At 41.8% G+C, this 121,896-nt stretch overlaps 1 protein-coding gene across 1 annotated transcript; it reads left to right on the top strand.

Moving 5' to 3' along the window:
• Positions 1-57,558: 57,558 nt before the first annotated feature.
• carmil3 (capping protein regulator and myosin 1 linker 3) lies at positions 57,559-121,603 on the top strand. The gene is made up of 40 exons (XM_028427652.1): positions 57,559-57,652; positions 60,696-60,790; positions 70,802-70,852; positions 73,140-73,199; positions 73,289-73,410; positions 75,783-75,877; positions 76,246-76,316; positions 76,451-76,524; positions 80,130-80,205; positions 81,273-81,361; positions 83,104-83,198; positions 84,296-84,382; positions 86,387-86,496; positions 87,171-87,248; positions 91,211-91,287; positions 96,096-96,200; positions 99,427-99,496; positions 99,592-99,673; positions 100,941-101,037; positions 101,123-101,177; positions 102,922-103,094; positions 103,907-103,975; positions 104,327-104,420; positions 107,012-107,110; positions 107,225-107,344; positions 109,080-109,193; positions 109,595-109,770; positions 109,858-109,945; positions 111,433-111,558; positions 111,983-112,049; positions 112,379-112,566; positions 114,119-114,198; positions 116,049-116,168; positions 117,028-117,196; positions 118,283-118,646; positions 119,287-119,393; positions 119,468-119,642; positions 119,736-119,807; positions 120,086-120,205; positions 121,364-121,603. Exons 1-40 carry the CDS (start codon positions 57,595-57,597, stop codon positions 121,402-121,404), a joined length of 4,209 nt encoding a protein of 1,402 aa, XP_028283453.1. The 5' UTR covers positions 57,559-57,594; the 3' UTR covers positions 121,405-121,603.
• Positions 121,604-121,896: the final 293 nt, after the last annotated feature.

Raw genomic sequence — 121,896 nt, forward strand, 5'->3', positions numbered from 1 at the left:
GCTCTAAATCATCCCGAAGGTGCTGGATGGGGCTGAGGTCATGGCTCTGGGCAGGATGGTCTTTCACAATGCGGGCCCGGCTTTGTGAACAGGGGCATTGCTGTCTTAAATCAAGAAAAAGCCTTTTCCAGGCTGTTGCAGCACTGTAGACGTGTTTCACAGCCCACATCTTGACACTGTGGAGAAACCACAGGTGTGTCAAACCAGCATGCACAACACAGGGTCGCCCTCAAGTGAAATGCTGACATTATTATTGCACCTCTGCTGATCTGGTGTCTGCTGTCAAAGGGTAAATTTTGATCAGCAGCTCAAAGACAGATATTGTGGCTCCATGTGAGCATGTCCATCTGGAATACATGGTCCATAAATGCACAACTCAGTGCCTACATGTGGATGCTGACACACACAAAAGCAGTTCAATCCGCAGTGAAAACATGCTTTAAACATGTCTGTCCATCCATCCATCCATCCATCCATAACATCCCTAAATTTTCCAACAAATTAGGTACCCAGTTGCCATATCTCTCCGCTATGTTCACCAGCTGTGATGTTTTTTTTTCTAAGCAGGTAGTGGACAGTTGGTTTTTTAGACTCACTGAAAATAGCTGCCTGCTACTGCCACAAGTTGTGGGAGCTGGACATTTAAACAATAAACTGAAAGCTCTTAAATCTAAAGAAGGGCTGCAGATTTAGGGACCAATTCTCTGTAGAATAGTTTTTCCTTTTCACATTTGACATAGTTTCTTACAAAATATCAGTTATAGTCACTTTAATGTAAAGATTGAAGCCAGTAATAGCCCGTTTGTGTATGCCTAAACAGAACAGACAGTAAAATATGAGTGTTTGTCTAATGTAACACCAATTTAAGTTGATTGCACTTCATTGGGTTTGATTGATGAAATTTTTAGCTTTTTTAGGTGACAAGTGAATTCAAAGAGGGAAATGATGACACTTAATTGTGGTTCATAGAGATTGATAAAGGAGTATCACATTCCTCTTGATTAATAACATCAGTGTGTGGAGCTCACTTCATGTCAAGTAAAGTTCACAGACGACTGTAATGATAACCTTAAATCACTTAAGGATGTAGCTGTTGGTCCTGATAAGTACACTTAAAACAGTAATGAGCTCCTGTGAAAGTTTTAAGCAGTGGGAAATGCTCTTTGACAACGTCTAGTGGAGCACCTTTAGTAAATTGCGCAGAGGAAGAGAAGAAGGAGGCAGTTGTTCACCAGGAGGTAAATGATGTGAAGTTAAAAAAAAAAAAACAGAGGAAGAAGTGGGTAAAGAGCAGCCTGGAGAGAGGCATATGGTAATGGGGCCAGTTCATGGCCCTTTAGAGCCATAAGGCCAGCAGTGGGTGTAATGCCACTGTCACAGTTACTCCTTGTAATGTGTGCAGAGAAAATGCTGCGCTGCTAGCTATAGCAGCTAACCACTTAAGCATATTTAACTATGAAAAACAAATCCCATTTGAATGTCAGTGGTGAATTTGTGTCATTTGTGCTGTTATGTAATCTCCTCTGAGAATCGGGTTGGCAAAAATCTCACAGCTATTACAGCAGCGACCGCAGGAGGAAAGCACAAATAAACTAATAAGAGATTTGATTTGTGTGCAGAACAGGATTCCAGTCAGACAATAATAAAAAAATGTAATTAAAACAAGCCAATCAGGTACGGAGATCACAGCTGGGAAAACAGCATTAATGAAAGACAGCTTATTGAAAAAATGTAAAACAGTTTGATTCACTCTGGTTTCATCTTGATCAAGAAGGAATTTGTTCTAATCCCTTCAAATCCATCTTGACTGTTGTGTTTTTTTTAACACAGTCCCCTGCCTCTCTTATTCGGTTACCACTGCAATAACGTTTTGATTCCTCATTTGATAAATCAAGGTTACCTATTTACCGTGCAGCGTTACACATTGTTTTTTATTTTGATACGTGATCTGAAGGTATATATTTCCCCGGAGTGATCCAGTTCAGCTCAGTCTCTAAATAGCTAATCTTACAGATATATGACACCGACTGCTTGTTCTGTCACTGGTAATTTGTAGAGATGTTGAGTTATTGAAAAGAAGAGCTTCCATTTTTCCCCAAACACAGCACAGTAATTAAGTAGGAGTTTCTTTGAGACAACAAAAAAAAGGGAAATTAATCAAAGGCGACTGAGGACCACGTTCTTGTAAATCTGGATTTGCAGAAGATTGGAAATTTTCAATCTTCAAATATTTGTTAGTATACTTAATTACAGTGTGTAGTATAATAGTGTGTAACCTTAGATAACTTAAAAGATGATGTAGAAGACTACAAACATCCTTGCCAGACTTACCCATGCAGCAGTTTTCTCCTGCAACTGTTGTGTTAACGAGGGTGAAGGAAATGTTAAGAATTGTCGTCTCAATGCACGTTTAACTACAAATCTTCAGGGGAAAAATATAAGTGACCTGGATGTAACTGTAGCACACAAGAAGCCTTGGAGCTCCCGTGGGGACTATAATTAAAACCTGATAGAGGTGAATCTTATATGATGCATTAGGCTAATGTTGCAATTGTGCCGTCAGTGGGTGAAATCGAGTGTTGAGAACCTGACCTCACATGGTAAATGGCGGTAGTAGTTTGATATTTAAAGCAATTCAAACCTCTAATGTTTACGAGCCTTTTGTGTGAAGATGTGCCTATATTAAACGTCTGAAGGTGAAGCTTGTTGCAGGCAGGAGATGCTTTTATCGTAATTCTGTCAAGACATACGCAGACAATAATGTGTTTTAAGCTGCCGTTTTAAAACGAACTTTTTGTAGATTTTCAATTTACAGAAAATTAGCTGGAATCAATGAAACTTGAATCCAAGGACTCACTCAGGGGGCATTATGGGCATTATCAAACTAATGTGATCCTTTCAGTCTAGCAGGCCTGTCTCTCTGATTGCGTTAAACAGCGTGAGTTTTTCTGCCGCTCTGGTTTTTTTCCAGAGATACTTTTCATTGAGAGAAAATGAATTTCTTTTATCGTATCATGATTTTTAATGTACAAGCAGCAGAAGGCTTGGGAGGCAAGGTCAAAGCAGACAGGTTATTACAAAGTATCATGGGAGTACAAAGCTTGTAAATGGTTTTTATCTATGAAAAAAAAAACAACAAAAGAAGGCTGCTAATGCTGTCTGATTGCAGTCAAACTGTACAAATGATTGTGTTCCACACTTTTTGACCCCCTGCAATGCTCTGTAGGTTAGACAATGAATAAGGTCATCCTGCTGTTTAGTGTGTGTCCGTGTGTCATCACCGTGGATCTCAACAGAGACCCTGTTCAAATCACCCAAATATTTTTCTGTATTTGTTGCCGACAACCTGTTTTCATCAGAGGAACCTGTTGAAGGTTGCATTTTTGAAATTGCTCTATTAGTAATTACTCACAGGAGGAGCCTTCATAACAGAAGTGACATGAGCAGACTTGAAAAGACAACAATCAAACAGCCGCACTGATAACTCTGGCTGCCAATGCCACTTTGATGTCTGAACTGTAATCCTGATCCACCAAGTGAAATAACCTCCCAGTTTGTTCGGCTGTGATGTTGTTGTCTGATTTGCAGAATTCATGTGATGACTGTGTGCCGGCCCAGATACTGTCTTGTTGAAGTGCTGGCTATCTTTTATTCTGTCAAGCCAATGTGTTTGCGTAACGCTGTTCTCTCTCTCTCACTCTCTCTCTCTCATGTTTATAGGTCTATCTGATTCCCTTAGCTTTAGCTTGGGCTGATAACGGCTCAGTCTGAATGAGGCTGTCTGTTCTGTGTGTGTGCAAGCCAAATAGTGATATCTTACCTTTTTCCCCCTCGCTCCATTTCTGCCCATCCAACCACAATTACTCCTGTCAGTGTTACCACTCTGTGTGTGTGTGTGAAATAAACTGGCAGGTGGATATTTGAATTAAAGTGTGTGTGTGTGTACAGTGAGTGGTCGGGTACAGTAGGTACATCAGATAGGTCCTAGAGAAATGTGTTGTGTCTATATAATGTAAAGTGCAAAGCCAGCAGAAAGGACTCATAATGTTCTGCTTTAATGGGTCCGTGCAGCACTAAAAGTAAAGCAGCACGTTCAAACATGAAAGAGCCTGTTATCTTGATTAATACTTTTCAGCAGGAGGAAGCAGTGGACGTCTTCTAAAGAGGATGTTGTGAGGAAGACGTCAGCTTTTCTCCTCTTTATCTCCTTCCGTTTCTTTAAAATCAGAGGCTCTTTTAATTTACTTTTACAGCTGGTTCTCTGGCCGTTTTCTACCTGGATTTTAAATAATCAAATGTTCAAATGCAGACTCTGCCTTTCTCTTCGTTTATCTCTCTCCTTGATCCTCTCAGTTCTGTTAAATTAAATGCGGCCTTATCTCAATGAAATGTTGTAAATATTGGCTCGGCACAGGTGCAGGAAAGCAATTTGAAAACAGTTCAAAAGACAAAATTAAATGTTTAACTGAAAAATGAAGAGTATCAGCGCTAATGAGATAACAGAGCCGCCCCTAATGTGTGCCGTCATGTGTCTTCCCCTCAGGCATGTGGTCCTTTTCCGTTTCCGAGCTGGCCATCCCCGGCGCAGAGATAGGGCGCATCTCGGCGACGGACGCCGACCTGGGTGAGAACGCCAAGCTGGACTATACCATCCTGGAGGGGGAGACTGGAGATACGTTCAACATCACCGGAGTGAACCAGGAGGCCGTCATCACGCTCAACAAGGTGAGGGAAGGAATTGTGTGGGACAGATGAGAGGAGGGCGTTGTGTTGACGGTTATGAAAGATGGCGCTGGTGCAGAAGGGAGTCAGTTTGTGATGGTAAAAAAACAGAGGAAGGGCAGGAAGGAAGACAGGGAACAGATGATGAGGAGGAGGAGAGGTGATGACACAGGTAATGTGGGCAGGTCTTTAGAGAAGAGCTTTGTTTTGTCACAGCTAACAGCATGTTGTCTAAGCACATTAACCTGGAATTACCTGGAAAAACACACAAAGACACTGTGTAAGCCTGTAAGATTTTACACGGTTTTTCACAGAACAGCTTTCAGCAAGGATTTCAAAACAGCTGATCTGCATTCATCTTACCTTTTCTCCTTAGTTGACTCTAGATGAATGTTTTGATGGGTGTCTGACAAATGAATTTCCTGCTCTATTCACACGCAGCCTCTTTTTTCTCATCAATATTTCCATCTGTTTTCAGCAAACGTAATGAAACACTCAATCAAAGCATGACGCACCACAATGCAAATGTTTGTGATAGCTAAGTGTAATTTGCAGCAGAAAGTGTTTTGACCTGCAGTTAAAGTGTTTTGACTCCTGCTTTTAAGCTAAGGCTGTCCATGCTGAGGTTTACTGAGGTTTTTATTCCATTCTATCTTCAGATAGCTAAAAGATCCCCTTTGGTGTAATACTAGATTATTTCAATTTCAAACAGTCATTCCCTAAGCTGGCTGTCATCCCCAATAATCACTTATGAAGATGTGTGTGTGTGTGTGTGTGGTGGGGCTGATGAGTGCTGACACTCGCTCATTACCAGCGTGTCTTGTTAAATTGCACATGTGTCTGTGCAGGGACAGGGGCCCAAATGCACTCATGTAACTTAATGGGAAAGAGGTCCCTGTGTGGGAGGCCAGTCTGAGATATGATGCTTTCATTTCAAATGAGCTCTTCAGAAAAACACACGTGTGTCTCCTTTAATGTTCTCAACCACTTCTCTGATCAGTGGGCTGCCAGGGAATGTGTGTGTGTGTGTGTTCTTACATGCTTGTTGTGCAGGCCGTGTAATATGCTTTACAGGCAGCGTCATATTCATGAAGCTCATGTGATCCTGTTTCTGATAGAGTGCGTTAATCTCATAGAAAGACCACAATGAACCGATCCCCATAGCCCAGCCTGAGATCATATTCCTCCTCTGCTGCAGAGCTCCTTTGTTGTCCAAAAAAACTATTAAAAACACATCAATGAGCCACAAGGTGTTGTGTCCCCCTCATGAACATGATCACATGTTGCGGTTTATTTTCACACAATCCCACGTACACACTGTCCCTCTGCATGGATGTGTCCTTCCTGGCACACAAAAATCTGCTGCTGACAGTTTGCTAAAAATGACGGTGCTCAGCTGTTTCAGGAAATTGGTTTTGTTTACAATACCAAAGTGTACCTAATTTACTTGTTTTTTTAAGATTTTTGTATGTGTTCAGTGATTACCATTTGGAGCCAAATACCACAGAGATAATCTAACACTTTCAGTTTTGGCCCAGTATATATTTATATCTGCAGCCTTGGTGATATCGACGCAATCTCATCGGCGAGAAGAAGGCTTCATTGCCAGTGTTATTAATTCTGAAAACACCTAATCATAGATGAGCTATTAGAAGGTATAAAACACAGCTTCTAGATGGAGTCAGTCATCCTATAACCCTGTTAGCTTACTGTACCTGTACCTTTAAGAACTGTTCATGTGATTAAGTGCATAATAATAATAACTTTAACTGCACATTATTTACAATAACAATTATCTTGTTTTCTGTTGCTTATTCTGTAATGAATCTCTTAATACTGCAGACTTATTATTTTATATGCATATATGTGTGTAGCTTAAGTAAGTAATGTTGTCTTAAGTAATTAAGTAACAGTATTACCTAATCTTACCTATTTACATTAGGAGAGAAACGTTTTATGGCTTTTCCCCATAGCCCAGAAAGAAAAGTTACAACAAAGAACATGATGCCACAAATCATCTGAAAGCTAACCACATTGACTGAAAGTAAAAATTGCAATCTAAAAAAAGGGTAAGTCAATAATGTGAAAATGACACTCTAACAAAGATAAAACCCACTCTCGTGGGCATTTGGTGAATACCAGAAACTGCAGATCCATAAATGGCCTCACAAAAGTGAGTCAGTCCCCAAAATAAAGCAGAAAAAAGACTTATAGTGTGGTATAACCAACACTTTTAGATAAATCAACACATCCTCACAAAAAACACCACATTTGGGCCATAATACATCTACCAGATATGACTGATGGTTCTGTTTATGCTAACGGAGCATGTGGACGTTTTGCCAGACATATAATATTATGTTATGTTTATGTTAATGTCACTGATAATGGTGGACTTTTCATTCAGGAGGCCGTGGTTCGACTCCCCCTGACCCCACAGGCGGTTTTCTTTTCGCCTACTGTTAAATTCTGTTTTCAATCCGTTGTCAAGTTTCGTCGCAGCTGGAAGGTAGAAAGATCATCAATATTCAAATACATAACATTAAACACATTTTACAAGGAAATCCGACTGAAATATGCACACGTCTAAGATATCAACCTCATGTAATGTTTTCCTGCTGAGGACAGGCTGGGTGAAATTGTTTTTAGATTAGTTAGGCAGGGACAGAATCTGCCATGTTGAAACTGACCTTTATTCTTCTTCTTCTTCCTCGACTCATTGGCTGTCATTAATGTATGAACCTATACTAGCAATTTTTCAACATCTGCCAAAAACACAGGTATTTATTTGAAAAATGTATTTGTTTCTGCTGGTAAACAGCTGAGTGCACAATGCACATGTATTTCGGTGTTCATGTAGCCATGCGGGTTTGCATACTGGAGTATGTGCACTCGGGGAGCGTGTGTGAATTTATCACTGTGTCAGTTCTCAGCCTTGGGTTTGTAGGATTCGTTAAAAACAATCCACACCTGGAGGTGGTGGTGTGTAGAGCAGGATTTCCAAGCCTAGTATGAGCTCCTTTGAAGAGAAGCAGAAAAGGTAGAGGAGAAGCGAACGATATGCCAAGAAGAGATGTAAGAAGAAAAAAACGCAGGCGAGGACCCAGGTATGAGGGGTAGAAGTGTGAATGAAGAAGGGGAGAGAAAAAGATGGGAGAGCCAGGGGAGGAGTGTTAAAATGAGGTCCTGTGAGGCAGTGACAGCAGAGAGTGCAGTCTAACAAGGGAGTAAGAGCATGGGGGAACCAGAGAGAGATGTGCAAAGAGACAGAGGGAGAGATGCAGAGCTGCAGAATCAGTGACAGCCATAGAGAGAAATTAGCACAGCTAGAGAGGTGGAGGGAGGCTGAAATACCCATCCTGGAAGACAAGTTGGGTAAAACTGAAAAAAAAATGAATAATAATAAACCCATAGTGGAGGGGAGGACAGAGAGAGAGAGAAAAAAGAGCAACCTACTGTGTGTTGGGAGAATCGATCGATGCAACATGTGCCGGGCGACCGGCGGAGCAGGAGGTAAAATTGCATGTAAACAAATACAGCAAACACCTCTCCCACCCACAGTATTCCTCCCACTGGATGGAGCCACGGCATTCTTCGAACACCCCAAACAAAACGTACAATTAGTATTTCAACATGGCCTCCTTCATGCTGTTTTGTTTCTGCTTTATTCCCTTTCACAATGGCACCAAGAGAGGCAGGGAAATAGATTAGAAAGCAGGATGGCTGGCTGCTACTTGTGAAATATGAAATAAATCTGGAGAATCACAGGTTACATGCGGATTCATTTGAAATGCAAGCAAAAGGGGAACATATTGAATATTTACAGAAGCTGCGAGGCACTATTTTCCCATCAGCCTTAGCCTGTATTGGGATTCGGGGGTAAAGGTGGGTGTGCAACAACATGTGATTTTTTTAAATCTTGAATATGTTATAGAGGATTTAGCCTTTTAGGGAATCCACACACAACTAATGAAAAACATGTAAGATGGGCTACAACTAATAGAATTAAAACAAACAAAGCGGAAAATTAGTGCTAAGCTTCCCCTCAGTTTCCACTTCGTTAAACAAACAAAAAATGAAATAAATACAGCCCTGCTGTGTGTGTGAGTCTGTGTGTGTGCATATGTTTAGGTTGCGTTAATAATGACCCGCATGCCCTGGTGTCCGTTTTTTCTGCGAGTCAGACGACTTTGTGAAGAATTTTAACAAGGGGAATGAGATGATCTGTGCGCCTCCAGAGAAGGAAGGATTTCCGAGCGGAACAATTTGTGTTGCCACAGAGCTGGCCTTGACCTTGCTGGTCATCTTGCTGCTGTGGGCTGAATCTGTTTAACTGCTGATCTACGACGCACATTGCTCTAACACACACACACACACACACATACATACACATACACACAAAAAACAGATGTACACCTACAGCGAGAGATATATATATATATATATATATATAAAAAGAGGCACACATCGATACAACACACTTGACCTCACAGCTCTCTGTGTTTAAAGAGGAACGAGGGAAGAGAGCGAGGAGGAGGAGCGATTGCTCGTCTAAGGATGAGCGAGGGATGCGGTGCTCGCCTTTACCTCGCAACGATGTGTCAGATGGGAGGCAGGTAGGAGCTGCGGGAGGGTTAACGGCAGATTAAGAAGAAATGGAGTCAAGACAGACAGAACTGTAGGAAGGATTTGGGAGGCAGTTAAAATTAAACTGAGAGAATATGTGATGACAAAATGGAAGAAGAGGAAGGCAGACAAAGAGAAATAAAGACTTGGAGAAGATGTGCCTGTGAGGAGAGGGAAAAGAAGGGAACGTGGTATCGGCGATGAAGGGCGAGGGTTAGGCAGGGACACGCGAGAGAGAAGCTGGGTCATTAACAGCCTGCAAGTCTGGGTACCGACTAAAGCTGCCTGCTGCTTATCACTGCTTATTTACTGTCAGCCCCACAGAGACCCCCAGCCATAAAAAGATTTCTCTCCTTCTCCTATTCTACCCTTCCTCTATCTCCACCCCTCGCATTACCCCTCTTCTTCCTCCTCTCATCATTAGCTACTGTCTCACTGCATTTCATTTCTCTCTCTCTCTCTCTCTCTCTGCCTGATCTCCACACATGTCCAAATATGCAGTGGGTGGGGTAGGGGGGAGCTGCTGAGCACAAGCTAAAACGCATGTAAACACACACATACACACCCTTCATATCTTGCCCTCTCCCTTGCCTCGTCCTCGCTCTGTTTTGTGTCTGGAGGCCATGTCAGACAGCCTGTGCTGTTTGCCTCTGACTCAGCTCAGGTCTGCCTCATTCACACACACACACACACACGTACACACATGTAAAATGACAGAGACAGAGGCAGAGACAACCAACCCGCTCATTCGTTTAAAATTAATTTCCTCTTTCTAGCTTCTGTTTAATTTATTCTCTCTTCTGTTCTTCATTGTTTCCTGACCGGTCAGCTCTGCTCCACTCCACTTATTTGCTTATTACATATGGCTGTTAATGAATGTACATATTGTTGCTAATAGATTTTTTTTTATACAGCGTGTGAACAAGGCCGCAGCCTAAGTAGCAGGTAATTGAAGAATTAGCATAACACTCTGTATGACTCTGCTCTGCAGCAGTGCCCCCTAATGGCCAGAGGGTAACACTCATGGTGGTCCCTTAGAAGAGTGTATGTCTGGATTGTTGAGTTTTATGGCTGCACACAGCTAAAAAAAAAACCTCATTACACATGTATACTGTATTTAATAGCATCAGTGTAACAAAGTAGGATCATTAGACACAACACTACTCATGTCACTAATGCGAATCTGGTGGGATCCTGATTCAGGAGGTTCCCTTTTGAGGTATGTTTTCGGGGTGCTGTGAGCTGTGTAAGCCTGCTATTTGTGCTCCTTTCATTCCTCTTACCTGGGGGACAAGCTAGCTCACGCGTGTGTCAGTTTGTTGTTATTATTTCCATATGCTCTCACTTAAAACGGCTGGCTAATCCTCGGTCACACGCCAGCAGCGCGCCCAGGATTATCTGTGTTTGTTTTCTCACGCGGAGGAGAGATTGTGCTAATCTCCTCAGAGGGAAAGAGAGAGAGAGAGAGAGAGAGAGATGGAGAGAAAGGGAAAAATAAAGAGAAAGAGAGAAGGAGAGATCAATGTCTTGCACATAAGTTTAAAATAAAGAGAAGACATAAGACATCTGATAATAAGATGGGGACAAGAGACAAGTGACAGAGGGAGGTGAAGGCAGCAGAGGAGGAACAAAGTCAAAAGAGAGATTTAGAAGAGTTCTTTGTTCTTGGAACTCGTTGGCAGAAATGTCCAAAGCCGCATTTGTCATCAGACCAATGTGATGTATGATCTTGATTTAGAATGCACAAAATCAAAAACGAGCAGCAAGGACAGCAGGGCGCTGAACACACACACACACACAAAACTGCATAAACACTATATGAGCACACATTTTCTTTCACCTGCACACAATCTTCTTATTTTCAATCAATTATAGCATAGACAGTAGCAATCACCACCTCTGTGATTTAAAGCTTCACCCTGCAGTCATGTACTTTTACACTCACACACACACATTCTCAATCAAGCATGTATGCCTATGGGTCGCCCTCTTTGAGGAGAGATGTATTATGTATTGCCAGTCTTGCATGCAGGTTAGTTAATGAATTTCTGCTAACTGTGAAGTAAATTTAAAAGGGAAATTGTATAGAAATTAGAATTTCAGAAAGGACGGTTGAAGCTCCGCATCACAGGGCAGGAGAAGGTTACACTTGTAGAGTGTGTGCATGTCTGAGATGAGGGCACAGGGGATTCAAGATAACAGAGAGAGAGAGAGTGTGTGTGTAAATGTGCTAAAGATGAGTTCTATTGTCTGTTAATTATTTTTGGTTAAACAGAAAAGTATCTTTGAAAAAATGTGCATATAATATAAAATCAATGAGTTCCAGCTATGAAAACATTTTGTTCACAGTTGTGTTAAATCCACAATTTGTGCATTCTGCACGTATTTATGATTATTATGTTATCATTATTTTTCAATAACACACCATTGCTATGTGTATCAAATGGTTGCTATGGATACAGTTCTGATTTTAGTGATGGCTGTATTCAATTCGCTAAAGCACAGCTAGCTAAAGTCAACACTTTTTTATAAGCAGTTACGTAATAACAAGGTTAATGTGAGCCCTTCAGGGTGAGGAAGATATGAGCGGTGTCCACCTGTGTCACCCTGTTAGAATTAAAGCTGTTATAATGGCTGCCTTGCAGCATATTAACACACTGAAACCCCAGTGTAAATGTGTAAAACAAAGACAAAAGACATCACAAGAGGAAATAATTAAATGAGGAAATTGACTTTTTCTATGTAGTATATAAAATAATAGTTATTATTTATGTTACCTGTTGTGCATTGTTCCAAAGTAGTGTTTGAAGGAACATGAGGATATATATCTATCACATACAATATCATCATAAAGGGGTGTGCTATGTCATATGTCATATGTCATAGATAGATAGATAGATAGATAGATAGATAGATAGATAGATAGATAGATAGATAGATAGATAGATAGATAGATAGATAGATAGATATGGAGCTTCCCTTCATGTACACATTAAATTTCGCACACAAAAACATCGTCAACATCATCATGATTGATGATGATTGTGTGCGTTCAGACTAATGTTGTGTACAACTTGCAACCGATACAGCAGAAGTTAATCAGAGGTTCTCATGTTTACTCCCAGGTATTTATTCATATTCCTTATTAACTCTGCTATAGCCTTACAAAATGAATATTAAACTTGGAGTTCAAACAGCTCACAGTTTTAGTCCTCAGTGTAGGTAGAGAGTCATGGATAAATAAAGTCAGCACAAGTAATGTGTGAGCAGGTTGAGAAGTAAAAAAGGTCCCGTTGTGTCTGCGGACTCTCATTCATCCAGGTCATGTTATAGCTAAGAGTTTAAAATCAAGACTACTAAGATCATAGCATAGTGCTCTGACTCTCATAGAAGAGTTTTCTAAAGACATTTTGGCATTCTCCCAAGTGGCTTCATTAGTTCTGCTGCAGAACTGATGAATACAGTTGCCTTGATTTTTAAAACTCTTGAATAAAATGTTCCAATGATTGTCCACAGACAGAAATCTAAATGAAGATTTTGCAAATTAGTACAATAAAAAACTCCTGTTCTCTTGTTCTACCCTACTTTTATTAGTAATATTAGTATAAGTAAAGTTGAACAGTTCAGACAGCTGGTGCTGGATTTATTCAGTCTGTTTTGCTTTGTGCTGTTGTGCTGTTGTCCTTTGTTCTCCTCCGGCTGTGGTTGCATATGGTGTACACTACTGCTGAGTGTTTGCTAATAAAAACCCTGTTAAGAAATGAAGGTCTTCCGTCCGTGGAAACAGCCAAGGGGGGTTAAGTTTAAGAGGAACAGTTAAGCTTGTACAATCAGTGTAATACAATAGCTTTAAAAGGGCAAACAGAGCAGCTTCATACTAAGATGCAACGAATTATGCTTATTGTGCAAAGGAAATTGCAAAGTAAAGCCTCTTACCTTCTGAGCCCCAAAGTTCTTTTACTTTTTATGCGACTGATGGTTAGGACTTCAGGAACCTGGGGCTTGTTTACAGAAACAACATTTAAGTGTTCAACATTCAGAACTGACGCGGCTGTTTGAAGGATCAGCGGAACGTCTTCAGGGAACTCTACAAGTCCAGTTGCTCTCCTTCAAGCTATTGAGTCAGTCAGGTGTTGTATGATCCACTAAACTCCCAACATGTGTAGGGAATTTTTTTCTACTCCCAACACGCCATGACACAAGTCCTTAAAGTATCTGAAGTGGTCAAAAAGAGTCCTAATCTCTAGGGATAGTTCTTGTAGTGGAAGAATGTTATGTCAGCAGTTAAAGAAATGAACTTTCCTTTGTTTTGAAGCCAGTACATTTGGTTACCCAGGATTTTAACCTATACAGTCTTAGCTGGGAGATTTCATTGACGTGTACAAACAGCCTCTCAGGTTCCTGGTCTGTGAGCAAGAACCAACAGAGCACTTGAATGAAAACAAAGAATTCGTCATTAGAGAAAAAGACAGAATCATAGAAAACATAGGAGAACGGTCAGGTCGCCGTGTGATAAGTGCCTCCTGTAAGGGTGAATACGAGGATGAGTGTGTGTTGTGGTTTGTTGCGCACACCTACCCACACACACACACACACTTGGGTGTTGGGGAGTTGGTGATGGAGTGTGTGAGGTGACGAAGGAGGGGGAGCAGCAGAGTGATGGAGTACTGGATGAAGGGAGGGCAGGGGGGGTGATGAGTGTGTGCTCACAGTGTAAGTGACACCTCTCCTCCTCAGACAGATTGTCTCTCTCTCCCTGTAATGGGGACCCCGTTAGAGCACCCTCTCCCGCTCTCTCTCCACCTTCTGCACACACGATCGCCATCTCTCTGTCCTCCATGACAATCCTTCTTGTTTATTTGTTGTTTTTTTTCCTGCAGAGTATTCCTCAGATTGCCTGCATTTCAATGTCATCATCATAATTTTTAATCGATCTGCACTTTTTTCTAAAAGTGCTGATATTCTGTAAGGCTTTTTATTTAACGCTGGTTTGCTGGCAGCAACAGAGGGAAAAAAGAATCAGAGAAATAGAAAAAGAAACATCAGAAGGAGAGTAGAGAGAGGATATCAATTTTCTCTCAGCCGGGATTCTAAGAATCTGACAGCAAAAATTCTACATACCCAGAAAGCCCATTTTATCCTCTGTCCAACATGGTTGTCTGTGCCAATCACACTGAGATGATTCATATGCATACCTATTTCCAGGACACACACACACATACTGACAGAGGATCTGAGGACAAACCGGCTCCAAAGAACTTGTACTTACACACACACACACTAATGCCTCAATTTTTTTTATTTTGAACTAGGCCCAAACATGTTGCTTTTTCTGAAATTTAATCAACAGCAGGTGTATGTCAGGCGGTGTGTGTGTGTGAGACAGTGGATGTATGTGATTACTTGTGTGTGTGTGTGTGTGTCTATGCCCTCGCTAACAATCATCTCAGCAAACCAGATCAGAGGCTATCTCTTTGCTTCAGAGCTGCCGCGCTGGCGGGGGAGCGGCACGCAATCACACAGATACCTCAGACAAATAGGCTTCATAACTTCTCTGTAACAAACAATCACTGGGGCATGAGCCCCTCTATCCCAAATGAAATCTCTTTGCACCTGTGTAGATGCAAGGATACAAAGGAATTTTTAATGCTCCTCCTAGCTAGGTATGAGTCTCCATGGTGATGGGGGGGAGTCACCATGGTGATGGAGATGATGCTCAAAACAAGGGAAGCTTTTTTTTTGATGAAAAATGGGAGAATGGTTTTGTTTTCACTTTCATCATAGCGAAATCTGTTGTTTATGGAAATTATCTGCCAGGTACCCACCAACACAGCTCTTCATGTTTTTGCCAACACTGCAGTATCAAACATTGCTAGAGCCAGATAATATGCTCATTGCAGCCACCCAGTGTAGTATATGCTTATGTATATCTGTGCTGCATGCAGATAGCAATGCTAATCTTATAACACCCACGAATACACCGGCAGCATTTAAGTTCCTGGCAGCAAACTCTACACTTATATATCCTCTAGTCTGAGCATGTCATGAATATCCAAACATCAATGTCAAACCAGCATCCAGACATGTTGTTACTTCAGTGTTTCTGAAGCTCTGAAGCATCCTTTCAACTCTTTGAGCATTGCGCATCTCATTGGCAATGCTGTAACATCAACACCTCATGAATGTCTTTTCCTACTTCACACACAAAAACCTCCACCATCTAAGCATCCACCCACAACAGCCTTCAAAGTACCACTTGAAAAATCCACAACACAAACATGCAAAGGTAGCCATGATATTATTTACCCTCAAAATGATTCTTAGTTGATTTTTGGATGTGACCACTCTCTACCCCATGCAAGCTGTTATCTGTTGGAATAATTCATTATTTGCCATCTCTTATCTTTTGAAATGTAATTTAGCAGTCATCTGTGAAAAATTTAGTAAGCGGATTAAAGCAAATGAAAGCACAAACACCGACTATTGGATCTGATGTTTGTAACAGTTACATTTGCATAATTTCTTCCTGTTAAAAGGTGCCACCATGATTCATGTCACTGTATGCAAATGTCTAAACCCTGATGAAACACAGTTTTACTTTTTGCTTTTGCGATGCCCATCACCTCACCATCGTCATCTTTCCTTCACAGGCAGTGGACTATGAGAGTCGGAGCTCCTACTCCTTCTCTGTGGAGGTCCTCAACCCCATAGTGGACCCTCGCTTCTTACGTCGAGGCCCCTTTAAAGACCGGGCATCCATCAGAGTTGCGGTCCTGGATGCTGACGAGCCACCGAGGTTCTCCCGGGCCCGGTATCACATGGATGTATCTGAGAACTGCCCACCTGCCTGCACTGTGGGCCGGGTCAGCGCGGTAGACCCTGATACCGGTCTGACTAACAATATCAGGTACAGTGTATGGCCTGTGTGTGTATAATATATTATTGTGGTGTGTGTATAGTCTATCTTGGCTCCAAACCGGCTGTAAAATGATCATTAGTGAGCTTTTTGTGAGCTGTTTTTTTTAACCATCATGCAGCAAGGAAAGGCATTTCAGTTTGTGCTTAACTCATACTACACAATTTGAAACCATGCCAAATGATTTTAAAAGTGCACACAACAAAACCTGAGTAAATGTTTAACATGACTTCACAGATGTGATGGTTTTCATGGTGTCAGCACAATACAGAGCCACAAATGTCTGCTGCATTTAAGTGCTTGTAGAAAACTGGGCCATCTGGAATTTTGGAACTCATGTGTAATTTAGTAGTAGTAGAAGTCTTTGAATAGAATAGCTCATCACCCCATGCTTTTATCCACTGATAGGAATATGAAGTAAATGACTTATTATACATAAAATGTGTGTATTCTTTCCAATATGAACATTTATTTTAAACTGGATGCTGATTGGTCCAGGCCTCTGTTATTTGGCCCCAGGCTTATTTTTTCTTTTTTCCTTTTATTTTCATAGGTTTGAAGCCTATGAAAATAAAATCTCACAAATCTTGCAGAATTTTAGGAACCTGCTAAGTAAACAAAGCTCAGATGTCCTAGTTTTCCAAGCATTTACATGCTTTCTGGATCTGTCTTAAAACTTGCAACCTGATCTTGTAGATCACTCCTTGTTTTTTTTCCTATGATAAACCAACTATCTGGTAGCTGTGACTGAATATTCAGGGTGCAGACATGAGATGATTTCAACCTTCTCATCCTGCTCTGTTAAATAAAGCGAATGAGGCTATTTCCAAAAAAGATTCATTTAAGCATTCACAGTTTATAAAGTCATAACAATAGTGCTTTATCAACAACAGAGCAGACAAATTAAGCATTTTTATGGCACCGAGAGTTTAATTTCTCCATTTATTTGACATTTTAGAGGATATACTATTTTTAATTAGAGGATATACAGGCTTTTCTCCGCTTGTGTTTATGGTAGGTTTTATCTTGGATAGTTTGAGGAAGGAGGTGAGTGATTTTGTCTTAATGGCCAGAAGAAAACAGTGTCCCAATTAAAAGGCATAAGTGCTAAGAGGGAGTGTGTGGGAAGGATTGATAGCTGGTATATTCATACAGATATTCAGATAATCTGTAGCACTTCAAAAGAGCTCCTATCAGCTGCGATAATCTCACTATATTAATTCTATTGCCATTTGAATACCGACTTCCTTATCGCTGCCTCACACACTTACCCTGTCTGCTTCTTTCACACTGCACCCCACCGCCATCTCTGCTTGCTTCCTCCCTTTTCTTGTTCTTTCACTTATCCTCCTCCTCAGTTCTTTCCTTTCTCCGTTTGAACACAAATATCTTTCTCCTCTTACTTTCTCTTTCTTCAGGTTCTCCATCGACCCTCAGTCAGACCCCGAGGCTCTGTTTCGTATCACCCCAGACACAGGCCTCATGACCACAGCCATGGAGCTGGACCGGGAGCGTGAGCACTGGCACAACATTACAGTCATCGCCACTCAGAGAGGTCAGAGGGTCCCTCTACATCACTTAACCCTGACACATCCTTAGGATTATTTCTTTTTTAGCATCTTTCACTGACAATGACACCTGCGCCCACTGATGAATAAGAGGTTTAGGGCAGTCTAAACTGTGAGTCTGAAAAGGCACAGTATCCGCTGTGTGCGATGCAGCTCGCTAAGCGGCTTAGCTCCGGACTCATCAAGCCATGTGGGGAATGATGTTTGGCGCCACGAAGAGTTTGTTACAGCGTGCCTGAGAGTCAATTGATCTATATTGTGTGAGTTATCTGATGCTGCAATAGATCCATTCTCATAAAGACTGCACTGGAAAAAATAGAATTAAAGCAATAAATCGAACAGGAGCGCTGCTTTACAGGCACGATTTGATAGCAAAGACGAATGGCAAACAGCTTTCACTTTCCAGGTTAGAATGGAAACAGAGAGAGAGAGAGAGAGAGCCAGGGAAGAAAGTACACAAAAATACACAAGACTGGAACATCAGGCGGGCTTTTAGTAGCTGTTGTGGAGCTTCAAATTTATTTGGAAGGGTGAGAGGATTTTATCAATTATTCAATTAATAATTTAACCGTTTAAAAACAAGGTTCCCTTGTTTGTGAAGACTGGTCTCAGCCCACAGAAGTTTTTTTTTCTTCATAAGATCATGTGGTGTGTGCTCCAGCAGGCAAGCAGACCAGTCTACAATAAACCCATAGGTCTTAGCAACTGCTGTGTCATCTACCTAAACAATGTTACAGACTACATCCACCCCTTTAATGGAATTAGATAGGTACCAGTTTATGGATAATAAGCTCAGACTGCTGGGCTCCTTGCAAAGGTTACTCAAACAGGAGTAATATTGCATTTACCTTGGACTATTTTCAGCCGGGGATTAACAAGCACGTGGGCCTCTAAAGAGCATTTTATGTCAAGATGACATTTTATGTAGCTGCACAAAGAACATGTTACCAGGTGCAAAGAGGTGGGGGATGATGAATTCAATAATGAGTCAGCCTGAGGCAGAAAACCGCTGTGATGCTTACCAGTACATTACATGCTGTCTGCTTGTTGCATGCAAGACACAGTAAGTAAGAACATAATAAAAGATTCAACAATTACCAGTTCTTCAGGTAGCCTTTAGCAGAGATAACATTGGTTTGTAGTGAAGGCCTGGTTGTTCATTCAAATAATTTATATTAAGCTTTTTCTGACCTTCTTTTAGATTTGCATATTTTAGCTATAAGCAATAGGACTTCCATAAGGAAATATGGAAGTGTTTTAACATATGTCTTCACCTCCCCAAATCAAATTTTGATGATGATGATTTTGACCCACTTTTTTAAACTTTATGCAACTAAACTTTGACTGAAAACAGTCCTATGAATCATGGTGGTGGTCACAGCATGTTTGAAGGCACTGATAAATAATGTCCTCACGCAGTGTGCCGGCTCAGACAACACTCATACATGTGTGGGCTATTTTGGAAGGCAATGAGATCCTGGCTAGGCTCCAATAGCATTTTTTGGCAGGTGACAAGTCATTAAAGCTCTAAAAAAAAATATACAAATAAAAAAATCCAACTGGTTTGTGAAAGCATTGTTGGTGAATATTGTGCTGTGTCCACTGTGAGGAAGGAAGGGGAAGTAGCTTTCTTGCCAAATGTTGCTCTGGACAAAGGTAATCTTTACTTAAAATCTTCTCGGGGGCTCCTTGTGGCATCAGCGTGTTGTTGCAGCAGTGTGTTGGTAAGGCACAGTGAGTGCCTGTCTTGAATAATGAGCTCTATCTAATAAACAGACTGTCGGAGGCTGTGTTGACATAAAGCACAGTGGGAGCTCTGCCATGGCCACCGGCAGGCCGGCTCACCCGGTGGCATTACAGGCAAGAGCTCATTTTCAGCTTTTCAGCGATGGGAACCAGTTGCTGTCATCCATGACACAGTGTTACCGCTCTAGGTTTGCGAACATCGTGTGGGAAGTGTGTGTGTGTGTGTGTGTGTGAGTGTGTCTCAGTTTATAGAAAGCGTGGTCACTGTGTTGCCTGCCTAGATAAATGATGTGTGCTGGTGAGCCTGGATTGTGTCATAACAGCCTAAAATGTAATGTGAATGTTCAGATTGCTCAGAGTATGACTTCATGCATTTCAAGCGTGGCTGTGAGAACTTCATGTTCAAGTGTGTATATAGCCAAGTGAATAGGGTGTGGGAGACCCTGTGCCAATCCATTTAAACTGCGCCCTTGTGTAACTGCATGCAGATTGAGTGCTTTCTACATCTCTCCTCTGCTGCTTCTCACTCTTTTCTTACAAACACGCACACACTTGACTGTGTGAGGCTTTTGGCTAAGAATGGAACAGTTTGATGTGGAAAAATTTGACTGCTATGGAAGCATCAGTTGTACTCCAGCTGGGAGTCTGTGAGCTGTAACACAAGCCAAATGAAACCAAATGTACTACTGTTTACTTAGCCAATTGTGTGCTTGCTAATGTGATCTGAGCGTGGTTGAAGTTTCTGGACAAAGACTGAAATGCTTGATTGTGCCTATGAGGACAGTTGAATGGAATTAATGGAGTGTAAACTTGCACCCGTTTTATTTTTCCCACAACAGGGGGATTGTATTCATTTCATTTTCCATATACAGCTGTGTATATGTGTGTGTGTGCATCTTTAGAGGCTACATTATGACGTGAACTGTTCTCTTTTCAGACAATCCCAGCCAAGTGTCCAGAGTTCTGGTTGCAATAGAGACCTTAGACCTGAATGATAATGCACCCGAGCTGGACCGACAGTACACGACGGCCATGTGTGACTCATCCTCCGTCGGGCAGGTCTGTATGTGTTTAAATGAGCTTCCATGGATTTGGAAACATGAAGAATTCTGTTCTAAAACTAGGATTATTATAGCGTATATATATATATATATACGTACTTATATACTATATATAAGAAGTACATCCTTTGTTATATTACTGTTTAAATTGGTTCACTGGATACGTTATATTTTTAATGCAATCCCAGTATAAATTAATGCGTCTATAACATTTTCCCTACAAGACCATAATATGTATGGTCAAAAGGTCAAAGGTTGTGCTTTTGTTCATCCTGGGTACTACATTTTTGAAAATTTTTGAAAATTAAGTATTGGTTTCATGATGTTAAGAAGCAGCTTTTAACCAGTGTGTGGTTTGTTGATCACATAGTCACAGAGTAACTCATGTTCATTTCTCTTATTGAAATCCATAGACTCAGTGCTGATCACTTAATGGCGAAAGCCCAGCTGAATTAACACCATTTCCTGCTCATGCCAGAATACTGGTACTGGCTGTAATTCACCTACAGGGCAGAGATAGTCCTCTACAGATAGGGGTGAATGGGACTATGGTCCGTGTATGTCGTGGCCATTCGATTTCCATTTTGAAGTCAAAAAACAAAAAATGGAATTTTAGTTTTAATATTAGAAAATGTGAAAATTAAGATAACGGTCCATTTTTTTTGATGATTTTGATGATTTTTTGATTTGATGATTATGATGATGATGATGATTAGACTGCTTGGTGGGGGCTAGACCATAGAAGGAGAAGGAATGGAAATGTAGATCGTAGAAGCAGAAAGAATCATGAGTCACCCTTACCTTTTGAGCCATAGGAGACAGCTATATTTTATCCAAAGGTCCAAAGAGGCTGGCAGTTAGGGAGGACGGCATGAGTTTTCCAAGTGCCATTTTTCTCAATATATCGTAGTTTTGTACAGAAGCAAGTTCATGCTAGGTTTAGCAGATGGACTGATTTCACTCAGCCAGTCACGTCTATTAGCATTATAATAATAATAATAATAATTCATATTATTATGAGTTTGCAACAGCAAATCTCATACAATTGGCATTTGCTAATGAATAGGAACTACTGTCTAGTTCTGATTGATATTGAGGTTACATTAAAAGTGAATATTTATTTTACTTGCTATATTCAGAGTCTATAGTCGGCTGTGGCTGTAATGTGTTAATAGCCTCCTCTAGTGGTGGCTAATTGGAATTTCACCAAACAGCGGTACATGTCCCGTCGAGCAGGCAAGTCAGCCTTCCTTCTTCTTCTACGGTCTAGCCCCCACCAAGCAGTCTAATCATTTAAAAATGACCTACAGAAAGATCAGGAATGAAAAATGGACCATTTCACGTTTTCTAATATTAAAACAAAAATCGTATAAGGAGACGATTTCCGTTTTTCGTTTTTTGACCTCAAAACGGAAATCGAATGGCCGTGACATATACACGAACTGACTATACACCTAAAATGATTATTTACACAAGCTTTTAGACACAGAGCTTCATATTTGAATTCATTTATGTATTGATCAAAACAATAAAGACAAAATGTCTTACAGCTCAGGTAATTCAGCAAACACTAGAATTCTGCTAATGAACACAGATAAAGCCTCACAGTGACAGGAACACCATCCTCAATGACATCAGGAGTCCTCTGCTGCTCTGTCAAATCAAAATGGCAGATGTCTCACAGTACTTGTCCAACAGTACCAACAGTTAAAGTGCCCTGTATTGAACAGTCGGACATCTATCCACATAGAAGGTCCAATTATTTCTATACAATAACATACTTACCTACAAGAAATACAACCTTTTGCTATACAAGAAGCGAGCTTCCCGCTTTGTGCAGCAGTACAACAATATCGGTATTTATCTGTGGGAGAGGTAACAAGTGTCCTATGAGGCCAGGTTGTAAAGAACAGTTACTTTAAGTGGTTTATTTTCATCGACATTTAACCTTTAACCTGATGCTGTTAAAAATGAAAGGTCAAGGAAAAGGTGGGTCTTTATCATTTCATCATTTTTCCAGACAAGTCATGTCCATCAGCGTCGTTCCTCTGTCCAGCCTACTTTAGGCAGCACTGTTTAATTTGAGGCTAAATTCACTGCACACTGTGTGCAGCAAATTAGCATAGCATGATGACAGCATATAGTGTGCTGGTAGCATAAATAGCATGTCTGCTCGTCTCTATAGGTGCATATAGAGTCAGCTAGTACAAAGCTCTTCAGACGTGGCTGCTTGTTGTTACTTTCAGCGTGCAGGCAGATGAATCCTCCGTGGTCTGTTTTCACAACGCAGAAGCTATTCACATTGTAATTACACTGAAGCCTCCTCTCAGACTCTCTCCCTCCTTCATGCTTGTGTAGTTGTCTGTTTTTTTTCTGCATCACAGTGTTCTTACTTGATCATATCTCAATTATAGAAAAATCATCTCTTCGCTCCTCAGTCTTTCCTTGGAACCCTCCTCTCTCTCTCTCTCTCCTCCATCTTCAGTATTCCTCTCTGTCTCTGTCTCTATAATTTGGTGTCTTGGCCCATCTGTTGTTTTTTTTTGTTGCTGGTGTTTTCATTGCTCCGCTTGTGTCTTTGTTGTTTCGCCACTAAATCTGTGACTCTATGGCAACGCTGTTGATTTGCTTTCGCCTGTGATGTTTGGTGTTTGTGTCTGCGTGTTTCTGTGTGTTTGAGTGAGGCGGGAGACAAGTTCAAGAATGAAAGATTATGATATCTTCCAACGTGTAAAAGGGGCTGTGTGTGCGCACGTCTCTGTATGACAAGTCATTAGGCAAAACGAGCTTGAATATTCACACGCAGCAAGTGATAACATAATGCGACTGTACATAGCAAATCTTCTCAAGGCCTGGAGATACTGACTAACCCAGAGAGCGCGCGGCACCATTCTTCCCTCGCATTCAGTCTTGTAACTAGCACTCGAAAGCTTTCCTGAAAAAGCGCCTTGCATAATGACGACTAGAGTTTTTCATTAAAAAGAAATTACCCATCAGCTTATGCTGTGGGAGATTTCTTTTAGATGGATTTTGATGCAATTGAAGACTGGTGCAGATGCTATTACTAAATTGAAAGGCGCACTGCACTGTATTGATGAAAGGCGCCTCATGTCTGATGCTGTTATTTATGTGGTGTGAGTATCAGACACAGTTTGCTTGTGTCTCTATACTAATTGTTTGGCTTGTTTTGATTCCTGCCGACGTCGGCTAATGGTTCGTAGCTAAAAGCCTCAGTGTTTTTTTCCCCATTCTGTTCTTTTTCTCTGCTGTTTATGCATCCTCTCTCTCTCTATATACACACATACACATACACACACTCCCTCACACAACCTCCTCTGCTCTCTATCTCTGTGTTTCAGGTGGTGCAGGTGTTGCGGGCGATTGATAGAGATGAGGGAGGGAATGACAGCACCGTGTATTTCAGCATCCCTCCGGAGTCCAGCGCTGCCCTCAACTTCAGCGTCAGGGACAGTGGTGGTAGGCACTCAATCTTTCTCTCAGTGTGTATTTTCTCTAAATTCCTCCCCTTCCCTTGGCAGACACTGTTTTTTTCACACTTTTAAGGCTCTTAATCCCACATATTTTTTTTTCTCTCCTGCCTTTCTCTTCCCATCTTTGTCTCGCCTCCTATTCTTTCTTTCTTTTACCTCTGCCTCTGTGACTCCCCCTTCTCCTTTCTCTGTCTCTGTCTCTCTCTTCCTCCATCCATCTCCCAACTCGGGTGGCTGCATTGTTTTGCTTTGTTATCCTCCTCTCCTTTGTTCGTCCCTCTTGTTTGCCTTCCCATATCCTCTACATCCATCTTCTCTTCTCCTCCAGCACGTACACTTGCTGTTTCCACTAAAAAAGCTTTTGAAGAAATCAGAGCTGCTTCATTTAATTCTCCTCAGCTGAATTGCATTTTAGCTGCTTACTGTTTGTTTCTAGTGCATTCTTTGTCCTGCTCCAAATACACATGTATCATACGCACAGAGAATAAACAAACATTTTAGCAAATGTCATTTCATACTCACACTTTTGTACGGAGAATAATTGGCCTTCAATATTACAATTATTCATCACCTGTGGAGTTATCTCCATTTCTGATTTCAGTCACCAAAACATCTTCGAGGCCAACAAACAAATCCACTGAATATAATGCAAAACTATTGCAAAGCTGCAGTTCCTGAATATTTTGAAACCTGCAGCATTACTTGCACGGTACAGGCGAAATTTCATCAGCTGGCTTTCCTCGATTTGCTTCCCGCTTTGACGCGTTGTCACCGATGACTGCTGACAGCTGTTGTGGAATAGCATAAAACTGAGAGAGCTTTACAGCTTCGGATCAAAACATTGCACCACCACATGATGCTCCAATGTGTGTTTTAAGCCACTAGGGGAAGCAACTGTGAACACACAACATTAACATATAAAGTTAACATGGTGAGCAGAAATGTGCCCATTCAAGCAAACCAGCAGACACTGAGTGCTGAACACTGATGGTTATGTTTCTTGTGGATTCTTGTTCATTTTTTGCTGTGTGCCATCTTAATTTACAAAGAGCCAGAGGCATGCAATACTAATACTTACACATCTGAGCAAATCTCCTAGGTGTTCCCTTTATTATGACACCAAAAGTATTTAAATACAAATGTGGTTGCTGAGATATACTCTATTAATTTTGGTCATGCCATTTGCTATCTGATGCCTTAAAAATAGGCTTGGGGTGGAAAGGGTCAAGTCATATGTCAGGTTTGTTTTTTGTCTCCAGCCAGCTTTGATTGGCTGGTTACTGCACAATATCAAACCTGCAGTTCCTCATACTGCCACTAGAAGCCAGCTCCGAAACTGTGAGCATGCATACAAATGACTTGTTTATACAAATATTCATATTCAATTCTGTGAACACAACTGACATGTGAGCAGCATCCCAGGTTACTACCTGTCTGTCAAAACAGCACCAGCACAACTCATTGCCTTTGTGGACTTATGGGTGACATCACATGGGGTTAGGGATGCAACGATTACTCGAGTACTCGAGTAATATTTGAGGGCAAAATGCAACGACAACTAATTTAGTATGCGATGACTAGTGACGATGATGATGATTAGTGACGTCATTGAGAATGATTCCTTCATGGCGCAGCAGGATGATCAGTGCTTTGGGTGCAAGAGGCGAGCCATGCACACGCACACACACACACCAAGCAGGTATCCATTAGCTTCAGCCGTATCTATGGGAAAACTATGACATTTATGCGTGATCCAAGTATTCGAATAATCGCAAAAATAATCGACGAGTATCTGAGTATCAAAATACTTATTTGTTGCAGCCCTACATAGGGTACATCCATCTTTGCATGCTGTCCATAGCTGTGGGCTGTTAAAAAGATGTAAGCTAAAAGATGCTAATACACTTGATAGAGCTACAGGGAAGTGCAGAATTGGGTGATAAATCTCTGTGGGTACATTAATGAAAGTGACACCTTTCATATTAAAGTATCGATTGCTGCAGGGGTAAGTAGACTAGAATTCTTATTGGCTTTGCATATGCTTTGTTATTTGCCTTGGGTGTTTGAATAGTCCACAGCTGAACTTTTTGGCCGTTCGTGCTGGTGAAATCTTTTGCACACCATGCCTACTTATCACTGCCCTTATTGAATGTGGCCTCGTACATTTAATTTGGGAGAAATCTAAAAGCATCACCCACTCAGATCCTCCACAAGAGTGCCCAGAAGTAAGCGGAATTAGACCAGTTACCTGTTGTTTTTCTTTCTTTTTTGTTTTTTTGTTGTTCTGTTCTCTGTCCTTCCAAGTTGCAAATGTCAAGCTCTTACTGCTGATTAACATCATTTCATCTTGATAACACCTCAAGGACATGTGGGCATGTGCTGTGCTCCCTTCACACAAACAAACATGCTGTAAATGTTGGATGCAGATGCATAAGACAGATGAGAATGATTGAGAGAGATGCATTTGATGGTCTTCCAGTGGAAATGTGGATCAGATTTTATGTCCAGGTTTTGTAACCAATTGGGAGCCATTAATCATGAAGTGTGGCTGCAGTAGAGCGGAAGAAACCATCTTCTTTATTGGATACACTCTATACAGTAGATCCGTCCTATTAGCTCAAATTAGTATCATTGTTATTCTTGTGTGTTCACTGTACCCTCAGTAATAGAAGATGTTTTCAAATTGTAAGGGTGTGAGGAAAAAAATGCAAAAATTAAAAATCAAGTAGGTATTTTTGCCTGCTTCATCCCCTTTGTGGTATAAATCAGTCCCCAGCTGGCTGGAATCAGACATTTGCAAACACAAGCACATTGATTTTGAGGCCTAATTTCCTAAATTGTAGCCTCCTGCTGTCATTCAGCACAGAAAATGGAAAATTGCACCATACAGTTAACAGTGGATTAATTACAAGTTTCTGTTCTGTCTGCCTGTCTTCCTCCAGGCCCCACAGCCAGCCTGGTGCTGCTGTCCCAGCTCCAGCCGCTGTCTCGCTCCCCGTCCTCCACCTTGACGCTCTATGTCCCGCTTGTCCTGAGGGACGGGACGTCAGGCCTCACCAGCACTGGGACGGTCACCGTGTCCGTCTGCCCCTGCCTGAAAGGAGGGGCGCGGGCTGGGGAGAAAGAGGACAAGCAGACGGAGGGCGAGTGGGACTGGGAACGTGAGGCTGTGTGTCTCCCTCAACAGTCCACGTTGCCTTCCCCTGGGCTCAGCACCGCCGCCCTGCTGGCTATCCTGGCATGTGTTGCTACACTGTTGGGTAAGGAAACGTACTCATATATCGTCAAGCTTAATGCGTACAAAGGAGTTTAATGCTAATCTAAAAATAAAAAGTTGAGTAAATAGTGTTTAGGGCTGTTTACCCTCCACCACATCCCTGGATGCTTAATCTGCATATGAAAATAATGAAAGCAGCAGCGTAAATATTTCTCTTAGTCACAGCTGTTCAATAGCTGGGTTTACTTTTCCTCGCAATTTTGGTCCATTTATTTCCCCTGGCAAGGTCAGCGCTAATCACAGCTAAAATAACAATTCTGAGTGATTATCCGGGCCCTCGAGTTTTTGATAGCGGCATAATAAAATGTCACTGCCACCTTTGCAGAAACTCAAATGCTCAATTGGATAATGTCTAGGTGCTGAGAAGGCTTTGGCTCATGGCCAGCATCATTGTCATTTCTATTCAGTCTGTTGGATCACTACTCATGCCTCGTTGATGGAGGCATTATCATTCTGGAAGAGACCGGTTCAATCAAGACAGAAAGGCAACATGGCGTGAAGGTGATCATGCACACTGGCTTTGATGAAGTTAAGAATTTAGTTCACTAAGGGACAAGGGCATGAACTACATCAGGAAACACACACACACACAGAGCTTTAAAGCATTTGCTGCAAGTATGTGACCTTACAATAAAGCTTTTCTGTAAGAGATTCATGCTGCTTCAGTGTAGTCCAACAGGCCCTTGCACAGAAATATTCTGAGAGAAGCTTTGATGATGGTCCATCAGTATTCCATCTGGTTAATAAAACAAGCTTGGTGCATAAGGATCCATTGGTGACTTGTACACTGTGTGACTGAAAGTAAATGGTCATGTTTATTTCACTTGTAAAGGTGGAACATTATGATGCTGCAGTTAATTATATTTGCATGATGTTTTTATTATTCATTGATTACCCATGATTAATCAATCAATGTATTCTGACAATTTATCTGGCTTGTCTGAAAAAGATCAAACGAAAATGTTCTCTCAGGCTGGTGTGGAGGAGCTTGCCTATCCTGCCCTCATCCGCCTTCATTAGACTTAATAGGCCAGACAGGAAACACGTGTAGTTGCTGGGTGTCCACATACTTTTATAAGGGGCTTCCTTTAACTGAGTGCACATCATGCCATGAAGGTGATCCTCCTGAAAAGTTAGAGTTTTCTCACTCCCTTCAAGGCTCATTGGATTATTTCCATAGAAAATAATGCAACCTTCAACAATATTACAACTGTGGATGTATTTACCTCCTATACATACAGCCATATGGAGACACAGGTGCATGCATGTATTCATTTTGTACTTGTTAAAACCCTTTCTCCAAATCGTTCAGTCATAGCCTAGTAACAGTAACTAAGCAGCACAGCACACAGGTCTGTCAACGTTTGGATTTCATCATGCCAAAATATATTGGAGTGATAACTGTAAGAGCGAAGTGAAATAAAAGTGGGTTATGTGCTCCTCATGCAATCCAATCAGGTGTCTCTTTGAAGGTAATTTACACCCTGTATATACAAGAAAAATGTTTCACCACTCACTGAGTTTTATAAGAATGCATGACTGTACAGCAGAGACACTCCTTGTATCTGGGTGGGTTTTTTATCAAAGGTGTCCATGTTGAACAACTGCTGAGCCTTGGTTGTTTGCCACAGCCCAGGGTCAAATGCAGCTTTCTGCTTTGGGAATATAGAATAAGACTCATGGAATCATGGGAGAATAAAGCGTCCATTTGCCTGGCTGGAGCTCAAAGTCAATTACAGAGTGGAGGCATGCTGCCTGCTGATATGATATACCAGCCCTCTAACCCAAGGCCTCCTCTGTATTCGTTTTGTCCCTGTGTGTTTCACCTTTTTTGTCTGCCTGAGTTTTTTTTTCTCTCCCTTCCCCACGCCCTCCTCTTCCTCCCTCTTTATTTCCCCTGTGACTTCTGCCCCCTTCTCCCTTGTTCATAATTTCTTTTTTCCAATTTCTGTCCTATGCCTCAATATCCTTTCTTCCTGTTGCCAAACCCCTCTGCAGCAGTGAGCGCCCTGTCATTGTCGCTGCGCCGCCAGAAGCGAGACTCCCTGTCACCACTGGAGGAGGATGACGTACGTGAGAACATCATAACGTACGATGACGAGGGCGGAGGCGAGGCCGACACGGCTGCCTTTGACATCGCCGCGCTCCAGAGTGCCCCGCACAGCTCACGATCACGCGGCTATCGCACGCTAGACAGCAGGAATGTGTAAGTAGGGGGAGTGTGTGGAGAGTTTGTTTACATGTGGGGATTAAAACCTCACAGCTGGCCTACTATCTAATGTTAAAAGGGAAGATAGGATGAAAACAAATTCACCCCTTCATCATATTTAACAGATCCACTTAAGTAACTGACCGAGCCCTAACTCCCAGGCTATAATCAGTCACCGATCAAAATGCTGAGACAGAAGGCTATCAAGCTTGGCAGTCCTGGGAGACCACTTTGTTGTGCTCATTTTGTTAAAGCTCATTTATGTTCTGCTACATCAGAGAGTTGTTGCACCCACTTTGATGTTTTGGTGAAACATTGTTATTGCCTTTGGACTAATAATTAGCTCCTGAATTCATGCAAGCATATGGAGCGGCCATAAACAAGTACAAAGGCTGCCTTTGGTTTATCGAAAATTGCTTCCCGCATTTTATGGAGGTGGACACAACAGCGTGAAACGTCTCCTAAATCTAATGCAATCCGATGCAATGTCCCTGCAAAAATACTACCTTTGTGAAAATTTTACACTGACACAGTGTCGCAGAGGAGGTTATGGTAACTATAAAGCTTTATGTTTTGGGGTTGGCCGAGCACATTCTTGTGCCTTGGGGCAATTCTTCAAATTCAACACAAATGTCCGCTTACAGTCAAGGATGTATAGAATTGATCAAGGTCACCGTGACCTTACAAAACATGTTTTTGCACATAACTTATAAATTTAATGACTAAGGAACACCATCAGGCCCCTCACTGACTGAACCATGTACTGATTACATTTTATTAGCCAAAGGTCAAGAGCATGTCAAGTGGACGAACCATTGATCTGTCCTGAGCTAAATTCAACCAATCACATCCCAGGATTTATAGTAAAGCGATAAACTGCTTGGCAAATTAATTGCTTTACCATTTTGTGCTTCATTTGTTAATAATACATGTTAGATTTGATCAGATAGAGAAGAAAAAAACTGCAAAATACATACATAAATCAACATTATATATTGAGTAGACCTGATTTCTAACTATTTGCATCGGCCTTAGAAAAACCCCTATCGTTGGATCTCACCAGGGGACACAGATGTTTGGCTGCTATTGTATAACTGGAAATCTGGCAATATTGACTGCCATGTGAACCCACCAATTTTATAAGAATCCAGCTAGTTATTAAGGTGAAAGGTCAAGTCCACTGTCCCATTCCAATGAATGCTATATATCAGTCTTCACGGGAATTTCTTCAAACTTTAATTAAACTCAAGGATGAAATGATATAAATCAAAGGTCACAGTGTGAAGAACATATTTTTGGCTGTAATGCAAGAACTCATCTACTAATTATTTTACACAAATATCTGATAGGATAAAATGACATTTTATATTCAAATTAACAGAGATAGCTCTCTAGTGGACCAGCACACTGAGACACATAACAGCTGTGTATAAAAAACAGAAGTGATCAGACTCTGCAGATGAACATGTTGTGTTGTCCTTACAGCCGCTACGCCCACCGTAGTCAAGAAAAAGCTCGCACCTACAGCTGGGCTCAGAATCCCGGCATGGACCAGAACTACTCGGGACCAGGAGGTCCCCTTTATGGCCGTCTCTGTTACAGCAGCCAAACATTACCCGTTCTCCGCCGTGCGCCAGGTGGAACATTAGAGCCGGGTTTGGCAGAGCTGGCGTACCGTTTTCCTGGAGGGCAGCCAGACCACTCCCTGGTTATCCAAAACCAGGGGGCCATGGTTGGGCCGATGGAGTCCGGGGCGGTTTACATTGCTCCCACAGACCTCAGCACAGGAAGCCGAACAGGGAGTCGCACAGGAAGCCGCGACGGGACCGCACCCCAGAGCGGGGTGAGTACATCGGATGGAGGAACGCCGAGGACCAACGACAGCCAGGAGAGGGGAGGAGGGACGGGAACTGCAAGCAACTGCACAGAGGGGAGCAGTGAGGACAAACTTAACCACAGTCAAGATGTGGACTGGGTAAGTATTACAAGAAGCAAATACATGTATATATTCTATAGATGTGATGTGATCCCACATACACTGACCTCCAGGCCAAGTGTCTGATGAGGTATACACTTTTGAAAGCTTCAGTTTTGCTGAAGAGAAAAAAAAAAATAATTTTTACATTCTAAATTTAGAGAGTTATATAATCCTACTCTTTGATCCAGTCTACTGGGTCTTCAGAGATGATGAGGCACACCAGGTTAGAAAATTAATATTGTTTGCATAGAAATGTTGCAAGATTGCTGTTTTGTAGGATTCGCCGTGATGCTTTTAGCAAACGATGTCCTTCAAGTCATGCACATTTGCTGTGATACATACAACACTACACAGATGGATGGATGTCTGTATGTCACAGGATGGAGAAAAAGTAATAGATGTTGCATTGAGTCATGAATTAAGTCTGAGTAAATGACTAGATTAATGATACATGGCTGTATTGGAGACATCATTAAAGTTGAATGAATGATTTAATTATTCAGTTAAATAAGCAAATGAATAAGTAAGAAAGTAATTAAGCCAAAATGAAATAATTAAGTTCAAATTCAACCTAATATTGTTGGGAGATTGCAGAGCTATAATATTTTTTAATCGACGTGCTAGCAGAAATGTTGAGGACTGTGCCGGGAAAGATGATGATCAAACATATCAGCACATTTATATCCTGCTGTTAATTATTATTTCTATGTTCTGTTTTATTTATTGGGCCGTAGCAAGGCTCTGTGGCCCCTTGCTTTATTTAATTTCCAAATATTTTATCTCTCCATCACTTTCCCTCTCCATCTCCTTCTCACAGTGCAGTGTTAGCTCATTCTAGTGTTCAATTAATATCTCTGCCTTCTGCTTTTCTTCCACTCTGTTCTGCTCATTGTCCGTCTCTCCTTCATCTAAATCATTTTTTATCGTCCATCATCTTTTTCTTCATTTGGACACTATGTCATCACGCTCCCCCCCCCGACTCTCTGCTTTTATTAAATTTCCCTCCTCCCTGCTTGGACAAATTATCTCTTCCCATTTTGTGCCACCGTAACCAAACCTAACTCCTAACCCCAGCCCCGAACTGAAACCGCTCGTGCTCGCCTACGTTCCCTCCAGGTGCAGTCGGAGACTCTACCCAGGGACCACAACCTCGTCATGACCCGATCCGGCTCCATGATTGGACAGAGTCACGGCATAGGAGGCTGGGTGTGTGACTCTGCGACCCTTCCTATGGCAGGACGAAGGGCCTCCCGTGCTGGCTTGTCCCCGAAACGCATGGGCTCTGGTCTGATTGAGTCTGACTCCACCACAGGAGGTGGGGGAGGAGGAGGGGGAGGTGGAAACGGAAATGGGAGCACCTCCACAGATGGACAACAGCAACCTGCCAGTGGACGCAACTATGCCACTGTCCTGCAGGGGGAGGTGTCTGGACAGAGGGACTACCCAGGTACTTTGGGGAGAGGTGGACTGGAGATGGGGAGCAACTTTGTGGTAGCGAGGCCAGACAGGGAGAACGGAGGAATATCGCTGACTGGGACTCCATCTGTGTACCCAGATGCAGCCGGCTTTATCGGGGACTGGCGTGATCGAGTGGGTCTGGGAGGGTACGTGTTGGGCAGGAGGGATATGACCCCCCAGCTTTTACCCTTCCCAGGGCAAGCTCGGGGAGCGTACGCCAGCGGAGTGATGGGCTTTGGAGCCAACTGGGTACCAGGAATGGAGGCGGCGAGAGGGGCACATGGGCCTGGGGGACCCTCTTTGGCACTGAGGGTGGGTGAGTTCCTACGTCTTCGCCTTGCCCAGGTCACGTTTGACCCTTCACAGCCACCATACGACTCTGTGCAGGTGTATGGCCTGGAGGGGACAGGGTCCAGGGCTGGATCCCTCAGCTCACTAGAGAGCGAAGGAGAAAAGGATGCAGAGAAGGAAGATTGGGGTGCAGGGCTGGAAGAGTGGGGGCCCCAGTTCCAGAAATTAGCTCAACTTTTTAAAGACAGAGAGAAGGAGAGAGAAGAAAAAGTTGAAGAGGGACCCAAAAAAGATAAAGAAGAGCCTGAGAAGAAAGAGAAAAAAGAGGGAGGGGATGAGGCTGGAGAAGAAGGGAAGGACTGAGGTAGAATAAAAATGAAACAAATAGGGGCAAAGGGGGTAAGGGAGGAAGGGTGGGAATAGGAGGATGATGAAAAGGCAACTAGACCTAGAATAATGTGAAGAGAAGATAAAGGGGAGAAAGATGAAGAGGGAAAGTAATAAAAAGAGACAGAGAAAAATGAGCCTAGGGAGGATGGAGAATGCGAGGGCAGGGGAGGGAGTGATTGATGTAATTTAAAGCAATAAGTGTTGAAACGCTGATATGGTTGAGCACAGATACTGAGACAATGCAGAGGCTGCTTCTGCTCGGGGCAGCAACAATTTGTTAAACGCTTTGGACAAAGAAAAACAATCCAAACATCCAAGACTCGATTTAATTCAGCTCTCACGTATGGAATAAGAAACAGCAGGATACAAGAAGGAAGACGTTTCTAATGTTTGTGTATCAGCCGGATGTCCGTGTGTTTGTGTGTGTGTGTTTGCGTGTGAGAAAAATCCCGCTTGGAAGGATGCGATGTGTGAAGCACAAGTGCATACACTTGTACGTGTGAGCGTGTGCATACTTAACAAGAGAGTGTCAAGGACAAGATACTCTATTTAAAGATGAGACTAATGACTCACGCTACGTAAGCTGTAACATTAGTTTTTTTGAGGGGGGACTATGCGCAAGAGAAAACATTTAATAAGGCGCTTCAGAAAGTAGGATAACACACAAGGGGGAAAGATGATATTTGAATATAAAGGGAATGGGATGTATAGAGAGAGAGAGAGAGAAAACGGTGTTGGAAGTGAAATGATTGTACAGAAAAATGTTACTTTTTATTCCATCTGCAGTGGCAGAAAAAGTGAATTATTCAGCTTGCTACTCCATTCCAAATGAAAATGATGAATCATTTAAATCCTGCAAAAGATTCTCCCTCCTCTCAGCCCACGAGGAAAACAGACATTGTGAAAAATTTAAATGATTTAGAGATGTGTGATCCCCTTCCAAACACCCCCCCCCCATTCCACCATACCCTCCCTCTACCTTTAGCTTTTTGTAGTTGAGTGTTGATATGTTTACAAAAGACTCACGCACACACACACACACACATACACACACACACACAAGAACTGATTAAGGCTTTGATTGTACTACAGTAAATTATAAAAGCCAAACCATCCACCAGTATACAATGTCTATTAATAATTGCTTAAATGTTTTTTATTGACAAATCCTGCTATTTGTTATGCCCCCCCCCCCCCCATGTCCTCCCCGTAGTCTCACTTGACACGCGCCTGAGGACAGAGTATGCATGATTTATTTTTTTTTTTGCAAATAAAACGGCAATCAGTTCCCACTTTGAACACTCGCACTGCCCAAATGAGAATTTCCACACATGTATGTGTAATTGTGAAATCGAGGGGGGGGGGGCACACCACCACAGACAGAGACTCCCCCGCAACACAGGCTGGTTTTCTTGTTTAAAGGTCAGGATGCAAATGAAGCTGGAGGAGTTTTCAGCTTGGAATGCACTTTTATACTGTGTGATGTTCAATAATAGATAAAAGGATAATGTCAAAGATTACAGTTGTTTTATAAGATGTCAATTAAAGAAAAAGACACAATGTTTGACTGTATGTAAAAGCATTTCAGATGTAAATACCACCCAATAATATTGCTAAAACAGAGTATATAAAATAATGATGATAATAATAATAAAAAAAGAACTTAGATGTCCAAAAGCAGCACTGTTGGGACTATCTTGTATGTACTGTAGAATAGACATGGATTAACTCTGAGCTGGACGTTAAACAGCCTCCTGGACTGAAAAAAATAACACCATGTATTCAACATCTGTGTTTGGGTTTGTGGTGTGGTAGCTCTCGTCTGAGATGGTCAAGCCAAGGATTCAATTATACATGTGGCCTCTGGCGGAAAGTTTGTTGTGCAAATTTTTTTTTTTTTCGTTTCTGCCTCTCCCGGTGAAGAACTGATTTGATGAAAACCCAGTGGAGCGAGGAGAACGATGGGTGTAAACAGAAAAAAAGCCGTATTTTCCCTAAAAGCTGTGTTGTTATTCTGAAAAAGTAAAAATCATTGACTAAAAAAATGAAATTTTAAATGAGTTGTGCACTGCCTGAGAAATATGGAGGTTTTTACAGACAGCTACTTTTCTTAAGAAATTTTAAAGGACAGTTCACCAAAAAAAAAAGATTTATTATTTTTCTGTGGTGCTGCTTATTCAGACATTTCTGCTACGATGGAATGAGGTGGTGCTCAACTTGTGGTGCTCACAGTGCTAAAAAATATATATAAACTCAACAACAATATTTGTTTTCCCCAGAAATCATGATACAGAGGAGCCCCAGACTGTTGTAAGTAATTTTAAAATAGCTATTTTCTACCGAACTGCACCCAGAAGACAGTGTGCAGCTGTTAGGGCTCAAAGAAAATGGCATTACTGTTGACACACAGTTACGCAGCTACAAACATGAGCCTATCATCATAGGTAGATGCACACTGGCCTCTGCACCGTGATACAGCAGCTGGATGTAACATGGCAGAAAATAGTTCCTGTATATAAATATTTGATTTTAGATGAAAAGTGCTGTCTCTGATCTTTCATGCGTTTCAGGCAATCCAACTCAAACACTCAAATTAACACTGGAACCTCCTTAATTTGGTTTAATAAGATTCCACAGAGAGATCTTGTATCGTGTGTACCCCAGCTTAAACGTGAACGTCTTTGGTGCACCATCGCAGAAATGTGACTATTCTATTATCACTGTAAAATTACCCACAAGTCCAGTCAAGCTGCCAGCTTCGCTTGTGTCCACCAGTTTGGTCCACCATAATCATGTTGTCAAAGTCTTCTACACTTAGTTAACCAATCAGGAAGTCGTGCTCCCGCACTGACTGAAAACCTATACACACCTCTTTACCCTTTACCTGAGCCACAGACTCATCCATACAGTGTCACTGTGCAGACTGGATGGTGTCAGGACCAATGTACAAATACTGCACAATAACCGGAGAAGAGTGTGTGGGAGGGGTGCAGAACCTCAGGGAGATCTGTGCTATAATTAATTTTGGCTGATCAACAGTACCTCAACACCCCAAAGCTAACTAAAGCTTTCATCAGCTGTGTAACATTCACATGATCCTAAATGTGAATAGCTGTTAGACCCTTGGATCTTCTGGTTTATTACAATGTGGGCCTTGTGTGTGTGTGTGTGTGTGTGTGTGTGTGTATACTTTTTCACCAGTAATAATTACATTGTTGTTGAAGTGAGCAACATTAATCAGGAGAAATGCAATAGAGAACTAAGCAGTGTTACCAAACCAGCTTTTTGACCTGATTTGATGTGTTTTAGGCAAATTAGCTACTAGATAAATTTCAGATTTGATTTAGTAATACACTGTGTACACAATTTTTTTTCCAGTAGTGCATGAATTTCAAAAAGCTAGTGTTGAATTAATTTGAATACAAATCAAACACATTCCTTAAAAATGGCAATTTGACTGGCTAATCTGCAGGGCTAATGCTAGCTGCCAGCACAGAATCATTACAGGCTGCTAAATGAACACACTGACAGCAATATTTAGTAACAAAAACACCTGGTTTAGAGAAGTCTAACCACAGCAACCATTTTTATTTTAATTTGTAGTCCTTCTTCCTTTTGATGTAGCTAAGATGACTACCATTAAGTCAAGTTTTTGACTATTGTGGACCTTATGTTGTCATTGGTACCTTCAGTACGAATGCACAATCAAACAATTTGAGACACCAGCATGGGATTGTTTGACCCTGACATCAGTCCTGTGACACTGTATTAAATCCAATCAAATGAAAATAATGTAAAACAATCTTAAGTAATCTGATCACAAATGATTGCACAGCGCACACGCTAATCAGTGCACTGCTCTGTGTGTGTTAGGGAGCAGTTTGAACAAAGTCCCACGAAGAGGATAAAACTGTCTCCTCATGATTCATCCATTTTTAATGGTATAACAGGACTAAGCACAAGTGTTCTTACTAAACTGCTTCAGGTGTGTTACCAACATAATTGCACATAAAGTAGTGTAAATGAGGGAGGACTCAATCAGTCAATGAGACAATGATACAGTCAATGAGGTGATAGAATGTGTGATTTTCCTATGTAGTCTATGCTCTACAAATAACAAGCAGAAAAGATGGTAGAAACTACAAACACAAGACTCCAATTGTAGCAAACCAGAATGATCCTTAGTGTCAAATCCCTTTAAATTAGCTGATGTCTGGAATGAAAATTTCACCAATAAGCCTGAAATGACTGCCAAATCACTTGGAACCATTGTGTAATGAGAATATGTGTTGAGAGTGCAGATGTGTTGCTTTGCCAATGAAATACCAGTGTTCTTTTTACCATTTATATGTAATGTGCCAACTTTCTGTATCTCTATACACATAAAGAAAAACTATCCTCACTATCATTATTGCCAATTCTTTTGGCAGCCATTGCAAAAAACAATTATTGTGGTTATCGCAATAAGTGACCTTTGTTGCCATTTTAATTATATGGTATATTCCGCAGTCTTGATTGGCTTCAGGTGTTTTATCTCGGCTCATTCCAAGCTTAGCTCCGACTGATTGGTCGAAATCAAAGTGATGATTCTCCTGATTTGTCTTTATTTTCAGAGTCCTGGAGTGCCGCACCGACTTAACTACTTGACGGAGCTGATTATCCCACCTCCTGAGCCCGCCAAATTGGTTCAATCAAAGGCATGATTAGTGGAATCAGTTGTTTTAAATAGAATAAAAGCTGCAGTCTCTGCAGCACTCTGCAGCTCCTTTTTTTTCGCTCCTTCAGCTTACTTAGATGCACCAACAGAGGGAAAGTGGTCCTGTCAGGCCCTTTGTCAAGTCCTCTGTTGAAACTCCTTGGACTCTGAGGAGTCCCACTCAATTCAGTAGGTAGCAGGTAGCATCCAGATTATGTAGCTTAAAGGTGAAAGGTCATGACCTCTGTCCTTAAGAAGTCCCTTTGAAACATTTAGACCCCGTTGGTTCTGCACCCCCCCTTCCAATAACTGATTTCATTGCTCCTGCACGATGTTGATACAATTCCACACAATTGCGTGCTGAACAAAGTGTATTTATTTCTGTTGTACTTTTTCTTTTTGTAAATTTGAATAAAAAAGGAACTATTTCAAAGAGATGAGTCAGACCTGCTCTGTGCTCCTTTCTGCAGCTTCCTGAATTTCTGGATAATCAGACTTCTGTTTGTGTGTGTGTGTGTGTGTGAGAGAGAGAGAGACACACACAGAATGAGACAGAGAGGAGACTTGTGCTGCGCAGTGCATACAAATGTGTGCACACCTTGTGAGCGTGTGTCTTGTAGCGAGTAGGTGGGTGTGCCTTGTCAAATTGGCCCCTTGAAATTTTCCAAAGCACAGACACAATGTGTTTGTGTGTGTGTGTGTGAGAGAGAGAGAGAGTGTGTGTGTGTGTGTGTCTGGCTGCAGGATGAAGGAACACCTTGTCTGGTCTGATCCAGCCCGATGAAGGGGGATGTGAGGTCAGTAATAGAGGACAGGCGGAGAGAGAGAGAGCTCTGCAGAGCAATCACACTCAGATGGAGGAGGAGAGTTCGCGGTTTGTTTGCTGGCAAAAGAAGAAGAAGAAAAAAAAGACATTTGAACTCCAGAGCAGAAGCAAATAGAGCAGACCTGACAGCTGCAACCAAATAATACAAGGCCCCCCTTAACAACAGCTCCTGGATTCTGCAGCATTTGTCCTGCTGAATGATGAATGTGTGACTGAAAAGCTGGTAAAAAAGATTTATTACAATAATCAAATATGAAGGAGGGGATTATTCCTACATGATGGTTTAGAGAATGATCGCGTTAGCTGGGTCTGCGCTTGATTACAATGATAATACCCGCCTCAAGTCAGGAATAAGAGAGAGAAGCAGAGGGAGAGGGGAAGGGAACCATATTAGCAGTTAATATGCAAGTCTGTTGCATTACATAAAATTGTATTTGTGATTGGGTTAGAGCTGATTCTGCAGACTGCTGAAGAAAAAAACCCACGCCCTCTTAGTCAGTGTGTATTCTCATAATTATTATGAGCTTCACAAGGCTGCTTTGCCCCCCTTTGGAGGCAGCATCCTCTATCAGAGGAGGACATGTGGAGTCAGTTAGAGGCAAAAAAACACAGCTGATAAAAACACATCAACATATAACCGACAGAACACGCTTATCGATTTACAAGTCCACTTTATCATCAGTCCGCCTCAAGCATCAACACCGCAATGCAGTATAGCAGGTGAGATGTGCTGTCATGGCACTGTCAATAATTACAGCATGCATAATTGATCATATTATAATGGCAGAGCTGGAGATAAAATGGGCTCCGTTAAAGCCGCGTACACCTGGGAATGTCCAACTACTATACGCCATACTTGAGAGCTTCATACACACACACACATTCGTGCTGCAGAATTGCATCACAGGACACAGGAGTTTGTGTGTGTGCATGTGCATATGTGTGTGTACATTTAAGTACATGGAGATTCCTTATTCTGTTTGAACCTTACTGACACACAGAATCCCTCTGGCTATTCAGCACAGTGCAAGTGTGCGCGCGCACACATGCGTGTGTGTTTCTGTCTCTGTTCTTCACTGGAGCTCGCGCATCTTTGCATTTCAAGTACAAGTACGTACTTTAAAAGGAGAGCTTCTGAACACAAGGAGAGTGAGAGGAAATGCAGTGAATTACAACAACTTGAGGAAAGTATAACTTTTTTTTGTTTTTTGTTTTGTTTTTTTGATTTTTTTTTTATTGGGGGGGTGGACCTTCCTGCCCTGTAGATGGATGTCTAACAAGTGGCTCCATCTGTCCCTGTTGGGGGGGGGGGGTCTTTTTCTTGTTGCACTCATCCTCCTTCTGTCTTCTCACACTCGCTCTCTGATGCGTTTTGCTTTCAGAGTTCACTCGGCTCATTTGAAGTGGAAAATTAAATCTTCATTAACAATCTTAATTAGAGTTCGATCTCCCCATAGCAAGCCGACAGGGAATCCATAGCGTAGCAGAGGGAAACCTGGAGCAGTGGCTGGTTTCGGTAAGGTGGTGGTGCCGGTGGTAGAGAGGGTGGTAATTAGTGAATGGGAACTTCAGGGTAAATTACACAAGAGGTATTTACACTTTCAAGGCAAGAGGGAGTGAATTGGAAAAAAAGGGGATAATTAAAGTGGCCTGCTGGTTGATGGCGGACAACAGAGTGATAGTCCCATGTGTGTTTGTGTTGTTTCAGCAATGTTGGCAAACTGGTGAGGAGGAGGAGGAGGGGTTTGGAGGACATTCTTACTCAGAAATCTTCAGTGGAATTGCTTCTTGTCGTTTTTTTGGGTGACATGGTGTTACTTGAGGCGACATAATCCCTTATCATGCTTCCATAAGCATGGAGCATTTGCCTAATACCAGACAGTAATCATTCAAAGACACTGCTAAGCACGTGGCCCAGTGGCTCCCTCTCTTATGTACATTTACATACTACAGCACTCTGTTTAGGGGATTGGACGGGTAAATAAAACAATTATGTTCTGGCTTGGTTAAAATGTGCATTATTATATGCTGGAATCTCCTCACTTCTTTTTTAGTTTCTTCGCTCACTGATGTCTTTATTTCTCTCCTATCTGAAACCATCAAAATCCCTCTGCAGTCCTCTTTGTGGAAGCAATGAGCTGAGGAGGAAGAGGAGGAGGAGAGTTTTTTTTTTTACCCCTCTGGCAAGTTGAACTGGACTAGGATCTAGTCCTGTGAGAGAAAAGGCTGCAAATTTTCAACCTAACTGAGAAGAGATAATTTGTTTTGCTGTCCAACTGCTTCTTTTATTTTGCAGGGGGACACAGAGACACACACATACAGTCGTGGAATATTTTCTAAACGGTGAGGGCAGGAGATAGTGTCCAGGCCTTCGTTTTTATTTATCTGCTCTGAGCAGTTTCCTGGGAGCTGAGCTGGCTGACTGCTCTGAGCAAGGGTGATCATATCTGCAGTAACGTTGTCGTTGAAGACTCTGTGTGTGTGTGTGTTGGTGTGTGTGTGTGTGTGTGTGTGTGTGTGTGTGTTGGTAGGTGACAGACTCTATTTACACAGCTGATCATCAGAGACAAAAAGAAATAGAGAACATGATACGCAATTACAGACACACAAACACAGAGATGAAGAGAGGGAGCCAGAGTTAAGTGCGTTCATTAGCCCTTTGTGTCAGATTGGTTAATTGTTCAATGGAGTATAATAATAAGTTGGGGGGGGTTGTTGTGCCTTTGGTGAAAATGTTCATGGGGATTTATTCTCATCAACTGAGCCTCTTATTGTTCTGCACATTGATCATAAAATACTAACGGCTGAGGGCTGCGGAGACAGTCGGCGTTTGGTCAACTGCCCACTCACTAAACACCAACAGACACACAGTGTGTGTGTGCGTATGTGTGTGTGTTTGAGGCTCTTCACACTTCACTTATCATTTGAAAGAATTTTTCTAAGCAGCCCTAGACCACAGCCAACAAAAACACATGAAGCGCTGCTTCTTTAGCTCAGGATAGAGCAAGGGTTTCAACTGAGTGTTAACATGACCCTTCCGCCCTCCCACCCTCTGAGCAAAAATGTTGAGTGGAATATTTTGTCGATTCTAAATTTTCTCTTTATTTTCTGACCTTCATTTTATCTACCATTCAGAGGCTTGAATAATGTAGGTCAGGAAATAAGGCCGCCTTAGAGTCGTGCCCTCTCCGCAGTTCTCATATGCTGCCTTTTTACTTCACTTGCATTACTGTTTATTCTTTATGACTGCTGCTGTGTCTCTTATGGGCCTATTTTTTGCTGACTTGTTTTCCTTTGTTTTACTGCTTCCATGTATACGACTTACCTGTCATGCCGCCTGTCAGAAATAGACAAAAAGTATGTGGACATTTAGCCTACATATGTATTTGCTAGTGGGTCCCTGTCAAGCCCGTTAAGCATTCATAATGTCTGTCTTCAGGTGGCATTCAGGTCGGGATGTGTGCCACTGTCTTCTTATTTAAAAAAGGAAGGGGGCCATGAACTTATCAATCAGCCCTTCAGTGTTTTTTTTTATTCAACTGAATATTTCAAAGTTTGGAATGACTTTTCAGTGCAATATGAAAAAAAATGAATCCACCTTGCTCACAAAGTTTTAATCGCATATTTTAGCAGTCCTCACCATCCAGCTGTCTTTCATTTTTTCCCTTCAAGCAGCTTTCCAGCCTTTAGAATCATTAAGTCTGACTAATAATATCACATATTGTGTATCATATCTCCCAGCTCTTCACTGAAGCTGCATGCCTGAATTATTTACACCCTGCCTCCATGATTGTTACGCCTGCAGCGTTCATCACATGAAAATACTTTGGATGTGCTGCAAAGCATTTGATAGCAATTTCCCTAAAATTCGGCCTGACGTGCATGTTATCTTTTGATATTTTTCAGATTTCCCGTAGAATGTAAATTCGCAGATGTTACACACACTGATACCATCATCAGTAAAATTCATGATTAAAAATGCACAATGAAAAAAGATCCAGTCCAAACACCTGAAATTCTGACAGCAAAACCGCTGGGCTAGGCTGGGTGTGGATTGCTTTATCGGTTTGATTTTACTTAAATGAAATGCACTACTGGTGTGCACGCATTCGTCTTCTTTCACTCCTGCACATTCAGAAATCCCCGACTGTGATTGAACTGCTCTAATCTGCTTGTGCTAGTAAATGTAGGGCACCTTGTTTAGAGCCACCTGAAACTAAAACCACATCATGACACAAACAGGCCCAGCCGGTCACACACACTGCATGCACATAGGTTTGTGTCTGCTGCCACCTGCTGGAATAATAAGCTCTAAATTGTGCACACTTACACCCCACCCCCCACCCCTGCTCCCCCTTTTCTAATATTCATTCTGATGCTGTCTGGAGTCTCTCCCAGCATGCGCAGAGGGAACACCCTTCACAGATCATCTGCTCATTACAGCACCAACTCCCTTCCACAGTCTATCATTCATATTTACACCTTAGCTCAATTAAAATTCTCCCACTACTCGCAGCCTAACTTGCATGTCTTTGGCATTTGATAAAAAAAAGTCTCACAGTGTAAAAACTCAGTGGGTATCAAACCTTCTTGTTGGGAGATTAACGCAGCAGGGGGTTCTGGTTCCAGAGAGCTTTACTGATGCAGCGAATTTCAATTTGGGTGAATGGCTGTTTAAAATGATTTATTGCATTAATCAAAGTGAATGAGAGCCAAGGGATTATACCTGCAAGATCATTTGGAGAACAATGGTGTTGGTGGGACTTACTTTATTACACAAAGGGAATTTATTTGTGATCGTGTCAGCTGTTTTCTAGACAACACACGTCTGGCATTAATGTCAATGTAATGACTTACAGTATAAGCAGTGACACAGCTGCAGATTAAAGTTCATAAAACTTGCATGAAGTCCCTTCAGAAATCCTGAAATGGGGATGGATGTGACTGAGTAATCCTGCTCTGGCTGCTGTTTGATGGCTCTATGACAGACCAGCTAACATTATGCAGGTTTATTGGATTTCTGGTAAGTCTCTCATGAGCACACTGTCTGACTAAAAAGACATCAATGAATAAGGTGATGTCATATTTATTCACATGCTTATTATTCAACAGCACACAGGAGTACAGTGTAACAGCTAGTATTCAATAGTTTGTATTATAGCCACAATGAATGTGATGTACTCTTGAGTGATCTTTTTGTCCTGTGCTGAATGCAAATTGCTGTTTGTTGACGTGATCATCCAAACATTTTGATCATAAGCAGCTGTAGCATTATTACAGAACATAATTACTGTAATATGTAGCCATTGTATGCAGGTTTCCTCCCAACAGCCCTGATGCACTATGTGGAATGGAATAACTGCCTTTTATTTTTCCAAATTTTCCCATTCTATCCATCCACCATTGTTCCATCAATCCCTCCATTTATCCACCCATCAATCCACCCATTAATCCATCCATCCATCCATCCATCCATCCATGTTGTTGTGTTTTTCAGCCGTTCAGGATCACAGGGAGACAGGCTGGACCCTGTCCCTGCCGTCACTGGGTAAGAGGACTTTATGTTTGGGAAAAGGTTGCCTTTCATGTTCATTCTATTCCATGACATCAGCCACCATCCCTCCTCATCTTGGTTGTGATTCCACATAATTCTTAGATAATCCACACTTATTCCTGTACCCCTATGTGCAGGAGCCTGTAAAGACCAAAGGCTGCAAACGTGTTTATTTGTGTTGTAAAGAGAGACAGTTTAACATGGAGGTGTACAGGGATTGATGTGCTTTCAAATCCAGCCCCAAGTGGCCATTGGAGGAAGAAGGAGGAGGTTTTTATTATAAAGCCCTGTAACTGTTAGGCATGCATCTGTCAGTCTGCTACCAACCCATGTTACTTGTAACACTTGTAACATTACATAAAGGCTAAATTTTGAGGGACATGTAACAAATGAAAAATGAAAATCACTTAGAAGTAAAGAACCATATTAATCAATGTACAACCATTAAATGTTTTAGCAGAGTCAGCTTCCAGCAAATAGAACAACACTAAAGTGTATAGACACCGATGTGGTGGAGCAGGGTTCACGGTGATGTGGAGAAGCAAGTGGACAGCAGTGACAGCCTCTATCAAACACCTGGTTTGGTGTATTTCTCCACTCAAGTTGTGTGTTTTTTTTTTTAAAAGTCTCATTCCTGGCATCTGTTTGTGTTTTGATCATGGCCCCTTTAAATCTTCTCATGTCTCTGTCTCTGTCTCTGTCTCTGTCTTTGTATCTTCACTATATATGTAGCAGCAGGCTGGTATAAGACAAGGCCTTTGGCTGTCACAACCTGCAGATTTTTCGCATCAGATTTTCTTAACAGGGTGTCTAAGAACAAAAGACAATATTCATTGAATCCTGAATTATTTCCACATTAAAAATACTGATACTCCTGCTACTACAGCTACAGTTGTTATTGTAACTGTGTCAATGCTAAAGTTTTATGCAACATACTGCACTCTGTGTGTTATTTTTTCTTCTCCCTACTCCTCGCCTCAAAGGCCTCCCAGTCAGCCAGCATACTCTTTCATTCCATGTCCATCAATCTGCCACTCTCCAGCTTCTGCCTGCCTCCTACTTTCTGCCCTCTGGCTTCAGCTATCATCTCAAACAATCAGATACAAGATTTGGTGCCAAATAACATAAACCAGGGCATTGCTAGAAGATGCCTCTTGCTTGGGAATGATTTTTGCAACAGAATACACCAAAAAAAAGGTCCTTGAGGTTTGTTATGTAGCCCCTTGATAAAAAATTAACAATCAAAACAAATAGAATAAATCGCTGACTGTGTCTTTTGAACAGAAATAACACTTTCCCTCAAAAGGTGAGTCTATAAGAGAGTGTTTAATGTGTCGATAATGAAATAATGAAGTGTCTTCTGTGGATGCAGAATAGAGTCAGGCTTGGCATCTTTCCTCTGATTCTATTAGCTGTTTGTATTCAATTTGCTTTTTCCTCCAACTCCAAGCCACAATAATTGCATTTTCCATTTTCTCTATTATTAGACCCAATTCCCCATCGAGCAGCAGCTACAAGAGGTCAAGATGAACTCTTATGAGAGACTTCAACACAAAAGACTGAGATTAGGACGGAAAAAAACAATACAGCATTTGGTCTCAAGATAACAGTTTCATATATTTTATACACTCAGCAGGTTTTATAACCCAGCTGTCTCAAAATCCTTTTCCTCTGATTGCTGTCTTTGGTCCCTTGCTGATGCAGTGGTGGAAAATGGAAGACCACAGCTGCTTTTTTGATAGCCGCTGTGAAGGAAGGGCAAACATGGCTGTCAATACAATTAGAGGGTTGGGAAGGAGGAAGTCCTGGATGGGCAGTTTAAAAGAAGAAATGGCACAGATGAATAAAAGTCGAGCGATTGGTTCATAATTACAGTCACCATAAATCTTTTTGAAAGTGGATACTGAAGAGTGTTTCCTCTGATAGTGGTTAAAAAGCAACGCTTGCTGGATCAATTCCAGACTGTCATCCAGCATTAAGGTGTATTCATTCCCTAATCACAGTTCAGATTTGTATCCAGCATATAAAAAGTGTGCGTGAGAAGTTAATCTAGATACAGAGTTCGTCTGTGTATTACAGCATGGCCTGCAGGTGTTGACACAGCAGCACTTTATTTTCTTGTGAAGCATTTGTAGTCCTCATTTTAAATATGATAGCTCAGATAGGATTTTTGGACAAATCATTTATTGGATTGCATATTGTCCATGGTTTCAAGAATCTAAATCCTAATCTGTGTCTCAGACAGTGATTTGTTTTCCTCTACATTTGATATGTGATTTCATGATCTCCTTAATAACTTCCAGGACATTCATTGTCCCCAGAGGACAAGTCTTAAACCCTTATCTTCTAACTTTTGAAATTTAGTTAAGACTAAATATGGATGAAGCTTCTATGATGTCGCTGTAGGTTTTAGTATTACATCACATCTAAACTCTGGCCTGGGTCTATGGAGATTGACTCTCTTTTGGAGCTTGTCCCTAGTGGCTGCAAGGTGAACTGCAATTATTTTAGCATTTATGCATTGGCTTTATTTCTGAGCCCCAGATGTTGCTGCTTGTCCAAGTACCTTACCCAAATAATAAATCTTAATGTGTCATTTCGGTTTTTTGCTTACTCACTGGTACGTCCGCAACACAGGTCACCTTTACTAGAAGTATTCGATTCTGTAGCCATACTTAATAAGCTGTTCATAGGCATGTCAGTCCTATACCTACATGTTCTTCCAGCTCTCTGATTTCTACTTGGTCAAAAGTAGGCCACAAAATTTTGTATGGAGCCTTATTTGTGTTACTTTCCCTCATCACAATGCATTATAAAGCACTGTCTGGCCTATGAGTACCTGAAAGTGTCCCCTATGTAGCCCATAAACAAGAGAACTGTGAACGATTATAATGCATAAAAGTTAACCTTGTGCCCCCATGTGTATAAATTATTGTATTTTTAATAACCTCAGCAGCAGCTCTGCATTGAATACAATCCAGTGCTATGACTTGTAACACACAGTGATTTTTTTTTTGTCCTGTATAGTCTTAGTGTCTCATTTGCCCCTCCTCCTCTCAGAGATTACAGGTTTAGCATGTAGGTAATGTCATCTACATTAAAAGATATTGACACCAACAGACAGACTTGGCATGTATCCATCCACTCATGCTGTTAATTAATACGCCACCCTGTCTAATTATGACTAGAATTAAGTAGGGGATTAGACACAGTACACATACACACAAACATGTACTCACATGCAATACAGTAAGAATTAATTAGTTTATTTTTATATTTTCATATTAGTTCCAAGGATGCAACTAATTATCTTGGATCGTTTCGTAAAACTCTCTTTTAAATTTTTTCCCCATACAGAGCAGAATTAACACCACTGTAGGAGGTGCGTCCTTGAGTAAAACAGAATGTTACTGTCGTCATCGTAAAGACTCATCAGTGAATTATTATTCCCCCTCTTTGTTTCCTCTCTTTGTAAAGTCAGAGAATACAAAAGGGGAAAGGACATTTGTCACTTGCACAAAGCCTAAGAGAACAATTCCTCCTCCTGTTTGTTTTGCTGCCCGTCGGTTATTGAAAAGTCATTTCACTTGGAGAACGTGATCGATTAGTGACTCAGCGTTCGACTCCTGCTGCTGCTGCAAGATATCAAATGTTACAGATGTTTTGAAACGAGCTCGGTATGAAGCTTGCTGTTTATTCTCAAACATTGGCGATGCATCATCCAACAAACTAGTCCCTTCATCTTCTTCTTCTTCTTAATGTTCTTACTTTGATGATCAGTTAAGTGGCAAAGGCTGTACTGCATATAAATCTTTGGCTTCATAAATCATTAATCCTGTATAAAGTCGAAAACACCCCTGAGAGATGTGTTGAGAAAACTTCACTCTCAGTTCATGTGAGCTTGTATTAAGTCCTTTGCAGTAAGCGGGATGACTCCGGTTAAAGATAATGAGCTCTATTTGAACTATTTTCTCCCAGTTTCTTGACCTCGTGAAAAAGATTTTTTGAGATGAAGCGAAATCAAATCCACAAGACTGGGTACATCTCTGTTACTCTGTCTAACCCCTTCTCTTTCAGCTTGACCAGTCTTGACTGCACATCTTGACGAATCGCACCATGTTCCCAGCTCTTTGTCAGAAACACAGACTAGCCTGAAGGGCAGATCGTCGCAGGGGTCTGCGGACCAAATATCCTCCAGAAAAAAACAAAAAAAACAACACAATCTTTGATCATTTTCCCTGCAACAAACCTCCCGCAGCCTTTATTCCCACCTAGAGATTTGTGTCACACCGACAGGAGTCTATTAGATCAAATCACACTGTATGAGATCAAATAAAGGTCAGAATGATTTTCAGATTGTAAAATGATGCTGTGCAGCTTGTGCCTCTTTCACCTTTTGTACTGTCATAAAAAAAGAAGGTTAGCACTTTCTGTTTTCTTTCCATATCACTGAGAAAATGAGAAACCTTGTGTTTTTCTGTCAGCATAAAAACCTGGTTCTCACAGCTTACAGTAGTTTATGGATTTAATGACTGTCATGGTTAAAGAAATGCATGCTGTAGGTCTAAAGAAAAAAGGCTCTGATTCATCTTCTCGTCTCATTATAATATAAAAACTCACTGACCCCTGTTGGGGTGTCGATGTCTTCCACTGTGGTGGTTATTGTGATGCCAAGTGTGTGCATTGTTTTTATAACCTTAAAGCTCTGCTGCATATACTTCCATCTCACTTACACAGCTCTCTTTCTGTAATCTGGGTATCATGGCGGATAATGACATCATAACTGGTAACCTGTAATATTCACAGACTGTGAAAGAGGTGCCACAGCTGTATCACAATATAACTGGCTTCCTCTTGAGAGCCTTGAACCTTACAAAGTCAACACTGAGAATGTGAAATTGTAACATGCAGTGTTATGTAATGCTGTTCTGCTGACTCTGAAAAATAAATAAGAAAATAAATGAATTAATTAAAAACACCACAAAGATAAATACTAACAATTAATATACTCAGTCTTTGATTTTAACCATAGACTGTATATAAAGATGGACGACAGCTCTGCAAAAGTATGGCCAAAACATCTGCATTGCCCCCTTGTGGCAATGTAAGTGCTGTACAAGTTGGTTGATGATTTAGGCTGTAGGCAGATATGAAGTCACACCATCCACCTATATATGAAGTTGATCATTTGAGCATAAGTAAGAAATTAAAGAGAGTTATTGACATGTCTATGGGGAAACACCTTATTATTATTATCATAATCATTCAGAAACTGTGCATCTCAATATTTTTCACAACTTTTTTTGAGTTATAAGAGTTGACAACTGTTGGTCAAGTGTTTGTGCCAATCAGAAACAGCCAGATAGAGGTTGCGCCGCTGATTTTTATGGTGGTCATCCTAACATGAAAAGGATTAGGAAAAAACTCCTCCTGGATGAAAGTCTGATTTTGGTCAATGCAATCCTGTCACCCTCCTCCTCTGTAAGTGGACGCTGATTGCATTTATACCACCCCACCCAAACAAACATGTCACCGGCAATCAATCTGTTCTATTGTTTGTTTATGAGGAACCCACTGGTTATTGTGAATTATGTCATCTTTATAATGACAACACCAGCATCAATTAACATGATTGTTTTGTTGGCCATTTTTCATACAGAAGAAGGTGGGGACCAATACAGAGCTAAAAGAAGATTCAAATGGATCAATGATGACTTTTCATTTGATAAAGTCACTGTACACCAATATACTGGGTGTGATAGTTCTGCCACCTAGTGGGGGGAAAATGCAACGTTATATCAAAGTTAACCTTCCAATTGGACATACTCGGCAAGCGAGCAAGGATTGGAACACCAGGACAAAACCCCCTATGGCTCCTCTTGCAGGTGGTAAGAGCACAATGGGGTTATTGCTAAATTGCTTATCGGTAATAACTGTATCTTTTATTCTACTAATTTCTTAAAGGCTCAAAGATTATAACCAAGCACTGAATGTGCACATAATGATTTAGGTGGTGTGCCGTGGTCTGGTCTGTTTCTGTTTTTTCTTGTGTGTCCTGTCTCTCTGTGTGTCGATCTGTGTGGGTGTGGCACACCTGAGGATCATCCACAGTGGACACTAAGACCTCATTCAGCTGTGTAAAAACATCTAAAGAAGACATGCATGTACACAAACAGAAGGGCTGAATGTGAGTAATTATCCAGTACTTCATCATTTATCAAGTCGATTTTAAAGGTCATATAAATGATAATACAGTAGAATACAAATCTTCATACTGTACACACAGTAAGCATTTCTGTGAGAGCTGCAGGCTCCTGGAGTCAGGAGACAGACCGGAGCTGCTCTGTTTTAGTGAAATAGAGTAAATTGTTTTGGTTTGGCATTTACACACCAAATTAAGTTTTCATTTCTGTGCTAGTTAATTTTCATGCTCAGTATGCATATTGAGATCCACAGAGAATCCAGCCGCATTAACTATGCTTCATTCAGCTTTAATGTTTTGCTTAATGCAACGAGTGCTCTGCTTGTTACCGGGAGCGCACCCGAACTACGCTTATACACGTTTTTTCTCGCAGATCAATTTTTTTGCTAAACAGCACTCATTTTTCCTCATCATGCTTTTCTTCCCAGTGCATGCTGGGAGGAGGCTCCAGCCTGCCTACCCTAGAGAAGAAACAGATGGGCAAAAAGAAGAAGGTATGTCTGAGTGAGTAAAGATCTGCAGGTATGCCTGACTGCTCACCGATCACAGGTTTACTTTATCTATGATTTAAGGTCTATTGTTTGATATTTAAAATCTATTTTTTATTCGATTATTGATTTTTTTTACATCAGAGGATGAGGATTTAACAACTCAATAAAGTGCAATTTTCTGCTCTATTTGGTGCAAATTCACATATAACTTACAGTATGGTTATGTCCTCTTAAGTCCATTATGCAGATACTTGTTTATAATTAAATTCTGTGAACCTGTGCATATACCAAGGAACCTTAAGTAACAGATGAGCCGTGCATGGAGGCTCGGAGACTTTTTAATATTGCACAAGTAGTAATAACCTGCTGTAAAGTACACATGTTAATCACACCAGTGTGCAGAGAAAACTGCGACGTCCACTAAAACACACACACACATGAATTTCAATGTACAAACATTTGCCCACTCTTCCACTTTTTAAGTGTTTCATCCTTTTGAATTAAATGGAGTGTCCTTAGCTACTTTAGGTAACACTTTAAACTTTTGCCCTCATCCATGTAACTAAGTTTCGGGAGGTATTAATTATTTAGCTGTAGCTCAAGCTAAAATGACATAATGATAACACTGCTCTAAGCAGGCATCCACTACTATAATAGCTCTCACAGTCTGTTGTACTAATGTTATATAGTTACATAAGGGCACTCAGAGTGCAGCCTGATGGAGGTGACTTCAGGTGGGAATATACACAACAGATTTGGCCATTAGCTTTTCACAATATGCTGATGGTAAAGAAACACATGGACACATTATTTAATTATACTCAAGGCGTCATTGCACAAAAACGACATGCAGTTTGTCTGTTTTATTGGACTTTGCAGATCAACTTTGTGCTTGGTTTAAGGCACAAAAAAATCCTCCTGTCAGTCGTGACGTCGGCTGTAAAAAGCGAAACCAAGCGTGTGGCGTTTTGCTGGAGCGTGAAGGCAGCCGTTTTTCGTTGGGGGGCCTGCAGAACTGTAAATCTGCAGTTAGTCTCTCGTGCTGATCTGCAACAGTTTCTCTCTGACAGCTGTTTGGTGAAGTGAGGAAGCCTGCACTCTGTCTGAGGCAGCTGAGATACAGGTTTACTCAGCAGTGTTATTGACCGTCTTCGAGGAGAAAGTAGATAATGTTCTGAGAAATCAATAGATTTGTCATTAGACTGTTGTTGGAATAAAGACTGAAAAGAAGGCTGCTGCACCTAATGATGCTTATTTTACACCATATAAATGAATACATGTAAAGTTTGTTACTAGTCTGATAAAATAAATGATCAATATTTATAGACTGCCACATAATAGCAAACTCTTCCTCATACAGTACCAGCCATTGGCCTCCTGACTTTACAGCAAAATATACTATCTTGGTGACAGCTGGACACTTGTTTTAATATCAGAGGGACACACCACCATTCACAGATTTGACTTATGACTTCTTGCTCCTTATTGTTGCTGCCCCACCTCCTCCTCCACCACCGCTCCAGCCTTGTCCTGCATTAGCATTTATATTTGTACGGCTTTAGGATGCTCAGCCTGAATGTTTTGTATCCATGGACTCAGCCAGAGGAGCTTTGAACTCAGAGATGACCTTTTTAAATTTGGTCCTGGGGGAGGAGTGTCTGGCATAGATCCACAGCAACAAACTCAATATGATTGTTGCAATAAAACGGTTCAACCCTGTGTTGTGAGTATCCTGACTGAAATTTTATTCAACTGAAGGTCTCATCCATCCTGGCATGATGTCAAAAATCCTGGCTGTTATGTTACATCTAAGACCTTAAAAAATGTCTGGAAAAGGACAGCGAAGCCCTTTAGGCATCATGTCCAATCAATACTCTTTGTTGCTTTTTGGTGTGTGACATTAACAGATCAGTGGAGCCATGAAATATGAAGTCAGAGAGTTTAGCTCGTGCTGTTATCCTCTCTCCGGTCTTGAAAGTGATCCTCCCTGTTACTTCCATTAACTCACTGACTTACTGTCTGTTCTCTGTCCTGGGGCAGAAAAAAAAGAAAGAAAGACGAATCAGACAAAATAAAGTGTTGTAACTGCAGGAGCCTTGACAAAATAGTGTGTGTGTAGCCTCTGGCTGAGTGCAACACATGCAGGCAGTCAAGCTGTCTTCTTGTTGCCAGCTGTTTCACACACAGTCTCTTCATCTGCATGCAGGCGCATTTAGATACTGGCTGCTGTGGATTCAGTTTGTCTCAAGCAGAGCTATTACTGTGAAGGTCAGCCCAGATTTATGCCTTTTGGTAAGCCCTAAAAATAGGGGGAGTCAAATCCCTGTGGGCAACTGTGAAAATGCTATAGTGTGATAGCAGGAGAGGACAGTAAGTACACTATTGTACAGTGGGTTCCTCTCTGCTTCAGATGGGAATACTTCACTGGGAGCTGGCTGTAGTTCAGCTGTGAAACTGAGCCTGGGTAATTCATGCTTTTCTCTCACTTCTTTCAGAAAGGCATTTCAAAATTAAATCAACCAGTGACTCCTTATGTAGGGGCCTCATCATTTTTGAGTTGATTACAGTGTGAGTAATAGGATGATAGGACATCTTTCCATTTATTTAATAACTTTTTAACACCAAAGGTGGCATTAAAAAATAACAATTCAGCAGCCACACACAGGTGGTGATGCGTGCTAGTAGGTGGGGCTAACATTCAAACACTGTGACACTACATGGATGTCTAGGTGATGGGTCAGAGCCCATCTATGGTGAACCTGTCCACTTCCTTTTACTGCCAGGGTACTGAAACTGGCTGCACTTCACAATAAAGGCGCACAAGAGGCAGACAGGCTGCTGCCAGAGGATTTTCACAGCGGGCTCCCTCTGCTGCTCATTGGATGAGTGATATAAATATGGTGAGTTGTGGTATGAGACAACATTATTTTTAACCCTGTCAACTCATAGGTTTTCATTTTGGGGTCTCAGTAGCGCCTTCTCATACAGTGACCACATACACTCAAAAATAGAGCTCTTTGATTTGATGTATGTGTCACCATTTTTTCCATAAGGCTTAGAATTTGGATCTCTCACAAACACACACACACACAAAATAAGTTAAATATGGATCATGGATGCAAATAAATGGGACTGTGTAATGTATTAATGTATCCTCCTTCTACGCAGATCTAAAAACAGACTAGAAAAACAAGTGTGTGCGTGTGTGATCTCACTGTGAGTGATCCAATCAGATTTAAAGGATTTGATTCCTCTCCTAACCATGGCTGACCCACATACTGAATTCTGTTTAACTAGCAAATACATGGCATTGCAGAAAATATCGATGCTCACTCATGCTCCTTCACACATCAACTAACCTTCATAAACGAGAAAGATTTAACTCCTCACAGTGCGCAGCAGGACCTGTGACATCACTGCCACCTGTGGTCAGGAAAGGCACTTGTGTTAAAAGGTCTGTGAGATCCATCCACCACTGTGAATGAGATAGGTAATATAAAACCTTTGTGAGGCACCACGCCGAGCAGAATGTATTCACGTTATAACCACATTCTCCCTTCTGATGAGGATGTTTACTGTGTTTGGCCAGATGAGGGCAGCTCTGCTACACGGAGTTGTGCGTTCATGTATAGCACATTTTTTTAAGCAGCCTAAGGTAGATCCTGGGAAGAGATTGAAGTCCTGCTTTGAAGCATGATCTTGACTTACTGGTAACATCAGAAAGAACAGTGAGATGAGTTATGCTACAATTTATATCCTCTGGATGTGGATGTGTCTACAGTACAGCTCTCGTCCTGCTCCTCCTCCTCCATCTACCCCTCAGTGCGTTGCTGTGGATTCTCTCATTTCTCCAATGCACAGATGTTGTGCTGTCTCATGTAGCTATTGTCAACCAAATGTCTACAGATGTGTGAGCAACAGCTTTTGCATGAACGAGTGTTGTAGCAGCGCCTCTGTAGAACCTCTTATCCCGGCATTGTTTTATGTAAGCAGACTGGTGCACGCAGGCACCTACACAGACAAGTAATCGAGAGCATATTGAGCATCTCGACTCCTATCTATGAGATGCTGCACTGATGAATAAATAATAACTCATCCTTTCAAGTGCATCTTTGAACAGCGCTGAAGTTTTTAACCCAGTGAAACCTGGGAACAGCCACAGCCCCCTAGACTACTGAAGCCATACACACCCTGCCTTCCTCCTTCAACGCCCCCCACCCACTCTCTCACTGGTATAATGCCCCCCACTGGGTCTTCTTTCATCAGGGTGGAGTATCAGTGAGACGCAGACACAAAGGTCTCTCTCATATACATAGAAGCATGCATGCACAGCAGGATGTGCACTTTTGGTGCACGTCTCCGGGCTCCCCGGAGGGCTCAGATTTTGAGGAACAGAGAGACAGCTGCACTCATCATTTCATAAGCACATTTTTCAAATTAAGACGTGATATATGGGACAAAAAGAGTTAAAAAAAAAAACTCTGGTCTAATTCTGGCTTTGGAAAAAAACAACTCAACTGTGTTGCATAAGTGATGACATTGACAAGTAGCAGCCATTCAGATGAGAGGGTGAATCATATATCATTGTTACTTACAGCTTGAGCTTCAACCTGGCCTCCCCAAATTCCCCATCCCAAATCCTATCAGGGCCATGAATGGTGATGTTACAACGGTGAGGGGGAAAGCCACTGAATGAAACAGTTTGATATATGGCTCTATTCCCTCAATGTCCTCACATCATTACAGAAATATTGCCACGAAAACACATTTATCAAAAGCAGTAAATCAGCTCTCAGCTCAGACATAATAAAACCATTACATCTCTGAGAGGAGCTATAGTTTAAACATATTTCAAATAGAAAAATTACTTATTTTCTGTTATATAAGAATCCACATGACTGCTCCAGACTGTGATGCTGTTTTCTTTTTTAATTCATTCATTAGGCATATAGTATAGCAGGAAAACAGTAGGGTAAGGCAGTCTGGCCCCGCCTACTTGGTGATCAGAATGCTGCAGCTCCTATTCATTACTGCACAAATACAATGCTTATTTTAGCATTGTAGCACAGCTAGGTGGCTAATGATGTTAGCATGTTGGTGTGAAAGATGAGAGGACAGTAAACCAAACACTGAAAACTTTAGAAATCAATTATATATCAATGAGTTTAATGATAATAAGATGTTTTAATTCTGCTTTATAATGGTTATTCATTTATTATTTATCATTTGAGCCCTCAAAAAAAACTTTTTAACTCTACTTTCTGTTCAGATTGCATTCTTAAACTCGGCTTACTCACTACTTAGTGTTGTCAGTGCTGATCTTGTAAATCAGGGATTACGCAGCATCTCCAGGGGTGATCATTATTGCAATTTAAACCCCCTGGTTTGATTGATTAACTAAATATTAACCGCTGACATTCTGTCTGTCTGATGGTTTTGAGCCATCTAAGTGCACTGCTGCATTGTGTAATCAATACCTTAGCACTGCTGTCTTCAAAACAAAACAGAAAATCAATAAATAGTATAAGTGATTGTTTACCAGTCATGATTTGGTGAAAAAAAAGAAAAACCCTGCAGATTAATCATTTCAGTAGAAGAGTTGGAATTGTTGTTGGTGTATTGTTCGAATTAGAAATAGGGGCCCCTCATCCTTCTGCATTCTGGCATCTTAAATGGGCCCCTTGTTCTCTGGGGCCCCGTAGACAGATCACGCTGTCACGCAATATGTCATTAACGTTTCAAAACAAATGGGCTGAGCAAAATGATGAACATAAACCCCAACCCTCACTGCCTCCACTCTCTCTCTCTCTCCCCCACACACTCTCTCTCTTTCTCTCCTCACTCTTCCTCTGAGTGCTGAAGTCGGAGGCGCTCGTTGCTCGTTGCCTTTTGCCAGTGCGCACCACCACGGCGTCGCTGCATACACCACGCTGTGCGGACTGTTGCTGCTGCGCCCAGAGCACCTGCAGGCGCAGAAGAAGCGCAAAGAAAGAAGCAAAAGGGCGAAAAAGAAACGGGTCAGGGACCGTGTGAGGGAGCTTTGGAGAGAGGAAGGAGGAGAAGAGGACCCGGCCGGCCGGGAGGAGCGCACCATGGCTTCAAAGGAGATCACAGCGGCGGGCTTCGTTAACGTCAGCAGGGAAATCACAGGTGAGCATCCAGCGTGACTTTTTTTCTGGGGAAAAGTGTGTTTTAAATTCTCATTAAAGCTCCTTGAAAATGAAAGATCGGATGGTGAGAGCAGGCTTGAGGACGCATGAGGGTTAGTTTTCTTTACTCACCTGCTCACCGCTGGCCATTTGAAAGGAGTTAAATCACCGCAGGAAATGTCTCCCAAGGCATCAGAGGAGTTAATGGCTGTTGGAGGATTGTGGGATTCGGTGCTGTTAACTTTTGGATTGATTTGTCATAAAGATGTGAGAATTATTGCGCACATGGGTCCTGTAGAGCTGTCAGACTTATTTTCAAGTGGTGGGCTACATGTGAGCGCGTCGTGGCTTTCATGTGCGTTCATTAGGAGTTTTATCCTTTTATTCTGCCTGTGTGTGTGTGTGTGTGTGTGTGTGGGAGCTGTTGTGCGGCTGGGAGCGCTGTGCGTGCATGTATCTTAAAGTCTGCGCAGAACAGCTGACAAACAAACATGTTTGGTTGATAGGCCGTTAAAGAAGGTGTGTCTCTCACTGCTAATTATCCTGATGCGGCGTGTTAAGTCCCTCTGTCAGGCAGCTCAACTTGGTCAAAGCCCCTTCTGTCTGGCCTGCTGATAAGAGCCAGGCAGCATTAGGCCATTAACACACCTGCCAGTGGAGGACAAGTTGGGGGAAAAGGGTGAAGATGGGGAGGTTATTAAAGTTTGGGGGGGGGGGGGGGGGCAGCAGATCCATCAAAGTGTCAAAAGGCCAGTGAAGATAACTGAAGGGGAAGAGAGGGGAACAGACACATCCCCACCCCCCTCCACTCACCTCTTCTCACCCCTTCAGGAGCAGATGCTGAGGTCACAAGCAGTCTTTGGGGGGGCGGCTGCACAGTGTGTTTAAAAGGTTTAAGTGATTGGGTCTTACCCAGATTAACGTCAATAACTCTCTGTTTGTCTTCAGCTGATCCTTCTTTTTTCCATCATTCCGTCTCAGCCTCTCTACGTCTACCGCTGCTCAGTCAAGCGTGAGAGCCAACTTCATGGCTGTTGTCAGGATGGGGAAAGTGTGAATTATGAGATACAGTGAGAGAGTTGGAGATACTGTGACAACGCAGAGCGTCGTGACACAGCATGACTCGCTGTATCTCCATCTGCTGAGCTCCAAGAGTGCACATTTAGCATGGGTGGCCCAGTTTGTAATGTGGGCTGTGAAAAATCACACAGCTTGTTGGCATATGTGAGTGTGGGTAGTCCGAGAATATAGGTTGAAATTGTTTTGGTGAATAGCAGGTTGCGTTTTTTTTTGTTGTTGAGTTGTTGTTGTGCAGGAGATGTAAATGTAAGAGGCCTTCGGTGCGGTTCAGTGAGCTTCAGCAAGGTCGCCTGGCATGGCATGGTGGAGCTGAGGTCCCTAAAGATTGCAGCTCTGGGTAGTGTGTTTGGCTCCATTGAGATGAGCTGGCTGCGTCTTTCTCTCTTTCTTTCTCTGAGGCTAAAAATAGCCCAGTTATGAGTCCCCTTCAGTTGTGTGTGTCTGACTGTCCTCATGTCTGCTTGTCTCTGTGCCTGTTCACTCATGTGAAGCTGTCTTTAAAGGAATCATCCACCTGTCCTCTCCCTAAGCTCAAAATCAAAGACAAGACAATGATGAATATCATCTGGGACATGGGCATGTTTTCTGATTGACAGCTACATCCAAACACAACAGCACGGTCCTGTGGTGCCTTTCAAACAACAGCTCTGAGAGGGCGGAGCCGCTGATATGTTTACACAGGACCAATTCCAAAAAGAGTTCCCTGCTGGTGTCCTAAATCTAACTCTTAATGCCCCACATGTTCAGCTTACTTTACCATTAAAAGTCACTTTAATGTCATAAAACAACACACAGGCACCAATAAATCAATACAATAAACACAAAAATCTCAGTCAGTCTCTTAATTAGTTAGATTAGGTACATTGGGTGATATGCCAGATTATATTGTGTGATTATAAATCTCCCCTTATTATTATGCCTATATTCTGGATGTGCTCGCCCGCTGCATGTAGCATTTTCAACCAAAACCTGTAAACTTTACTAATCATTTTTCATGCACATGCCAATATTTCATTTGAAACCAGACTCAGAACAAGTTCTGATATCAAAGAGTTTTATATGTGGATGCTGCAATCTGACTTTTTCTTAAGGCCCGATAATGATACCGACCCGGGCTTTGTGATACCAATCCAATACCATTTCCTCTGCAGGTATTGCAAACATCCATCAAACACACAGCAAGGGTAATATTCATCCATACGCCTAGGTCTTTGCCTTTTGTCTCGCTCCATGTTGTTGCTCTATGTGTTTGGGAGTCAGGTGTAAGCTGGTATGCTGCATGTGCTGCGGATGCATATTGTAGCACACGCTACAAACATAGAATGCATATATGATATGGGGGATTGGTATGAATGCTGCTATTAAACTCTGTTGTCTTTCTTTGCTGTTGTACACACCAATACCAAAATGCTGGATTGCTATTGGTCCATGTGCTGCTGACCTTATGAAGCTGCTTTCAGCCAAACATTGAATGGGCTTCTGAATCACTACTGGTCCTGCACTCACAGTGAACCCTCAATAGAGTGTTTTTTTATCAATATTTTGCCGTTATTAAACAGTTCTGCTCCTCTCATTTTAGTGCAGAGATGACTTCATAAAAAGCATCTTGTGATGTTTGTGTCTCTGTGTGTCTTCCACAGAGGAATGACCCAGTCAGTGCAGTTCAGGCTGGGAGGAATAAGATCCCCTGCTGATGGACTGGTACTCTGTATCAGCCAGTATCCTGAGGCTAGCTGTCTGATTTGGTGTCTGCAGAAAAAACATGGTGTATCTGTAATATTTCCCCTCAGGTTTTTTTTTTATATATAATTTGTCACAAGGCTCTCTCTCTATATATAGAACTTTTTACAACTCTTGTGAGTGCATCTCTGGGTAGCACCTCATTTTTTCTGTAATGTGTTTATGTTATGTGATTAGTTCTACGTTTTTATAGTGTTTTTTTTTCTCTTTGCTCTTCCTTCCAGAGAGCATCAGGAAAGTGCTGGACAAACAGGCCATTAAGTTTGTGCGAGCCATCAAGCAGGACACCAGGAGCGGCAAATCAGAGGACAGGATCCTGGTGAGACGCCAGCAACACCCTCACCTCACAGCAACGTCCCATTTAGAGCGCTTGTCAGTTAGTGATCCTTAAAGTTGAAGCATCTTTATGTAGTGAAAGTGTTAAATCTGGAACACCAAACAAATTGTGACTGACACTGAAGGAGCCATAAGAAGTCGCAGATTAGTCTTTTTAAGACAAACAACAGATGCGTTGAAAATTAGGCTTACCACAGATGCTGTTTAAGGAGAGCAAAGTGGACACCATGCCATGGCCTACTGAGTCCATCCTCAGAGTTTATTAGATGTGGCAGGATGGCCTTAATGCCACAGGCAAAGAGTGTGGGTTGTGTGTGTGTATGTGTGTGTAAGCCTTACATTGTGCAGATACAGCAGCACCTTTTATTGTGCTGTAGAAGAAACCTGTGTGTGAATGCAAGCCAGAGGGTGTGTGGGCAGCTTGCGGTATGTTCAAGGATCCTGTGTGAAGCGAAGGCCACCGCTGTTTTTGAGAGATTGTCAGTTAGTCAGATGCATCGGTGACCAATTACTCACTCACACGGCGTTGCTATGTGCAAGCTCCTTTCCTCCCCTTGAAGACACAAAGATAAGCAAATCAAAACTATTAATGAGAGCTTCCCTTTAGTTTTCCATTTCTGCTGTTAGGCTCTCTTCCCCATCTCCACCCCGCCTCCATCTATCTCCATCATTTCACCCCCCCCCCCTCTATTTTTGTCATCTCCTCTTTGTTTCCTCTCTCCCCTCCCTCCTTATCTGTCCATCTCGATTATTCTCTTCCCTGTCATCGCCCCCCACCCCTCCTACTGCCACCACCACCGCTGCCGCCGCCCCGGTCGCCTCTCACTTTTCTCTCCGTCTCTCCCCTTTATGCCCTTCCCCTCTTCCCTCCATCTTTACTCAAACCTGTAAAAGGGTATTGAGCTCCTCTTTCCATCAGAAGCAATTCAATTAGGTCTTTGCCTTACGAGAGTTTTTTTTTTAACTATCCAAATGGGCCTTGGCTGCTGATGCTGCTGCAGCTGCTGCAACAACTCCATATTCTTTCAAGGGAGGCTTTAGATGGATATATATATATACACATGCATTCATTCTAGCTGGTTGTCAAGGTCTCCCCCTTTTAAAAGGCAATCTGTTCATACTAATGGATACATTTGGTTGAATGTATGAAGGTTGAACAGATGAGAAAATTGGCAATAGACTGTTTGTTTATGTCTCTTTGGGTATTGTGCACAAAATGTTCACTCATGCTTGAAAATGTCACATGTAGCCGTTTGAGAAAGTGGAGTATTTTAGGATTGCTTTCTAATGCAGAGCTTGAATTTAGTCTTGAAAATCATTTTTTTAAGCCTGAAGGCTTAAGCAAGGCCTTCTTTTACCTTGATCCCCCCCTCTTCCCTCCCTTTCATGTGGATGTCTCCTTCTGAAGATTTACCAGGTTAAATCTGCACAGGATCATAGCTTGATTTGTGGAAAGAGAGTTTACATCAAGTTTATATTTACTCTTTTATCTGTTAAAGTCTTTGTTCTACATTTTTTGCTCTTTCTTTACCCTCGGGAGACTGCTGGTATCCAACTGTCTGTGTGTGTTGACTGTACCAGCCATCATGCTGCGACACACACACACATACACACAGGGTTGTCTCTACATACACACACACACACACCCATCTCAGACAGACACGAAGGCTCAGCATGACATCCAAACGACACCCAGGGCAACGCGTTGGGGAGCATCAGCATGCATGCTTCCATCAGTGCCTGTGCAAAAACACACTGTACGCACACACACACACACACTCATACGTGCAGTTTGACATGTGCAGGAGGCATCTACGCAGACACGCAGTACTCAGCGCATCAAAACTTAGCCCACGCTCCTACAGCGGTTATTAGATCGCCCTATTTGGAGATTAGAGGCAACTTGGAAAACAAAGCATCTTCAAAGGCTGAGAGGGGGAGAGAGACATGAGAGGGAGGGACAGGGAGGAGTGGTGGGTGTGATGGAAGCGCAGGGGAGGGCATCCCACAAGGGGGAAGGGATTGAAGGAAGGAATGAGAGAGAGAGAGAGAGAGAGGGGAGGAAATCTCTGATTTGTTGTGACGCCCCAATTGCCGATTTGGCTCTTCCGCCACTTATTTATCCTGATCGGTCGCTTCGTTTTCTCCTCTGTTGACTCTGCGCTTTCCTCGCCATCACTTAATAATGGGCCTATTACTGGCCGAGAATGCCACTGTGTGACAGTCCTGAACATGCTCATTCCCACTTAAGATGTGCAATTGGGTGAAGGTCCTGCTCACGGGACGTCTAGTAGGACTGAGGTTTGAGGTTTAGTTAGTGCTTTTTTTTAAGATTCAGTGTTGCATGTTTAGTTTATGAAATTGGTGGATATATAAGTATAATTTATGGTCAGCAATCAGTTTAAGAGTTGCTTTACTGTGCATAAATCTGTCACAATGACACCAACAAGTTACAGTAAACTGAATGTCTTTCCATTTAAGTGATTCAAAACTGATGTTGTGTTTAATCTTTTGTTTCTGCATGCAGAATTGAATCATTCAATCAAAAATCAGATGTGATGTTGTGCCTACATACAAACTATAAACATTTCCTCTAACTTTAGGGATACAGTGTGTGATATTCAGCAGCATGTAACATTTCTTTCAAATTCCTGCCTCTCCAATCATAGACTTGTACTTTAATGGTAGACCTTGTTTTGCAGAGTCTAACATGTTGTTTACCATGTTTTTCCTTCTTCAGTATCTAAGGGCATAAAGCCCCCCCGGGAGACAAACCTGAGACAATTTGTAGAAAGACGTGCCTCCTGTTTGTAGTTAATCATAGGCAAGCATCAACAATATCTTCTGTTAGGATTCCTTCCCATCTCTCCTCGTGTCCTAAATCCAGCTCCATGTATCTCATTTTCCCTGGCTGACTTGTCTTTGCTTGCTGTTTTATGTTTCTCTCCCTATTGTTTTTAAGCCTCTACTGTATGGCTCTTTCACTCCCTGGGGGATTTTGACATGATCTCAGTGAATTTGCATTTTCTCTGTTCTGCCTGTGTCTGTTTAATTATTGAAGTGTATAGCTCTTTGGAGTTGCTTCTGTTCCTCAGTGCTCTGTCCAGTGTAAACTACTTCAACTGACTTGTTGAGACTTTTACTGTTGTGGAGAGTTGTCAGACCCCTGGCCTTAAAGTGGGCTGATTTGTACAGTTGAAGAGTGCCTTCTGTTGCTCTGGAAATGTCATCAGGATTATCTCAGATTGTGGCTGCTAAGCTTTGGTAACAGGGACATTTATTTGTCCTGTCAGTGTTGATGGTAAGTGTAGTTAATTAAAGCAATGCAAGCAAAAGTACTTTATTTTCATTGTTTGGCTTTAACACAGAGGGAAACAAAACACTTTGCTCTGTGTTGCAGGCAGGTTACCTGCCTCCTGCTATTGATTTGTTGTCCACACATAATGACGAATGGTCAGTCAATGGTGAAGTAGAGGGTTAAACTTTGCTGGGTTGTAAAGCACGTACAGGCTCTCTCTGGGTGAGCAACAATACACCCAGAGGGAGCAGCTCAGTTTATGGATGGTCCCCACTGGCTGTATACTCTAGACTGGCAGCGGTTTCTGTAAGGACACAGTAAAATGTGCACAACATCATCATAATAAAAGATCAATTTTTTCCAATGAAACATGAACAGCATCAAAAGCACGGCCGCAGGACATGCAGTGGAATTTATAGTACAGCAGATTTTAAAACAGAGCCCCAGAGATAAATGCGGTTGTTTTTGTTCATACTATATTTTTGATTCAATTGTGTAGCAATAAAGTTGAACTGATGAGTGAGTACATCGGACATCCCTTTCTACCTTCTACATACACTAAATGCGATTTACAGCTAAATGTATCTAGTTGTCTGTCACTTTTATTGAATATTTAGTGGAAAACTCAAGCAGGAGCATCATGGCAAAAACAAAAACACCACTACATTGTAAAATGTCTTAGTGTGCTCTCCTCTTTGCTCATATTTGCAGGTAACGGATAGGCTGCAGCCAATGACCGTTTTAATTATAGTCAATGAATTGAAAGATGTATTGGAATGATTAATTATCTTAATAATAAAATAAATCATTGTTAATGAATTAATTATTCAGCAATCAGCTCTTTAAAAACCTATATTAAAAAAACTCATTTATTTAACTAATTTTGCTGCCTATTTGTAAATTCATACAGACAATAAATATATATATTTTTATATATATATAAATATATACACAATTCTATATTTTTTAAGGAAACCAAGGACAAATAGCAAGTGTTTTTAAAAAATTACACAGTTTTCACCAGGAAAAGTGTATTTTGTGTCATGTTGTCTGAAGCTGAGCCACAGTTTATATAAACATAAGTAAGTCAGCATGTGCACATGGTCCCTCTCAGGCTTTCTCTCCTCTGAGAGCAGGTGTTCCTCCCGCAGAGGCTGGTCTGATGTTCTCTGCTGTCTCACCAAGGCCTGCCCATAGACCATGCATGCTTTAACCTAACTAGCAATCAGTTTGAAACATTTACTGGCTATTAAAATTGGCACCATGTTATGTCGGCTATGTCTATTACATGCTGCAACCTTAATATACAGATGTGTAGAGACAGTACAGATAGTGTAGCGTGACAGTCGACGATTTCGTTTTACTAAGCTGTGGAAATGAATTGACTTGTGTAAATGATTTTGTGTCAGATGTATTTTACTCTTGCTCTTCAGTATGTGTCTATGAAAGAGTCACTGAGAGTGTACTGACCTGCTGTCAGCTGTGCAGAAGCAGTGTCCTCCTCGCTTAATATTTTCACTATGGAGTCTTTCTTAATGCATCATTCTGGTCATTTTTTATAAAATCTTTGATTTGACTTGTTTCTGTAATCCATTTTAACTCCTCTCGGTTAATTACTGATTTGCATCATTTCCCAGAATACCTTTTGACACCTCCCAGAGAACGTGACGGAGCATCTTGAACTCGTAGGTGCTGAGAGAAATGCAGCAGGCCAAGCAACAAAACGTGTCCAAAACCAGCCAGGAATGTTTCCAATGACTCTCTATTTTTGGCATTAATAACTTCATCAACACCGTACAATGAAACAGAAAGAATCTATTTGGTGGTGGGAGAATGTTTCTCACTTTCAAGGTTTCAGCTTAGAATTTTTTGCATTCTTGTGTTTTGTGTTTTGAAGATCCGAGCCCGTAGTTACAATACAATACAGCCAATGTTGAAGTATGTTTTAATGCTACAAAAATCATTACTCGACTTAAAAACGGAGCTGTTTGTTGCAAGGAGAATCAGACTGCGTGCTGTGCTGTGAATAGAAGGCAGAGTACAAAGCAGTAAAGCAGAGACGGCCCTGTGCTAGCGGCAGAATCTTGTAAGATGCTTGTGAAATGGCGAACATCACCCCTGCATCACCCTTTTGATGGCTTGCGAGATTGTCTGCATGGAGTCATTTTCTCTGCATGTATCTAGATTTACCATCTGACATTGCATGGCGTGTGCTGTAATTAGGACCGAGCTTTCTTTTGATAAACAGAACACATGTTGGTAGCCTATGGCGGAGAGGCTATGAAGTGTGAGCGCTGACCTTCTCTCCCCCCCCTTGAGAAGCAGGCAAAGTGTGAATGAGTGTGTGTGTGTGTGTAGTCAGGGCTAAAAGGCAACTGTCTCAGCTTGTATTTTATCTCTTCTTCCTCTGGCTCATCTTTCCTCATGCATTTGGCTTCACCAACACCATCTCATCCCACATCCTCACTTTTTCTCCTCCCTCCTCTTGGCTCATTTACCCAATCCCTTCCACTTTTCAGGCTCCATTTCACCTCCTGTACTGTTACAGAACGAGCCTTCAAGTTTTCCTCACTTTTCTCTTTGACTCCATTTTTAGGAGAGGATCTGGAGCAGGATGCGTTTTTGAGCTTTGCATTTCTTTCCTCTGATTTGCCTCTCTCTCTCCGTCTTTCTACCACTCTAAAGTCCATTTATGAAGCAGGACCCGGGGCATCTGTGCCCACGTCACTTACTCACAACACACACACATACGCATGCATGTAATCTGACAAATTGACTGATGGCAGGGTTGTGTTTTTATGATTCGGAGTTCACTTGAGTGATGGTGGCTGACTGTGAGTGTGTGTGTGACAGAGAGAGAGAGAGAGAGAGAGAGAGAGAGCGAGAGGGAGGCGAGTATATAGTCCAATGCCAGCTTAGCTAGCTATTGTGCATCATTATATGTGCCGTGTGTGAGTCAAAAAGGAGGGTGTGCTGTACTAGAATGCTGGACTTATGCAAATGTCTGTATTGGAATGTTTCTGTTGTGTGTTGCTGTGTGTTTAAAATGCCCTTGTGGCTGAGCAAGACACACCATGGGCGGCCAAATCTGGCACTGATCCCCCCGCTTGTTCCCTCAGAGGCAACGCCGCAACACACACACACACGACCCAGAGACACACTTTGATTTGCACCATCTCGTTTGAAGTGCAAGACCCAGAGCCTGACAGCTTATGATTAATATAAGTCCCCGCCCTCTGCCCTCTCTGATGCGCATGCACACCAACACACACACTCACAGCCAGTGAGAGACACATTTGTTTTTTTTTGTTTTTTTTTTTACACACACACTCCCTCTGTATGACACACAACTCCCACCCTGCCCTCACAGCCTGTTTCAGGGGCCGGCCGGCTGGCTGGCTCTTTGAACTAGAGCTTCTGACGCTGTGCCATCACAGCAAGGGCACCTCTGTATCCCCCCCCCCTTCCGCCGCATCTTCCTCACGTTCCAGTTCTCTCTCACCGCTTCCTCGTCACTTTCGCATTGTCACCTGCCGTCTCCTTGGCTGACCGGATCAAAAAAAAAAAAAAAGAAAAAAGTTGACCATCTCATCTCAGAGGATTTCCTGGGCAGAAAGTGAATCTTTTTCACGGCTTTCAGGATTTCCGATTGATCTTTGGGAGGAGAGGCTTTGCCAGAATGCCACATGAGTTGCTGGCTAGTGGGGTTTCCTTTTAGCTCTGTCTGTTTGTGGCAATTAATTTTAATAACTTAATGTGCTGTTGTTGTGCGTTGATGTCCCAGATCTATCAGCAGTGTGTGCTAGCCAGGATTAAATCATATTATGAGTATAATTAATACATTTCTTGGGCGTCACTGCTCAAACCAAGGAGGCAAGAACCAGACACCTAGTAATTTACACACATTCATAGTACGGTAGATGTATTCTGACAGCAGAAAGATTATACAAGGACCAAATTGTGATGGGTGAATGACTGGTCAGAGCATCTCTAAAACTGCAGCTCTTGTGTGGTGTTCCCAGTGATCAGTATCTAACAAAAGGTGTTAAAGGAAGGAAAAGAGGTGAACCGGAGACAGGGTCAGTGGTGTCTAAGGGATTTGACGGCTGGATGGCCGTTCCTGAAAAAAGCTTATAGCATCAGAAGTAATTCATGGACCTATGGAAGAAGGCGGCGTGCCCTGATACATGGCTGGTTGTTGTGAGGCAGTGTGATGCTTTGGTCAGTGTTCTGCTACAGTGGCCTCTTTCAGCAGGATAATGCTCCCTGCCAGAAAGCACAAATGGTTCATGAATGATTTAAGGAACACAACAACCAGTTCAAAGTGTTGACTTAGCCTCTAAATTCCACAGACCCAGTGGGATGTGTTGGACCAACAAGTCCAAATCCATGGAGACCCTTACAACTTCCAGGACTTAAAGGATCTGCTGGTGCCACACACCATCACACACATTCATAGTTCTAGCTTTGATGGATCAGGAATGGGACCTATACTGAATATTAGGCAGCCATAATGCTAAGGCTGATTCGTGTATGTTTTGGGATGACTTCTGGTTCCACTTGTTGAATCGACTCCTGCTTAGTCACAGTCACACAGAGCACAACTAACACAGCTGGGCCATTATAATATAAATTGATCCTGTGGACAGATCTCAGGCTGTGAAATCACATAATAACTCAGATTAGCAGAGCTGCTAAAGAGGAGGCTGAAAGGGCAAGCTTCCACTCAGCTCAGAATGTCAAGGCGACTGAAATATTGACACAATGTACTGTGCGAATCTGACCGCTATTTACCGTTTCTAGTAGTTATCTAGCTACAACATGTGGGCTGTTAAATGGTAGAGAAAACTAACCAGAAGGCTTATTGACTTTTCTTTCCCAGAGTACAGTGTGAAATCATATTTGACAGCTGGCTTTGGAGTTTGTCTAATCGTGAAATGCAACGGCTTTTAAAATATAAAAGCGATGTGTAGAGTTCATTCTCGGATTTGATGCTCGAGTGAGGAAATAGTAGTGGATTATTTGACGAAAGAAAAATGCATGTACTGTATGTGTTTGGCCTTGTATCAAATTAAAAGCCACTCACTGCTCCACATACCCCCATCCAAGTAAGCAAAAAATAACTGGGTTATCGATTGTCTCTAATGATACCTCAAATGGCTGTAAATGATACATCGGGAGAAGAGAAATTCTACGCAAAGAGGCCTGGGTCAGCACCAGAGGATCAGATCGGGCACCCATCAGACTGCCTGCATTATTGATGTCTTTGTTTACATGATGAGACCTTCTGTCAGGTAGCGCTGCTTCTGAAGGAAGACAATGCTTCCACCTTTCTCATTATACATAGACTTCCTCAGTGTTCCTTTTTCTTTTCTTTCTTCCTGCCCTCACTGTGCCTCAAGGTCCTGCACTCTTCTCTGGATTTATATAACAGAGTTTTCAAACTTGTCAAGGAGCTGTGATTGGACTAACAATCTTCTGCAAAAACCCCTCGCCAGCTCCAGCTCAGTGCAGACTTTCTTGTGGGAGTATCGTTCTGTCTCCTCCTTTTTGGTTTTCACTCCCCTCTGTCTCTTCTCTGTGGGAGTCTGTTATGGATGTCTGTATGGTTAAGACACAGGGTTGATCTGTGAGGAGAGCTTTGCCAGGAGTTGGTATAGAAGGGAAGACTTTATTATCAGGAGGGAAATCTAAAGTCTCTGTCCTTCTATCGCCTCCTCTGTATCTCCTCCCTCTCTCTCTCTCTCTCTCTTTCTTTGTATGTTTCATTTCCTTTCTTCCTCTCACCGCCACTCAGCAGGGCGCCATTAGCCATTCAGCACAGAGAGGCCTTGAGGAATTGAAAGCGACAGAGCAGAAAAAAGAATAGAAAAACTGAAACGGGGAAAGGAGACAGGGGAATTGGGAGATTGGAGGAGAGGGTAGGGCGAGGGGCGAGGGGCGAGAGGGACTGGAGTGAGAGGTGTTGGGGCGGGAGAAATCCAGACAAGACACAGTGGCACACAGGGAGATGGAGGGATTAGGGATTAAGAGGGAAGATGGTGAAAATGAACATATTTCCATGGAGATGAAGAGAGGAATCGGAGGAATGACAGGATGCAGAGGAGGGAATTATGGTGGGGAGACATGAATGGAACACAGAGGAAGTGTGGCCGAGAGTTGGAGAAGGGATGGGTGGAGATGCACAGTGTGCATGGGCTATGCTAATTATGGGTTTTTGAATTATGAATGAGATTAATTGCATAGGCAGATGTGAATATATTCACATTTTTCCTCCTCTTACTTTACCCCAGACACTTTTAAATGGTAATGCCTTTCCTCTGACAAAAGCACACCTCTCTGCTCGCTCTGCCCATTTTCTTTGTCTTCTTCCTGCCCCCTCATGTTTCCTCTCTGGCATCTGTTGAATAAGTGGCGCTTAGTGCCATCAACTCAACTTAACGCGATAAATCGGACTGTCATACGACTTGCCATCTGACCATTATATTCCTCACACACACACACATACACACGCCCTATCATCATTAGGTTGCTAATGTTTAGAGTGCTTAGCATGACTTACGAGCCATTTGGATGAACCGCAGAGATGATTTGCTCTCTTTATGGGATGTTTGTGCTGTGCTATTTTTTGCTTTGATTTGCATTTTGCATTTCCTGCTCTGTGACAGAAAAAAAATAAATGTGTTCTTCCCTCAGGTCCTGGCAACATGGAGACTGTATCTCTTTGCTGTCAAAGTGCCCACCAAGGTAAATGTTCCTGTGCTCTCAGTGGAATTTGATGGCTTTTACTTGCCAGCCTTGATCTTGTGGTAATTTCATTAGAGATGTGACACACAAAAAAGTTTTCCGAGATAAACGATGATGACTGCGATGTTAAAGAATGATAGCAGTCACGGTGACAGTGAAGATGAATGGCAGATGGCACAAAGCCTGAGCAGCAGTTTGACATTTTGGGAAATATTTTTATTAGTTTTACTGGCAACATGCAGATGAGAGATATATTACCGTATTTTCCGGGCTATAGGTCGCAGCCAAGTATACGTCACACCAGCCAAAAAATCCATTATGGAGAAGAAAAACAAGATATAAGAAGATAACTATAGCATAAAGAACATAAGACAAGTTTATCAAACTCCGGAGGTAGACAAGCCTAGAATGCCCTCTAGCAGCTGTCAGTGTGAAAATAACAAAATAACAAACGTGAAATTATATATTTTAATATATAAGTCGCACCTGAGTATAAGTCGCATACCCAATGACTTACCCGGTTGTTTTAAAGCAACAAAGAAGAAGTATCTGACAATTTAACAGTTGCTAGGAGTCGGATTTGGTGGATTCTGCTAAACTATAAATGTGAACAAAAAAAAGTGTTCATATGTGTGTCCCCGCAGACATGAGAGAGGCATCAATGTTCTCATCAAACTCTTGGCAGCAGAGTGAATAAACACAAACAACCACCTCCAAGGCTGCAATATAAATAAATAAAGCCAACAAAGAAGTGCCAAAATGTGCAGTTCCTTCAATAGTCACTGGAGGCTGGCTCCCCACAGACCTCCATACTGAAATGACCAGCTTTACAGCAGAAATAAACATGTTTACAACTCAGTACAGGTGTAAAGGTTCTTTTAATGCTTTCAATTATATCTATTTAAGTGCATGACCACTTGGAGAGACGGATGGATGGTCTTCCATCTTATTAAATACTCTGTGGAGCAGTGTTAATTTTGGCAGCAATTTCTGATTTAGTTTTTATTTTAGTCTGTGACTAAAATGTCATTTGATTTTAGTCACATTTTAGTCATCAACATTTTTTAACTTTTAGTCTAGTTTTAGTCGATTAAATATCAAAGAATTTTATTTGACTAAATCTGCTGTGGATTTTAGTCGACTAAAATTCTGATATATATTTTTTAATGAAATAATTAAGGTTTGAAGTGCAATAAAAACAGGCACAGCTTTAACTTTTGTTGTTTGAAACAAACACCTCTTTATTTAATTGCTATTACCTTTTCACAAAAGAACCAGTGAATAGTGAGCTGCTCTCCCTGAATCCACTGTTCAGTCATGAATACTACTACTACTACTACAGCAAAATACTTCAGTGACAAGTTAGAAACAGTGCGCATGCTGTAAAACCATCAGCAGCGGTGACTTCATTTATAGATTTTGTCACGTGTATCTTTGAACGGAAGTTAAGATGACTCGTCTGCAAACATCGCTTCACGTTTATTTTGTTTTTACCACTGATAGTTGCTCCACATCTTGTTTGTCTTGACATTAAACGTGTCCGTGTGTCTGTCCTCTCCTGTTTTGTTACCATGCATGAGTACGCCTTCTTCCAGCATCACGGAGTAACGTCCTTACGCAGAGATCACTTCTGATTGACTCTCTGCCGCCATCCCGATTCGTCCCTCCCTTCCACAAACAAAATTTGCTCTGATTGGATCTCGTCTCCATCAATAATTTCATATCGTTTTTATTCGTTGACGAAAGTGTCAGTACATTTTGTCTTCGTTTTTGCCACCGTGCGTTTTTATTTAGTATCAGCAAAAAAAGGTTGTTAACGAAAACTATGACTAAAATGATTCGTCAACAAAATTAACACTGCTGTGGAGTAAAATTATTTCTGAAAATGTCAAACTATTTCTTCAAAAAGAATTCAGGTATATTTAAATGTTGTTAACAAGTCAACATGCTTCATTTTTGTATGAAGTAACATGAATGTATTTCATTGAATTTATCCTGTCATGGCTGAGTTAGTTCCAAAGAACTTTAGAAATAGTTCACTCTCAGTTACTGCTCTAACTTCTCCATATTGGTCGAGGTCAATCAATGGAGCCAGTTGTAGCATTAGGGCCGGGGTTGCTGGCCTTCCTGTTTTCAAGTTAATTTTAATGATGCTACAACATTTTTATGTTTAAAATAAACAGTTAAAGCCAAAGAACTTAGCATATCTAATTATCTTTGAACTATTATTGAATGAGGAACATGTGGACCACAGAGATGATTTTCTGCTGTTGTTTTTTATTTTCAGGCGGAAGTAACCTTCAACTTTTTGGAAATCAGAGCAATGAACACCTACCCGGAACACCAGGTGAGAGCAGAGCAGTGTTTCCTGTCATCTGGACAGCATAAAGCATTACAGTGTACATACAGTGTAAGAGCTGTCATGTCCATACGCAGGTTGTCATCGATACAGACAAGACTACCTACTCGCTGCGACTCCAGACCCAGGAGCAGCTGGATCACGTGGTCAGCCACATCAACTACGCCCTCTCACGAGTCTTCAACAACTCAATTTATGCGTAAGCATATCCGAGCATCTCCGCCTCGATCAAAAAAAAAAAAATAGCTGCCTGTCTGTAATGTACGTGCTGAAGAGGGGGCAGGTGGGGGTGTTGCCAGTGAGCTGGCCAGCATTAACAGCACTCGACAGTGTGTTGGCAAGTTGGCAGCTTCACTTTGGGGGCAGCCAGATTCATTCTCGTCTTAGCTGTAGTTTGCATCCACTTTTTTGTGTGTGTGTGTGTGTGTGTGTCTCAGTAGACGTTAACACCCAGCAATCACTAGGATTAAATCAGCCGGCTGACACAGGCTGTTACCTGTGTGTTCTTTTTTCTTTGTTTATGGAGTGCAGTGAGTATAGCAGTGAGTGCTCAGTCGCTGACGGAGCTGTGGACTCAACCCTACAGTCCAAAAGCCATTTGTGCTCAGCTAAAAAACCCTGAAGTGGGCGCAGAATACCCTCTGTTTCAGTGCACACACTGCAGAAAAGCCTGGATGCAGTTAAAGTCTGATTTATTTCTTTATTTTTTGTCATACATTCATATGACCGTGGATGAGGACAAGCAAAGCAGAGAGAGTGCATTTCCTTCTCTCCGGCAGTGCCCCTGCTATTGACCTGCACCAGGCTATCTCCGCACTTTATCATCATTCAGAATGGCTCTTTTTCCATTAGGGCTACGGCAGACGATCGCTTCCAGTGAGAACATTTAAAAAGAGTAGAGAGAGGAGGGAAGAGCTGTTGTTGGTTTGTTTGATTGTTACCGAGTACATAGTACAGATAGAATCGAGGTAACATGCACGTTACTGTACAGCATCACAGCACACGCTCCGGGGCAGATAATGATGATTGTGGAGATAAGGTGCGGGATTAAGGTCACAGATGTGGTTAGGTGTTGTGTGTGTGTGTGTGTGATTTGTTGACAAATAGGATTAAGGATGGGGTGTGTTGAATTCTACAGTATAACAGTGTAATCCTATCAAAAAGCCAAAGCAGGTACAGCAGCCAGTATTATGTATGGAGACGGTTTTCTCTGCTTTTTTTCCCCCCTAGGAGAACTCAAAATAGTTGAGGAATCAGTTTGTTTTTATGCAGCAGTCAGTTTCAAATGGCGTCCCAGGGATCCAGTATTACAGTATACATGTTATTTAGTCACTACCAAAGTGATGTCAGTGATTTTTACATTGCATTTAGTTGTGAGTGCGGGAACAGCTATACTCTGCTGCTGCAAATTAGCATCCTGCCAGTGCAGTGGTATCATTTTAATGATATTATGCTGCTGTGTTTCATTAAACAGGCTAATTTTAGCCCTGAACATGTAAGTCAAATATCCTTTTTGTATCCTAGAAGTTGCCTAAGAGGATTTTTTATTTATTATAATTTCTTACAAGAAGAGTTCTGGCAGGGAAATGAGGGGAGGGATACTTAATAATTTCCACCTAGCAGTGCATGGTCTCTTGGGCACCACATAAGCAGCTGGGAGTTTAATGCCCTGCTTAAGGGCACTACAGCTAAAGGAAAGGGAAATATTTACCATTAACCTTTTCCGTAACTTGTTACTGAAACCAGAGGCCTTCTACTCTCTCAACATCATTTATAAATAATCCCAGAACGTATAGATAATTCAGATAATATGCTGTTAGCTAAATTTCTGAAATGATTATTATTATTACATGCATGGGGAGAAGTACGTCGAACAGGTGGTTATCCGCCGAGCAGGAGGCGGTTACATCTTTTAACCTTCATGTGCACCACAAAAGATGAATCCTTACACTTAATGTCATCCTGGGATGTTATCCTATGCTAGCAAACCTTCAACTTTCATCACACATTATTCCGGACATCTTGGCTACATGGCGACCTTCTATGAGTACAAGGCAGACGCAGTTCCTCTTTGTCACATACACATTTTTCAGTCACATCAGCATAAACAGGGTTATACGTGGACAGCAATGGATACAGAGAAGATTGATTCAGTATTTTTCTACAACACAGACATCACAGATCAAGATAATTAACAGCTATCCAGGCTGTAAGAATACATTTGTCTATTCTCTTTTTAATGAGTTTTCCTATTACAAAAGGCAAATTGTATAAGAGGTACTTAGGGTCAGTCCTGATAGTGGTACCTGGGCTAGCTGACACCATTAACAATACTATCTTCTTTGCAGATATGGATGTAGCATGTTGTTGTTCTATGTGTTTTTGTCAAGCCTTCCAGCATGCTGTGTGTGCTGCTGACACATGACAGCATAGAACTGAAGTACGAGACAAGAACCCTTTGCTGTATTTTGTGTCAAATATTAACAGTAAGCATGGTTAACATACCTGCATAACATTAGCATGTGCCGCTGTCAGTTGCTTGTTTCTAGCTCTTCCCTGTCTTTCTTTCAGTCCTCCTATCTGTCGAGCAGAGGGAGACCTGCCTGATGGGAGTCACAAGTTTTCACCAAATTCTGAATCATCATTAGAGCCTCAGAAAACCTGCGGTGAGTCCGCTGCCTCTTTGATTACATCATACAGAGCTCCACAGTCCATCCATCCACTGACTCACACCATGTCATTTTAGAGACTCGTCCTTAAGTGGGTCAGAAGACCAAAGTTACTGGATGCACTGGCTTTTTGCTAGTAATCCTATTAATCTACAAGAGGAAGCTCTTTCATGGTGCTGTACTTTCATCTCACCTCAATATTTGCAGCTAATCTTTTCCCCCCTCTCTCTCTCTCTCTCTCTCTTTCTCTCTTTCATCTTTGGTCTGCACCCTTCCATAAGTCCTCTACCCTTCTTCTTTCTGTCACTGCCATTTCTGATCTGTTACGGTGTGGTTTAGATGGATTGATTTGTTGTGTATTTTAGGAGGTTTTTCTGAGACCTATGCTGCTTTGTGTGACTACAATGGAATTGGCTGCAAAGAGGAAGTGCAGTGGGTGAGGAGACTATTCTGGTCATTTGTTGTTTTTTTTTATTAGCTCTTAGTAAACACTGTGTGGATAGTTGAGAAATGTTGCTGCTGGCCTACATCTGTCTCACTGTATTGAGTTTCTTTCTGGCTCTGTTGCAGGATGTTGACACAATCTACCACTCTCAGGACAACAGGGAGTTCAACTTGCTGGATTTCAGCCATCTTGACAGCAGGTAACACAGTTTACTGACATCACTTGGGCTAATTGCAGAAAAGATACAATTAACTTTTGCCAAACTTCAGACTGCGGTTTTGCACACAGTACAAATTCAAGTTGAATGCATAGACTGTATATAAATGGTGACGTATTGTGGTTCCACCTATCTCAGCCATGTTGAAAAATGATCCCACCAACATGTACCTATACTGCATCCTGCCACCAGGGTGTTTTGTCCTCTTTTGTGGAGCTGTCATGTCCTCCATCTTTATGTACAGTCTATTATTTCATCATCCAACCACACTTGTTGTGCACTGGACCCTAAAAGTGGAGAATATTATCCGAGCTGATGCTGCTATCAGGACAGAAGAGGTTTATTTCTTCTAAAAGTTTTGTTAAAAAAAAAAAACGACAGCTGGAATTCAGTGCCACTGTTCTTTAATATTAGCCTTTAGGTAACTTTTCAGACTGAACTGAAATGTTCTCCCCAGACTCAGAAGCTGTGCAAATGTTCAACAGACTCTTTCCTCTAAAATGAAGTATTAAAAAAATGCCTTCAAGTTCTTCATTGCAACATTGATAACAATGTTCAAGAGCTGTCTTTTTTTTCAATCGAAGGGCATGAATCTCTCTATAAAATATATATTTATACCCCAGAGAAGACATGAAATAAATAAAGTAAATGAATCATGTGTTATGAAATTCAGTCCCAATCAGTGTGTTTGGATGTGTTGCAGACAGATATAATGAAGTGGCCATAGATAAATAAACTGAAGTGACTGAACTCAGCTTGTAAACCTGCTTGTTATTGTTTCATATACATTTCTCCAGAGTGCAGACCCAAAAAAGAATGAAAAAATATACTTTATCTTCTTCCTGATACTTCTTGATTTTTGAAAAAAAATGTCTCCCAGACGTCTCATAAGCTGTCACTCCTCATCTTACCTGACATTAGATTGGCTATTTGACTAACACAGCACAACCCTCCTCCCTGAGTGAAATGCTGAGTGTATTTATCTTCTCTTGGCTCTCTGCTTCTACTTTAAGTCCTGCTCTGATGTTAGGTTTCATTTGGTGAGAGGGTAGAAAGGGAATGATGTGCTTGTCAGAGGCGGTTTCAGAAACGCCTCTTAAGTTGTCATATGTGTTCTCCTCCACTTCCCTCCTGGTGTCTTGTGTTCTTTCAGACACACATTGAGGGAAAAGTGTGTGTGTGTGTGTCACCCAAGTGGTGCCGATCATAAACAAAGATTTGACAGCTTGCATGCAAATGGAGAACTCAAACAGTTTATTTTGTGTTTTGGTTTGAGGAATTCTTTGCCCTCAGAGACGCCTATGGAATTGTTTCCTGTGTAACAACAACACTCCAGACAGGAGAGGGAAACGTTCACATTTAAAAATGCATATCTCCTCGTCAAAGTGAAGCCCAGCCATGCTGCTAAATCAGAAAGCCATTCATAGAAACATGATTGCAGCAGAAACTCATGAATATATTAATACCTTTCATATTGAGAGACAAAATCACTGCTACTGTTGTTTTTCCTGCAGTTTTCTTTTATTATAAAGAGAGAGCTGCTTAGCCATGCTTATTTTTTATAGTCCTCTTTTAACTTATTGTTCCCTTGAGCACAACAATAGCGCTCAGGATCCCTCACTACAGAGAGGCAGGGAGGAAGGAGACTGATTGGGAAAAAAGCAACAGAATCAATGTAAGGCAATGATGAAGAGGTATACACATTGATCAAAGACTGGATATAAGACTGGGTCTCTTCATGATCTTGTGCCTGAGGCCGTTTGTGGTGCGTTACCCTCTCTTCCTCCCCTCCCTGTCCCTTTACATTTCTGCTCCATCCGTCTCCCCGCTGATTGAGCCCGTCTCCCGTTACCACGAGCGACAGGGGCGATGCGTTTTCTGCTGACTGCTGCCCGTCCAAACACCGTCCGCCTTTATTCCCGTTGACTGAAAGCGGACACCTTTTTCTCTGGGCCTGTCTCATCGTCTTGTTATCCACTTCCTGTATTTCCTCCCCATTCATTTTTCCTCGGCTGAGTCACTCACAGACACCGCCTGTCACTGCCTGTTCTGTCTGGCCACTGCAAGGTTGACACAAAAGGAAAGTGTGTGGATTTTAGTCAAGATTTTGTGTTTGGTAGGTGTGTGTGTCTGTGTGTGTGTGTGTGTGTGTGTGTGAGAGAGATTGTTACGCTTTACTGCCTTGAGAACTTGCTGGGGCATCTCTTGGCCTGACAGTCCGTCCTCTGTATTCACACACACTAATAAACACTCTCTAGATGCAACTGTTTTCCAACTTTCTGACTGGTTTAATTCTTCACAGCACAGCACGACCATCTGCCTCACCTGTCACTATTCCAGGCCCCTGAGCTTAGTACAGACTTGGACCTGTAGCATCGATTTAAAGTACGGAGAACACTCAGAATGCTTCAGAGCAGCCATCTTTATGAGTTTGTCAAACCTTCACAGGGCTCAGATTGCTGTGAAAACTCATTAATAGTATTTTTTGGAGTCCATTCATTTGCTCCATGATCTTTCACACTTGCTTCAGATCCCCTTTTCATGACTCAGGTGTTCGGGATCAGCTCAGGAGTATGAATATAAATGTTTTTTAATGACAGCATCCGAATGGGTCAGCAATGACTGATTGACCGGCTGTACTGTACACAAACACCAACACACTGCATGACGGAGTGAGACATCATAGAGGTCAATTACATGTCCTGCTGTCAAAACATGAGTCAGCCAGTGTCGATGATGAATGTTGACATGTGCATCATCTGCTCATACACACACACACATTACTGCGTTAGTCAGAATGGACTGGTCTGATGGCTGGCGTGGTAATGACAAAGGAACACAGCCTGTAGCCATTTTACTCCTCGGAGATGAGCTGTAATGTCCTGGCTGCTGCAGTTACTGATCATCCCTGGTTAGACTAGACCCGTTCCTTCCTCTCTCTCGCTCTCTGTTCATACTCTCCTCTTCCTCTCTCTCTGGGTTTATTCTCTTTTCTCTGTGCCTCCTCTCTCTCTGTGTTCCTGCTTGTTTGTCAGATGATATATAGCAGGTGTAGCAGCAGTATGGCTTTAGTTGGACCTTGGAGGATTCTAAAACTCTCTCTCTTCCCTCTTTCTTTTTCCTGGACACACGCTTGGGCTCGGTGTGTGTGTGTGTGTTTATGTGTGCGTACAGCAGTGGATACAGCAGTGTTTGGTCTGTCGGTGGGATCAAACTGTGGCTTTATTGAATAATCCACTGACCCAGCCATCGATCTTTACATCTGTCTCTGCTTTTTTTCCCTCCCCTCTCCTCATTCTCTGCTGCTGCTCCTCAGCTGGGCTGCAGTATCAGTCATATTTTAGAAAGCGGCCCTGCCCATGGTGTTTTTTTCCTGTCACAATGATAAACTGCTTTTTACCAAACGGGGAGCTAAGAAAAAGTTTGGCCCGAGATAATGTGAATTTATAGATCAATGGCATGAAAATGGTTTAGAGCAGATGGAGTTTGCTAATTTAAAGATTTAAATTTTATCTCTAATATGTGTGTGTGTCTCTCTCTTGCTCTCTCTCTCTCTCTCTCTCTCTCTCTCTGTGTCTCCATTACAGGGACTTGGCAGTGATCGTGGCATCTATTGCATACAACACCTGGTTCACCAAGCTGTACTGCAAAGACATGCGCATTGTAAGTATCTTCTTTTATCTTCCTCTCAGCCTTCTCACCAGCTGTAGGCCGTCATTAGGTTTCCTTTTTTCCCCTCATCTGTCCACCGCTAGCGAGTGCATTAGCAGTGTGACTGCTGCCCAAATATTTATTGTGTAAACACTATCCTAACCGATGCTGACAGTTGCAGTGTTGCATAACCTTAACTTACACATCAATTAAAGTATAGTCAATAAATAAAGACTGAAGCGTGTGTAAAGTGCTTCAGGGAGTCAGTTCTGACATGATGTCTGACTGGTTCCCATTATCTGGGTCATGCTGACTCAGTCATGTCAATCATACACTTAAAGCGTGCCGTGTCCCTCGAATGCTGCTCTGAGAGAGGGAGGATGCACTCACTGACAATTCAACTTCAGATGTCTGAAACATGATGACCCTGAGTCAAGGTTTAGCCGCAGCACGGCTTCTATGCATCTCTTTAACATTATGTGACATCTTTATTGAATATTCATAATATGCAGCAGGGTGACTTGAAGCAGTCTGTTGACTGCAGAGCCAAAATACATTTACAGTGTTGTATGAGCCATAAAGATGCATGAACAGATAGTAAAGCTATCATTTAAGTACATGTAAAGATGTTTCCTTTATATTAGCTTGGAAATGACATAGGTTGGCGAGGTAAGTCGGTATTTGTACGTTTGTGTGTGTATTTTCTAAAATGCAGTCATGTTTTTAACCCTTTCAAGGAGATATTCATTGTAAAAGTGTGAATTTTCAACAGACAAGAAAAATAATTGTTCATTTTTGTTATGTTATTTTCAAGGTGAGGCTCTTGATAAATAGGCTTGGGGTGGAAAGGGTTAACACCATTCTGGACTGATTTAGGAAGCACAATTTAGCCATGACCAGGCTTCTGATTAGAGAGTAAAAAAAAAAAAAAGGAGATGCAATTTGTTTTTTATGACAATAAAATTTTGTGTTTCATAGAGCCAAAGATTAAGTCACAAATTGAAAATACAGTTTCTTAACACAGAGTGCTTTCTTGTCTGTGTTTGAGCCGGTATTGTGTGTGTGTGTTCCTTTTTTAGGGGTCGGAGGTGGTAGACCAGGTTCTCCACACAGTCAGCAAGTCCAACAGCCTGGAGGAGCTCACGTTGGAGAACGCAGGACTCAAATCGTAGGTTTTTCTTCTTTTCCTGACACCATCATCGCCCCTCCGTGTCACCTCCGTTATAGCGCAATCTAATTTCCTTTCTTCCCCTCGCACCTTCAATCTCTCTAAACCCACACCTCTCTTCCTTTGTCCTGTCACTCTCTCTAACGTTTCCTCTTCGACTTCTTTTGTATCCACCTCTCACTCCTGCCCGCACCGCCTCACCTCTTCACCTCAACTCATCTCACCTCTCCTCCTCTGCTGCCTTGACCTTTCCATTTCTGTCTCTCCCCCCCCTTTTTTTCTCGCCTCTCTTAACCGCCGCTCCTTCATCCAATAAAGCTCGAATAAATCCTCCCTCCTGCCTCCTTCTGTCAGATGTATTGTTTCTGAAACATTAGGAAAAGTTTGGGCTTGACCTGGCAAGACTTTTCACCTTTTATGCACGGCTGGTATCATTTAGCAGAGCGGTTTCCTTATTTAGTATTAATTGAGATGAATTGGCTGCCTCTGAGGGAGATGATTTACTGCAGCATAAGTTTTCTTGCATTAAATTACTTTTTCAATACAGAGGGCGATTTTGGTTAGAATAACTGTAGCAAAAGCTATCCTCACCTTCACAAAGAAAATTCTCAGACCATATTAAGGGGCAGTATATAACGTGTGCGATTTAAAAGGCTGAAAAACAGCTGAAAATAAATGTTTGGATCTTATGGTGTTTGACCTTCACTGTGCTGAAAGCTAAATATTCTCTGTGCTTTCATGAGGCCTGTACCTGTACCAGACAGGGAAGAAAGTCATGGTCCAGTTGGCATCTTAATATTCAAACATCCAATGTACAAACACACAGAGTGGACTTTAAGTGATGATGGCAACATGAAAAATATGTACCAAGATTTTTGAATTTCCATCATAAGGAACTTTAGGGGGGGTTGTTGTTCAGAGCGGAGTGTTTATATATATATTCAGACATGCCTGAAGGGTTTCTTTAAAGCCGCTTCTGTATAATTGATTTCTTGTGGACAAACAATCTGTATAAAAATGTTGGCAGACAGCAGACACAGGGTTGTTTCTGGCCAACAGACAACTGTAAGTCCAATATTTTCTCTCCTCGTAGCTGCATTGGTTTATGAGAGCAGTAAATGTGAACCAGACAATTAGTAGGAAGGGAAACAGCAAATATACAGCAGTAGTGCCTGCATTATTCAGGCTTTTTTTTTTTTTTTAAAGGTGAACGGTATAGAATAGGTTCAGATTTCTTTACAGCGTTGTGACTCAAATCTGAGCCCAGCTTGTGAATCAGACTTCACTTCGGGATGCTGTTGTTGCCATGTGAATGAGATTTCAACAGTCATGTTGGAATTTTGCCTGTGTGCATGGGCAGAGATTTGTCATATGTCACCTTAAAAAACATCATGTAGGGCAGTTTCAGAGGGCAGCACACACTGAAGTCACACGCAAAGCAAGATGGGTGAAATATTAGGCTTGAGCCAGCCGATAAAGATGATGTTAAGCTATGTCTGTGCCATATAAGCAGGGCCAAAATACACTGAGGCAATTCAGTTATTCCTGTACTACTACGACTATTAATGTACTACACAACCAAAACTACAACCTGAATACAATTTGTCTGCTCTAAGTGACATTGTAAAAATCACAGTGTGCACTGAGGTAAACCAGGACACTGATTTATTCAGTCTTCCAGAGCAGTATTGAATTAGCAGTTTTACAGAGAATTAAATTCTCCTTTTTAACATTGTCTGCAGGGACTTTCCACAAAAGATGGCATCTGCGCTGTCAGAGAACCCAGCCTCCGTGATTCACTCTCTCAACCTGGCTCATAACACGCTAGATAACCAAGGTACAGTAGCGGCTCAGCCTCTGTGAACTCTCCCTCCGCCTCCCACCACTCTGAGTCTCTCAGGGTACCTCTGATTGTTCTTCTGCTATTACTTCTGCACTGCTTTTGTTTGCTTTCAAAGAATTCTGAATCAATGTCTGTCCACCTCAGAAACTTTATTTTCTGTTTCTATTTGCTTTTCTCTCTCATCTATCTTCAAGCTCTATGTGTATGAGCAGCCCTGCACTTTTGCTGTATTATTTTTGCTCTTGTGTACAAATCGCCACACAGCCTGAACCTCTTCGCACATGCAGCACAGAGTCTGTATGGAGAAATGCATTTTAATTTTGTCTGCCTTAATCGCCATTATCTATCAACCGCTGTGCACCTTTCTGCTGTGTGTGTGTGGACTCAGACAGAGGTGGATGTGTGTAAGCCAGGGTCAGACTTTGCATGCCCGCCAGCATCTCTCATTAGCTAATTTCTGTCTTCCAGTCTGACACATGTCACTTCTACTTGCTTCAGTAAATTCTTTGCGCTCACACCTATCCTCCCTCCGTTTACCTGCAGCATGCAGACAGCAACAAATTTTGCAGCCTTTAACTCACATAACATACAACAACTCACATCAACACAGGAAAAAAATTGACCTTCTGTTCTGTCTGCTGTAAGAAGTGTGTATTCTTCCCTACATATAAACACGGCTGATAATGGCAGAAAGACACAATTGATGAATTTAATAAAGGAGACTCTTTCATACTATCATCGTGGCTGCTGAGAGTGAGTTATGTAATCTGGTTCGGCATAAGGTGTTGGTATGTGTTTGTCTGTAGTGTGTGTACTGTAAGTGAGACTTCACTGCACTGTACTGCATGATGGTGTGATGTTTTATTTAGCTGTGGTGTATTTGTGGTTTGGAGGCTTCATCCCTTAGAGTTACATTATTGATTATTCTGTCATCAGTTCCCTCAGTGCATTGATTAATTTTGTGATTTTTTTGGTTTCCAAATGAGTTGTTGTCAGTCCATCTCTCAGTTAAATTGAATTACTGTTTATATACATTGGTGAATATTTTTTTTTTTGTCTTAACTGACGTCTTTTTCTACTCCTCATGCCAGGAGTCTCCAATCTGATTCAACAGGTATGCCGTCTCAACAAAGGCCTGCGTCTCCTCAATCTCTCCAAGACCTCTCTCTCCTCCAAGGGTAAGTGTGCTCCTCTGAGACATAGCAGCCCCTAGTGGCTGCCCCTGCACACAACCCATCCTTTTAATTTACTATTACCAAATGCAAACAACTGCCTTTGTACTAAATGATATTAACAAAGACACAGCAGTGGAAGTCTGGGTTTGACTTGAGAGTGCCGTCCTGCTGCCCCAAATGCAAATGTTTTATCTGGGCTGGCAGTTGCTCACACAGCCAAAAAGGCCGATGAATATGCTGTGTGATCCATCTACCAAATGATATTCAGGTCAGAATCATAAGTTGATCTGTTTTATTTATTTTTTTCTCTCCTAAAATCCTACATAGGCATTAGTGCGCTGGCCCAGTTCTGTTGCTTTGATCCTGCACGATACCAATCCATTTGTATTACAGCAGATGATATAAATCCATACATTTATAGGCTCACTTAGATAGCATTTATCATCATTATAGCCTATTTCAAAGCATTTATGCAGAATGATGTTTATCAGCTTTAGCAGACTTTGTGATGCAGAGTAGTGCCCTACCAAAGGCAAAACACAGAAACTGCACATTTGTTGTGAACAATATGTTCTACAACAAGATAAAGTCTGGGTAACCTAGCTAGGATTATGGTTGCAAGTGTTAGATTTAGACACATCTGTCTAGAGTTTTGGTGTTAGCCACTTATTTGTTAGCGCATTGCTCCGACTCTTTCCTTGTTGCTATGGTTACTGGTTATTGGATAGCACAATTTATAACCAGCCCATGGTGTTGACTTTGTGTTATCACATGCAAACAGCCAGGTAAAGCATTACAGTGTGTTTTTTTCCTTCTTCTTGTGTAGTTGTCTGATGCCAGTATGACTGTGTACGCAAAACTGTTATATAATAAGGATTTAGACCCTGTATGTTGTTGTTGATGTTGTTGTTGTTGTTGTTGTTGTTGTTGTTGTTGTTGTTGTTGTTGTTGTTGTTGTGAATGGGGAAAGCCACAGTGTAGGCTTTCAGAAGTGTGTTGACAGTGAATCGGGGGAATGCAGTATCGACCTTGAATGGTGGCTGTTGGTCTGACTTTGCAGGGGCTGAGCACTTTCTGTTGAATATTTATAGATCTTTCTTCCTCCGCCCCCTCCTCCCTTCTGTCTCTGAAACACCTATGCTGACACACACATACAGATACACATACCATAAACACACACACACACTTGCCCACTCTGCCTCTTAGATGTTGATCAGACATGGTAATAAAGAGACGCATCGCACCCTTACACCCACACATGCAGGCTTGACTATGTCGCACAGACTGGATGGATTCCAGCAGTCTCCACTTGCAGAAGCTGATGGATAGATGGAGGGGTAAGGGGGATTAGACACCCTGTCCCCTCTTCCCCTCATTTCCCTCCTAATCGCTACAAATTAGGGATGAAGAGCTTAGCGCCCTTCTAGCTTCAGAGCAGCGCTTGCAGCCTCTGGCTTTATCCATTAATTCACCACAATGCAAGAGAACCACAGAAAAAAAAACACTCAACTCCTGCTTCTAATCTAAGACAGAGTGTATCCTAGATGGTTGTAGACTTTTCTATTTGTTGCCACTGCCAGATATTTCTCCTGTGTTGTTACTGTTTCTATATTTACTCCTCAACTTGCCATAGCGTGCTGTGTTTTGCATCAGTGTTGCAGGGTGAAGATTTTAATGAGGGGTTCCATCAGGCCTGTGGGTGTAATTGTGTACTGATCTGATTTTAGAGAGTCATTTTCTTTTGTTTGGCTTTCAGGATACACTTGGAGACTTGCACACAGGCCTGCCACATGAGCTCTCAAGTCTCTGCTCAATTAGAATTCGCCACAGACTTTGCCTCCCTTTCCTCCATATTATGTACTGTAGTTGCTAATAAGTCATGTCATGAGCCTCAAATGCAAAAATCATAATGATAAAGGGACTCTTTGATGTAGCATATATATCTTATTTATCCGAGCTCTACCCCTCCTCCCTCAATTCTTTTTCTTTTTCTTTGTTCTCCGTCAGGTGTGGTCTCATTGTCCCAGGCGCTGTGTTCAAGTGACGACTACTCCAATTCTCTGCTGCATCTGGACCTCAGCAAAAACCCTGGAGTTCTGTCCGGAGAGGACGCCACAGTAAGAGGCATCCAAACACACACACATCAACCTGTAACATATTTGAGTAGGTTCGATTCTTCCTTGCCTGAGCTCTTTCACTACATTTTTAGAACCGAAAGCCAAAACACTCAATTTCAGTCTCCTTGGTCCAGAGGGGCTTCTTTCAGCTTACTTCAGAGTTTTCCAGTTGCCTTCTGGCAAACTGTGGCTGACATGAGATGCTTTTAAAAGGATGATCTCGCTCTTTTTCCTCTCTCCCATAAAACTGAGAAAGGTGAAGCACTCCTGCCAGCTGCTATTGCCTGCACCATCTCCTCAGACTGAACCTCCGAAGCCCTGCACTGCTTTAAGGTCTCTTAAAGTTGGCCGCCCTCACTTGCTTGTTGCTCACTCATTCAGTATTTGAGGACAGTCTGGTCTAGGCAGATTCACAGCTGCTCTGCACTCCTTCCATCTCTTAATGATCAATTTAACAGTGCTCCAAGGGAGGTTCATTAGCCTGAAAATCGGATGATTTTTCAGTCACTTGTTAGAGAAGTTGCTTGTGGAGGTAATACTAAGTCAGTGGGTGTATAAATACTACAAACAACTACACAAAAACACTAATTGAAGCAGCAGAAAAACACATTCTAACTTTCAACAGTGTTGAAGTAAACTTGATCATTGGCATTCTCTCCTTTATTCCCATGCAGAACCTGTACCTTTTCTTGGCCCAGCCCAACTGCCTGGTCCATCTGGACCTGTCTGGGACAGACTGCACTGTGGACTCGGTTTGTACTATCTCTGTTACAGTCACTACACTCACCAATTGCTGTCTGAGCTAAGGATGGGATTCGAGCCAACAAACAGAAAGGGCTGGCATACTGAATATGAATAGCCTAACACACACATACACACAGAACCTTAGTTGACCCAGTCGTTCCTAGTACACAATGTGATGCTAGGAGCACTACACCAGAAATGTCTAATGAATGATACAAATGGTTTATACAGAAGCTTTTACTGCACGTGTTCCCATCTTTGTCACTACAGAAATATGATTTTGTCTGTGTTGTTACTGTGTCTGTGTGTCTGTGTGTCAGCATCACATCACATTAGCAAAATACAGCTCAAATGATGACAGAGCTTTCTGTCTGAGGAAAATGCGTCTTCCCCTGCTGGTTACTGCTGAGAAGGCAATTTTCTTTTCAGTGGAAAAGAAATGTTAAATGTTACAGCTGTACTCAGGATGTTTTTATTGTCAGTGTCCCTGTAGAAGATGTGGAGCTTTGTGAAAAGTGCTGGCTGAATGGGAGGTCACATTTATTCTTTATGTGGGCTCTATGCTGCTTTGTCAGTGCTGCCGCCGCCGCTATTGCTGCTGCTGGAGAGAACACACAAGGTTGGACAGAACAGACATAAATATCCTTTTTTTATTGTGCCGCCCACTGCAAGAAGGTTAGAGGTCAGTGTCAGATGTAGTCTGAGCATTGGCTCAGCAACACCTCAGCAGTGTGTGTAAGCGGCCACTTTCTGCATAGCCTTAAATCAAGTTTGTCTACAGCTTTGCTTATTTTTTAAATTTTGCATACATTATTTCTTTACTATGTTCATTTCATTAAGGGGAAAAAAAGGCCGATGTGTGCTCCCAGCTTGCACCCTTTCATGGTGGCTTCAAAATAAAAGCCTGTGGAATGTTTGAATTAAACATGGTGGTTGCTACAGAGTGAGCTGTGAACAGAGGCTCACACTGATGAGAGAAAAATAACCAACAGATGGCAGAAACTCACACTAATTATTGAATATAGTGGTAATAACAAGTAAATACACTAAATTGTTATTTCTAACAACAGATAATTAAAGGATCAGTAGTAGAACTGAATTAGCTCCATGACTTTAAACATTCTCACACAATGATGCAGCAGTGATGGGTAATGATGCTAATGAGGAGGCCCTCTGTATGAGTATAGTTATTAATAATTTGGTAGATTTTTTATTTTACATTTCCCTGTTTCTTTTTACTAAAGAAAGGGCTCTTGAATCACAATGCCTTCCTCTTCTCTGTGACACATTTGCTTTCTTCTCTTGCTGCACCTCACTCCACTTGAGTGCTTTTAAAGACCTAAGAGCAAGGAACTTGTCAGGCAGGAATCTGTTTCATGGAGGAATAGTCCACCCTATGAAACCAATCCTCCCTCTTCTTAATGTGCTCCATGAATCTTGTTTTGAATTATGTGCATGAATGGGGGAGTCATTGCATTAGTTCTGCTTTATTTGCAAAAGTCCTCAAACTTGTTCTCCTTTAGAGGAGATCTCTCCCCATGTCCTGTTTTTCTAATTGTCGTCTATCCTTTAGAGAGGAGCCGTCTCACAGAGAATTAGTCTTTTTTTTTTTTTAGTGTTAGCTTGTTGCATTGAATTATTAATAAGTTTCTGTTTTTAATCTGCGCTGACATACAGACAGCGGTCGATTCATCAATTTGTGTGATGGATCACGCTGCCAGGGAAAAAATGGATTTGTCCCATAGTTTAACCTCTCACAAATGATGCGATGCTGCTTTAGAGTCTTACAAGAAAGTGCCTTTTGATGCCCATCATTTTTGTCCCTCCTGTCTAACAAACACACATAGATCATCTTTATTTTAGCTTTAATTAGGTCACACTCCCCCAAAGCGCTTTATTTTGAAAGTCAGCCATATCATTAGAGGAGCAGATGGATTGATTGATGGATTATAGATTGTTGAGTACTACCTGATCGGATAAGCAGGGAAACTGTATGCGACACAGCATGTTTGATTTCCTTGTGTGCTGTGTGTGTTGTGTGTTTTTTCCCTCCGCTCCTAATGGGAAGTTGACATTTGATGGATATGCAGTATAACAAATTGAAGAACTGTAAGCCAGACATTTTTCCTCATGGCTTGAGCTTGACTTTGATTCAGTGTTATACAATTACACCTCTTATTGCCCATTTGGTCCTGCTATCGGGAATTAGTAGACTTCTTCGACGGATGAGCACTTTCCGTACACTGCCTGCTATTTCTCATTTGGCTGCCGGAGCTTTAAACAGGGACGAACATGGAAATAATGGAGGAGGATGAGTCAGTCGTTGTTCTCCTCCATACCAAACTCCTTTTAGATTTGTTTTCCTTATTGTTGCTTTTGGAGGGCTCAGATGGAAATAAAGCATACAATGATGAAGCCCAACGTCTCTCTTGAATAATGGTTCAACATATTGTAAGACTGATCTGAGAGTAGGAAGTAAATCAGTGTTTTGTCTGTAAATGATGAATTAGTGTTGTGTATCCAGGAAGACGCGAGTATGTCAAGTCAACACTGTCAGCACAATGTAAACATCATTATAAGCTTTTCAACACAGTGTGAACTAGTTTTGTGACACTTGTTACTGCAGTGAGACATGTTGAATTTAAAAACTGTATATAAAAATACCCTCCTGCAGACATATGACCCAATATGACTTAGTGTTATTGTGATATTTGATGTTGTTGAGTTGCTTGTGGGTGTTGTGTTTGTGCAAATGTAACTTTTGCTGTTGGGTCCAGTTGTTTCACCACAAAGAGACAGCTTCAAAGCATCAAAAGATACATCTGAGAGGATTAGAGCTGATAACTGGGACACATTGAACTTTTCTTAGATGTTCTTGTGTGAGATAATTTATCTCTCTGTGCTTCTGATGGTCAAATAAGAACTTTAATTAATCCTCAAAGGAGAAATTTAGGTGTTTGAGAGAGGTAACCATTAGCTTGCTTGTAGCTTGTTTTAACAACTTATGTACAGATTGGACATTACAGATTCTCATCTTAGCAGATCCTAATTACTAATGGTGTGTGGTACCTGTCACTCCCCAAAACCTAAAACATTAGCCAATCCTCTGGGTGGAGTATTGGCTGGTTGTCACTCTCTTCCTGCTCTGCGCACACCAGAGAGGTACGTGCATGATGGCCAAAGTCACAGACCGCAGCTCGTCTTCAGGTAATGCGCATCCATGTGATTGGAGGCGTGGCTTTGGGGTGAGCTCCGAGAGAAAGGGGCGTGTGTTTACTTTCGAAATCTGGCTGACTCTCACTGAGTTTTCAAAATCTCCTACCCTACCTTTAAGATAGGAGGCTCGGTAATGTACACAATGTACTGTGTCTTAGCCTGAGCAGTAACCTGCAGCTGCTGTTGCCATATATATGTGAAGTATAAGTATAATAATGTGGCTGTGGCCCCTTCTTTGAAGATTGGCAGTGGATCTTGTGCATTTGTCTTTTGCCCTGTAACAGCATTTGTACCATATTGGAGATTTTCTGACACCCATTACTGATGATGCCACATTTCTTGGAAGTCACAGACAGCAGATGCTCCTGAGCGGCTGTAGAAACTCATGTGACAAACAAACGTTGCGATATGTTGTGTAAAACTCCACTACCATATGGCACACAAAGGATGAAATAAATCCTAAAACAAATAGTCTTGTCCTGGCCTGACCAGCTGCAGGAACATCGCAGAGCTTCTATGAAATGTTATTATATATATCGCATTATATATCGAGGGATATTTTTATTGAATGGGCTTCCACCAGAAGGGAGATACAGTGTTTTTACTCTGTTTATATTGCATTTGTGTCAGCTTTAATTTGAGTTATAACCATTTGTGCAGCGCCCAAGAGCCAAAAAATTACTGTTACACAACACCATCGCATGGACTGTAGTGAATGTAACACTCCCCATTTGTCTCTCTGTTCCTCTGCCAGTTGTTTGGGGCCTTGCTGCGAGGCTGCTGCGCTGACCTCTCCTACCTAAACCTCTCCAAGAACTCCTTTTCTCACAGGTGGGTGTTCACCCTGAGTGTAAATCCTTTAAGAAACACAAGCACACAAACACATTTGTTTTCTTCTTTATGACTCAGCAACCAGCTCTGGAGGAATTCCAGTCTGGAGGCGCTCAGAAGAGGGAGCATCATCATTTATTTTCTGCTGCTACATTAGTGTTTAGACCTGGACCTCACTGAGAAAATTAGCGTACACGTTCAACCCGTACAGCTCATTTGTTCTGCCTCACCGCTGTGTGTGTGTGTACTTTAATGTACACGTCTCTGTTTGCTAACAAGTTTCCTGTCTGTCATGCACTTGTGTACATGCCCCCCAGGTTTTTTTTTGCATGCTACAGTGTGTATGTGGCTGTGTGTGTGTTTGTTTACCTAGCTAGCGGGCAAGACAGTTCCGGCTCTCATCATGTCGTGTCCCACAGGAGCCCAGGAGCTTCCCTGCTCAGCATATTACATTACAGCATTACAGAGAAATAAGTTGGTGAAAAATGAGACTAATTTTAGACGGGAATTATTGTTCCATTCCCCAGGCTCCCAGGCTTGTGTTTTTTTTTCTCGCTCTGTTTCTTTATATCTCTCTTTCATTACTTTTTTTTTTTTTTACATCTGTCTAGCAGCAAGTCTTCCTCTCTTCTTCCTCCACCTTTCATCATCATCCTCACCACCACTCTTTTCTCCACACTTCTCCTTCTCTGTTCATACTTCATCCTACCTCCTGCCGGTCTGATCTGGTATTAAATGCATGCTGGCTCAGTGTTGTCGGTCAGATGGCTCCGGTTGTTGTGGTGACAACACGGAGCCACAAAGCTGAACCAAGCTGATAAGAACCGCCCGACTGCTGCTGCTCATGAATATGGAGTGAGGTCCCTCACTCTCCCATCACACACACACAAACACACACACACACATATATATACAGATGTGGGCGCCTTCGAGAAACAATGACAATCTGTTATACGCACACGTGTGGTTACAAGTTGCTGATCCAGCTCTCCAGGGAGTGTTGATACGGTGACACTGTATCTGCTTATGCAACACCAGTCATCCTGTATCTGTGGAGACTCGACAGGCTATATGCTAATCATTACAAATGGGTCAAAGAAGAGCTGGTGTTCCATACACTGGGAGGTTATCACACTAGCAGTGACAGGGGGTTGTAATGCAGCTGCCGGTTTTCCCTCAATATTATCCTAATGTCTTTCTTTATCTCTTCTTTTTCTTCTTCCCATATGATCTTCTTCTCATAACTTCATTTTTGTGCGACTTTTTCCTCCTCTTTATCTCACATTTCCTCTTATTCATTTCCTCTCTCACCATGAAGTTCTATCTCGTTACAGAGTTTTGCTTTATCTTTGCGCTGCAAGTTGCGAAAGTTGTGACTCAACCGTACATTTGCTTAATCGCTGAGAAAAACAGATACACCAGCACAATAATCCTTTATCCTAGCATCTGTATGTGTTTGTGTGTGTGTGCATGCGTACAGGCTTTGAAATTAACACACCACCAAAAATACATTGTGTGATGTCATTTTAGGCCAGCTTGGCAAGCGTTAAAACAAATTCTAATGTCTCCCATTTTAACATTGTAGTCAAAACAATCGGTGGGGTCATGTGATTCGGGACAATACAGGCTCGTACGCACGGTGAAAATACACACAAAAGGAATTTGGTTTAAGTGGAAGAGAAATTGAAGGGGTGCTGTGATTAGTCATTATGTTCCCAGCCAGTCATATTAGTGCTCTCATATCTGTGAAACAGCTGTGCCAAACACATGGCACATGTCTAAATTGGCTCAGCAGAGAGGAGAGTGTGTAGAGCAGGTTCAGGCAGGATTACAGATACAGTTAGAGACAAACTTATTAAGGGTTTCTTTTAAGATGTTCAGAGAGTCTCTCCACCCTGACAACATTCCCATTTCAAGATGCAGTGAGGCTGCCCCTACAGCATCACACTGCCACCGCCGTGTTTGACTGTGGGAACTGTTTTGTGTTTTTTTTTGGGTTAGGGCTGGGCGATATGGCCTTTTACTAATATCCCGATATTTTGAGGCCATGTCACGATACATGATATATATATCTCAATATTTTGCCTTGAATTAACAGTTCAATGCATATAACCATGCCAATATGATCTATGTGTCTAATATGTGCTGATTTCAAACTAGGGCTGGGTGATAAATGTTATCAATTAATTTGAATTTGCTCTTTTATTTTACACTTCCACCGTCGACACACATCCCTGTGCTCCCGTATTTCAAAGTGGGCTCAGGCCCTCCTCCACCTGTATCCGACAAATGAAGCCAACATCTCTGTGACCAAAGAGCTCTAGTTCTGTTTCATCTTATTAAATGACACACTCCCAGTATGTACCATCTTTCTCCAGGTTGTCTCTAGCATACTTCAGTCTGGATTGAAAGTGGAGTTTTTCTTTGTCTGCAGCCTGGCAGTGCATTACTGTGCAGGTCTCTAGTGACTGTCTTCTCTGACACTTCAATTCCAGACTTGGCTAAATTACTCACTGGTGTCTTGCCAGTTGTTCTAGATCCTTTAGACACATCTCTCATGAGTTTTCCTCTAGAGGCTTTTTTTGGTTCCTGTTTCTGCAGGTCTTGTTGTTTGACTCACTCTTGTAACTTTGACAAACTTGTATATCCTTCATGCTCTATATTAAACTGGAAGTAGGAAATATTTAAAAATGAATGATATTTTCATATATATTGTTTAGTACTTTTGTTACTAAACCAGACGATGAGGATAAATCCTGTTTGGTTTAACCTTGTTACTTTGGATCTGTGGGTATAAAGGTTTCCTGCAGTTCATGTTGTAGGTAAACGCAATTTTATATTAAAATGCTTGAAACTTAAAAGTAAACCAATTGCTTTGAACAGACATGATGAAATACTGATATGTCACTTATAGTTGAAACACTGAAAGCATGAAAAGGAGATGTCTGATTGAGAGAAACCCACAGAAGTCACTTGAAAGCATCTGAGAAGTTAAAATAAAGCAGTCAAAATATTTCGAAGCTTTATTCAAAGAAAACAATCTGAAGTTTGAAATCTGCATTTAAAGTCTGTAAACACTGAGTGTAAAGCATGCTTAGTTTGTTGGAATGTTAAACTGTGTGGTCTAATAGCCTTGAACAGAACCAGACATGTTTTCCCCCCCTTCTTTTTCTTCTGGGTGTTCTATTTAAAATATAAAGTGGTAATAAAGATGATTAATTGTATCAAACCATGTTGGCATCCTAGCTATAAGGAGTGCAATATATTATTCAGCAGACATCATTATCTGCAAATATTGGCCTCAAAATTGAATATCAGCCATCAGCCAATAAGATGAAGATATTGATAAACACGTTGACAGAGTAGATTACCCACAGTGTGCATTGTACGTGAGCATGTAAAAGGAAAGTAGGTCTGTTGTGAATGTTTAGCATCGGAGACTTTTAGCATAGATGTTCAGCTCTGGCATCCCTTCAACACTAAATGTTTATTTACCCACATTAATAAGTAAAATCCACTACAGGGAAGTTTTGAATGTTCTCTGCAGTTTTTTTCTGAAAAAAACGTGAATAAATTAGTATGGACATGTGAAATCCACCAAAAGGAACTGAGCGATATCGGCATAAAATTTCAACATTGTGCAGTCAGCAATGTTTACTGTGAAGTGCTAAAATGTTTAGCTGATAGCAGCCAGTTACTCCTCTCAGTGTCACTTGCAATATATAATCAAACAATGTCAGTATTTAAAATGTTACTGTCACAAACTGCTCCATGGTTTATAGTCATGTAGTAACTGCCCTTCTGGTGCCATCATCAGGCCGTTTGTATTTATCCATTGTTTTGATTTATGACTATTTACCTGCCAAACCAAACAAATTTTTTTGTGTCATCCTGTTTCAAAGGGAAACCAGTCTAATCCTAGTAAAGAATATTTACCTGCATTTGACACGCAGCGGGAAACACAGCTGCAGCTCATGTCATTAATGGCTGCTTTCTATCTATGGAAGCCGAACCTCATTAAGTGAGACGGTCACACCTGTGCTTTTCCTGGCTGTGATGAGTCAAAATGTTCGCCTAGAAGTGGATGATATGTGTGTGTGTGTTTGTGTGTTTTATGTGTGTGAGGTTAAAAAAAGACTTTAGTGCCACACAAATGAAAAGATCAACCAGAAGAAGCAGGTAATCTTTTTCCCCAAAAACAAACCTCACCTTTATCGCTCGCTCTCCTCCTCCTCCTCTTCACCCTGCAGAGGCCCCTCCTCCTCCTCCTCCTCCTCCTCTGTGGTGAATTTATTTATATTTCTACAGTCGGGGCTGAAATGGCAGATTGGCTTCTGAACACGGATCTGAAGCATGTGTACAACATCCATCCTGTGAGTGTGTGTCCTCACAGACCTCAGAGGGATGCTGTATGTACATGACAGACCTTCCTCTGTTAACAGGCTAATGTGTATATGGCAAGCAGATGGCTGGATAATTGGTCAATGTTACCTTTTAACTGGTGGCAGTAATTAATGCCAGCGTCACCTTTTCGCGGAGTCTGGTTGATATAATACTGACCTAAATGTCACAGCCGGCATCTGTCTGCTTTATCCTTCTCTCTCTCTCTCACTCTCTCTTTCTCTGTCTGCACTCCTTTCCTCTCTCGCCTGTCTCTTTTGCTGCGTTCCCGCTCTGTCAGTTCTCTGCTAGTCTGCTGCAAACTTGTGTCATTCTTTATCATGTCTTTCTGTCCTGTTTGCCTTGTCACACCTTGTCTCACCATCTGATTCTGATGTCCTCTCCTCTCCTGTGCTTTTCTTTTTTAGGAAAGCCAGAGATTCTCTGCCAACTTTCCGCCAGTTTTTCAGCTCGGCATTCAGCCTCACCCATGTCAGCCTGGCATCTATGAAGGTCCCCCCTGATTCGCTGAGGTGAGTCACTGTCACAGGAAAGCACCTAAAGTGACCTCTGATAAATCCCCTAAAGGTCTGCCAGCATGTCACTTAATTTCATGTGCAAAATGCTGAAAAGGAGCAGCTATATATCCTTATTTTATTCATGGATCATGTGTCTAGTGGATTAAAAAAAAGGTTCTATGGGAGCAGGATCCTTCAAAATAAGAGTCTGCATCTGGATATAAATACATCTAAAACATAAAAAATGTCAAAGAAATCAGTCCGTGAAACACATCAAAACAACTCTGAAGAGACTTGAAAGTGTTTTGAAAGGTCAAAAAGAGAAGTTTATCTATTCTCAAGCGACAGATCAAGGCAGCAACGCACCACCACTTGTAAAGGAGGTCATGAAGCGCACCCAGGTTCAAAGCATCTGTCTACACACACACAAACACACAAAAGGGGAAGTGCTTATGCAGTCAACAGCCAGTTTGACTGTTGTTATTGTGCTGCACAGTTAGAGGTGCCTCCATCTGACATGCCAAACTGGAATCTGTGTCCTCATGACATAACCGCTCCACATTAAATGCAATCACAGTGTCATCTGGCTTCATGTTACACTGAAATAATTACAGTGAATTTCACACAGAGATGGATGGAAATTAATGAAAGCTATCAACGCTATCACTAGCTATCCTATTGGCAGATAAGGCCTAAGTATTAGACACAAAATGGATCAGTGCATAACCTATGGAGAATTTTAGTTTTGCACAAACCCTAGCTTTACCGTTGACTATATATAGCTATGCATGAGCTGTCACCTATAGGTTTCTGATTGAGTCAATGTCTGTCACCATGTTGGCAGGGTCATGATTAATCCAAGTACAGGCAAAGAGGTTTATATCTTGATATAATTAAAATGAGTTATAATAAACATTCACCTTCCATACAGGCGTGATGATGATGATGATGATGATGATGTGCAATGAACACTATATTTTTGGACATTTTATTACATGGAAGTCTATGTGGATTGACTCACTTTTGGAGCCAGCCCCCATAGGCCACAGGGAGAACTGCAGGTTAATGCACAGCCTGGGTAGTTGCTGCTTTGAAGGTCCCCGTTACCTTAAACTTATTAGCTGTGGAGGTCCATGAGGACATGGTGGCAACACTCAGGGAAGAGTGCTGCTTGTTCCAGCATGGGGAAGGAGTGGGAATTCCGAATCTCAACATGATCTTGACAGATGGCGTGAAAGTCATTTTGGCTGATGAGAAGCAAAAGTCAACTCCAACCAGACAGGAATAATAAAAACGTATCCACCACCCCCCCTATTGTGCATGTATACTGGTACACTGATCCATTAAGTGCTCCTGATGTAGCTATATTATAAGTGCTCTGCTGACTTTGTTCATATTTGACTAGTGCATCCCTACTTAACAGCCAACTGGCAACCGAATCTCCTTTCCCTTTGGAACATCTTTGGACAGAATGCATATCCTGAGTTGGCAAAATAAACTACAATTAAAGCCAAAATGCAGAGAGGACACACTAATATACACAACAGTCTCTGTAATAATATGCCGATAATACTTATACAATGAATGAGAGGTGAAGGTTTAACTTCTAAAAATCACTTTGTCTTACAAGGTTTTGTATAAAAGGTGCTATATAAATAAAGTTTGATTGAATAAAATCCATAAAATAATCCAGTTAAAGCTGAAATACTATTTTTAAAAAAACAACATGGAGGTGCTGGTGTTGCCCAGCAGCTAGCTGTGTGATAATGTAAAGTTGTGAGTGAACTGAAACGGATATGAATTTATTATATATGTTTAGCTCTGCTGGTGATTCATGATATAAGTAGCTTATAAGACAGCTCAGGCATCGTATTATTTTTAACTCCCACCAGTCGTTTTGACGTCGCCTCTTTGTGTCAACACGCATTTGAGGATGTTTAGTCAAAGTTGAAGCCTTGGCGCGGTGATGGATGAATTCCCGCTGGGGGGCCACACTCATACTAAAAATGTATCCACTCATAAAAGCGCTTCAGTTTGAAAAATGTTGTGTAAATTGAAGCACATGGATCATCACAGCCAAAAGGTGCCTCCTGAAATGTAAGAAATGCATTATTCCAGTGCTCTCTGGCCTTTACACTAAAGCAGAGCTGATTCACGATGGCCCCGAGAGGAGAGCAGTTTAATTTTAAGCAGAGTCCACTTCATGTACCAGGGTGTTATTTTTCATTGTTTCAGGCTTGAATACCAAAATAGCTTATACCATATGGAGTGTAGCTTGCATCCAAACTATCAGTGAGATTTAATCATCGGGGCGCACATTAGGTTCCAAACACTTTTCCTTGACAGCTGAGCCAGTCAACTATTACGTTAGTGGACTGGCCTTTAATCAGAGGACGCAGGCTGAAGCCCCCGTGTTGGCGAGCTTCTGCCATGCATGACGTGTCCTCACCAGTTTTGGGAGATCTGTAGCTGAACCGGCTGGCAGAGCGACCAAGCCAAAAAAAGCAAGGTCCCCTATGGGGATAAATGGTGCAATATTACAGTTTCTCTGTTAGGTGTATATAGCCTGCTGTTAGCTTCTCATAGCCAAAAAAAAACTCCACAATCAATAGCTGAGAACACAAAGCGAACTGCCAGCAATTGAGATGATTGTGTGCTGCATGATGGATCTCAGCCAAAGTGGATGGTGCAGGCCTCCCCACTAAGCACTTCTCCTCATTACCTCCTCGTGGTGCATAACTCTTAAAATGTGCATTCATTGCACAAGAACGACCTCCAGCAGAGCCTTGATGTGCAAATGTAGTGTTAATTCTGCATCCAGCTGGGCCTGTGTGCGCAGGCGTACAACAACTGGCCGCTTTTTGTGAATACAAATATTTTGGAGGTGATTTCTGTCAGAGACTTAGTGAGCTGTGGATCTTCTTTTTAAGCTACTTTTCTCTAAATCCTTTAAGATAGGCTCTAAAACTTTTAGGTGTTCTGAGGAGAACGTGGGGCAGGGTGGAGCGCTTGATCCTTTTAGGTTGTTAAAGGGAGGAAAAGAGGCGATTGGATTAAAGTGGGACTGATCTTTTATTTTTAATTTTTTTCTGTCATTTTGTGTGTTTTATTCCCTTAATAGAACTGCGTTTTTCTCCACCTCATTCTGCTTACTCCTCCCTCATATATGCGTTCCCATTCATGTCTTTGCCTTTATGTTCTCTCTCTTTCCTGTCTCACGCTGCTTTGTATTTTCCTTCAGGGCTCTGTTCCTGGGTTTGTCCAATAACCCTCATATCACTGATTTGCACCTGGACATCAGCAGCTGTGAGGTAGGCTGTGTCTCCGGGTATATTCTTCCTCATCCTCTTCACAGATTAACACTTGTGGCGTTCCCATCACATCCCACTCTCCCTCATCCCCACAGTTGAGGTCAGCGGGTGCCGGGGTGATTCAGGAACTGTTTCCTCGAGTTTCATGCGTGGGGACTTTGGACATCTCTGATAATGGTAAGAGACACGACTGCGCACGCGCACACACACACACACACACACATTTTTGAACTGAAAGGTTTCCTAAAATGAATAGAAAGTTCTTATAAATTTTAAGTAATTAAGATTCCCTTAGCCCACTGCAAAAAAGGAATTTCAATAAAGTAAAAAAAATGAACCAGAAACATACTATAAAAATGTTTTATAAAAAAAAACTCATTGGAGCAATAACATTATTTACCATATTTTAAGTAAGTATTTTAAGTTTGAGTAAGACCATTCACACAACTTCTCAATTTAAGAAAAATGAAACATACAACAATTAAGATTTGTCTTGTTTTAAGTCTGATTTCAGTCTTTCAGAGCCAACAATGCCTATTTTAAGAATTCTTGTCAAGCAAAAACAAAGCTTACCCTATTGGCAGATTTATTTGCTTGATATAAGATAATTTGATTGAATATAAGAATATTTGCTTCTTTCTAGGGCTGTTTTTGCAGTGCAAACAAGGCTGGAATCGAAAATATTGAATAAAAGTGGCTATACTATGCATTTTAGATTGATATTCATATATATTAGAAAGGAATACTACCTCTATAGGGAATGCTCTTCATTTTGAAGCCACAGCTATGCTGAAGTCCAGTCCTTGATGTTACTATGGCTGTAACTAACTGCAAATCTTACTCCGTGTTCACCATGCATCCCACCGACAGACACATTTCAGATGGGATGACCCCCGATGTGCCTTTTTTCCTAAACATCATTCATGTATTTATTATCTCCTGCGTGCAGCTCTTCTTCCCCCCTCTCCTACGCTGTGGTGTCACAGATAAAATAAACCCATCTCACATTAGAAGCATGGAAGCTTATTTAACCACAGATATTTTTACCCACTGAATGATGATTTTGTTGCTGAAATATCTCGCCATGGTAACGGCTTACTCTAAGCATGGCGCTCTTTCTCCATCCTTGAGCTTTTCAAAAGGTGAGTGGGTGTGAGGAAGGGGGGTTAATTGGGAGTATTTTTGAAATCCAGTGGGCAGTGATAGTTTGTGCCAAAAAGGACCATGAGATGAAAACCCTGATGTTTGAATGATGGCGAGGAAAATGATGTATTAGGATTATCAATTTTCTGATTGATGTCAGTTGATAATTTGCCTTTTTATATTCCAGACTAACTCTCACAAAGTTTCAGTCCTGTTGTTTACTTTCAAGGATGTAATTAAAGGAATAGAAAGCAGCTCTTGTCCTCAATGTGTGTGTGTGTATGTGTGTGCTGTGCTGCAGGTTTGGATGCTGACTTGCTGGCTGTCATCCCAGCGTTCTCCCGGCACCCCTCCCTCAAACACCTGATGCTAGGAAAGAACTTCAACATCAAGGGCAGGTATGGGATCACTCTGGGAAACAGCTGTAACAGACGGTTTGGTGCAGATGATGAATGTTTTTTCCTCTTGTTTCTTCCTCCTCAGGGTGCTGGATGAGATTCTGCAGAAACTAGTCAATTTGGTGCAAGAAGAAGAGTGTGTGAGTGTGATTATGTAACATATCGCACATACACACATGCACAGATTCTCTGCGGTGCTCTGCACACATGCACGCCTACACGTGCCTTTCGCTTTTTGTCGTCACAGAAGCACATTGTTGTGCACGCACAGACAGACTCGTCACTGTTTTAAATTCTTGCGTTGTCATGTATGTGCATTATTTAAGCTCAATCTCCCACCTGCCACAAACACAAGGTGCAAACATGCACGCCAGTCGCGTTGTCTGAGAGCCCCGACGAATGATTCATTCGGGCTCAGTTCATCCACGAGACTCCCGAGGCTCTCTCTGCTCTCTGCTCTGCAAATCCAGCATGACAAGTAGCTTACTCAATTATTTACCACTGTTGATGGTGATAGCTCACAACGATGCTCTGTGCTTGTCCTTCTGTGACAGTGCACTAACATGGGTGTAAACGTGTGCGTTTAACGGGAATTAGGTCCAGTTTGTCAAGGGGAGGGGGGGGGGGTCAGACCGCTTGCTTGTCAGCTCACACACTGTGATGAGAAACCTCACAATCATCTGCCAGTGTCTCCTGCAGACGTTTGGCATCGGCGTCAGCTTCATGTTAACACTTCAGCATATGAGTCACAGAGGGCTGCTAGCAGCAAATGTTAGAAAATGAGAACTCCCGGCAGCTTATGTGACGCACAGTGATTCAAAAGAAGCACGCTATACTTCATTCACACAGCAGTACACAGACTGCCAAGAGAAAGGTGAACACACACAAAAAAATGGCTGCCAGATGGAGCTATAGATGAATCCTTGGCAGCATTCGGTCATCCTGCTGTGTAACATTTGATCAGTAGCCTCCCTGTTAGCTCCATCATCAGTCTCCAGGCGGTGTGGCGGTGGTTTCCTCAGGGTGCTGCTGGTGGTGTTAATTGTAGGACAAAGACAATAACTTATTCCACACTACATTCCACACACTCCCATGCTGCAGCTGTCCTTGTCTCTCTGCTTCTCTCATACATGACTCTCTCTCACAATGTCTGGCCCATCTCTAAAAAAACACACACACACACACACACACCCAAAAAAAACACACACACACACACACACCCAAAACCTGACAGGCGATAATTAGTGACAGGAGATGTCACCCTTCACATATAACTCTTGTCAAGAAAGTGTATATTTAGGTGAACGTTTTTAAAAAATGTTATAAAAAATGTTATAACAACAAGCCAGGACAATAAGATAAACCTAACAACACTTATTGGCAAATAATTCAAAATACATTCAGATATTTTTATTTATTTGTAGAATAGAGCACCAAAACATAGTGTTTAAGCCATTTTCCCACTGAAAATATCCAGTTTGTATAACCAGAAAGGTGCTATAAAACACTGTTTTAAACAGAACACTGAAAACATGTAACATGCATCATGCATTTTATATATAAAAGAATAACAATAAATGATTTAGTTGCAGAGGGTTTGAATTTAGACTCTTTAATTATTTATTTTTCTTTCAAAAAATGAATTTTTTAAAATAATTGTAATAATTAATAAGGACTGATACCTCTCTGATTTGCTCTGGAAAATAAAAGCAGAGAGTAAGGAGCCCACCTATACACAAACGCTTTCATGAGCACTCAAAGACTTTTAACTACCATGTACTCCCAAACACATCTGAACCTTTGTTGTAGATGTAGATACTGCTGTTCATTTTTTTTGTTTTTTTCAAATCCTCTTTAATCTATCCTCCTCCCTGCATCCTCCAGGCCCTGCAGTCCCTCTCCTTAGCTGACTCGAGGCTTCGTCAGCGGGGCACGGTGCTGGTCAATGCCCTGGGCTCCAACGCTTGCCTACGGAAGGTGGACCTGAGCGGCAACCTGCTGGAGGACTCCGGGGCAAAGATGCTCAGCAAAGCCCTGCAGATCAACACAACACTCAGGTACGTGTGTGTGTGTGTGTGTCTTTTTCAGAACAGGAAAAAAAGATGCTTTAGAGAAGACAGATGAAAGAATAGAGGAAATTATTATGTTAGGTGTGGTTCGAGGTGAGGATGCACTGAGGTTGCTGAGAGGTGGAACAGTGAGTTCAAGGCAGTGCTTTAAAGATAAGAGGAGGTGAAAGTGAACCATGTAGGAGATAAGAAGGGAAGACTTAGTATTGAGCAGTAGGAGGGATAGCGAGGTGAATCGGTGGCGGGGAGGGAAAGGGCCTTCAGGTATGGCCGTGTGTGTGTTGCAGTATAGCCTTAAGTAAGGGAAAAGAAGTGCATGTTTTTGGAGGCGTGCTGGATGTAGAGGTATAGAGGGAGTCAACTGAAACTTGAGACTAGGCAAAGGAGGAGAGAAGTAAGACTTGTAGGTAGGATGGGAGAAGTGTATGGACTGGAGAGAGAGACCACCTAAGGAGAGGGATTTAAGTTTTGCTGATTGAATTTCTAGGGCAGTTGAGAGGGAGGAGGAGGAGGAGGTGGAGGAGGAGGAGGATGGATGGATGGATGAAAGGAAAGATGGGCTGAAAATGTTTGATATTTTGAGTGTAGGTGGAGAATGTTGCGCTGTGAAATAACAGATGCAGGGTAGTTGTTGTTCTATTCCAAACCTTGTAATACAGATGGCGTGTTTGTGTAGCTGCGGTGCTGGAACTGTGATGTTACAGTGTATGTGTGTGAGTTGGGAGCTTTTGGAAAGCAATTGATCTTCTTCTCCTCTGTGCCTGTCTTACCCCATTTCCTGCTGGTTTGATCCCTCTCAGGAGTGTGACGTGGGATCGCAACAACACCACAGCGACTGGCTTCCAAGACGTGGCGAGAGCGCTGGAGCAGTAAGACGAACACAACGCACACACCCGTGTTTGAAGCGAGGGTACACACATAAAAGGGATCAGTCACACACCCATATAAAAGACAGATAACCATCTCTGTACAGTGTTTACTATTACACAGCGTTTCATCACTCCTCTGACGTACGTGCCAGTCAAATATGTGTGGGTGTGAAGTTTGCACTGTGTGGGTGCATTTAGGTGTTAGGGAATTAGAACCAACTGCCGTTATAAATGCTCAGAGCATTTCCTGTTTGTTCTTGTTATCATCATAATTCATACAGTTTATTATTGCGAGGCTAATATGATCTTTTTTTCCCCATCACTCTCTTCCTCATTCTCTCCAACAAACAGCAACTTTACCCTGCAATACATGCCCCTCCCACTCAGTGATGTCACTCAGGCGTACCGGAGCGCCCCAGAGAAGACCGACCAGGCCCTGACCAAGGTGAGAGAGGACTCTTTTCACTTATTCTGTGTCTGCTGAATGTGCTGCATCAAGGGTTAAAAATGCATCACCGGACAATTAGTGTCAAGCTGATTCATGCATTACTGAGATTGTTTGCTGTGGATTATTAATGAAACTCCCGAATGCTTTCTGAAGTTTCTTATATAAAAAGTCAGTGAATAGTGTATACATAGCAATGCCGCATATCCATTTTAATGGTCAATGCATACATTACTGTACATTATTACAGAAATGCATGGCTAGTCAACATCACCTGAGGTTTTTTTTTTTGGCCACTTTTAGTATATAGTCCATAGTGGATGAAGCCTGAGTGATGTCACCCATATGAATCTTGAAGTCCCTGTGGGAGGCTCCAACTGTCACCATGTTGACAGCATCATAGTCCCACTAGGTTCCCAATGCAGGCAAAAAAAGTGGAGCTGAGGCAGGCAGGCTGTCATGCAAGCCTAATAATAATAAATTCACTTGGTTTAATATAATTAAATTGAGTGAGTGGCCTTTGCATGGTCCTTATTGAAAAAGAGAATCTATCAACATAGACCGACACTGTTTTAGTACCAGTCTGTGAAGATCTTTATTTTTTTTGCTGTAAGTTGGGACGTTTTAACATGGAGATCAGTGGGTGTTGACCATTGACAGTAAAAACTATGAACAGAGCCTCGGACCGACCGCCGCCATGTTGGCAGCGTCACAGTCCGCCAAAACTCCAAATACAGACAAAGAGGGAGAGCACAAGCAGAGTTGAGGAGGTTGGGCAATCGCGGAAGCAGGAAACTCGCTCTGTGATACGACAACCACCTATCACTCAAAGCGGCAACGCCCATAATTATGCGTAATTTTAACTCAAAATATAATTAAAACGAGTGAGTTGTAAAAAAATTCACCATGGGCTTCTATGGGAAATGACTCGTTTCTGAAGCCAGCCCCCCAGTGGTTGCGGCGTGAGCTACAAGGTTTCTGCACGGGCTTCAAGTCTGAGCCCCAAGGGTTGCTGCTTGGTGTTGACTCACTTTTGAAGCCAGCCCCCCGAGGTCACAGGGGGAACTGCAGTTTTTGACTCTTGTGTGTGGTTCATTGATTGAGCCGCATGCTCCAGTTCAGTAACAGTCATTATGTTTTCTGATTGTCTTGAATGCACCATATCAGGAGCATCTCAGAGGAATTAAGGGCTAAACCACCATTAAACTTAAGACCACTTAAGGAGAAACTCATTCTTTCATCTTGTAAAACATGTAATAGACTGTAAGAATACACACATTCACAAGTGTTCTGCTTGTGTAGCTTATTGTTTGGATTATTTAAATGGTGTCATCGCAGACTTTGTCCAGCAGAGTGTGCTCTGACTAATGAGCAGACAGTGGTGTAATTTACTGTCATGTCCGCTAATTAGTTTATATAACATATTGCTAAACAAGTGAATGAACAATGACGTCACTGTTTGCCCTTTTCAGTACCACTCTGACATCTCCCAGCTCCGATAAATGTCACGTCACTCATGCTTTTTGTCATATTTGTTCGCTGTGTTAGAACGCCTCATATAAGAGCACTCGTTGGTGTGTCACTGTTTGCCATCATCAAGAGTTTGTATAGTTCTCTTTGTGTGACAGTAAACTCTTGTTGATGTTTTTTTTTTGAGCATCTGGCTTTCAGTGTCAGCGCCTCTCACTTTTGTGATTCTCTTGGTATTTCCTCTCCAACTTGTGTTGTAGTTTCACACTTTCTTTTTATGTAGCCAATAAAAGCATTGGCTTTCAAACCACTTATGTGCAGAGCAGTAGCTATCAGTCTTTGTTCGACTAACTGACATCAAGACAACAAATGAGAGAGAGTGACGGGCTGTGTGCAAACAGAAGCTTGCAAAAAAGTGTGTTTGCTAACATTGTGAGCGACGGCTGTAGTGAAATATAACAGATTGTGAATGGTGTGCTCATTTTCATTCCATCTCACTGCTAAACCACATGTTGTTTGTCACTTGGCTTGTAAGCTGCAGTTTACCAGAGAGAGTCTGTTTACATTGCTTGTCAAACCCTTGTTTCCATTCTAGCTCAGCTGTCAGTCAATCACTCACGACGTCTCGCCTCCCCGGAGGCTTGATGACAAAACGAGCATTTTTGATGCATTTCTAGAAATGTATGAGCGTTATATGTGTGCGCAGGAGCACTTCAGGCAGAGGGATCTGTTATAACTGTGGAACTAGCCTGAAGGATTTTCTGGGTCTAACCAAACACCTTTTATTCCAAGTGTGTTTAAAGCTTTTAATGAGGCTCCATGTTGTCTGCGGAGCTCCTGAGTCCCCGAATAACATTTGATTCCATCTGTCTTTCTGTACGATAATGATGCAGTGAACACTTCCACCTGCTGAGTCAAGAAAATAAATCAAAGGCATCCCCTTTATTTCTGGGGATCAGAATTCTCTCTCCAGTCCCCTTGCATTACCATGCAAATGGACTTGTCTCCTGTCTCCTGCACACTGCACTTTGTAAACACCTGTCATCTCCGCTCCTCTTCCTCCCTGTTTGTTTTCTCTCTCTCTGTGTGTGTGTATGTGTGTGTGTGTGTATGTGTGACAGATCCAGCGTGCCCTGCTTAGAAACAACCAGACTCAGCGTTTCTCTCAGAAACAGGCTCTCAGGCTGCACCAAGGCCTTGTCACCAGCACTGCAGAACAGGTGTGTGTGTGTGTGTGTGTATACATGATGATCAGTCACCATTTTCGTTGTGGTAATATACTGTGTCTGTTGTGTCAGTAAACTGATTTTTGGTGTGTGTGTGTGTGTGTGCAGGTGATGGAGCGACTGTGTGTACGCGTGCAGCAGCAGGTTTGTGCCCTGAAAGGTTGTGAGGACGGTGAAGAAGTCCAGACGGCCAGACAGATCCTGAAAGAAGCCAGGAACTCCAGAGCTGTGAGTGTACTGTCATCAGTCATAGTGCAGTGATGGCACAGTAGAGACAGAAATGATCATTTTTGGTAGTAGGAATAACAACATTCCTTATAAGCAAAGGATCATGCCTGGTGAGTGGTGGTGTAAGGTGGAATATGTTGTATGATTATATACTAGTTAATCTTCACAAACTACACAATGCTGGTGCGGGTTATGGAGGAGGGGCCATTGACATTGTTATGAGGTGATCAGTACGCATTTTTTAAGGGAAAATAAACTGCAAAAGGATCACTTTAATTAACTGTTGATTCAAATCTGATACTGTACACTATTATAAATTTGCTCATAATACATATGTATGGGTGCACTTGTCTTAAAGGTAGGGTAGGAGATTTTGAAAACTCAGTGAGAGTCAGCCAGATTTCGAAAGTAATCACACGCCCCTTTCTCTCGGAGCTCACCCCGAAGCCACGCCTCCCAACCAGTCTGTGACTTTGGCCATCATGCACGTACCTCTCTGGTGCACGCAGCGCAGGAAGAGATTGACAACCAGCCAATACTCCGCGCAGGGTCCACCCGGAGGATTGGCTGATGTTTTTAGCATTTTATAGTTTCCACAGATGATTCATATTCTTCGTTTTAATGCAAAACTGCCAAACTAATCGGTTGCTATCAGACTGTAAAGAGAAGTTACACTAATTTAACAAAGAGTGCCTCAGAATGAAATCTCCTACCCTACCTTTAACATGCCATTTACTGTTCATGTGATACATGCTGCAGCCTGCTCACAAGACTCCTCAAAGTTTAACATTTATGTGATAGTTTTATTCTTGGACTATACTTCTATTTTCAGTAGTTTTGTCTGGAATTTGTCCACTACTAATAACCATACAGCAATGTTGAATATGGGGTGGAACATCCCTAATTCAAACCAATGGTTTGTTTAGCCATTTACTAATACTCACCTGAATTTACAACCTAGTCTGCCAGGAGTCTGGAATAAAAGGTTGATCATAATAATGTTTATTATTCCCTTGCACAATATTTGTAGTTGTAAAAAAAGCATGAAAATAAGAAATAAAAACTGCCACTAGTTTTAAAACAGATGCCATAGAGGACGGGAAGGCATGGTCGTTTTTATTTAGCAGCAAGTAAAATCAATGATAGCTCTGCTGACAGGTAAATAAGCAGATGAGCCCTCGACAGAAGCAACTGTATAAACAGCATAGCAGCTTCACAGAGGTTAAAACAAATTCTATTTATACTGAACAGTATTAAATTATTAATTAACTGGGTTATCTATACACACATTCACTCCACAACACAAAAAAACAAACCAACTCCCTGCTGAGCTGCACTGTTGAGAGGAAATTTTCTTCTCCTTTGTCACTTCGTGTGTGTGTGTTTCACTGGAAGTGGTCCTGTGCTGTCTCAACACCCGCAGCGCCACATAAATACAGAATTCATGTCCCAGTCTTTGACAAATGGATGTCAGTCGCACATCAAAGCCAGAGCAGTGCTCTCTGTTTGAAGCTGCTTTTTTTTTCATTTCTGGGGGAAGGCAGAAATTAAATTGAAATGAATGGTTGCATTAGTGACGATGATGGTGATGTGTCGAATGAACACAACACTCAATACTATATTACATTGCCTTGGTTTATTGCACACACCAAACTACTACTATTTACAGATACACAATTTGTCTCTGCCCTGTTATGTAATCTTCTCTTGGTCCTGTGGTCTGCGTCTCCATCAGCTGTATCCGTCCCTGTGCGAGTTGGCCCACGTCTTGTCGGTGGACGGCCCCGTCAAACAGCGCCTGGACACTCTGGCTGGAGAGCTGGCCAAAGCTGCCGACAAAGAACTGCAGGTAAAGCTGGAGGTCGAAGTGTGTCCTCTTTCCCTGACGCATTTGTATTTTAAACAGTTGTGCTGCTCTGGACGAGTTGCATTTAAAATTGCCAATTGATGGTGTGTGAATGTATGTATGTGTGTGTTGTAGGTATGCTGACTTAAAAAGAAATGTAGCATTTAAATTCACAGGGAAGGAACAGCTAATATTTTTTTTGTACCATTTTGGTTTCATTGGGATTCAGTAGCACAACATGGAGGGATGATAAAATGAAAAAACCCAGAGGAGGAATCAGGATACTTTCCTTTGAATTCCAACTTAAGCAGAATTTGCATCTGTGTTTGTGCCGCTCGCTTGTGTCGTTATATGCAAGGCTGCATTTCTAATCCCTAAAGGTCAGTACTACTTTTCACCCCTAGGTGGTAGTGGACTCCATGGTGTCTCTATGCCGCGAGTTGTGTCCCATGTCCTGCTCAGCCGCCGAGAGACTCAGTCCACCCCTCTCATCCATTTCCGAACAAGTCTCGATCCCTCGCTCCTCCATCCGCAACGCCCTGATGGAGAGGGCGGCCGAGGACATCAACAAAGCCCTGGAGTAAGAAAGGCGGCAGGTTAAAACGTTTTAAAGAAGTGGAGCTGGACCTCAGTGAAGATACTAATTAAATGTCTTCTTCTGTCTCAGGGAGGTGAAGCTGTCTGTGGTCTCCTATCTGACCAACTCCATAGTGGATCAGATCCTTCAAGAGTTGTACACAACTCATAAAACGCTGGTACTGGTAATATCTCTTTACTGCATGACTTCTTGTAGATTGTAGAAAAAAAATATCTGCATAATTTAAAGCTGGAATCTGTTTTGTCAAAGAATAATACCCAGCAGTTACATGTGATCAATCTGTTATAAGAAATGACTAAACACTTTAGTCTAAAAAAGACGACAACAGTACACTAATTATAAAACAGATTCTGCTTTAAATTCATGTTTTTTTTAGATCTGAAGTTTTGAAGCATGTGACAGTTATGTAAATTATAATGTGGCAAATTTAACCCAAGGGTTATGTGTCTCTTCACAGACAAGAATGGCAATTAATATACAAAATACAACATTTTATATTGGGAGTATTTTGGGGCATTTTTATTATAGGCAAGAGTTAAGGGTCTGAGTTAAGTCTAAAGGTCTAAGTTAAGGGGTCTGAGGCAGGGTTTAACATGTAGCCACACTGGGTGCAGGTCAGGATTGATAGTTGGGTAACAGTGGTAAGGACTTAGTGTTAGTCCAAAGCCTGATTACTCGGCCAGGTGAGCAGTCTAAAATGGTATCATTCAGTTATCCCATTCTTACGATACATGTAGCCATACAAACCCACAGCATGCTGATGATGCCTGATCCTCACGTCACGTCACGTCGTTTTCTGCCCATGTAACTTTAAACAAGATCTGTTTTCTGAGGTCTGAGCGTCTGTGAATGTGCAATAGGAGATAAATATTTATCTACAGCAAGGCATTCAAAATGTTTTCAAGTCTCCATTTTTGCTAAAGGCATTAATGCACACTGAGGTTTCTTACACAAAAGTTACACACATTTGCCTCCAGCCACAACACTGTACAGCAGAAACATTACAGCCAGAGGGCTTCAAGTGAGAAGAGATGCCTCCAGATTACAGTCAAATGTCAATAAAGTCAAAAACTTTCAAATGAAAACATTTACTTTAACATTGAGTTCAGAAAAATGAATCTGCACCTTCAGAATGCCAATCTCTAAGAAATCTATGTGCAGCCTTGGAACTCTTGTTTATGCGTCATAACCACATGAAGATGAAAGTCTACAGCGTCTTTTTAGAAAGGATATTGTGCACAGAGTGAAAGACATGATTAGATTCTGCAGGCTCTCCTCCATAAAATCACGTTGTTTAAAGTGAAGCCTGTGGAAAACGTGGATGGAAACAGACCTCTGGCTGTCTGTCTCTGTTTTACATTCCATTCACTGCCTCCACCGTTACATCTCATTCTCCGTCCTCTGTTTCGCTGCATTGCCAGTTTGTCCTCTGCCTTACTTCACTTCACTTTAATAATCAAGAAATGTCATGTAATTCATATTCTTCGTGGGCTTTGTTTGTGAGCGTATGGCGGCACACAAGGATGGACGCGCCACTCCTCGGAGACTGCGTTTAAGGATGTTGTTCCTGGTGTCATCATTGTACGAATGTGTGCATCTGTGTGTACTTGATGATGCGTGATTTCTAAGTGTGTGTTGCATCAGCTGCGGCAGGTGTCTCAGGCGAAGCGATGGGATGAGGTGGGGACGGGCAGACGCACTATCAGACAGTCCAGAATAGTGGAGTCTCTGGACTTCCCTGATGAGGACTTTGGTGTCAACCTGGGTATAGTAAGTATTTGAGACAATATGACGTGAATGATGACTTCTGTTCATTAAAAAGTACATGTGTGTGATTATTGAAGTATCTGAAAATAGACAAAGAGAACCCAATCGAACACAATGAGAAAGAATGCTTAATATGTTTTGATTTTTTTGGAAAATTAGGGGATGGGTGAGACCTAATACAATTGTTTGGCTTAAATGTGAAGCACGGGGGTGGTAGTATCATGGTCATCAACTGAGAAAGTAAATGTATAAAGTAAATAAGTCTCACCCCTGTCTATTTTCAGGACTTGTGTGAAAATGAAATGGGTTTGTGCCCCAAATTTATTTGCAGAAATATAGAAAATTATAAAGGCTTCACTAACTTTGAAGCGTCACTGTATATATGGACTGTCTAAAAACACTTTACACACTTATCTCCTGACAAAAGGACACCATGGCCATCAAGAAGCGAAGCTCCAGAACCAGAAGGATTCGTCCTGTCTCCACCAGGCTGAGTGAGTTTTCTACAGCCACTAATTGATATATTAGACAGTGATGATATATCAGACAGTGATAGCAGGGCACGGGTCAATTGGCTTTCTGTCTTTAATGAATAAGAATCCATCAACACAAGCGATGTGCACCACTGCATGATGGTATGACTGATCACTTTCAGCTGATTTTCATAAGTTGATAGAGATGCAGACAATTTTTTTTAGCTTATGGTAATGCTTATTGATATTTTTAAAGGGAATGGAATATTATATGTTTTTATATTTCTGTTTTCATTCAGTTTGCAGCTTGTCAAATATGATACAGTCCATCTCTCTCTCTGTTCTTTTAGGTTTAGGTGATGAGCCCTGTTCCTCTCCCACACCCTCCGCTCCACCCCACTCTGCTCCTCTCACCCACTCGGCGTCATGGGAGTGTCTGTCCACCCTCCCCACCAATGGTTCACCCTTGCGCCACGTGACGCACGTCAGGCCCCGCCCACCACGGAGGCACCGAGCAGGACACCTTCCTCCTGAATCTGTGAGTTGATGCCATGTGACATGATGGTGACCTTTGACCTTATTCTGCAGGAATAGGCATCCCCTCCATACATTCCAGAGAACAAACATGGCAGGTTGTTGACAAGCTGAAACTATTGTGTGTATATTATAGTGGATCAGTTAATAAATTATAATTAAAACAGAGATGACAGTGAAGGGTGCATGCAATAAGCATTGGAATGATCAGGGGCTGGACTGCAGGTCAGCATGCAGGTCTGGAGGCAGAGAGACCTGCAGAGAGAGAGAGAGAGAGAGAGAGAGAGACATCAAACAATGAGGAAGACATGGAGAGGGGTTGAGGGACTACAGGGAACTGCTCAGTGGATCATGTTTTTGTCCCCCAGCAGCGTAGGCCTGTAGCAGCATCGGCCCTATGCTACCTGTGGCTGAAGCCATATCAACAACTGTATCTATATCTAACTTCTCTACACGCTATAGTTTAGACTAGTTATACACCTTACTAAGAACTAGAAAGGTTTTAAACCTGGTCTTAAAGGTGGAGGTGGTTTCTGCCTCCTGAACCCAAATTGAAAGCTCTCCCTGTAATCCTAATCTCATGTTCTAATCTGTGTAGTAAGATGCTGTGATCTACGGCTGTGTCAAAGGCAGCGCTGAGGTCCAGTAGAACAAGTACTGACAAGGTACAAGGTCTGACCAGACTGGGACACTTCAAACTGACTCTTCCTATGCAGGTGTTCGTTTAACTGCCTTACAACCACTCTTTCAAGTCTCTTTGAAGTAAAGGTGAGGTTGGAGATTGGTCTGTAGTTTCCTAAGATGTCTGGGTCCAATGAAGGTTTTTTAAGTATAGGAATGATCACAGCAGTTTTAAAGGCCTGTGGGACATATGCTGCTGCCAGAGACAGGTTGATCTGGCCTAATATGGAGTCTCCTATCAGAGGAGTAACATCCTTGAGGAACAGATATGGGATGCCACATGAAAAATACTATGAGACATGTGTACTGACCTGTCAATGGACCCTAGAGGGGGGGCCTGTGGCATCATTATTCATGTTTAACTTGCGCTAGTTTGGTCTCATACCACAGCCTGAAGGTCAGTCCCTGTGTTTCCACAGAGGGGCTCAGAAGTCAGAAACCTAACTTGTTTTAGTTTTTTAATCTCCTGGCTGCTTTGTGTGAACTATTGTTATTCATCTTGTTTTCATTGCCAGTGGCACTTTCCAAAAATATGCTCCTTTAAAAGTGGGAAGCTGTCGCATGCGTCTATGTGACTCAAATGCTAATCACGCACAGCCATCTCCCAGGGGCCGCAGGGCTGCCACTAACTTAGCAGCTTGTTTGTTTAGAGACTTTCTAAAAGATGTTTTTTTTTTTTTCTAAATCGGTACAAACTCTGTTAGGGCAGCACGATGAGGAGTTGTTTTACACACACACCTCTGTTGGCAGTGGATTCAGGATTGCCAGCCAGCCATTTGAAATGATAAATACCTATTGTCAGCTGTTTATTCTTTTTGTCGACTAGGCAGATTGATCACTGTTGTCCTGTTATTCTATCTGTTTTTCCTGTGCAGCATTGCTCAGAGAACGGAGGAGTCAATATGCTGGAGGACGGCCTGCCCGATTTCTACAGCAAAAGAGTTTTACCAGACAGGTAGGAAGCATCTGATAGGGCTTCATCTGATGACACATGCTACAATGTCTTTTTCAAATTCTACTTGTTCTTTTTTATCAACATGTAACATATATGTAAATATGTGTTTTTCATAATTAAGGTTAAAGGTTCACCGATTCCTCAATCATAAGATGATATGTTCTGGAACATGAGATGTAGAGTAATAATAATAGTGAGAGCATTTATAATAACAAGTAATAACAAATCATTCAGATGGAGCCATGTTTAATATGCATCAATAAACTGGGTATGAAGATGAGTGATGTTTTCTTGACAGAAAATAGAAAAGTCAACCCATAAAGAAAATCTGACTCCTACTCAGAATTCATACCCCCTCTACGTGCATTCAAAAACAAGATTTTTTACATGTCCATGTCCTGATGCGCTTCTGCTCTCTGATATCATGTGTCATCAATGATGAATGAGCAGCAGCTTCCTGAAGCTGTCGGGCCACAGATGTAGCAAAGATGTTTGATTTGTGCCCAACAGGAGCATCATGTTGAAGCTCTGTTTATGCAAAACAATATCCCAGCAGACATAGTATATTATAAAATGAATCAACTTTGTTTACTGTCTCAGTCCAGTGTTGTGTTTTCTAACTAATCATCCATGATACTGCACAGTGGTTTCACCACATGATTGACACACTGTGTATCAGATTATTGACGCTGACAGTTTAAAGGACAATTTTCAGTACTTTTTTTTTAGATTTAGAAAATATTGATTTAATCCCGTCTACTGTACTGATGTTGGTACATGAGAAAACACCACAAACGCACCATTCAGAGTGTTGAATAGCACATGGTGTCCTTCAACACATTTTTTTTTCAGAAGAATCCTTATTGAAAAACAGATTCCCATGGTTACATGCTCATTTATATACCTAGGATGCACGTGTGCTGATGTACAAACCCCTTAGAAAGCATTGGAAACTAGTGGAGTTGCAACCAAGGACTTATATAAAAAAAAAAGAAAATCCCTTTCTGTATAAATACTAAAAATAGTATTATACAGACTGAAGGTTTGTCAAAGGGTATGACTGGATTCAGAACAACTTAAATTACAGTAATATGTGCATTGTTTCTGTTTAAATATGTTATTTTACATATTATTACACACGACAGCTGCCAATTACCAGCTGAACATAGTGGAGCAGTGCCAGCTGTAAAATGTCCTTTCATTTAATGGAAACCACATATCGAGAATAAACAGGATTAACGTTGGATTAAACGGCTCTACGTTGATAGTTGTGTCGCATACCTATATCTGTCTAATGCATGCATAGATAGCAGTTTGCTAACAGGACACAGAAGCTTGTTTCATTGCAGACTTTGCCACCAGACTGTCATAAAATGTATGATGGTGAAAACTTGACATTGACAGGTGTTTGTTCATCACAACCACAACAACACAACCACCACTTATCTTCTGACCCACACAAAACTACAGTGTGAATTTCTTCAGCATATGTTTTTTAAGCACTTTGTCTTGCATAATTTTGTAAGATATTACCAAGCTATTAGCGTTCTTTGAAAGCTAATGATTAAACTGGGCTCAGAGCTGGGCTGCACCATGTCTCCTGCCACCACACGGAAACAGTTACAGTATGACAGTGTGTGCTTTATGCTCCCCAGCAGTGCATAAAAAGCATTCAGTGAAGCAGCAAAAACTCTGCCTTCTGTTAAATATATTAAACCCATCTGCACAGGAAGCTCAGAATGCCCGTTGTCATCAAATGGCTCATACATATAATTTAGCCATCTGTTAATGCGGGGATTACTAACAAAAAGTGACATCTCACTCTCCTCTTCCTCCTCTCGCCTCTTCAGTCAGCTGTCATCCCTCCATCAGGCCCAGTCACTGAGGAGGAAGAAGAGACGCAGCGTGCTGTCCATTTTCTCCGGCTTCCGCAAGAACCGCAACTCTGCCATCTTCAATCAGGACTCGGAGTGAGTGTGCAGCACAGGAGCTGAGTGAAAGGAGTGGATGGAAGTCACATTAAAGTGCACAGACCCAAAGAATGAGATGCCTGTTAAATTAAGCCAGCACTGGGCATTAATGCCATTTTATAACTTCATAAATATTTTAATAAGGAGAAATACTTCCCCTCCAACTCCAACTGTTTTCCTTTGCTTTGAATTTATGGCTCTGCATTCATTTAAGCTGCTGTTATACAATTTTAAAAAGAAAGTAGACAGCAGTATTGTAAAATGGAAAAAAAAGTACAAGCTGGCAAACTTATTTAAAACAAAAAAAAAATCACCATTACACAAATTAGCTGTTAAATGGGGGAGGATAACACTCAGCAGGCAAACTTTTCTCTCATTAAAGTGCACTGTTCCAAAACCCAGATGAAGGAGGCACTCAGTCAGGGCTGCAGTTTGTGTTTCAGCTCCTAAATGTACTCACAGAACTGACGATGCTGGCTAACAACAACAATCTCTCCGTGCACAGGCTAGCTTTGATGCAGGAGAATAAAAGAAGCTGAATGACTCATCTGAAGGCCAGCCATAGATAGAAAAAGAGCTCGTCAACAGTTTACCATGTTTAGTAATGTTTCACCTGCAGATTGTTGCTAAGGAATCAAAGAGATTTGGTTTGTTGCTGCATCCAGCCTGGCCTCTGTGTCTGCTCTTTGTGTGTAGGACTGAATTATTAAGAGATCTGGATTGTTTATTTAAAAAAACAAAAAACAAACACCATTTAAGCCACTTTGGGGACATTTTGGATCACCTGTCCCTTATGGACACATTCCCCAGCCTGTCAGGTCTAGACTTGACAGCTTTTTGTTTTCCGTCTATGTTTCAGCAGCGCCTCAGAGAATGTCTACTCTATGATTCAGCACCCTAAGGACGCTGTGAGGCCAGAGAGCGCCGTCCCTGGAGAAAACGGCACCTTGCCTTCGCCCAGACCAACTCAGGGTGCGCCCGTGCATGGGATGAGGGCTGCCAGCCCCCCCTGCCCCATCCAAAGACAGGTACAACTGCAAACTCACAGTATGGAATTTTGGTCAAATAATACACTTTATGCACAAAGTGTAGGCTGGCCTTCATGTTTCTGGCCTTTTGGAAAGTCGAATGAGTTCTGCACAGGCATGTTATCCCACAGCAGACTGTTATGATCATTCGTTTGAGCTGGTAAAAAAAGTTATCATCTAAATCCTCCTGAGTTAGTCAAAGCTGCAGAACACTGAAGTTGTATGTTATCATTTACTTTGTTCACACAGTGTATAGGAAGTGCTGATTGACAAGTCCATGCCCTTAGGAAGAGGATCCATTGCACATACTGAGAGCTGCATAACTCATCTCCCTCCTTTGGTCACATAGTGTGTGTTGAGTGTCACAAGGCTGCATGCATTGAGTTAATGGCTGCTTGCTAACACGTGCATATCAACAAGTTGTTGACATAATCAATATCTACCCAATTGTTCTCAGTCTCTACTGAGAAGTCAGAAAATGTGCATCAGGAAAGGTATGGACTACTTCCCATGTTATTCTGTAGAGCAGAGGACCAGTTAGCATACCAAGAGGATATGTTCCATTAGTTGACTGCATGACAGCTTAAATATATATATAGCTTTTTTGTGAACATAAAAACAGCCCGTAAACCTCATGTCAATGTGTTCCTGTTTCACTACCAGTCTAATTTGTCTTTGTTATAATGTTTTATCATTGATGATGAACTTAATCATCTCTTGTCTGGTTGTAATAAAGGCGAGAGTGAAGCCCATAATTAATTCTATTGTACCAGAATTTAATTAGCCTTCATTTGGCAAGGGGCTGTCCTCAAATCCCCTCACTGATCAGTGAGAATCCAGGCTGAGAAAAAGTCGAGTCCTCCAAATCCCTTTGGTTCTCTGAAAGTATGTGGTTTAAAATAGGCCACGTATAGTCCAACACACCTCAGACAAGCTGCACTCATCTACCACAGGAACATGCTGGGAATAGCAGGTGGTGGGCACAGAGCTGCCTCATGTCATGTGGGACTATAGGATGTGGGACCAGCATGCTTCTGGTTTCATCTAATTATAGTTTTGTTTTTTTGTTTTTTTGTCCCCGTCCAGTCCACAGATCTGGTCAGCATGGTGTACAGCTGCATCGGGGCAGAAATTGAAGACTCAGACGGCAGCAGCACCTGCGACATCAATGCCACAGACCAGGAGGCCGACAGATCGATCACCATCTCCGATGCCCCGACGGACACTCGGACTAACGGGCACGTGGTGTCCTCCAAACAACAGACGGACAGGCAGGTGGAGACGGGCAGACAGGAGAGGATCGTGCCCCTGACGGACCCACGGACTGAGATGGAGGAGGACGTGCAGAGTGGAAACGTGGGCCCCTGTGGGCCTAGGCCAGAGCCACCTCCACAGAACATCAAACCCAGTCTGGCTGTCATGAGGCAGAGACACCTGCAGGAGAGTTTAGGTACTGCAACACACTCACTAACAAAGGAGACTAGGATAACATGGCTCTCTATGATAACACATTGATGCTATTTTTCCATTAATGATTTTTATTACATGCCACCTTTAGAGAAACATTTATTTATTTATTTTGACTTTGTCAAAGCTAGTTTAATGAGAGGTGCCATAGAAGAATTGACAGTGATTTGATTGGCTTGGTCCCAAAGGTATGTCGCTCTGAAAGAAAGGTCTATTGTTAGTTTTAAGTCTAGACTTTTTAATGAGTGAAAAACCTCCTTCGTAGTTTAGGCTGCAGTCTGAATCAAAGGGAATTAAGAGATCGCTGTAATAGCCAGAGGCCAGAGGCGGTTGTGTCATAAAATCAATGCTAAAGTCCACAGCTTGACATTACAAATGGAGTTCATATTTTTTTACCCTCTGATGGACAAGCCTTCTTCATTAACAATCATGGACACGTTATCAGCATGTCAACATGCTGTGAACATACGCACATGCATAATTACATGATAATGTGTGCAGCATGCACTATGTGTATGTGTTTTTTGTCTTCAGCTGTTAACGGAAAATGATCACATCATGAGAATTATGTGGTTCTGTTCCCATGTTTTGATTGACGTTGTTTTGTTTTAATGTCTTTCCAGAAGAGGCAGGGAGGCTGGAGGCAGAAGAAGACCAAAATGAGAGAAAGCATGAAGAGAAGCAGAGAGGACGAGGACCAGAAGGACAGCGTCCACTCATTCCTGCTAAGGTGTGTCTCTTTAGCATGTTTAAAAAAAAAAGCTGCAGACTGACATAACCAGAATTCTGTGCTCCTCCCATCAGCCCAGTGCAGACTTCTCAAAGACATCTCCGGGGAAGACCTCACCAGGAGAAGAACAAACCAATGAGCAGAGGAGTTCACTGCCTCCTGAAGACCAGGGAAACACTGACAGGAGAAGCCCACCGATGTCTGGCAAGCCTGGCGTGGAAGCAGACGACCCCGCCGTCATCCATTATGGTATTTGTTTTAACACTTTCACAGCAGTATTTTGGTCACGATGATGGAAATGCTGAATATTATTGTTCCACCAACAACAAATAACAACCACAGATGGGGAAGGAGGCCATAATGGATTCCCAGCAGCCTCACATCACACCAGGAAGTCCAACTCATTCGACATAGGTACAGTATATCTGCTTCCTACAGTAAACAGGCTGCATGCAGTTATAGATACAAGCACGCATCTTGCTGATTTTTTTGTTCATAATTCATAACAATGGTGCAACGCCTTTGTTATTTTTTATCAAACTAAATCAGCATGAGTCTCTTTATTAGACGTGGTCCCAAGCCTGTAGACCGTTCTAGTTGTGTGTGTTTTGTTTTGTGTTTTCCTGCATCCCTTCTTGTTTTTACCACACTCCACTCTGTGTGTGTGTGTGTCTCATGCCATTTCCCCTCAGGAATGGGACGGGACAGCCCCTACGATCTGGAGAGGTCTTCAGATCGCAGATTCCTTGTGAAAAAGCCCTGTCTCCCCCAGTACAGAAACAGATCTCTGGACTACCCTGCTGGGACCAGGTGTATGTATCTGTTTCACTTCCTGCTAATATGTGTGGTATGACTATGACTAAAGAGCGACACAACATTTGACTTTTAGTGCACTTTATGTACGAGTATTTAGTTCACATAAACTCTTTTTAACACAGTCTGGATGAGTCATACCCTACATATTGACTGCATGTTCATTCCGCTATTTAATAGACGGCTGGCCAAAGAAAGAAGATCATAGAACATTCATTTAATGACGCAATTTGGCTGTGTTCCAGATATGCAGCTGGCAGCCGGATCTGACGCTGCCTGGATAAGTGCTCTATTAGATGAGAACTTCCGCATTTAAAAAAAAAAAAAATAAGACCCTTTTATCACTTCTTATTTCGTGGCTGATTCTTTATTTATTTATTTATCTATTTGATAGCGTGTTCCATTATTCTGCTAATTGGCAGCTATGGGTTTAGCTGATTCATTATCATTTCCTTCTCTTGAGAGGTTTGGCACTGAAGATGAAAAATCCCAGAAGCAGCAGAATTTAAAAAGCATTAATGACACGGCAAAAAGTGCCACTTACCACTGTAACACAGAACTATATATCAAAACACCCCTGCTGCAGGGGACTCAATTAGCATCACTGTGAGAATGATAAAAAAAGGGTCCACATGTCAAGAACGGCAGCATAACAGCCGATTATATGTAATATTATGTGATCCTTTTAGTGGTCGGCGTGTCTGGTTAAGAGAACCAACACGTAAGATGCTTTGTAGTCAGGACAATTGGCACATCTGTGCTAACACTGAAATCTGAATATGAATACCTCGCTGTCTGTGTCAGAGGTATTGTTTCTGTCCGTGATGAATTATATCTAATCAGAAAAATTAAAAACACTGCATCTGATGCCACCTTTTTATGAAAAACAGTCCTGAAATTAAATTCAGACACTCAGAAGTGCAGCTTTAGAATTGCTATGCTACTTTTTGACCACTTGGGGGCAGCAGAAACATGCTGAGAAAACAACACTCATCCTCATTTGCGCATCTAGCAGATAAGAATCATGTTTAGGCTCAACAGGAAAAAAAAGTCTTATTTACTTATTTACAACCCATTATTGGGTTGTAAATTAAGTTAAATATTCAATATTAACCAATATTAACAGGTGAGTCTGCTTATTCCGTCTTCTTCTTCAGGTTATGAAAGCCCCCAGCTTGGAAACAGAGACGCGTTATGACGTTATTTGTGGATCAGGAGGCGTCAGCCAGGAGGAAAAAGCTGGAACATGGAGGACTGGACAGAGACGAGCTTTTAAAACTGTGTGGACTCAACAGCAGCTTCTTTTTTTCCCCCTTCCTCTCTTTTAATCCATGTAAACATTTGTTGCTGGCGATGCATGTACCGTATGCTTTCTGTTTTTAAACTGCTCACAGTGGTTAGGGTTCAACTCAGGCATAAGGGAAGCTTACTTTACACACACACACAGTAGTGCAATGTCTCTCCAGTATACTGTTGTTTTATGCATTTGTGCAAATATCATTTAGTATGAAAAGTCTTTTCCCCTCCTCCCCCGTCTTTTACTGACAATCTGTGACTACTAAAAGTGAGTTTGTACTGTATTTATTCTGAGATGTATATAATATAAAAACTGCACTAACCATTGTGGTAACTCTACCAGTTAACAATCATGTTTTTATTTGTGAAAATCTATCATTTGATAACTGTATTT

Source organism: Parambassis ranga, chromosome 17, assembly GCF_900634625.1.
Source record: "Parambassis ranga chromosome 17, fParRan2.1, whole genome shotgun sequence".
Taxonomy (NCBI): domain Eukaryota; kingdom Metazoa; phylum Chordata; class Actinopteri; family Ambassidae; genus Parambassis; species Parambassis ranga.

Excerpts from the sequence above, each read along its gene's own strand:
- carmil3 (XM_028427652.1), top strand. The coding sequence starts at position 57,595 with ATGGCTTCAAAGGAGATCACAGCGGCGGGCTTCGTTAACGTCAGCAGG. Across the intron at positions 73,411-75,782 it reads TTCAACAACTCAATTTATGC|TCCTCCTATCTGTCGAGCAG; the intron begins GTAAGCATATCC and ends TCTTTCTTTCAG. Across the intron at positions 103,095-103,906 it reads CAGATCAACACAACACTCAG|GAGTGTGACGTGGGATCGCA; the intron begins GTACGTGTGTGT and ends GATCCCTCTCAG.